General features: G+C 43.5%; 1 protein-coding gene across 1 annotated transcript; it reads left to right on the top strand.

The window, feature by feature from the left end:
* The first annotated feature begins 31,059 nt into the window (after positions 1–31,059).
* Positions 31,060–99,468, top strand: LOC147613013 (S-adenosyl-L-methionine-dependent methyltransferases superfamily protein). The gene is made up of 15 exons (XM_086782314.1): positions 31,060–31,644; positions 39,893–40,007; positions 40,154–40,265; positions 40,471–40,515; positions 40,593–40,660; positions 40,836–40,890; positions 74,567–74,646; positions 74,887–74,970; positions 75,988–76,101; positions 95,843–95,961; positions 97,113–97,230; positions 97,341–97,489; positions 98,254–98,386; positions 98,486–98,565; positions 98,664–99,468. The coding sequence occupies exons 1-15, from the start codon at positions 31,124–31,126 to the stop codon at positions 98,779–98,781; spliced, it is 1,911 nt and encodes a 636-aa protein (XP_086638440.1). The 5' UTR covers positions 31,060–31,123; the 3' UTR covers positions 98,782–99,468.
* The last annotated feature ends 44,711 nt before the right edge of the window (positions 99,469–144,179 follow it).

Below are 144,179 nucleotides of genomic sequence, written 5' to 3'. Positions count from 1 at the left end.
GAAAAGTGTTAGGGTGAGAGTGTGCCCTTGGGTGAGAGATTAACACACCTATGAACATAATAACCCCCTAACATAGCATGCTTAATGACTCAATGACCTTAATTAATTAAGGCATAACAAGAATTAATGAACACGCATAATTGGGGCATAAGCATAATAGGATCTTATTATCATCTCCTCCTCTCATACAAGATACAATGGGGAGCTTATATAGCAGTGGATGAGTGACTCTTGGGCTACCCCACTAGCCCACTCTCTAGTGCAACCCCCCAAGCATGTGAGTGTTCCCCACTCTCCTATGTAACCTCCAACCACTCCTCGTGCTTGTAACCCTTTTCTTGAATGGACAATTACCCCTAATGAAGTAATCCCACTCTATCTTAGTGCTAATATAAGTGGATGCTACCCTCCTACTAAGGGTGTGTGCAGATTCAGACTCCAAGAATATGGAGTATATGCTGCTACTCTGCATTAGCCTCAGATCCGGAGGCCAACAAATCGACAATTAGTCTGACATAATGATAGACTGCACCATCGAATCCTCCATAGTGATCGGCATAATCAGATGGACTATCCGAAAAGGTATCAGCTGTGTCCGCGTAGACCATCTACAAGAGCAGTAGGACCATCCGAAAAGGTATCTGATGCGTCTGCATTGTCAAGCGGAAGTACTGAATGTGCTTGGATATGAACAATGGGACTATCTGGAATAACATCACATACGACTGCACTGTTTGAACTAGGAACATCATCATCACACCTATATGAGTCTGCACAATAGTCATAATTAAGCGTATCTAAATCACAAGTCGAGAAGTCCGACTTTGGCACACTAGTGATCATGGAGTGGGGATTGTCAACTGGAACTGACATCTAGACTGCAGCCTATCCATATGACCATCCTGTGCGCCTAGAATCTCATCACATGCATACATGGTAGGCCCAAGCAATGGGACCTCCACATAAGTATCAGGAATCTAAAAAATAGACTCAAAGAGAGCCCTCACATCTATATCATTGCTAGCCAAGGTTAGCTCCTATAAATCATCATCAAGAACAAAGATATCCATATGCAAAGTATTATCATCAGCATCCTGCAATATCATAGAGAGAGATAGGGAAGAGGAATCAGCACATGAATGATCTGACTCCAATAAATCAGCCCCCAACGGTGAGCTCCTGACTATCTGACATGTCAACAGTTGGAGTCGGACATCTAGCACAAGAACTATCATGAGCAAGAATCAAATCGAAACCATCATCTAGACCATCCGCCCACCCACACTAGACCCATCTGATGCGAGGCTAGGGTCATTCGAGGACACATGGCTCTCCTGGCTCTTCTTGTCCTCCCATGCTCCCTCAAACTCCACCAAAACCATCCTGAGTTCCTGGCTATCAAGGTCCCTATTTTGTTCCACCATGTTCTTGCTCTCGCTCTCCTCTAGGGATGCATACAATGTAAGTAGCTCATTTTGCAATGCTCTAAATTTCTCCATGATGCAAACACTATTTGCATGCTTACCCTTAAAATACACTTCATGGTCACAACAATACTGGCCATATTTAGCATTCACTAACCTTGCCTTAAATTTTTCTAACACTGCTTTTGCCTATGCATAGATGGAAACTTTTAGAGCATCGGGAATGTAGAGTACCTCCTCCTCAAATATACTAGGATAATAACTATCCTCATGGCCAAATTCCTTGCACTCCTTTTGCAAAACACAAATGGACAATCTTTTTTGTGATGGCCATGCTACTGACATCCGGAATCAGACAATGCTTGGATTTGTGTTTGAATCCACCACATGCCAAAAATTTGGGACAGTCTCAGGAGCGATGCTCCGGACTCCTGCAATGTCGGCACTCCCACATATCAACTAGTGCTGAAAAGCACTTTGCAGACATTTTGATTTTTGTCCATTTTCCTTTTATCTATTTTCCCTTTTCTTCCTTTGTCCCACGGCCTATTAATTTTGCTTACAAATGATGCACTATGGCTTACTTTCTTTTTTGTTTTACAAATGAAAATTGGGCAATGTCCACATAGGTGCCCACAAACCCAATGCCTGTAACACATATGTGAAACCCCAAATTTCGAAAAAAACCCAATGGGTTTGTGGTGCCCACAAACCCAATGCCTATAACACCTATGTGAAAGCCCTAATTTTGAAAAAAACCCTACTATTCTTTACTGGCCCAACGACCGCAGGCTATGGCATGGCGGCCTCTTCTATGGCTCGCCATGGTTGGCGACGGCTAAAGATGTTCACCTTCCACTCTGCTTCCCCAAGCACCTATGATGTTAGTGTAATTGGATTGGCTGCATAGACGTCTCCTTTTGTTCTTTTAGGGCAAAACTGATTCGACGATTCGGTCCAAGATGTCTCCTCTCCATATCTTTCTGATTGAGTGACTCACTTAAGCACCAGCACTCCTCTGACCAAGCACCAACTAGATCCTGTTGGCGGAGGCTAGCCCAGCAGCAGTGGCCCGACTAACAAGATCGATAGTTACGCGTTGTCCCTTTCTTGCTGATCTCAGTTTGTAGACCTTGCTAGTCGGAATGCTGCTCCGAGATAGGAAATCTCAGCTCTGACAAACAACTCTTGCAAGAAAGCATGGCAAGGATTAGAGAAGCAACTAGAAGTAATCCCACTCTATCTTAGTGATAGTGTAAGTGGATGCTACCCTCCTACTAAGGTTGTGTGCACACGCCCCAGACTTGCAGCCATAGCAGTCGGCTCTCTCTCTCTCTCTCTCTCTCTCTCTCATAGTTCTCTGCAATGCATAACGAGCGCAAAGCAAAGGGGATGTCCACGTTGTGATAGACGTGAAGCAACAGGGAAGTTTGAGAGTCATCGAACGTTTGTTGTGGCGCTCGGCGTTGCTACTATGTTACTTTGGTAGCGTTGTCCACGTTGCGCACTCCTAGCACTGCTTTTGATTCCTGTCACCACCAGTGCGCTGAGAGCGCTAGCATAGAGGCAACACTCAAGCGTGAAGGGAGAACAACTCTTAATCCCTCTCTCTCACATGCAACTGCAAACAGCAAAGAAATCAATGTTTCTTTGGTTTAAGGGGCAGCCCCAACCACCAACAAACAAGTATGGCCGAGGCCGCCCTTGGGGGCTGCCAACTGCTACAACAACCCACAAAGCACAGTTAGCTAGGGAAAGCTTGTTAAGATACTGAGCAGCAACCAGCCGATAAAGGGGGACACACCTCCCTCCTAAGCTTGTTAAGATACTGAGCAACCATTCGATAAAGGGAGACACACCTCCCTCCCTCCCTCCCTCCCTCCCTCTCACTTGCAGCTGGAGCAACCATTCGAAGCAAACCTCAATCTTTTGGAAGCGTGGGCTTGTGCATGCTCTATCCTTGACATTGATAGTGATAGCGCCTATAGCACGCCTGTCATCCCAAAGAGTAGCCTTGCCATAGTGTGTAAGACATTGCCACCCGCGCTGATGCCGCAATGCATCGATGGTACACCGACACATTGACATCAATGAGGCCGCCTCTCCAGCCGACACACTCTATGGGACTCGAGTAGCTAGTTCCAATTTCTCCTCTCTTATTTATTTATTTATTGCATTTTTAATCTTATTTTATCTCCAAAATAAAAATAAATAGACTTAATAAATCCCATTCCACCATGGCTACCGGGGGTAGTTCGCCCTGTTAGGTGGATTAGGGGGGTTTTCTCATATGTTATCTTCCATGTCTGACTTGTCCTTGACCGTATTCATCAAGCAGTGACCGCTCAACAGACTGAGATAACGTGATCTCCTTTCGGCTCGCGAGGGACCGGGGATGTACCCATTGACGTAGCTCCTTTTGTTTCCCTGTCCTTAGATGACTGCATAGGTCCATCCGATAGATAGCATGGAGTCACTGGATGATCAGTCCAGGCTGACGACACTAATGAGAATTACTCCGAGGATGATCTTCTTGATGATGAGGACGCCTCTAGAGATGATACTCGTGAGACCCACGGATGTGGAGTTAAAGACTGAGATGGATATCTCAAGGGGGTCCTTAGCACCCAGTTGTTTGCAAGGATCAACGCATTGGAGAGAAACCAGACTAAGATTTTGTTCATGCTTAGGAGTATTCATGATTGTTTGGACACTAGTCTTGCTACAGGGAGTGTTTTTACATGCTGAGATCTACAAATGGGAGGTGCATTTTCCTCCTACCGAGGATGTAGTGCCTCAAGTAGGATCATGGGCCAGAGTGCCTGCAAAGCAGTTCGCAGTGACTCCTCAAGGACCTCAAGACGCCAAGCTTTGGGAGAGAGAAGAAAGAACGCAATAAGGACTCGGTGAATATCTTTATGTAGTAGTGGTCGGATATTCACAACCTCAAGTAGGCACGAGAGAAGGTGAGGCCCATAGAGGCGAGCATGTCATTGACATACAAGGCATACAAATGGTGGATGAGTTTGACTGAGAGTGCCAGACTTTTGAGGACCTGGTTTGAGTTCAAAATGATGTTTTGGAAAGAGTTTTTTCCTATGTAATGAGTTGCAGAGGTCCTAGCATGATTGGGATAAATGCTCGATGCAAGGCATCTCCCTCACACAGTACATCTATAACTACCACAAGATTGTGTTGAAATTAAAGGGAATCAATGAATTCTAGACTTTATGTGGATTCATGAGAGGCTTACACCCAGACTGTGAGGCTTTTGTAGAGCCTAATCAGCCCGACAGATTTCCATGAGGCTATAAAGTATGCGCAAATTTATGATGACATTTCACGTTGCTCTAAATCCGGACTTAGCAAGACAAGTGAGGGTAAAGAGGGCTCTAGGTTTAAGAGACAGGGCGCATGTTGAAATATACAAGTGAATAGGGTGTGTGTGGGAACAAGCTCTTGGATAGAGGCTGTAAAAGAGGATATGTAATTGTGAAAGAACCTGTGAAAAGGTGAGAAGAATCTACTGGGAGAGAATAAAGGGTAGCATGAGAGAATTTAAGAGTGTGGAGTTATTCTGGGAGATATTCAGGGAAAAGAGAAGAGGTGGAGAGAATCAGGCAAAAGGTGGAGATATTCTGGGAGTGAATCATCGAGAAATCAATGGGATTTGATGCTTGATGTAAAATCTATAAATTGAGGCATAGCCCTAATGAGAATTTGCTGGTTTTTGAGTATCCATGCCTACATTAATCTATTTGCTAATTATTTACTAATTACAGCTTAATCATTTCTTAATCACTTTGTTAATGATGTTGATTCTAGTGTTTGATCCACCATAGCTCATCATTATGCTCAAATTTCAACATGGTATCAGAGCCATGCCTAGAATCAATTAGGTTTATGAGCCCATTAGTTAATTAATGAGGATTAGTAGATAATTAGCAAACAATCAATTTTTAGTGAGTTTTTCACCTTCCCCTTCACCCCCAGCCAGTGGAGGATCTCTAGCATCTTGTACACATCAAATTAGGGCAAAAGCTTTTACCACTAGCTAGCTAACATCCTTGGCTTCAAGCCTATGCAAAAAACACAGCAAACCGCCACGAATCAGCGCTGATTTTTGCAGATGAAGGGGCGCCGTTTTTCTGAAGCAGAATGGAGATTTCTTCAAGCTCAGTTCAAATGTTTCTAATTCCTCTTAGCCCAAGGGGTAATCAAGCATGCTCTACAAGCTGGTGAAGACAGAAATCAATTTCATCAAGTCTACAGTGAGATCCAAGCTCTTCATCAAATCTGCAGGTGACTTTGGTAAAACAGAGATTAAGCTTTAATTATTTGGTCAAATCTTGTGTTTCTTGGCTTAAACCTCTACTAGACTCATTGCTATTGATGCCTTTGAAAGCATTTGAGCTCATTTGAAGTGGAAGGCACCAGATCTGGACTCCCCGCATACTCTATTTTTTGCACACAAAACAGAGCATTAATTTGCTAATCAGTGATTAATCAGTGCTAATCACTGTACTTTGGTGCAATTGAGGGTTCAAATTAACCATTAGGTATCTGATACAGATCCCTATAACTTCAGATTATAAATCGGAGTTGGTTTGATACTCCAACCATCCCGTACAAATTGGTTACCCTTGATTTAATGTAATTTCTGGGAAAATTGTGCTGATAAATTTGTGAAAATCATCATTTTGCATTCAACCCTTGGTTAATGCCTGTAAATCTCACTCAAATTCAAGATTATTCATAGCCACAGTTGCATTTGGAATGTGCATGAGAATGAATGCTATACGCATTATGTATTGGGCACATTGCATCAGTATAAAAATGGGAACAGACACTGCCCTTGTCTGGAATAAGGCAAGAGGTAAGACCTCCCGCATAAATTTGGGTTTGCATTGCATAATGACAAAAGATAAACATAAAAAGCCCAAAGGAACTGTCAGCAAAACATTGAAACATGTTGCTCACATGGAGCAAAATGACCTGACGGACAAGCTCATGGCCCCAGCCATGAAAGAAGAAGAATATCTCTTCCCAAGAAGAGGATCCACACCAAGAAGATCTGAAGGAAGACATGGACACGAGAAGAGAAGCTGCCACAAGAAGAGAAGCTGCCCCAAGAAGACTGAAAGAAGAGACGGACGCGTGGAGAGAAGCTGCCATGACAAGAAGACTGAAGACAAGAGAAGATGTGAGGCTCCAAACAGTGAGGAGCCATGTGAAAATCTCTGAGAGAGAGAGAGAGAGAGAGAGAGAGACCCCACAACCCAATGTAACCTGCCCCAATAAAGTAAAACCACCTCTGAGCCACCGATGATGTAGGCCACGTGGTAGATGTATGTGTGAGCACTTTAGTCAAGGTCGCGGGCACTTATAGTAACCTTGGACACATAGAGAGAGAGAGTGTCAAGGACTATGGAGTTTAGGGACTTGAGGCACTGGTCGCGGACTGTCAAGTAAGAAAGAAACTTGATACAGGGTCCAGGTGTGCTGAGATAACTTGAGGGGAGGAGTAGACACTGGTCGAGTAAAGGGAGGCAAACTTGGTATAGGGTCTAGGTGTGCTAGGATTATCCACTTGAGGGGAGGTGTTGAAATATACAAGTGAATAGGGTGTGTGTGGAAACAAGCTCTTGGATAGAGGCTGTAAAAGAGGAGATGTAATTGTGAAAGAACCTGTGAAAAGGTAAGAAGAATCTACTGGGAGAGAATAAAGGGTAGCATGAGAGAATTTAGGAGTGTGGAGTTATTCTGGGAGATATTCAGGGAAAAGAGAAGAGGTATATATTTTCAAGCTTGCCCACAAGCTTGGGTAAAAGGAATTTGTGCCTAGCCCTCAATCGAGGAGGAGAAAATAAAAACCCAAAAGCAAGTTTGAAAAACAAATCTCTGAACAATTCTCATCCCTCCATGATGGATTTCCTATTGTCGCAGCGGTTTTATCAATCTGGCTATGGCTCTACATGCTGCTCTCCTTGATGATTCAATCCGTATGGACAGATTATGAAACAGATGAGTGAAATTAAAGGTGGTTTTAGGGTTTTGCAAACCCACTAATAGTTTTCCACCTTGCTTTACCCTTTGGGCAATAGATTGATGGAGATTGTTTTTCCAATGGTTAAAAACAAGCTTTCTTTCAACCATACATAAACATGAATCCATAAACTTGTTCTTCTTCAAATTAAATAAAAAATTTACCACAATCACCTGTTCCTTTGTCTCTTTTACCTCTTTGTCCACAAGTCTTTGACCGCTTCAAGAAGATTAAATTAAACCAAAGCTCTGATACCACCGTCATACAGGATCCACTTCTTGAAGAATTAATTAAAAGTCTCACAAATTACATCATAATTTGAACAAAGAATTGAATTGAAATTAGTAATTAAATAACTTAGCATAACACAAGGGAAAAGAACTAGAATAACATCACCATCAAAAGTAAAGGATAGAGAATACCACACAGTAAACCAGATTGGGTGCAATCTCCCCCCTCAAGCGTGTAGCTCCACTTCCACGACTTGAGTATTTAAAGAATTTTATTCATAAAAATAGCCCAAGGAGCTAAGAATAGATGAGTGTACAAATTGGACTTGCTTTTCCCACTTTTGGGGTATTGCTTTACATATTTTTAATCATATGAAAATCCCTAAGGTTTGTACACATTAAAACCTTTGCCCAAATATAATTGCTTACATTCGCCAACCACACTTACATAAGAGACTATTTATGTGTCCATATGAGACTATTTATGTGCCCATATGTGCATCCACTCCCTGCCACCCTATCCTCTTTAAGAGGTATATAAGTGGATATGACTTACATCTAGTACTCCCTCTCAGTGTACTGATGCCATATATAGAGAAGTCCCTTTCCCTCTACTCTAGAACTTCATGCCTCATTACACTACATCTCCTCAATGAGCTATCCACATCTGATCAACTCCTTAGATCATGTGACGAACTGCTCTGGTCCTCCAAAGGAAGATAATGAATGGTCCTTTGGAGTGACCCATGACTAATTCATGTGTGTTGCCGCCCTAGATATCCTCATCACTAATGTGCACTCTGACTATCGATGAAAACCCCATTAAGATAACATAGGAGAATCGATCTCCCTCTTCCTTCCACATCTCTCTCTGGATCCAAAGATATATTAAAGGTCTACATAAAGACTAGAAGGCTATAGATGCCATTGTATCTACCAAAGTTACCATAGTAGTAGCTACCACTATAGTAGTGGTTGCGATGTGTCTAAAGCTTTAGTATCACATCTGATGTAGAACTAGATGTTACCTTCTTTGCTCTATGCTTGGCCTTGTCCTTTTTCTTCACCTCACAAACCTTCATGGTGTGGCCCTTCTTATCATAATACCAACACTTCACCTTTTAACTTGGCTTCCCGTTCTCATCTTTCTTCATGTGGAAACCTATAAAGCATTCTCACTACCTACCTTTTCGAACCTCTGGTCCTTTTCTCCTCTTCCAACAAAAGTGCCGAGACCTCCTCAAAATCAAGAGGTTTGTTCCTATGCCCAATATTCAATAAAGTCACAAAACCTTGGTAAGATTCTGGAAACCAACATATATGCCAACTATGTATTGTTAACTTTGGAGTCAATAGCCACCAACTTATCCAATAAGTCACTCACCTAAGTAATGTAAGAAATGACAGAATCACCTTCATTAAGAGATAAGACATACAATTTGACTTTCTAGATTGATCACCCTAGTGAGAGTCTTGGTCTTATCATCCATGCTTTAGCATATGACTCCGCCGTTTGAATGAGCCGAATCATAGATCCTGATGTGGACATAATGATCAAGATAAAGGCTTGAGCATTATGATCTAATCTCTTCAATCAACTTTGAGTTAGCACCTTCTTTCTCATCAATACCTTCTTCATCATCATCAATAAAATAAGATTCAAACCAGACATGTGACCCTTCTCTAGCTTTCTTCATTTGAACTCCTTACCTTTAACAATCTTCCATAGCTTGTGGGCAAACTGACTTTGGATCTTCACTTTCCACAATGAATAGTTGGATCCATCCAACTTGCTCTACTATGACAACCCAATAGGTAGAAGAGATGCCATGCCTCAACCCTAAACCAATACTTGTGCCAAAAAAACTCAACAAAAAATGTAAGAATCTTTGTATTTGCAAAACCCACAATGAAAAGGATGTGTGGGAGGAAAAACCTACTATTGCAAATGAACACTTATGCATGGAAACCAAGATACCTTCACCAACTTGCAAATTGGTGTGTGTCTATGACGTGCTTGCCATGCACTCAGACAATGTTCCCACCGCTCATGGGATTTTTGCATTTTGGACGTGAACCCATTTAAAAACAAAAAAATGGGCAAAGTAACTCACCCGAACTGTTGTAAAAATCTAGTCCCAAACCACTTGATCACTCCCGACGCACAATTTTTCTTCTCTTGGAACAACTTCCCCTTAGGCATGCATAAATAGGAGCTTAATCAAAATAAAAGACTCTAAAAAAGCGTACTGTAGAGATAGCCCTGTGACATTATGAAGCACTCGTATAAATGAAGAAAAAAACGCATTACCATTGTAGAGCTTTTCTTCCCCTTAGCCGTGCATGAATAGGAGCTTAGCGTCCTATAGAGAGATAGCCTTGTGACCTTCTCTACTAGTCACCATAGCATAAAAATGCAACCCTCCAAAATCACCAAAAAATGTAACACATAACCCCACCAGGATTCTCCAGAGCTATGCACATAGTGAACTCTACTATGGTAGTAGAAACACAACTTTGACAAACAACAAAACAAGAAAAAGCTTATGTGAATTGTAGTATCATTGCACATGCATAGCTCCACGTGAATTCGCAGTGCCACAAGATGAATAGGAGTCAATTCTTTGCATTAAAGAGTAGCAACACACAGCAAGACACCTTAAAACCAATTCTCTAACACCATGTAGGAAAACCATGGCCTTGGAGAGAGAGAGAGAGAGAGAGAGAGAGAGAGAGAGAGAGAGAGAGAGAGAGAGAGAGAGAGAGACAGAGAGACCTTGCTTCATATTGATTGCAAACAAAAAGTATTACATAAGGGTGAAGGTATTGACTTAACGTTGATTGAAGATTGGGAGGATAGTGATGCTCAAGCCTTTCCCTGGATCATTCAGCCTATGTCGGATTCTGCTTGTGAACAAATGGCATTGGGAGGATAGTGATGCTCAAGCCTTTCCCTGGATCATTCAGCCTATGTCGGATTCTACTAAGGTGTGGAAGATTTTGCAGGGATAGTTTGAGACCAAGAGCCTCACTAGGGTGATCAATTTGGAAATTTAGTTGTATGTATTGTCTCTTAATGAAGATGATTCTGTCATTTCTTACATTGCTTAAGTGAAGGACTTATAGGACAAGTTGGTGGGGCCGTTGACTCCAAAGTTAATAGTATATAGTTGGCACATCTGCTATTGAACAACTTGCCATAATCTTACCAAGGTTTTGCGACTTTATTGATTACTAGGTGCAAGGATGAGCCTCTTGATTTTGAGGAGGTCTTGGTACTTTTGTTGGAAGAGGAGCAAAGAAACTAGAGGTTTGGAAAGGTAAATAGTGAGAATGCTATAGGTTTCCACATGAAGAAGGATGAGAAGGGGAAGTCAAAGTCAAAGGTGAAGTATTGGTATTGTGAAGTGAAGAAGAAGGGCAAGGCAAAGCGTAAAGCAAAGAAGGTAGCATCTAGTTCTTCATCAGAGGATGATATTAAAGCTTTAAACATAGTGGCTACTATAATGGTAGCTATTGTGGATATAATGACATTTGTTAATGATGACTCGGCCTTCTAGTTTTTGTGTGGACCTTTTATGTATCTTTGGATCTAGAGGGAGATGTGAAAGGAAGAGGGAGATTGATTCTCTTGTGTTATTTGGATGGGATCTTCATTGGCAAAGTCAAAGTAAACATTGGTGCTGAGGAGATCTAGGGTGGCAACACCTGGATCGATCATGGGTCACCCCCAAAGGACTGATCATTATCTTCCTTTGGAGGATTGAAACTATCATCATGATTTAAGGATTTTATTATATGTGGAAACATCATCAAGGAGATATAGTACAATGAGGAATGAACTTCCAGAGTAGAGGGAAAAGTACTTCTTTGTCTATGACATCATTTGTTATGGAGTTGATGGAGTATTGGGGATGTAGGTCATCTCCACTTATGTACCTATGAATGGATGCACACATGGGCATATGAATAGTCTCTTATGTGTGGGTCAGTGTGAATGCACGTTAGCACAACTACTTTAAGGGTTGGGCCATGTGCCTATATAGGGGAACCTCATGTAATACTTTTTGTAAGTTCTCTTTCTCTCTCTCTCTCTCTCTCTCTCTCTCTCTCTCTCTCTCTCTCTCTCTCTCTCTCTCTCTCTCTCTATGTATATATATCTCCATGAGGTCTTACCTGATCCGTTGCAAAAATCTAGTTTCAACCACTTGATCACTCTCAATGCATAACTTTTCTTCTCTTGAAAACCTTCCCCTGCATGTGAGATATGTAGGACTTTAATCAACCTTCAAGATAAATAAAAAACTCCGAAAAGTATGCTGCAAATAGCCTTGTGACATCACAAAGCACTTGATGAAGAAAAAAACACAACACTACCTGTCACTATTGCACATCATGCGGCCGGTGGCAATATATGCAAGAGAGAACGTAGTTCCACGTGCTACTAGCTGCTTTACCACCCCCAACTCCATGCGGTGCACAACTCAACAAGCCAACAATGTATAAAAATGCCTTCATGACGTCCTTCATGCAAGCAAAAAAAAAAGTGTTTGAACTTTTGGCAAAACACATATTGCATAGCAAAATAATTTTCACCTTCTCTGATGGTCTCGCCAAAAATGTACCCTCATTGATCCTCCAAATATAGCAAAAAATGCAACACACAACTCCACCAGGACTCTCCATGGCTATGTAGATAGTGAACTCTACTATGGTAGAAAAAACACAACTCCAACAAGGCGCTAGCAGTAGCAGAACAAAACGAGAAAAAGCCCACGTGAATTGGAGTAGGACTACACACGCACAACTCCACGTGAACTTCCAGCACCATGAAATGAATAGGAGTCGATTCTTCATATTAAAGAGTAGTAACACAGACACCACCAAGACAACTCAAAACCAAAGCTCTGATACCATGTAGGAAAATCACATCCTTAGTAGGGGGGAGAGAGAGAATCAACAAGATTGCATCAACACATGTATGTTAAAACCCTAAGATCTCTCTAGATAATTGTTATACATAAACATGCATAAATCAGGCATAAACTCATCCACCCGACCACCCCCGACCGAGAGCCCAAGGGATGTACACATGAATTATACTAAAGTACATCATACCTTTACCTTCTTGATGTCCCATACCATCAAGAGGTATAACTCCAATCCAAAAGCATGTAGCTATAGTGTGAAATGGTAGGTGAGTAGATATAATCCTCTATACAAGAGAACATCATATCATAACCAAGCCTCAAGATAACATAGCCTTAGCCTCCCTTCTTATATAGGAGGGCCCTCAAGTGACTCTTGACTCTCCATTTCCCATGTGTGACCCTTGGATGCCTGACCCCCCTAACCTTAACCCTTAAGGTTAGTCCTAACCCATGCGCTCCACTAGAGCTTGTTCCCATGCTCCCAACCTAATGTGGGTTAGCCTCCTAGTATATGCACACATAATGTGCATATAACATACTTCCTCTCTCTCAAAACATTGCACTCTTGCAATGAAAAGAAGGAGAACTGCGCTGAACAATATCAACCGACTCCCGAGTCGAATCCTCTATTTCCCTATCTTTCCACCTAATTTTAACCTCAAGGATTAGTCAACTACAAAATTTTCTTTCGTTGAATTCAAGTACCTTATTAGGTTCATGTGGAACATAGGATAATTCTTCGACTTCAACGAGTTCTTGAGGAGTAACTGTGTTATCCTCACCTCCCAATTTCCCTTTTGATCTATTGATATAAAAGACTGGATGAACTCTAACATGTGGAGGTCGTTTAAGTTCATATGCAACTGTGCCAATCCGATGTATAAATCGAAATGAACCACAATATCCAAGAGATAAATTCGAGCATTTTTCTACTGACAAAGTTTGAGAATCTTTAGGAACTTTAAAATAAACCAATGCTCCTGGTTTAAAAGACCGAGATGAGCGTCCCCTACCAGCATAAAATCGTGCTCTATCTTGAGCACTCCTGATAGAATCCTGAGCTTCGGTCAGCATTTCCTACATATCACGCAAGAAATCCCTTGATGTATCAAGCTCAATGTCCTTAAGACCGACATCAATAGGTGCTCTGGGTTGATTTCCATACATAAGCATGAACGGACTAAAACCAATAGCCGTATGTTTAGAACTGTTATAGGTAAATTCTATAAATTGAGGCATAGCCCTAATGAGAATTTGCTGGTTTTTGAGTATCCATGCCTACATTAATCTATTTGCTAATTATTCACTAATTATGTCTTAATCATTTCTTAATCACTTTGTTAATGATGTTGATTCTAGTGTTTGATCCACCATAGCTCATCATTATGCTCAAATTTCAACAGGGCAAAGGGGCCAGAGTGAGTAGGAGAGGGGAGAGTGGACACTGGGCAAAGAAACCGCACCGTTTTCGACAGAAAAACTAATCTAAATCCACTAAGAAGGAACAGTACAAGAAAGCTAGAAAGGAAAATCTATGCTTTAACTATTTTGAGGCTCGACATAGCAAGGTGTAAATGACTCCGCCGGTCATGGCTAGGGAACTCGAGGGCTACCGACACAAACACTAGGGTTGGGGAAAAGGGAGTGTGGATCCTCTTCAGGAAGCATACCCGCCAAGGATGAGTCGACCTCACTAGCTAGACATGCAAGACCTATGCTCTACACTGTCTACCATGCTCTCTGACCACCACCTGGCACCACAGTATCCCTATAGGCCTCTCACTCACACCACACCCACCACTGACCACTCACTCACCTGACTCACACAAAGAGATAGACAAAACACCACAAGAGTGTGTCACTATATACCAAACTGTAGACAAGAATGATACAAGAGAGATTGTGCTCCAACACAAAGAATGCTATACACCAGAGAATTTGCTCTCCGTCGCATGTGCTAGAGTGAATGTGATACAAGAGAGAGTGTCCTCAACTACCGAGAGAGTGCTCGCCTTATCTCCTCCTCAGGTGTCCTCCTCCTCGAAGTCCTATAACCCTCATCATGTAGTGTAGAGGGAAGATCTTTAGTCGGGAAAAGGGAGTTGGTGCTCAAGAGGATCTCGAAGAGGATCTCGCCCTCCCTCAAGAAAGGGAGAGGAGTGTTGCCTCCATTAGTGCCATCGGAGTTGGCCATACACGTACGAGATGTCGGAGGGCACCGATGGTGATGAGACGGTCAGAGATGTCGGAGGACATCGGCAGTGAGACGGCGGTCGAAGGCGTTGCTAGGAGGCTCTTGGTGAAGTGTGGAGGACCTAGCTTCCTGTCCACCACAGGTCGCCCACTACTACTCAATTCACCGTCCCGGTAAATTCCACATAAAAAACACAGGTGGTTCTCTAGCACGCTAGACTCCAGGCAAAACATCTGATAGGCTCCCAGGCATACCTCATACAATGATCTTTCCAGGCAAACCTTCTGGAGAGACACAAATTAAAAAAATGATTCAACTAGGCTCCTGGAAAACTTCATCCAACAAGCGAGCTATGGAAAAAATGATGAAACTGAGAGCTCCTAGGCACTCCATCCACCAGCAAGCTATTTCTGAGAGCTCTTGGGCACTTCATCTAGCAAGCCATTTCTGAGAGCTCCTGGGCACTTCCTCCAGCAAGCCATCACTACCTGTATTACCATTGTTATCCCCCGGGTAAAGCATCCACCAGCAGAGCAGGAAGGTTACACTGACGCCAACAAAAGCACAAAACCAATCTAAATAATAATCACTGGCCACTTCATCCGGGCAAAACTTCCGGCACGAAGTCCAGGCATACAAAGATACAAAATGAAACCTGGCCATGGCCAATACATAAAAGATCCGCTTCTCAGTAACAAAAAAGATATGCTTCTCCTAAGCATCATTAGCATGTGCCAAGGCAGCCTCAAACAGAACTTTTGCTTCAGTGTAAGACTGCTCATAAATTGCCACGGAGATGGCCACACTAACAGCTCGGCAGTCAAAGGGTTGAGAAGAGCTACACATGTTGTGTGCCCTTGAGAGTTTCTCTACACCCCATGCTAGAAGCTCTGTTACACATTCAGTTGACCCACCTCGGGCTACAAAATGCAAAGGCATGCTCCCAAATCAGAAACAACTTCCAAATTATCTAAAGGCCCACTGCAGCTCCTCCCACAGGATGCATAAAATATGAAGACATCAGCTCCCCATTCCACCGACATCTCAAGGCAAGCTACTCTTCCATGCTTGCAAGCAAAAATGAATGGTATCTATTGGTGATGATTCAATGTATCTACCATAGTCCCCTTCTCCAAAAGCAGCGAAAGCACATCTCATCCACCTCTTCATCAATCAGCTGCTCATCTCACCAAGATTTGTCATCATGTGACAAAGCTCTAGTGTGCAAAAATGAAGCCATGCTGATCCTTGTCAAAAACCTTGGAGCCGCCTTAAGTTCCTCTTCAGAATCAATGTCCATCTTTCGGCCACCATGAGAGTGAAAATTAGCACAGCCACCTCTTAATCATTTCTTTGCAACTCAGCTTCTGTGGGGTGCTGGCCAAGCTAGTGCATCACAGGTCCCAGTTCATGGTGATACAATCGTCTCGCCGTCTTTGGCGGAGAGACTGAAGGCTCCCTTGAACTCGGTGTTCTGCTCTCCTGTGAGCTATTGTGGGCCAATAACGGGAGCTCGGTGAGTGAGAGGGGGAGTGGGGTCGGGTGAGAGGGAAAGTGAGTGAGAGGGGGAGTGGGGTTGGGTGAGAGGGAAAGTGAGTGAGAGGGTGGGGAGTGGGGGGTTGGTGAGTGAGAGGGTATGGTGAGTGAGGTGAGTGGGGAATGAAGCAAGGGGTAATGCAAGGGGGGTTGTGTCGATGAGAGGGGAATAGTGGGGGAGAGAAACCTTTTGGTTTGTTTTTTTTAATATTAATAATATTATTATTGGTTTTTTTAAGGGGGGAGGGGGTGGTGGGTGAGAGCCGCTGGGGGGGGTGGGGGGGTTTGCTACTCAGGGGGGTCGGGTGAGAGCCGCGAGGGGGGCCTGGGAGGTGGTCAACGAGAGGGGGAGGCAAATGCGCATAGGTGAGAGGGGGAGTGGGGGGTCGTGAGGTGAGAGGGAGAGGCGGGTGAGCTCCGCAAGGGGGGGAGTGAAGGGTGGGGTCGGGTGACCGGCGAGGGGGGGTTTGACGGTGAGGAAGAGGGGGCGGTGGGGTCACAAAAGAGAGAAGGGGGAGAGGAGAGGGAAGGGCTACATAGGAGAGGGAGAGAGGGGGTGGGTGAGGTCGCAAAAGAGAGAAGGGGGAGAGGAGAGGGAAGGGCTACATAGGAGAGGGAGAGAGTGGGTGAGGGGCCTGTGCCCGAAAGAGTGAAAGGGGGGGGGGGGGGCGAGTGATGGTCGGTGAGGAGTGGGAGGGAGAGAGAGCTACGGGGGGTGGATGGTGGGGTCATGAGGGGAGTGAAGCAAGGGGGGGTTGTTGGTGGGGTGAGGGAGGGAGAGAAGAGAGAGCCCGCGAGGGGGTGGGGAGAAAAGAGAGGTGTGAGGTAAGGGGGGGTGGTCACAGTGGTGGGGAGTGAAGAGAGGGGAGTGAGGGGGAGTGAAGAGAGGGGTATGAGGTAAGGGGGGGAGGTTGGTGGGGTGAGGGGGTGGTTGGAGTGAAGAGAGGGCATTGGAGGTAAGGGGGGGTTTGATAGGTGGGGTGAGGGAGTGAGGGGGTGGTCGGTGGGGAGTGAAGAGAGGGGGTGGTCGGTGGGGTGAGATAGAGGGAGAGTGGTCGATGGGGTGAGGAGAGAGAGAGAGAGAGAGAGAGAGAGAGAGAGACGAGGGGGTGGTCGATGGGGGCGAGAGACGTTTTTTTCTTTTTCTTTTTTCTTTTTTTCTTTTTTTTGGGAAAGAAGAAACAAAAAATATGACGGGGGGCCTTTTTTTGTTTTTAATTGAAAAAATACTAAGAGGGGGATTTTTTAAAAAACCAGTGAGAAGGGGGTTGGTCGGTGAGAGGGGGTGGGGAGTAAGAGCAAGTTGTGTAAGAGCAAGAGAGAGAGAGAGAGAGAGAGAATAGAGGGAGATGAGGGAGGAAGTGTCGGTGAGGGGAAGAAACGTTTTTTGTTTTTGTTTTTTTTTATGTTTAATGGAAAAAATTACTCAGAGGGGGGATTTTTTTTTTGAGAGGCGGACACCGATACCTGGCACTTTACGAACACCATAGTGAGTTGAAAGTAGGTGTTCCTCAAACACAAATCTTGATCTTGTTGGTCTTCTTTTTGGGAATCACCACTATAGGTGACAACCACTTGGAGTGCTTGATGGGAACGATGATACCTGCCTCGTCCATCTTGTCCAACTCTTGCTTCCCCACTGCAGAATATTTTGGATGCACATGGTGGATGCCCTTTCCTATGACTAGCCAATTGCCTTATGTTAGTGGAATTCTGTGAGTGCAAATAGCTAGGTCTATCCCCCTGGGAGATCCTTGTAGGTCCATGCAATCACATCTTGGTGCTGTTTGAAAAAGTTAGTGAATCTCTGAAGAATGGAAGGGTCCTCCCAGACCCAAGCTGCCACCATGATGGGGCGTGGCTCCTCTGCTATGCCCCGGTTCAACTCTCTCACCTCCTCGTGGTAAGTGGTGGGTGGAAGAGGAGTGGTGCTATGTGCGGCTTGATGGAGAGATAAGGGGTCATGGGCTAGGGTGATGTCCAGAGGGAAGTCACCAATACGTTCCAATGGGTATCTCTTCTACTGGCAAGGCTTCCTCCCTAGTCTTGAGGTGCTTTTCCCGCCTCTTCTTGCAAGTGCGCGTGTAGGAGGGGTTATAGGCACCTTTGATGACTCCTCTTGAGAGACCTTCTTTCTAAGTTGTCGAGAAAACTCTGATTCCCCTAGACCTATAACCTCTATCTCTTCATGTTGAGACAGTGGTGCTGCAGAGGAGGAAGCCAGACTAAGCAAGAATTCTGTTCAATCCTGTACTACTACTTCTTTTGAGAGCTCTTCTTCTTGGGACACCTCTTGGATGGGGTCTGGGTCCAACTCCACTATGTCCACCATATTGCACTGAAACCCCTCATAGGAATTTAACCAATTCCATAGAGGTTATGCCACCTCTCCTTCTAAGCCGAATGGATCCCATGCCTCATCCACTCGTACTCCTTGCCATTCCTCCTGCTCTTCCTTGTCATTGGGTCCTTCTTTCCGAATGGGAATCATGTCATGTAGGGCAGTGTCTCTTGCACTCTCATCGGGGCCTTTTTCCAAGGGCAAGGTCACCACCCCCTTCGAGTTAGGGATATGCAAGTCGTCCCGGCCCCAATCATGGATCACCCAAGCTGCCCTCAACCAAGGCCTTCCAATGAGCAAGCTGTAGGTCCCTCTAGCTGGTGGGAGGTCTAATACCACAAAATTCATTTCAAATACTAATCCCTCAAAAGTGATCAAAACTTGCCTGACTAGTCCCAAGGGCATCACTTCTCGCTGGTCCGCCACTCGGATGGCGAAGGGAGCTGGCTTGGTAATTCGGAGACCCAAGACTTGCCTAGTAGCTTCAGGCATGATGTTAACACTAGAACCACCATCCACAATGGCCCTTGCAATTTGAGTTCCTCCCACGGAGACTGTCACCCTTGGGCTTCGGTGATCGGCCACTCCTGGGCAGTGAGGCATACCCTTGCTTGCTGCGGGCCGTCGCCCACTACTAGTAGATGTGGCTTCACCCCTAGCTGCCTTCAAATCCATCCAATGATGGACCAAGCCTAGCAATTGCTCTCCTATTTCCTAGCTCAAACCACATAATTGAGAAAGGGCGATTTCCACCTTTGCTCCTGCCAACACTTCCTCCCAATGTAAATTACTAACCTTGGGTTGAGTAGACTCCTCATATGCCCCGTTGAAGGTGTGGTGGTCGGGGGAATGACCAAGGTAGGCGCCGCTTCATTCTCCATGGGTGGTGTTTGAGTGAATTCCTCCACAACCTCCTTATAAGATTGTTCCACAATGGATGGGTAAACTACACCATCAAGAGGAGGAGTTGGTGTCTTTGGGGCTCCTTTGGGACCGGGTGCAATCAAGAGGAGGAGTTGGTGTCTTTGGGGCTCCTTGTTGGGACCGCCACTATTAGAGAGCCAGCAGTGGAAGGTGGCATCACTACCACTATTGGATTGTCAGCCTTGGGAGATGGCACACCTGCTTCCACCATGTTAACCAATGGGGTTCGAGGACAATCCCGAGTGTAGTGGTCTCGGCTCTTCGGGCAATGGAGGCATGGGGGCGAGCCCTCTGGTACAATGCATTGAGATTGCATGTGGTCGCTCCCTCCACAACGGTAACATATGAGGGGTTGGGTGGGGTTGTTGGGAGGACGACGATTGGCAAACCTTTGGTGCCATACGTATTGTTAGCAGTTAAAGGTATTAGAGGAGGTTTCGCATAGACCACCAGGGGTGGGTTTTGATAGACTTGGGGTGTTTGTGGGACCGGCAAATGGGTGGGAGGTACGGTTGATAGGTTGGGAGTGTGCTTGCTTAATATGGGATTTGCATAGGCAGGGGGTTGTATGTTAGGGTTGCTCCGGGATGAGGGGTATTGGTGTATGCTACCATGGCTACTTGAGCTCTCTGCTGAGATGATGTGGACTGGGGTGGTGGAGGAGTTTGTACAAAAGTAGCCATGGGGGAGGGAAGGGTATGTGGGGTAGCTAAGTAGAAGGGGCCAGTGGTGGTGAGACAGGGTTAATATAAGCTTGGGATTGGGGGGTAGCTACTCCAGCTGATTGAGGATTCAAGAAGGGTGTTGGGTTTGGTTGGTGGTTAGGCGCCTGGGTAGAAGTTGAAGCACTACTGGTTGGGGTCACCATGTAGTCTTTGGCGAAGGGATTAAGCGGGGTGGCACCTTGCTTAAGTTGTTGTTGCATAAGGTGAAGTCCCTTGAGGTAGTAACCCTCCTTGTCCTCATGGCCTGCCTTTGAGCAAAATGAGCAATATTTCTTGGTGGGACAATCACTTGGAAGATGGCCTTGTGAGCTACATACCGAGCACCATGGAAGATGGCCTTGTGAGCTACATACCGAGCACCATGGACTCGTCTTGGGATCTTTGACCTTGAGCATTGCCACAGCCGTGTCCTCTTGTTGTGACCTTTTGAAATCTTCAAGCTCCTTCTTGAGCTTGGCTAGCTCGTCGAAGGAAGCGGATGTAGAAGCTACTATCAGGGGCTAGAGGAACAATTGGAGGAGCCGAAGACATGCCGAGGATAAGTGGGGACCAAGAGGTACTGCACTCCACTATGAGGCCAGCATTCTCCAGTTGTGTAGCTCTCTGACTTGGAAGTCTTGCAAGGTGCCTTAGGGTGGAAAGGTCTCTCTCATCTTCATCGCCGAGTATTCAAAGCATCCACTATTGTAGCATGTAGTTTCCAGAATCTTAGGGTAGCTGAGTGACCAAAACTTTAGCTCTTGTGACAAGTTGGGCCACTGACTCCCCACCTTCATGGAGAGTTGGTTAAGCTCTTGAGTAATGAGGTTGAAGCAGTTCCCAAGTCAAAAGGTAGCCAAGAACTGTAGCCTAAGGGTGGCCCAATCTAGGAAGTGGTTGAGGGGAAATTTACTATACCACCGATTGGCACTTTCTTCCAGCATTGTCGGGAACAAGACTAGCGTGCATCATCTCGTTTGAGACCTCTTGAGTCATACATAGTGAGGAATTTCCGCACATGGTCTTCTGCATCTTCAGTCATGGTACCTTTGAAGGTTGGTCATTTAACTTGCATGTGGTTGAGGACAGTAGCCAATGGCTCTGGCCCTGGAGTTGCCATAGAGTAAGGGAACAAGGAAGAACCCTACAAACGACTAGTTCAAAGAGGAGAATGAAGGGGTGAATCACCTCTAGAAGCTCTAGTATTTGGGGACATACATGACACTCTTCTCACCACCACGAATATAAATCACCAAAAAGAAAAAGAAATTTTTTTAAGACTATCCTTGACACCTCTAGGAGAGTCCCATCGTGATCACCAAATTTTATCTAAGCTGTAGATAACTCCGTCGGTCCTTACTAGGGAACTTGAGGACTACCGACACCAACACTAGGGTTGGGGAAAAGGGAGCATGGATCCTCTCAGGGAAGTATACCCGCCAAGGATGAGTCGACCTCATTGGCTAGACATGCAAGACCTATACTCTACACTATCTACCGTGCTCTTCGACCACCACCACCTAGCATCGTAGTATCCCTACAGGCCTCTCACTCACACCACACCCATCCCACTGACCACTCACTCACCTCACTCACACAGAGAGAGACAAAACACCACAAGAGTGCAACACTGTATACCAAACTGTAGACAAGAATAATATAAGAGAGATTGTGCTCCAACGCAGAGAATGTCATACACCAAAGAATGTGCTCTCCGTTGAATGTGCTAGAGTGAATGTGACACAAGAGAGAGTGTCCTCAACTACCAAGAGAGTTCTCCCCTTATCTCCTCCTCAGGTGTCCTCCTCCTCGAAGTCCCAACCCTCATCATGTAGTGTAGAGGAAATATCTTTAGTCGTCGAGACGGGAAAAGAGAGACGGTGCTCAAGAGGATCTCGCCCTCCCTCGAGAAAGAGAGAGGGGTGTTGCCTCCATGAGTGCCATCGGAGTTGGCCATGCACGTCGGAGATGTCAAAGGGCACTAACAGTGTCGGAGATGTCGGAGGACACCGTTAGATGTCAAAGGGCACTAACGGTGTCGAAGATGTCGGAGGACACTAACGGTGTCGGAGATGTCGGAGGACACCGGCGATGACGGCGGTGGTGGGAAGCTCTTGGTGGAGTGTGGAGGACCTAGCTTTCTCTCCACACAATGCACCATGTCCAAACATGGGAGCTAGAGAGGCAATTTCAGCGATGCCACGAAGGATGGTCGATTATCCTCTTCGGTAGTTGCATACTATCCAGTGGCAGTTACCTCTTAGTTTTGCAAGTTGTGCCATGCCATCGATGTCAATGCTATACAAAAGGTATACATTTGTACTCTCTTGCATCAATTTGCTTTCGTAGATGAAATAAATGTGGTTAATAAGTTGAAACTAATTTAAGTTGTGATAAATTAAATGGCCTTGGTCGAGACCACTGTGATAAATTAAATGACCTTGGTCGAGACCACTGTTTTCCAAAACATGTTTTCTCTTCTTATGAACAAAATGTCAATACCAAGGCTAAAATTGAAACAATAAAACAAAAGTACACAATTGCTTTGTGAGTGATTTATTGCAAGAGTTTAGGGATGTGTTTCCCGATGATCTCCTAGATGGTGTTCCACCCTCTAGGAAGCTTGACCATGGCATTGATGTGCTACCAAGGTCAAATCCTATAAGCAAACCTTCTTACATATTAAACCACTCCAAGGTAAAGGAAGTGGAGTAGCAATTGGCCAAGTATGTGAAGAAAGGGTTTATATACCCAAGTTCTTCGCCATGGGCTTCGCCCATTCTTTTGGTAAAAAAGAAAGACGGGTCTATGTAGATGTGTGTAGACTATCATGCTCTTAATCAAATAATGATTAAGAACAAGTATCCAATGCCCTACATTGACACGTTGTTTGATTAACTCAACGGTGCAAAGTATTTTTCTAAGATTGATCTTAGATCAGGGTATCATTAAGTGAGGATTGATCTTAGATCAGGGTATCATTAAGTGAGGATTGATCTTAGATCTTAGATCAGGGTATCATTAAAAGTGAGGATTAGGGAACAAGATGTTCCCTAGACTGCATTCAGGACTTGTTTTAGACATTATGAGTTCCTAGTCATGTCGTTCGGCTTGACAAATGCTCCAATGACGTTTTTGACCCTGATAGACAAGGTTTTACATCCAAATTTGGAAAAATTCATAGTAGTTTTCCTTGATGACATACTTATATATAGTAAGTTGAAAGAAGAACACTTACAGCATTTGCACTCAGTGCTCAAACTCTTTAGGAAAAATAAGCTATTTGAAAAGGAATCCAAGTGTGAAATTTTATTAAGGAAATCCATTATTTAGGCCATATTGTCTCCGTGGAAGATACACGGATGGATCTTGACAAGGTGGATGCCATTGTTAGATGGCCGGAACCTAGGAATCTTGAGGAACTGTAGATTTTTCTAGGTATGTCACGGTTCTACGGACAATATGTAAAGGACTACGCAAAGATCACATTCCCCTCTTAACCAATGAGTTGAGGATAAAGGATAAAACTATTCATTAGAGGGATCCTCAACGAAGAAGTTTTGAGAAGCTCAAGGTGGCCATTGTAACGGCACTAGTATTTGTAGAGAAATGTGGTGCCAAAGAGCAGAAGAAAGAGATAGGGAGCGAGTTGAGTAAGCCTAGCATGAAGCCACATGAGCAAAGGGAATCATCCCACGTTGATGTACAAGCCAACAATGAAACATATCACTTGAACTTATCTCAAGTTTCTCTATGTGTCCAAGTTAATCTATCTTGGCATCTAATTAACTTGAGTGTAATTTAATTACCATGCACTCATCACATCATGAGTTCACTTAGGTATCACCCACCTTAGATTATTCATGTTAATTGTCAGAGTTAACTTAGGTATCACGTTAATTGTGTTTTCAGATTAAGATTAGCATCGAATTAAGTAGTTGTCTTATCTTTAGGAGAGCTTGATCTGTGTATCTTAACATGTTATCAGAGCCTAGGTCTAACTCTCCTAGCTTAGTTCTTTAGTACGAGCATTTTTCAAAAATTAGGGTTTTCTTCTCTCCTCCTCCTCTATCATTAAGGCTACCCCTCTTCACACATCATTGTAGCTTAGAGAAAATCAACAAATCTCTTGAAGAGTAGATGCACCAGCTCAGCAGCAAGCACTCAACAACTCACAGGTATCTCATGAGCATTTACACATCCTTCCTCAAGCAATAGCAAGAAAAGAATTAAGTGCACAATTGGGTAGAGAAAAGAGCTGAGAGAATTAAGCAAAGCATTGTCTTTAGCATAAGGTAGCACTCTCAACTCATAAAGCTACAGAGAGCGGCATCACCAGTATAAGCCATTATTCTTTAAACCTTCTAGGAAGGCTTCTGGTCTCATAGATGCCACAAGGCCAGCAAAAGCATAACCAACAAAAGCACAACCACAACAACAAGAAGAAAAGAGTAGCTACTGCAAAACGATTCATGCCTTAACCCGTTGCACCTGAAAGAAGGAGATTAAAATGATAGGACAACCATGTGCACATTGTGAGCAGTAGGCTACCTTCAGCAGAGAAATACATACCCTGAGTCATAGAGTGAAGGTGTATAGTGGGAAAAAGCTATAGTTCCCCAGCAGGTTGAGGTCAAGCAGCCTAGTAGGTAAAGACGCAGACGAGCATAGTCTTGTAGCTTGTTAGCTCATCACGAGGTAATTGTAAAGCTGAATTTTCAAAGATATGAAACATTGTATACGGTCGCACTCAAGCTGGAGAGCTCGGGGGTGAACCCTTCACAACCATTTGACACTAGTTCACTTGGGGGTGATAAAGTTCATCGGGGGGAAATTATAGACACTATTCCATAGAGACGATGAGTACCTGCTCTACAAGGGTAGAGTTTGCGTAGCAGCTATTAGTGTTTTTTAGGCCCAAATTCTTATAGAAAGTCACGATAGTCCAAGTGTTGGTCATCTTGGGATACACAAGACCTATGCACTAGCCAAAAGCCAATTTTATTGGCCTAGTTTGTTTGAGAACATTTTGGACTTTGTGCTGAAATGCAAGAAATGTCAGGTCAATAAGCATAACCGCCTCAAGGTTGGAGGTTTGCTGCATTAATTGAATATTCCCAAAGGAAAATGGAAAAGTATTTCCATGGATTTCATCATTGGTTTACCTAGAATGAATCGAGGGAATGATTTGGTTTGGATAGTGGTTGACTGATTGACCAAGATGGTCAAGTTTATACCTAAAAAGACAGTGAAAACACCTGTGTCCTAGTTAGCTAGGTTGTTCTCATCAAACATCTCTACAAGCTATATGGCCAGCCCACTGATATAGTCTCTGATACAGATAGGAAGTTCAATAGACACTTTTAGAGGGAAGTCTTCTCAAAAAGTTGGACACTACTCTCAGTATGAGTATGGTTGATCATCCGCTGTAGTCTGATCTTAGTCTGATGGTTAGACAGAAAGAGTCAACTAAGTGTTAGAAGATATGCTTTGTGCATATGTCAGCAAAAATCAATCCAATTGGGATAGTGGTTGACTGATTGACCAAGATGGTCAAGTTTATACCTTACTAAAAAGATAGTGAAAACACCTGTGTCCTAATTAGCTAGGTTGTTCTCATCAAACATCTCTACAAACTATATGGCCAGCCCACTGATATAGTCTCTGATACACATAGGAAGTTCGATAGACACTTTTAGAGGGAAGTCTTCAAAAAGTTGGACACTATTCTCAGTATGAGTATGGTTGATCATCCGCTGTAGTCTGATCTTAGTCTGATGGTTAGACAGAAAGAGTCAACTAAGTGTTAGAAGATATGCTTTGTGCATATGTAAGCAAAAATCAATCCAATTGGGAGAGTACCTGCCGTATTTGAAATTTGCTTATAACGAATAAAACATTCCACAAATGGATTTAGTTCATTCATGTTGATGTATGGCTTCTGGCCGAGATCTCCTATAGCCATAGGGCTAGAGAAGAAGGGGAAGTTGCAATCTGTCAGGAGTTCATGTAAGATATGTTGTAGGCAGCAAAATATAGCATACATAGCGCACAAAATTGTGTGAAGACATATGCAAACAAGGGTTGCATAGAAGTAGCCTTTGAAGAAGGTGACTTCATATATTTGAAAGTCCCAGCAGCGAAGTCGGGAAAGTGTGAAAAGCTTTTGAAGAAGGTGACTTCATATATTTGAAAGTCTTTGGCGAAGTCAAAGACTTTAAAGTCTCTGCAAAGTCGGAGACTTTAAAGATGGGAAAGTGTGAAAAGCAAAACACCTAGATACTGCGGTCCCTTTTAAATCCTTAAGAAGGTTGGTGGATTAGCATACAAACTTGAGTTTTTGGTGAGCTCTCAAGTTCATCTTGTTTTTCATGTCAGTAGACTGCAAAAAACTTTTGACCATAAGGAGAACGTAGTTTCTCTTAGCGTTTTGGTGGAGTTGATAGAACCACCATCTATTCCACATGAACCTGAGAAGATTCTCGAATTTAGAGATCAGAACACGAGCCACAATATGTATCGAGAGGCACTTGTTAAGTAGAAAGATCATGAGGATGATGCCTCCTCGTGAGAGCACTTGAGTACGCTAACCAATAACTTTTCAAAGTTCATTTTCGCGGACGAAAAAATTTCTTAAGGGGGGAGTAATGTTATGTAGCTCATAGAGCAACTATGGGGAGCTCGACCGGCCTCCGAGACTATCCACTGGAGCGTGAACGGTGAGCAAGCTAGGGTTCAAGGGAGAGGGCACCCAGGCATAGTCTCGCGAGCGGGTGGCTAAGCATGTGTGGGCAAGCAAGCCGCTATATGTGTCCGGCGGTGAGGACGACACGTATTTGCTAGTGTAACATGGCTCATGTACACTTTGTAGTACTTTGGGTTCTGGGTAACTGTGGTCCTTATTTTGTTTCATGGTTTTAGCGATTTGATCAAGGAGAATTGTGAGCTTCTACATTGAAGGATGTTGGCCAAGAAGTTTTTGTCGATGGTCCTTGTGCAGGAGTTATGTCCTTAGTTTGAGGTCATTGTGCATGTGTTTATGCTCGATGATAGTGGAGAAGTAGCCTCACTCAAACATAAACAATGACTCTGTGAATGGACATGAATAACAAAGTGAAGACTAGCATTGTTGGTGGGGCTGAGTATTTGGCATTTTGAGGCCGAATTGTGTGTGCCAACGTAAACGAAAATTTACATTTAGTTTGTGCGAATGGCAAGTGTTTTACTTTGTAGATGGTTGAGGGAGAGGTTACTAGTTGATCCAAGCAAGAAGAAGATGCAAGTGAAGAACCCACCGTTTGAAGATCTTTGGAAGCAATTGCTTGCCCAAATTTGTCCTTGCTTTACATCATTTTCGAGTGGGACGACTCTTTGTTGCTTTTTCTCGCACTTTTGTGTTGGGACTACTGGTTGCTTCTTTTGCTTTGCCACGCCTTGTAATTTTGAACCTTTTGTCAATTTCTTTTGCTTTGCCAGGTCTTATAATTTTAAACCTTTTGTTAGCTGCTTTTGCTTTGCCAGGTCCTATAATTTTGAATCTTTTGTTAGCTGCTTTTGCTTTGCCAGGTCCTATAATTTTGAACCTTCACACCAAACAATCTTTCTAGATTGTTTAACACATCCTTATTAGCACTCTTGGTTAAAACATAAGCTTGCTCTATTAACCATTGGTTATTGTAGCTCTCAAGCATTGAGGAGTTGTTAATGGAGGTACCAAGAGTTTGAGGAAGGCCACGTCAATGCTACATGCCAAGTGAGGGTTGCTACCGCATTGCTTGTTGTGAGCGGCTTTGCAATTTATAGTGTTGTTGGAGAAGGGTATGCCTAGAACCCACATAATGGACTTCTCAGAAGTGGCCTACCCATAGAGAGCTACGAAAGTTTACAATGTTATCCACAAAGCTTTCAATAAAAATGTGTTGTTAATAAGCTTTTCTATGTTGGTACCAATGGGCTTGTTGTAACTTGATATCAAAACTTTTCTAACCAAGCTATGATATCATGACAAGATTGGCTATGATATCATGACAAGATTGGAGAAGAGAGATGTCCAATAACAGATCGAGATCACCGTCTCCAAAGTTCATGAAGCCAACCTTCCTTACAAAGTTCAACTGGTTAGTTTCTTGCCCACTTCCTTGACCTCTACTTTTCTTGCCTTCCTAGTTCTTGGCTTTTTGTTGGTTTCTTTTCCAATTTTCTTATCTTCCACAATTTGGCCTTGATTTCTTGCATTTTGAATGTGCATTCTCAAACTTCATAGTTCTTAATTCTTAATATTGGGATCCCAACTTTTTGATTCCATGCAAATTTTGGCCATCAAAAATGAAAAATATATATGGTTTTAGATTCTAGTTTGTCTTTTACAGTTGTGAGTTGTGATTTTTTTAAAGGAGTACAATCATTAGAATATGCTTAATTTAAACCATGGGATTTTTTAAATTTATTTTTGGGGAAACAAAGGGTTTGTACTGTCCAATTCTTTGGATTTTGAATGACGTTTGATACTATACCAACTTTATAATCAGAAAAATCCTTGAGAGAGGGCATATAACAATCAAATTTTTGTTGCATATACACAATTTTAAATATATTATTTGAATCTAGCGTGCTTTTACCCAAAAAAATCATATTTATAATGTTATATATATTCCATGTTAGCAATTTTCTGCCTCCCTTAGCTTCCTTATACAATGATGGTGCTTCCTATTGTATTGTCTACTCATCTCTAAACTCCTTAAGATATTCATAATGGAAGGGCTTTCTCTCCAATTAGGTCTCACATAATTTCTCTTAACTACCACTCTTATTTTATACTTCCTCTTTCTTGTTGACTCAAAGCTCATCTCTCCTAGCTTCCAAGCACCATTCCCTACCATATCTCCACTCCACTCCACTCTATGATGTGGATTCAAGTAGGAAAGTATGTTTATTCACTCAAGAAATCTATATGTAGGCCATCTCAAAGGCATAGCCATAATCTATGTAGGCTATCTCAAGGCAGTCATGCTAATCGTCATTAGGTCTCGCCACCCCATTGCATTTCAAATTGCTCAAAGCACCTCTTGTTAAACCGAACGGCCACCCTCCGCGACCCTTCATTTATCTAATCTTAACGTAATGTAGTGGAACCCTTAGATTTATCAATTTTAAAGGTTAAAATAATCTTCCTCTTCAATTAATTAATTGATTTCCTTTTTTTAACTCATTGTATGTCCCTTTTAGTTTAATTTGGTTGAAACGTAGGCAGTTATGGGGCAAAAAAACAAATCCTAGATTGTGGTTGTTCCACAGCTCCAAAAAAGATTAAAAATCTAGGAATTTTAAAAAAGGGTTTGATCCAATGTGAATTAAAAAAATAGCTAGGAGTTTAGACAAAATTGCACCACCTTAGCCTTCTTAAATTAACTATATTGCTTTATGCATATATTGAGTGCTATAGGTTGCATTCTTCTCCATTACTAATGTGTAATGAGTCGCAATAAAGAATAGAGACAAGTGTGAAGTGTTAAGAAGAAGGCTTTGTTTGTCATCTCTTGAGAACATGCCACTTTTTCTTTTTCCTTCTCTCCACGTATTTCCTCTCTCCTTCCTCTCACGTATTTTCTAGCTTTTTCATGTTTTTTAAATTTCTTATTCTTTTACAAGTTGTTTTTCTCCCCTCCACATATTTTTGACTTTCTCTACTGCGTGTTTTCTTACAGAGGTGGCATGTGTCGGGTTATGGAGGGTGTAAAGAAAGGTTGCACGATGCCCCTAGAGGGACTAGTTATAGAGGGAGCTTAGAGAGGGCATAGATTCTAGGGAGTGACTAGGCGTGGAAGGCTTGAAGGGATGCATTGAGAAGAAGGTGGCAAAGTGTGGAGGGGTCCCTAGATAAGTTGTAGATGGTTGTGGGCCAGTGAAGAGGAGTCATGGAGAGGCATGGTAGGTAGGCCATGAAGCGAGTGTTATGTAGAAGGTTCAAGATCAAAGCTATGGAGGTCACAACTCTATAGCATGCCATAGGCATGTACTGCAAAGCTTGCAAAGAAATGCTCGGGGAAGAAAGACCCTCTTTTCCTTACCCTTGCGATGCCACACAACTCCTAATACATCTCTTGCAGCTCCTTGCAAGATCTATTATGGCTACTTATAGTAGATCTTGTAGGGAAAACAAGTCCATGAAGTTTGCATTGAAATACAACATACTCTTAGAATCCAATTACACAAAACATACTCACAAATTTACGATACTATGTTTACAAGCAAAGGCACACTCATTGGTCTTGTAATGTTTGGAGAGGAAGTGTGTAGACTCTCTACTCACATGAAAATGTGAATATATTATATATCTAAACATATATATTTATAAATGAACACACTTATTAATTGTGTGTATTTTATAACCTTTTAATAAAATCCTCATATAACATAGCTGGATCAATTTGCACAGATGAAATAGCAGACACGGTATAGCGTGTTAATTCTTTCTTTCATCACGTGGTCATGAAAGCTATGTTTACGATACTATGTTTACAATACTCACAAATTTACGATACTATGTTTACAAGCAAAGGCACACTCCTTGGTCTTGTAATGTTTGGAGAGGAAGTGTGTCGACTCTCTACTCACATGAAAATGTGAATATATTATATATCTAAACATATATATTTATAAATGAACACACTTATTAATTGTGTGTATTTTATAACCTTTTAATAAAATCCTCATATAACATAGCTGGATCAATTTGCACAGATGAAATAGCACACACGGTATAGCGTGTTAATTCTTTCTTTCATCACGTGGTCATGAAAGCTGGATTTAGTCCCCGCGCCTTGGCCTCTTCGTCGTGTTCTTTTCTGACTCACCCTTCTCTACAGTCTCAGGTTGGCTATGGCGTTCTTTGCTACAGCCCTACCAGGCTTCTCAGCTTCTCCACTGCCTCTGCAGCTCTCACCGCTACTCGTCAAAACCAACAGCAACGGTCTTCTTCGAAGAGACCTTCCACAAAGGACCCTGGTCCCAAGCCGACCAGACTTTTGAGAACATGGACAGAGGGCCGGAAAGTGCCTTCCACCAGCATAGGCTCGAAGGTGCAAGTAAAACCAGCACCAACACTCAGAGAGGGAACTGCAGAAGTAGTTGCGGATGAGGGTATGCCTATGGCCTTCTACTTGGAAGAAGAGGACTCACAGGATGAAGAGGAAGAAGAAGAAGAAGATTATGAAGATGCAGACCATCATAGCTCTTCAGAGGATGCTGAGCACAGTAAAATGGAGTCCCTTCCTGATTCTGAGTCCATTGACCTCAACTGTGAGCATTTCAAAAGGTATGTTGATGTTCTCATCCCTCTGTAGTTCTTCCAAAAGGTACACTCATCCTGCCGCTGGCGAGATCCTGTTTTGAAACGTCCATTGGTGCCTTGCCAATAACCTGCTGGTCCCTCATCTAACATTTAAAGTTGCTAGAGCAGATTGTCCACATTTTGAAACATCAAGTGCTACTTCAACATGTTGCTTCATTTTTTTTTTGCACTCTTGTCTTAAAGTTGCTAGAGCAGAGTGTCCACATTTTGAAACATCAAGTGCTACTTCAATATGTTGCTTCATTTTTTTTGCACTCTTCTCTTACACGTTTACGCAAACTTTTGCTTCTGATAAAGAAGGCTGTTAGCCATTTGCTGCACTCCAAGGAAAAAGTTGCGGCCCAAAGGCTAGCCGGGCAAAGTCATCATTCTAATAGCACAACTACATTTGCAAAGTGTCGGAATAATGTGAAGAAGCGGTATCCTTTTTAGATGGAAAGCAAGATAGCAAGCTCCAGTGGTAAGGCCTAGACCTCACATTGCATATCACGTGCCTAGAGCAGCGAAACCTAGTCAACAATGTGGTGGAGTGGTTGGCCTTCTCTTTCCTCTTCTCAAACTCCAAATTAACAAGAAGGGATGCGACCTTTTTTTTCTCTCATGCACACTGCACGGCCTTTTTCACCTCATCATTGTCATTGCCAACCTATGTGGGCATCATCTCTCTCTCTCTCTCTCTCTCCATAGTTAGTTTTGTATCACCCTAGTGAGATAGCTTTGTTTTTTTTCTATTTTATTTTCCGTTCCATGATGAGATATGCCATGGACATTGTTGTATTACTTTGGTCTCACAGGCCCATCGAGTCTTTTAGTAGATGCTTAATATATCTTTCTTTCTCTCTCGATCCGCGGGAGGTTTCATTGTTTGTTCCATGAGAGATTTGGCCCACTTTCCAAGATCATTGTCTTCCCGGACCAATGTTGCCTAGTGCTCTTCCTGCGCAAGCTTTGCATACACACGGGCACTTTCTTGAGAGAGCTTCGGGCCTAGCCACCCCGACCCCTCCCTCGCCAGCCAACCATCACCAGCTTCTTTAGGACCTAGGGAGGAGGACACCCATACAGTGGATCTCGTGGACCCATCTTAGGTTTTTGATTTGTTCTATTTTATTTTTTGTTCCATGATGAGATATGCCTTAGACATTATTGTATCACTTTGGTCTCATTAGCCCTTTGGGTCTTTACCAGGCACTTAATATATCTTTCTTTCTTCTCTCTCTCTCTCTCTCTCTCTCTCTCTCTCATGGCGTGAAGTTGCGCAGGTCCCCCTTCCTCAAGTCTTGATCATAGTTGCACTCGGTTCGCTCACCGCCCCCTAAGTTCGATACGGTCGGTTCAGTACGTGAGCTGGCGGCTCGATCCAGATCCTAGGTGGTCGTTTTTTTTTTGCTGTTTTTGACCATTTGGAGAGCCGTTTGTTGGGCTTTTTTTGGGGCTGTTCATTGCTTAGCTTTTGCTTGCTTGCCTTGGGGCTTGGCCCTTTGGTTGCCACTGGCCAACTTGCCTTTGCTTGAGCCTTGAGCCTCTCCCTATTATCTATATAATAGGCCCTCCCCCAACCCCATCCTCACAAGTGCTCATTGCTCAACCCTCCTCTCTCCCTTGAGTCCCCACTAGGCTCTCTCCCTCTTCCTCAAGGCTCAAGCCTTCCCCTCAAGGCTCAAGCCTCTCCCTCTTCCTCAACTTTCAAGGCTCTCTCTCGAGTCTTCCTCAAGCCTCCTCCTCTTCCTCAAGCCTCCACCGTATTTTTAAGTATTTTTTAATGGACTGTACCTCCACTGTATTTTTATTTTCAAAATATAGCGGTGTGTTTCGAGACCGTATTTGAACGTACTGTACCGAATCGAACTTTTCGTACTTGATAACTATGGTCCTGATGATAAGCAGTAGTCACTGCATGCACTTGAGGTCTACGTGACAAAGTATCCGCTACCAAATTCTTCTTGCTTGGAGTATGCAAAATCTGAAAATGGAACATGGACAAGAAATTTGCCCACCTTAGATGCTTTTCTGAGAGTTTAGGCTATGTAAGAAAGTGCTGTAAACTCTGTTGATTTGTTTTAACCATAAATTCAGCCCTCAAAAGATAATGCTTCCATGTTTGAAAGGCATGAAAAATGACACACAACACTTTCTCATAGGCTTGCAAATACAATTCTGCATGTTGCAGGCAGCGGCTTTCAAAAGCCACTGCATGTCCCTCTTGATTCAAAACAGCCCCCAAACAATCTCCACATGCATAACACTCGACCACAAAAGGTCTATGCAAATCTGGAATTATAAGAACAGGCCCTGAGATGATGGCATACTTCAACATTTGGAAAGCTGTCTTTTCAGGATCTGACCAACGGAATGCCACTTTCTTCTTCGTTAAATCATGCAACGGAGAAGCCAAGAAAGCAGAGTCGAATAAATCGATGATAGTAAGAGCATAAACCAATAAAGCTCCTAACTTGATGAACATTCTGAAGTTCTGGCCAATCCTTGATAGCTTGAATCTTTGTGGGATCCATGCATGCTCTATCTTTGGAGACTATGCCCTAAATAGTGAATTTCTGACAAGAAGAATTCACTCTTCTTTCCATTGATGAAAAGCTTGTGTTTCCTTAGCTCTTCAAAAACAATGGCGAGGTGCTCTTTATGCTCAGCCTCACTCTTTGAAAAGATAATAATATCATCAAAGAAAGTTTTTGTGAACTTGCGGTGAGGTCTAAAAATTATGTCCATCATTCTATTGAAAGTGGCGAGAGCATTTGTAAGTCTAAATGGCACAATCATAGTTGTCACGGTACGAAAATACGATACCGTACGGGAATTTTTGGTACGATATGAAATTTTCGAATACCGTACGATAAAATACGGTTTTTTTTAAAAAACACTTACAAACTATGGAGCTTCAAGCTTGAATGTGAGGGAAGGTTGGGGAAGGGGAGGAGTCTACAGTGCTTGAGGAACCGAAACATGGAGATGTGTCTCTCCTAGTTGGATCTCCCAATTGTCTCCAAAAAAGAACCTGCATGGATAATGCAATACCAAAGGTCTCCCAGTGTAGCGTTTATGGCTAAGGGACCATCCTTGCACAAATACGAGCAGTGCATCTAGGGTGATAGGTTTAGGGACTCCTCTCTAGATCAAAATGGCCATGTCTAAATCTTCTCCCTCATACATAACTTGAGGATCTGACTGTCTAGCCTACTTATACCAGGGATCTCCAAGTGATTTAGCAAGATTCTCTTATCCTACCAATCATGTGTACACTACTAATCTACCTTGCCAGATGTTTTAGGTCTCTCAGCAACCCCATATGGAATACTCAGTGGACTTTGATAATAATCTTGTTAAGGGCCTTGTAATCAACGCACATTTTGTATGTCCCATCCTTTTTCTACACAAGTAAAACTGGAGAACAATAAGGCGAAGAACTGGGCCTTATCAACCCCTTCTCAAGCAAATCATTCACTTGAGTCGTGATTTTCTCCTGTTGGGTAGCACTCACCCTATAAGGAGGTTGGTTAGGAGGAGAGCTACCAGGAATTATGTCATGTGCAAGAATTTGCCATGGACATTCTCAGAAGATAACCCAGAAGGGCAGTTAGCAAAAGAGCATTTAGAACGAGAAGTGGAGCATAAGGTGGAGAAGTGGCTAGTGTGGACTTGGAGAAGAACCAGAAGACCTGTCGGCTGCAAGGAGGGTCCTGTCGGCTGAACCAGATGAGGCGGCTGCAGGTGCATCAAGTGATATGAAGAGTTTGTCCAGTCGGTTGGCCGACTGCTGGTCGGCTAGATCTCCTTTGGTCCAAGAGGCCTATAAAAGGCACATGTGCTCATTGTTGTAGTCATTCTCTCCCTTATGGAGTGGATCAAGTACTAGGACAGATTTTGGTGTGTTACACCTTTTTTACAAGGTAGCCTAGAGCTGTAGATTGAGTACCTTTTTGCACCATATGAAATATACTGAATTTCCAGCATTTCGCTCTCTCTCTACTCTCCCTTCTGTCTGCGTTTTTGTATCAGCATGTTCTCAGAGGTGTTTAGGGCTGAAAGAAGACTCCTAGAGCTTCTGCGTGTTACATGTACAGTGTTACCTTGAACATCGGGTATAACATTCACACTCGGTTTTGCATCTTGCACATTATTCTTCTTGAGATTTTGGGGGCATTGAGATTTCATGTGATCCTTGCTCCCACATGTGAAGCACTTTCTCCCTCTCATGCAATAAAAAATATGCTGTCTGGACAGCTTAGGGTCATCCTTTTTACCCCCCCGCTTCTTTTCTGAGCCCCCTTTTGCATCCTTGGACTCATTAGGCATAAACTTAGATGGCTGTCCACCCTTTTTCTGCTCATTTCCAGCTCTGAATTTTCCCTTGTATGAGCTGAATTCTTGTCTTTTTGATGCTTCCTTACCATGCGATTCCTTAGAAATAGTGGCCGAGTATATGAGCTCTTGTAGAGTGTTGTGGAGATACACTGCAAGGCTCTTCTGAATGATTCTTTGCAGCCCTGATTCAAACTTTCTTTTCTTCTCGTCCTCACTAATCGTCATGAATGGAGTGACTTTGAGAAGAACCAGCCAAAAACTTTGAAACATAAGATGAAATGGATTCGCCTTCATCCTGTGTTAGCCAATCCCATTCCTTTCGTACATCCTTCTCAAAGTGAGGAGGGAGGAATTGATCATAGAATTGCTCTTTAAAGGCACTCCATGGACGAGCGGCCATCCTGTCCAAAAGCTTTGCCATTCACCAATCACTTGCAGTCTCTTTAAGATGCATACCCACATGCCTGAGCATAGATTTCTCGGTAACTTCCTCAGTGCAAAAGGCTATTTCAAATTGTCTTATGAAAGGAAGTGCCTTGGTGGTATCCAGCTTTCCATTATAACTCTCGAATTTGATGTCCTTGTCCCGTGACTTGAACTCTTTGGCCTTCTTGCTGTGACAAGCATCCCGATGCTCTAAAACATCCTCCACCTCGTCATGTCTACGATGGCGATGGTGCCCAGATCTAGGGCTGATTTCCCGTGTAACACCTTCCACTATGGATGGAACTCTAGGAGCAGGAACATACCTAGAAGGTGGAGACACCACCGACAATGCATGAAGATCTTCTCCATCTCTCAAATGGGCTGAAAACTGTTAGCAGTCATCTCCTGTCTGTACACTATGTCAGGGCCTTTGTTGTGGGTGTGCTCACCTGTATTTGGTGTCTTCCCATTTTTCCTCACTCTCCGTATTTTTCCCCATTTATTTGGAGTTGTGTATGGGTTGTCGGCTGCCCCCAGGTGTTGGCCGACTGTGTCTGCTGGCTGCCCGACTGCTCAGTTGATACCCGACCACCCTTTCAGTGCTGGCCGACTGGATTTGCTCTGGCCGATTGACCTTTTTGCTGGTTGTGAGCGGTCAGGTTGTTGTCGGCATGTTTTGGGCTGGCCGACCAGCAGCCAGGGGCCATATAAAATGGCCCCTTGCCCACACACTCCATCTTGTAGTATTCCGGGATTTTATTGGTGTATATAGCAGAGTTACACAAGCTTCTCTCTCTCTTTCATCTGTGTATTGCTCTCTATAGCAATTGTCTTCATTTCTGATGTGCATTCTGACATGGTATCAGACCCCTAGGTGGCTTGAAGCGTGGAGATAGTGGGATGTCGAGGGTTTGCTGATTGAGGTGGTGATTGGAGATTGTTTGGCCATCACTGTTGGACAGTCACCTTGCATTCTATTTGCAACCTCTTCTTCTTTTTTCCCACCCAGCCTCCCTTCACAAGACCTTGTGAATCCTTGAGATGGCAGATTTGCTTGAGATGGCTGAGAAGCACGTGAAGATCCTGACACTCCCACGTTCCCGGTAGACCGACAATTGGACGGGAACAACTACGGCATATGGAAGGTAATGATGGAATCTGTTTTGGAGTCCTATGACTTGGTTGATTTCATTGTTGTTGGGGTTCCATGGCCGGAGTTGGAAGATGGGGAGTTACCCTCTATTCGGAAGGAACGGGAGGCACATGCACAGTTATGGGATCGTGTTAATGCTTGAGTTCGTTCTTTCATCTTCCTTAATTGCACACCACAGGTGATCAATCACATAAAGCATATGACGCTGGCCAGAGGGATTTGGCAGCATTTGGCTTCTCTCTACAACAGGGTATCACCCACGAAGAGGATCTCCTTGGAAGTTCAGATGCGAGTGATGAATCGTGCAAAGTTGTCGACGATGTGGGAGCACATCAACAAGTTGCAGGCTCTTCAGCAGGAGGTTCTCCAGGCCGGGAAAGAGATATCGTCAGAGGATATGGCCATAACAATGTTGTCACACTTGCCCTCTCAGTACTCAGCATTTTACTCCTCTTTGATCACCAGTGGTAGGCTCAGCACCATCACATAGGAGGAGCTTGTGCCCATGGTCTTGGACCAAGGAAGAGCTATTCACGAACCCTCCACAGGGCGGAGGTTCTGAGGCCTTGACTGGCCAACAGTCGAAAGGCCGTAACAACAACAACAAGGGCAAAGGGAAGTCTTGTCTTCTGAGAAGAAGCCTGATTCAGACCGAGAGAAACTGAAGGCCGAGAGGACCAAAAGGTCACTATTGGAGGAAGTGTCCCAAGCGGACTGGGAAGAGTGCTGATTCTTCAGCTTCAGTTGCAAAGACTCCAGCCTTTGTGCACTTGGAGATGTTGGATACCGATGCTTCATCTTCTTCGAGCGAGGAGGCAGTTGGCTTCATTGCCAAGGATACTCGGGAATGGATTCTTGATAGTGGTGCTTCTAGGCACATGACTCCTTCCCGGTACTTCTTTCAGGATCTGAAACAGTAATCAGGTTGCATTTTCATTGGCGACAATTCCACCATACCGATACACAGTGAGGGCCGGATGGAGATCATTCCCGATGGCAGAGGGGGGAAGCATTCCTCTCGTGTTCTTTACGTCCCCGCACTTGGTTTTCATCTGTTGTCAGTGCATGAGGTGTGCAAGACTAGCGTCCGGGCGGAGTTCGAGGAGCATTCTGTTGCTCTTATGGGACCGCGAGACTAGCCAGGTTGTTTGGGAAGGCGGAGTGGAGAATGGTATATACAAACTCTCAGCACTCTCCTCTTTGATAGGTTCTTAGATTGGTGATTTGTGGCACTTTCGGTTTGGCCACTTGAATGTGGATGCGTTGCGGCGAGCTTTCCGGGACCAGATGGTGGTTGGCTTGCCAGATGTTGGCAGCAGGCAGGGACGCTGTAGTTCTTGCATTCGTGGTAAGTAGCACAGGGAAGCCTTTCCAAAGTAGGCTTCCAAACAGGCTTTGAAACCTTTGGAGTTGGTACACACTGACTTGTGTGGGCCTATGCAGACAGCATCCTTGGGAGATTCTTTGTACTTTACGCTGCTGCTTGATGATTGTAGCTGATTCACATGGGTTTATTTTCTTTCACATAAGGACCAAGCCTTTGCTCGGTTCAAGGAGTGGCATGTGATGGTGGAGAAAGAGTCTGGGTCGAGGCAAACAAGACAAGTCATCCAAAGGTAAAATCAAGGTCATGCACACATGAGTGTAGCTAGATTTGAAGAAACACCCATCTGCGGAGTTGTATTAGCTAAACTGTCTGGGGCTCATGATCCTTCCGGAACCTTCCCAGAACATAAATACAGAAAATCTCCAGGATAGCTAGTCCCAGGGAGTCACATCATGTCAAGCTCCATGAGCCATACATGTATACCATGTAAGGTCTCACAAGCCACACATTTCCATACATGTACTGTCATGTCAGGCTCCATATGCCACATAGACGCACCATGTCAGGCTCCACCAGCCATACATGTATATCATGTCAGGCTCCACATGCTACACATGAACAGTAGAAAAACAGAAGCTATGAGGAATTTTGTGACAGCATTGACACAATTCTCTCTCTCTTAAGTATAATTAAGTGCAGTTCAGTTAATCCTAAGGTTGTTTTACTACAATCAATTCCCTACATGTCACATTAAATCAAGGTTTTCAAGCAACATTATTTTTTGCATAGGGCCATTTTTTTAAATTAACTTTTAACATAAAAAGATCTAATTTCCTGTTTATTCTTGTACTTAAAACAGCATGCATGGGACAGGCATTGAAGCTAATTAGCACGATTGTTAGGCATCTCATTTTTACTTCTCTTTTCTTTTTGCCTTTTAGCTCTCTGCTGCTACAAGAGTGTAATGACATTTTGTTGGCAAACAGGTGTTCAGGTTGTGTTATTGAGACTGCTTTAGATCAGCCCCCCATATTCAAAGATGCTCAAAGATTCTTCCGTTGTCATGGTATCCAAAACCTAAAGCTGACGACAGGCAGTGTGGTGAGGTGGTTATTCCTTGGCGTGCCCGATCAAATCTGTTTTTGAGGCATTACTTTTCTATTATGGAAGACAGGCTTTGAACCTAGGCTTTTGTATCTGCTTAGACTAAAGGTTTTTATTCTTACATTCAATCTTTCTTGGACTAGTGGGAATGGAGGTGCAAAGCAAAACTGGCTGTTCGGGGGACATCAAAGAATCCTGTTGTAGGACTCTATGTGGAGGGCACACATGACATTGTAGATATTCCGAATTGTCGAAGTGCGTGTTTCTTCCAACCTAAATGATGAAGGAATTCTATCTATCTAATCTTGTCAAGCAGCATACTTAGGAAGGAATTTTATCATCTGCTCTTGCCAGACAGCATGCTTAGTGTGTTCTACAATGTACAGCGTAGGCAGGGTCATTAGGCAAGCACATGCAGGCACAACTGTATCTTACTGATAAATCTTTGCTTTTGAGTCAGCTCACCACCCAAGAATTAATGCAGCAGTTGAACTTTTAAAAGCAGGTATGTTAAATTTCGGCTCATTATGCTGTGGCCTGTTGCTTTCTTTATATAATATAGGGTGTGTCCTGTTGCCATAGGAATTAGAGAGCTTGGCATACAACCTTATGATGAGGATACGGGGAATGGTGAACTGCGCTATGTCCAGGTAGTTTTGAAACTAAATGCAAGATTTTTTTGTGTGTGTGTGTGTGTGTGTGTGTGTGTGTGTGTGGGGTTTGGGGGGGGGGGGGCTGAGCATCATGAAATTGTCTTGATGGCTACATCATTTTGGCACGTCAACTGTGGAAACCCTTTGACTTAATGCTACTTGACATGTGCAGATGTCAATAACCACATACAATACATCAATTCCAGCTGGGGAGCGCTATGCAAATGGTAATTGTGCTGTGATTTCATATAGGAATGCATGAGGCACTTACACATTTGCCTTTTCTCATTGATTTGTAAGAACGCTATCCAAACTTTTTTATGGGCTCAACAGGAGCAGGAATAGAAGAATGGGGGCAGTTGAACACTATCGAAACTTTTTATGGGCTCAACAGGAGTAAGAATAGAAGAATGGGGGCAATTACATATACATGCATTTCTATCACACACATGCATGTGGGTTTGTACACGAAGATGCCAAGAACGGCAGTCTTCTTTTTTTCCCAAAAAATATCCCTCAATCGATAATAAGAGCTGGGAGCTCATTAGGCATCGCAGCCTGACACATCTGGTGGGTGCGGTGCAGTGAGGTCATCGAGGGCTCTGTTACCCCGCTAGTGGAGAGTTGAGACCATCAGCTTGATTTGGTTGGATCTTATCCACACCCTTCGTGAGTGCCTGGAGCATTTGATGGGTGACTCAGAATGCATGCAGAAGTGCCCGGCTGCCTTTCTTTGCACTTGGAACCGGGTCCCCAACCATGAAGGCTTGTGGCTCAAGGCTTTTAGTATTTTTAAATTGGAAAAGATGAGTACCCATAACAGAGTAGTATCAAGGTTTATGGAATATGCTTTGGGGAAGATCAGTACCCACATTAGGAAGAAACAATTAAGGGTATCTTGTGAGAGTGTGAACTTCCTGCAGACGTGAATATGCTTGTGAGAGGACAGCCATAGTATCTTGCATTTTGGATATTTGTGAAGAGCTTTGTACCTTTTAGATTCTCATCACTGTATTTAAATAATCTGGCACTCCCTTGAGGAGACAGGTTCTCAAAGCTTGTACAAGAAAAAACACTCCTTGTGTATAATAAAAGATCCCAAGGTGGGGGGTTGGCCCATTCTGGCCTCTGTGTGGTTTCCACTAAAGCCCGAAAAATTACTCCTTGGATAATACAATATGCCAAGAGGAGGTTTGACCCATTGCAGCCTGAGTGTGGTTTCCACTGCATTTTACTTTGCTCGTTTTGGGGTATTGTGCCTGCACTGTTTTAAATCAAAAGTTTAACTACATCAACGATAGCTAGTGGTTTTCCGAGACCCTGTGCGGTTACAGTGGCATGGGCTTTCTTTTTCTTTTATCTTTATTACAATCATGATAAATTCCAAAGATATTTCTGTAAATGATCTTGGATAAAAATCAGATAAATTGAGAAAGAAAACATGTCCCCATCATGGGTGCACCAGTTTGCTCGGGACGTAGCCAAGCCCCAACCCAATAAGCTAATCTGAATCTGTTTGTTGTCCAGAACTGCTTGGCTCCCGGAGTGGTCTTTATATATATACATATATCCACATGCAGATTGTATCTGATGTGATGAACATACGGAGGTATCAAATGGTTTTTTGAATTTGTCAATACTAGAGTATTGTCCCTGTCCCCACGGCACTAGTCTTATTCTGCCATTTCCGGCTCTCGGGTATCTAACACCCTCTCAGCCATTGTAAGTGCTCTTGGGTGTTTGACAGCCTCTCCAGCTCTTGCTTTTCGGTCTCTCTTTGGGTCCAATCACGCAATCCAAATAGGAATCCATGCAATCTATCTGTGGATGGCATATCTGTGATCTGTAGCATATGCTGCTTGTACTTGTTAATGTATTCTCGCAATTTTTCATTTGCATGTTTGAGGTTATGCCAATCATCGTGTACCAACAGACCTCATTTCGTGGCACAAAGTATGCTTGCAAATCCTTAGTGAAATCATCTCATCGTAGCCATAAACCCTTTGAATCTGTGCCAAGAACCAAGTGTATGCATCCCTTGATAACAAGCGAGATGCCACCTGAATCCATTGTCTACCTGCAGGTTGCAACCTTGTTCATAGTGAGATAGTCTTCTGTCTCTTAGATCCACCTTGTTACAATCAGTGAATCTCTTTGTCTTGTGAATTTCTCTGGAGATAATGGCTTGTATTTTCCGTATCCCTCATTTGAAGAGTCAGAGTCTCCCCTCTCATCCCGCCTTTTGGAACACCTTGAGGGGTACCTTGACCTTGCACGTCTTGGTGACGGCGGTCGACTATTGTCTTTCTTGTGTAGTCGTTTGCTAACGAGGCAAACACGCCTTCTATCCGGTTCATCCTGTCATCGTGATACTCTTGCCAATTCGTGCCTTGGCCTCTTGGATCATCCATTTGGTCTTGTTGAGTGTTATGTGCTTTTGACTCAGTGCATTTATTGAGCCGTTCTTGGCAAATCCACGTTGCTATCTCGGCTTGAATTTCCGTTTCTCTTTTCCGTCTGGCTTCATCCTCTAATCTCGCGGCTTCTTCCGCATCAACGAAATCACCTTTCAATGCTTCACCCTTTGGCATATGTGTTGACAAAACTCACCGCATCGTAGTGCTTCCTGCTTTGATACTACCGAGTGACACGGACCAGCTTGCTTGGGACGTGTTCCGGGTCTGGATTGACCGCACGGAACTGAAGTTTACAGGCTAAAACTGAAAACAAAGAATGGTTGCTCAATGTTGTATGGGACGTTCTATAGGTCTTCTCAAAGACGGTGACGAACCGGTCGTTTCTAGCTATAGAATGTTGAAAATGGACTCCGTATGTGAGAGTTATGACCAAAACAGTGATGGGCTACTAAAAATGGACTCCATACGCTTCGACCACCATTTCTATGGCCCCTATCAGGCTCTCAAGTCTTACAATGGTGTGACTTATAAAATTGAACTACCAGAACGTTTTGGCCGACATGTGCCGACGCTTAGGGATAATGCAACACCTACAGCAACATCATTTGAGCTAGAAATCATCTTTAAGTCACGTTTCAAGCGCAAACATCTCGAGTTTTACCTCAAATGAAAATATCATCCCATGACTGATTGTACATGGGTGCTAGAAGCTAAAATGCTAGAACTGTCACGCCCACTTGTTTTGCAGTTCTATGATATCCCGCCCATGGCGGATGAACCTATGTAGGATTAAAAGCTTGAAAGAGACTTCAAGCTCTCCAAATGTAACACGCGGAAGCTCTGGGGGTCTTCTTTCAGCCCTAAACACTCTTGGAAAACATGCTGTTGCAAAACGCAGATATGAAGAGAGAGTAGAGAGAGACATATGCTGGAAATTCAGTGTATTAATATGGTACAAAAAGGTACTCAGTCGTCGACAGCCCTAGGCTGCCTTGTAGAAAAGGTGATAAACACCCAAAAGTCTAGTCCCTACTTGGACCCTAATGATCCACCCCATAAAGGAATGAATGAATAAAACTATGAGCACACTTTGCTATTTATAGTCTCTTAATCTTAATGGAGAGCTGGTCGACTGCTGTCGGCTAGCTGACTGGACAATAATTCATGGCTCTTAATGCGCATGTAGTTGCCTGTGTCTTGGTTCAGCCGACAGCCTCCTGTAGTGCAGCCGACCGCTTCTTGCTTGATTCTGGTACAGCCGACAGGCCTTCCTCTTCAAGCCCTCCAGCCTTGCTCCAATTCCCACACTGCCAAACAACACTCTGTGCTCCATGTCCTAGTCCTAATACTCTTTTTCTTGGCTGCCCCTTCTGGATTTAGCCCTGAAAATGTCCATGGCATTTATCATGCACATGACATTCGCCTCTGCTAAACTTGATGACGGGATTCCAACCTGCTCTTGGATGACCGTCATCATCCCAAATCTTTTCCCGAAGTCCCTCTGTCATCCTTCCATCCCTGGCAACCCTTTTCTCTGAAAGCCCGGCACGGTCTCCAAAACCACTCTGCCTCTGAATAAGATCAATGCATCTGTTCCCTCCAGTACCGAATCTGTTCTTGCCCTGACTCTGAACACTGTCTTGGTCTTCATTCCTGAGAAATGAGTCTGGCACTCTCACATCACCCCTTGGAGGATAATCTTGTTGGAAGGTTGGCGATTTCGAGCGTGTGATCTATGGCTAGAAGGTGCCTTGGATTATCCCATAAGTGGAAGCATGGGAAGTTGAAGAGCCATATATAGGCTAGAGTGGCACCTTGTCATAGTCATCTCCTCCGGCCGGTGTTTTGGGAAGCAGCTCACCGGGAGATGGGAGCCCGGTGGAGGGATGCTGCAATGCCCGTTGGGGGTGTTCGTGGTGCTTGATGGTGATGCGTCTCCTACGTGCGTTAGTCTTCTGCTGCACATTCAAACATGGTATCAGAGCCCGGGTGTGTGTGGTCTTGGGCGGCTCAGGCGTGTGTGGTCCTGTTGGGCGACCCCCTCGCGCCTCGGTGGCTTGCGGAGCTCGAATCGAGGGAGGGTGTTGGAAGGTTGGCGATTTTGAGCGTGTGATCTATGGCTAGAAGGTGCCTTGGATTATCCCATAAGTGGAAGCATGGGAAGTTGAAGAGCCATATATAGGCTAGAGTGGCACCTTGTCATAGTCATCTCCTCCGGCCGGTGTTTTGGGAGGCAGCTCATCGGGAGATGGGAGCCCGGTGGAGGGATGCTGCAGTGCCCGTTGGGGGTGTTCGTGGTGCTCGATGGTGATGCGTCTCCTACGTGCGTTAGTCTTCCGCTGTGCATTCTGACAAATCCTCCCTTGGGACCGTTGCCCGAGAACCTATCTGGCTCACAGGACTGCCATCCCCTCTGGCTTTGTGGAACACCACCAACAAACCTCTTGGGAGCTCTTCCCGATTTTGTGTTCCTTGCCTTGGGCTTCGTATCCGTGTACTTTCCTGTACCTTGGACCTGTACACCATCATATGGGACTGATTTAGTGTTTAGCTTTGTTGAGCCTGATGCTGTGATACCAATGTAACATGCGGAAGCTCTGGGGGTCTTCTTTCAGCCCTAAACACTCCTGGTCCACAGCCCTAGGCTGCCTTGTAGAAAAGGTGATAAACACCCAAACGTCTAGTCCCTACTTGGACCCTATGTCAGAATATGCAGCGGAAAGAGCTCAACAGCCCCACGGAGAAGCTCAAGTCCAATCTGGTGTTCAGCAACCAGATCAATGAACCAACCAACTTCCGGTACTGCGAGGCATCAACTGGCTCACAAGGATCTGTAACGGTTAACTTTGTGTTCGGGTCCATCGGCGAAGTAATAGGCTTGCAGTTCTCCATCCCAAAGGCCTCAAGCAACTCATGAACATACCGCTGCTGAGAGACGAAAAACCCCCTCTGGGTCTGCCAGATCTCCAATCCCAAGAAGAAGTGGAGTAAGCCTAAGTCGGTCATCTCAAACTCCTTTGACAAGGCAGCCTTCGTCACTCCAATGTGCTCCACATGACCGCCGGTGAGAATGAGATCATCCACATAAAGGATGATAAGCGTGACCATGCCGCGTTCCCGAAAGAGATACAGGTTCGGATCTGCAACCGATCTCTGAAATCCAGTCCGAATAAAGAAGGAATCAATCTTCTGATTCCAAGCCCTGGGAGCCTGCTTAAGACCATACAAGGCCTTACGTAACCTGTAAACCATCCCTTCCGATCCTGGAACAATAAAGCCTGGAGGCTGCTCAACGTACACCTCCTCTTGCAGGTCACCATTAAGGAACGCAGATTTTACATCCATCTGATACACGGGCCACCTCTGAGAAGAAGCAAGGGCAAGAACGGTCCGAATCGTGGACATCCGCGCTGTCGGTGCAAAGGTATCCTCGTAGTCGATGCCTGGCCGCTGAGCATAACCTTTAGCCACAAGCCTGGCTTTGTGTTTGTCCACCGACCCATCAGACGTGTATTTGCTCTTAAAGACCCATTTGACACCAATGACTGACCGCTTCGACGGCCTCGGTACCAACTCCCAAGTGTTGTTCTTCTCGATGGCATCAAGTTCCACCTGCATGGCTTTCCTCCAAGTATCCTGTGAAAGGGCTTCCTTTACGGAAGTGGGCTCTTTGTCCCGCATGATACGAGACATCAAAGCATAGTTCACCTGAAGAAGCTCCGCCGTGTTGCTTTTATCTCGGACTCGATGTGATCTTCGAGGGCCGTCCTCTGTGGTCCACTCGGAGGGTAGCTCCGTGACACCTGACTCCCGAAGGGTGTCTAACAACCACCTAGGTACTCGAACAGATCGTGGAGCCTCCTGTGATCGCGGGGGCTCTACTCCAGCTGCGGGCTCAACCTCCTGTGAAGACTGAGGTGGATCAACTGGAATGATAGACTGGGAATCATCATCAGACTCCTCTGGATCTCCAAGAAGTGGCGGCTCCTCGACAGTGGATGCTGCAACATGCTCGTCAAAGACCACATCCCGGCTGACAACAATCTCATTCCTCTCTGGATCATACAACCTGTATCCCTTGGAAAGAGAGTTATACCCCACAAATACCAGCTTGTGGGACTTGGAGTCAAGCTTCCCCCTCTGCTTCTTCGGAATATGTACATACGCGTCACTCCCAAAGACACGGAAGTGCGAGACATCGGGTTTCCTGCCAAAATATGCCTCAAATGGAGTCATATGGGGTACAGAAGTCGGAGGAGAGCGGTTAATGGTATGGACAGCCGTTGCCACAGCCTCACCCCAAAGTGGACGAGGAAGATCACGATGCTCCAGCATGGTCCTCGCCATCTCCACCACAGTCCTGTTCTTTCGTTCAACAACTCCATTCTCCGAAGGCGATCCGGTATTGGCCAATTCCCTTTTGATGCCATGGTCTGCACAAAACCTGAAAAATACAGTCGAGGAGAATTCACCTCCTTTATCAGCCCTGAGAGTCTTAACCTGATATCCAGACTCTTTCTCCACCATCACGTGCCAATCCTTGAACCGAGCAAAAGCTTGGTCCTTTTGGGAAAGAAAGTAGACCCACGTGAATCTGGTACAATCATCAACAAGCAGCATGAAGTAGAGAGATCCTCCCAAGGATGGTATCTGCTGTGGTCCACACAAGTCAGTGTGAATCACCTCCAATGGTTGCGAAGCCTGCCTGGAAGCCTGCTTCAGAAAGGATTCCCTGTGCTGCTTACCACGGATGCAAGAACTGCAGCGTCCTTGCCTATTACCAACATCTGGCAAGCCAACCACCATCTGGTCCCGGAAGGCGCGCCACAAAGCATCCACATTTAAGTGGCCAAAACGAAAGTGCCACAAATCTCCGACCTGAGAACTTGTCAATGAGGAGAGTGGAGAGAGCTTGTAGATGCCATTCTCCACACCGCCTTCCCAAACAACTTTGCCAGTCTACGGTCCCTTAGAGCAACTGAATGCTCCTCAAATTCCACCCGAAAGCCAGTCTTGCATACCTCATGCACTGACAAAAGATGAAAACCCAGAGCAGGGACATAAAGAACACGGGAAGCATGCTTGCCCCCCTTGCCGTCGGGAATAATCTCCATCCGGCCCTCACTATGTATCGGAATAGTGGAGTTATCGCCAATAAAGATACGACCTGACTGCCGTTTCAGATCCAGAAAGAAGTCACGGGATGGAGTCATGTGCCTGGAAGCACCACTGTCGAGAATCCATTCCCGGGTATCCTTCGCGGTGAAGCCAACTGTCTCCTCGCTCGAAGATGATGAAGCATCGGAGTCCACCATCTCTAAGTGCACAAATGCCGGAGTCTTTGCAGCTGAGGCTGAGGAATCAGCACTCTGCCCTGTCCGCTTAGGGCACTTCCTCCAGTAGTGGCCTTTCTCACCACAATCATTGCAAGATCTTTCGGCCTTCAGCTTCTCTCGTTCTGGATCAGGCTTCTTCTCAGAAGACTTCTCTGGTGAAGCCTTCCCTTTGCCCTTGTTGGTATTCTGGCCTTTCGACCGTTGGCCAGTTAAGGCCTCCGAACCTCCGCCGTGAGGAGGGTTCGTGAAACGTTCCTCCTGGTCCAAGACCATTGTTGGCACAAGCTCCTCCCAAGTAATGGTGCTGAGCCTGCCACTCGCGATCAACGAGGAATAGAAAGCAGAATACTGACCAGGCAAGTGGGAAAGCAAAGTGATGGCCATATCTTCAGATGATATCTCTTTCCCAGCTTGTAGGACTTCCTGCTGAAGGGCCTGCAGCTTGTTAATGTGTTCCCGCATCGTCGAAGACTTTGCAGGGTTCATAACCCACATCTGCACTTCCAAGGAGATCTGCTTCATGGGGGATACCCTGTTATACAAAGAAGCCAAGTGCTCCCATATGCCTCTCGCCAGCGTCATGTGCTTCACATGATTGATCACTTGTGGTGTGCAATTGAGGAAAATAAACGATCGGACCCTGGCGTTGACACGATCCCACATGTGTGCCTGTGCCTCGCGGTCCTTCCTTGTCGATAATAACTCCCCTTCCTCAGCTTCCGGCCGTGGCACCCCGATGATAATAAAATCAGCAAGGTCATATGACTCCAAAACCAACTCCATCATGACCTTCCAGATGCCGTAATTGGACCCGTGCAACTGACGATCCACTGGGAACGTAGGGAGAGTCGGAATCTTCACGTGCTTCTCAGCCATCTCTAGTAAATCTGCCATCGCGGAGAGTAACCTGAAAAGGGTGGGTGGGTGGGGAAAAAAATCTGAAAACCTGCAAGTGGCTGTCCAGCACCTTTGCCCGCCTTCCTCTTGCACCTTCTCTTCCCGTTCAGCCCAAACCTTATACAGGGCGGGTACACCCACAACAGAGTCTAAATATAGACAGGAGATGACTTCTAACACCCTAATGATCCACCCCGTAAAGGAAACGCGGAAGCTCTGGGAGTCTTCTTTCAGCCCTAAACACTACTGGAAACTTGCTGATGCAAAACGCAGACATGAAGAGAGAGTAGAGAGAGAGAGATATGCTAGAAATTCAGTATTTTCTGATGGTACAAAAAGGTACCTACAAATCTACAGCCCTTGGCTGTCTTCTTGAAAAGGTGAACATCACCAAAATCTTTCCCTAATTGGGACCCCTAAGGACCCAACTGCTAAATGAGTTGAATGAATAAAACTATGAGCACACTTTGCTATTTATAGTCTCTTAATCTTAATGGAGAGCTGGCTGACTGAACAATAATTCATGGCTCTTGATGCGCATGTAGTCACCTGTGTCTTGGTTCAGCCGACAGCCTCTTGTAGTGCAGCCGACCGCTTCTTGCTTGATTCCGGTACAGCCGACATGCCTTTCTCTTCAAGCCCTCCAGCCTTGCTCCAATTCCTACACTGCCAAACAGCACTCTGTGCTCCATGTCCTAGTCCTAATACTCTTTTTCTTGGCTACCCCTTCTGGATTTAGCCCTGAAAATGTCCATGGCATTTATCATGCACATGACACCAAAAGGGGGGTGTATGTGAGGGCTGAGGCTTGGGATTTCTATCCCACCTCACATGCTGCTCTTGAGGGGAGCTTGCTTGTACCGAATAAATTTGCCTCTATATAGGAGCACCTTGAGTGGAGTAACATGGCGTAGCCCGATCTTTCCTACCTACGTTTTGATACATGCCGGCTTGTGGGCAAAAGATCCCGTGCCTCGAACACCCATAAGCTAACTCTCATCACTTCTATGATTCCTCTTGTAATTGTGTTGCATCTTGTAATACAAGCAACATATCATTTTGTGGGTTGAACATCTCTCTTTTAGAAGCGTACAGTTTTTTGTTTTGGTAGGGCAGCCCATCATTGTTTTGGTCATAACTCTCGCATACGGAGTCCATTTTCAGCGTTCTATCTGTTCGTCACCATCTTTGAGAAGACCTATAGAACATCCCGTACAACATTGAGCAACCATTCTTTGTTTTCATTTTTAGCTTGTGAATTTCAGTTCCGTGCGGTCAACCCAGACTTGGAACGTGTCCCAAGCAAACTGGTCCGTGACACTTGGTATCAGAGCAAAAAGAATCGCGACGCGGTGAGTTTTGTCAACACATATGCCAAAGGATAAAGCATCGGAAGGTGATTTCATTGATACGGAAGAAGTCGAGAGATTGGAGGAGGAAGCTAGACGGAAAAGAGAAACAGAAATTGAACCCGAGGTATCAACATGGATTTTACTAAGAACGGCTCAACAAACGCACCGAGTCAAAAGCACAACACTCAATAAGACCAAATGGATGATCCAAGAGGCTGGGGCCCGAGTTGGCAAGAGTATCAGGATGACAGGATGAACTGAATAGAAGGTGTGCTTGCCTCGTTAGCATAATATCTACACAAGAAAGACAGTAGTTGACTGCCGTCACCAAGATGTGCAAGGTCGAGGTTCCCCTCAAGGCGTTCCAGAAGGTGGGACGAGAGGGGAGACTGACTCTTATGAGGGATATGGAAAATACAAGCCGTTATCTCCAGAGAAATTCATGGGACAAAGAGATTCATTGGTTGTAGCAAGGTGGATTTGGGAGACAGAAGACTATCTCACTATGAACAAGGTTACAAGTAAACAATGGATTCGGATGGCATCTCACTTGTTATTAGAGGATGCATACACTTGGTTCTCGGCATGAGATTCAAAGAGACCATGGTGACGATGGGATGATTTCACTATGGATTTACAAGTATACTTTGTACCACGCAATGAGTCTTCCGGGTACGCGATGATTGGCGTAATTTCAAACATGCAAATGGGAAATTGTGAGACAAGTACAAATGGGAAATTGTGAGACAAGTACATGCAACTTATGCTACAGATCACAGATATGCATGCCACAGATAGATTGCATGAATTCCTATTTGGGTTGCGTGATTGGATCCGAAGAGAGACGGAAAAGCAGGAGCTGGATAACTATGAGGCAACGCTTACAATGGCTGAGATGGTGTCAGACACCCGAGACCCAGAAATGGCAGAATAAGACTAGTGCCATGGGGACAGGGGCAATACTCTAGTATTGACAAACATGAAAAACCATTTGATACCTCCGTATGTTCATCACATCAGATACAATCTGCATGTGGATACACACACACACACACACACACACACACACACACACATATAAAGACCATTTCGATAGAAACCAAAATATTTAAGCACCTGGTTCATGAGGCAGGGACTCAGCATGGATCGCCTCCCCCCACTCCAATATGACCCGGACTCCCCAATCATTAGGCACTCTTAGAATGATAGGTATCGGGTGATCAGATATGACTTATTGGGACTATACATACAAGATACCTGGATCACAACACATGAGCCACTCCACACAAACGGTAGTACTACATGAAGGCTTACAGAGGATGGTTTCATACTAAGGGCCAGATATCTTGACATATACATGTCACATCTCATGCCGATTGCAATGGGCCAGTTGCGGGTGTCATCGTGCCACCTGAGGATATCCAATAGAGACATGGAGAGCCCTGAAGATACCTCGTGAGGAGAGGATATGCACTATGTGCCAGCGGGAGGTTGAGTAAGAGGAGCACTTCATATGCAGATGCACTGTATATTATGAGATTTGAGGGAGGCTCCACTGTCTCTTCAGAGAGGGGTTTGGACCCTTATCCAAGATCATGGATTACTGAGATCAGCGGTGCTTGGGCCTCTCCCTACTAGAGCTTCATCGCCACTCAGACTCACTGATTAGGGAGTCGAGACCCCACGGAAGACATCCACCCCGGCCCTAGGTGACCATCACCCAATCCTTCCGGCCCACGAGAGGACACCCCACCAGCCATGGATGACATACCCACAGCCTCATCGAGCCCCACAGTCTTGAGTGCCCGACTTCCCACCATACCCCACTCTGGTGTGACTCTAGACTGGGCCACAACACTACAATGAGCCCGACGTTCCGGACTCCCCGTACCTCGCCAGCATTACATACATCAGCCCCAACTTGAGGGGATCTTGGAGGCACAGAGCCACCTTCCACGCCCAACGGATCTACAAAGCCTCGGCCCTCCTATAGGCTAACCCCATGCTCGATATCCTTGATGGCCCCCTCCCCCTATCGAGGGGTCAGCTCCATAGGTTGTATGATGATGAAGCTCCCACTTTGTATCATATGGCTCGGATTTGACATTTCAAGTTCATAGCTCTAGTCTTTGTTTTCTTTTGTACCATAATGAGATTACATGGACACTATTGTATCACTTTTGGTCTCATAGATGTACGGGGTCTTTTGAACACGTTAAATATAACTTTCTTTCTTTCTTTCTTTCTCGCGGGATGGAAGTATGCATACAAGGGATTCCTGATACACATGAGGTCATACTCGTACTCCTTGGGGAGTATGAGGATCCACAACAGCCCATGCATAGCAAGTAAGACCAGGTAAAGTTGAAGGAGCACCAGCCCATACAAACCAGGAACAGCCAGGTACACATGGGGCGTATTAAAAGCCCCAGCCCAGTGAGTTTGGTGTTACTAGATCATCAAATCTTTACTTGAGATATAGCCAAAGCCCCAACCCAATAAGTTAATCTGAATGTGTTTGTTGTCCAGAACTGCTTGGCTCCTCTCACATGGGTACAAATATTCATTATTACAATCATCATAAATATTTCCATAAATTATCTTTGATAAAAATCAGATAAATCCAAAAGGAAAACATATCCCCATCATGGGCGCAATACTCCACTATTGACAAATCTGAAAAACCATTTCATATCTCTGTATGTTCATCACATCAAATACAATCTGCCTGTGGATATAGGTATGACTCGTGCCCATCTGCTGCTAACTGTTGGGAGAACTGTAGGGCGAGCCTCGGGAGTCCCCAAGGGGCCATTGTTTTGATCCTATGAATGGTTGACTGTCTGGAAGAGTGCCTCTACTACCATGGGTGCTGCAGCAAACTCTGCCAGGATAATATCATGTGGGACCGATAGTTTACTACGTAATATATGGGAGAGCATCATGACTTGAGGCCTCTATCTTTGGCCATTTGGCTGCTGTAAGATCAGGTGCCCAAAAGGGTGCCCCATACATCAATGCTGGAGTGACCAAGGTGTCAAATAGCCACATCTTGGTCCTCGGCTCTTGGAAATGGGTCTGGAAGCACTGTCTCTCCATGAGAGCAAGAGAAGCATACCCTCCCGTCAGTCTGGCCTCTGTAGCATGGTTCATCGAGAAGACTGGTCCTGTAAAAGTGACTCTGAAGTACACACACGACTCATGAGTGTGCAATCTCCAGTGGCTGCCGATGTAGGTGAAACTCAGTCGAGGTGTGAAAAGAGGGGATGCGTTGAAGACCATAACCCTGTTTTCCCAAGGTTTATTGTGAGATCCTGCTGTGCTCAAAAGTCTCATAGTGTGTCAAGATGCCTCTGGAGAATCTGCAAGAAGCACAATGTCATCAGCATAAAGTAGTATGGAAACAAGGATGCCTGCTAGTGATACGCCTCCTCCTCCTCTATCAATGAAGGCCGAAATCTCGTCGATGTAGAGGCCAAGAGAATGGGAGACAATGGGCATCCTTGCTTCACTCCAATGGTACCTCTGGTAACCCTACTAGGCATCTCACCCGCCCTATGACCGACTCATATAATGCCATGGTCCCCCAAATCATGTCTGATGTTACCCCCAAATCTTGGAGTCTTTGGAGTAGTTTGGCTCGAGGCACCGTATCAAATGCTTTGTGGAAATCCACCATAGTCACAAGGGACGGGGGACGGTAATGGGGGACGGGGACGGCCATAAGTAGGGAACGGGGACGGGGGAGGGAACGGCACTCAAAAAATACTTGAAGGTGTGTGTGTGTGTGTGTGCGTGCTTGTAGCCTTGTAGCCTTGTTCTTATATAGATATTAGATAGGCAAGAGAGAGAGGCAAGGGCCAAGCCTCAAAGGCCAAGGCCCAAGGGGCAAGAGGGGAAGGCGTCCCCAAACGGCCACCTAAACAGCCAGAAACGGCTAGAAAACGGGCAAAAAACGATCGTTGTAGGGCGCAACGGCTCCCTGCCGTCCCCCTACAGGTCCGTCCCCCACAACGTTCCCTACTAGCAGCCGTCCTCGTCCCCCGTCCCTTGTGAGGGATGCCTCTAGGGGGACGTTCGACCGTCCCCTTTTGTCCCCGTTTCTGACGCGTCCTGACGTCCCAAGCTGCCGTCCCTTCCATCCCCTGTGACTATGAAATCCACAAAGCAATAGTTAACCCGTTGGTGTCATGCTCTGGCCTCTTCTATGATGGCTCAAAGGACGAAGATGTGATCCAAAGTGGAGAATGATCTGCGGAAGCCTGCCTGCTTTGATGCTCTGTGCCCATGTCTCTCTGTTAGTGTGTTGAGCTCAATCTCAAGTACTGACCCATGCCAATCATAATAGTCTTGTAATTGTTGGGGTCCCTGGGATCTCCGGCTTTATGGATGGGTGTGATGATATGGGTTGTCTTGTCCAGGTGGGTGGGAAGCCTTGCGAAAGAGCTCGGTTGAACATATGGGCCAAGAGGGGTGCTAGAGTCTCCCTTGCATGGGAGATGTGCTCTGCCAAGAGGCCCTCATGGTCTTGTGATCTACCGTTTTTGAGTCTCTGGATGCCTCGGGCTACCATGGCGGGTGTGAAGAAGGTGGATGTGAAGGGATGTGGAAGTGATGGGGGCTGATCTTGTACTTCGTACAGGGATCGTGCATGTGTGCCATATGGATGGAAAGATGTGATGGGTGTGGGTGGGCGTTTCTCTTGGATTCTCTTCTAGCCCTTGGTATAGTTCATACCGTTGAGAGATTGGTATAAGTCCTTGTATTGGCCCTTAATATGTGCTCGTTTCCTACGTCTGGTTGTGTATTGGTGAATCTTTTGAGCATCTTGCTCTCAGATTTGGCCAGTTGCAACCTCGTGTAGGAGATGCTCACATGTGCGGCATTCCTCGTCATACTAATTGTTCTGGGGTGTGGTGCTAGTGGGGGTCTAGAGGTGGATCGATTGGTTGATGGAAATGCGGTTATGTCATGTGCACACACATGTACATGCTAATCTCAGGACTAATCCTAGAGTGCAGCCAGATAAAGAACGATTAAAGAATGATTAGAACCATTGAGTTGGAGCATTGGTTGCTATTTTGGCGAGGAGAGTGGACCAGTAGAGGACATGGGTGCTGTCGGCTAGTACATAGAAGTGGAGGATCCAGTCGGCTGCAGCATATGATTATTTATGTCCAAGAGCTAGCCGACCAGCAGTCGGCCAGTTCACATGGTCACTTTAAGGCCTATAAATAGGCATAGTTGCTCATCAATTCATTCATTCAACTCCTTTTGAGTTGGGTCTAGACATAGGACTAGAGTTAGGGTTTTCTACCCTTTCCAGAAGGCAGCCCATGGCTGCAAGGATTTATGTACCTTTTTGTACCATATGAAATACTGAATTTCCAGAGCTCTCTCTCTCTCTCTCTCTCTCTCTCTCTCTCTTTACTCTCCCTTCTGTCTGCGTTTTTGCATCAGCATGGTCTAGATGGTGTTTAGGGCTGAAAGAAGACTCTCAGAGCTTCCGCATATAACAGGTTATGGCATAGGTGTGTAAGATTGTGGTTGTTGGGTAGGAGGGCAGCTAGCTTGCACACACACACACACACACACACACACACACACACACAACCTCAAGCATAGAGAAACGTGAGAGTGCTGGAAAAGATGTACTCAATAATGATGTGAAAATGAAAGTACAAGTGAGTACTAAAAAGGCTAAGTGCCCAACACACATAAGTGTGTTCACTCGGGGAAAAAACCTGTGTCCAGTCACAGGGAAAAAGTGCTCGTGAGTAAGCTGGGTTCACACCTGAACTAGCCAGGAGTGGACATGACCGATAAACCCCCCTCAAGTGAATGGTGTGAACGGGTAGCAGCAGGGTGATAAAGCTGTGAATGCTGCCCTGCACTATGCTCCACAGTAAGAGTGAACTGCAATGCCAATGGGAAAAGCAAGCACTATATGACGAGGAAAAGGAGAATCCCCAATGTCATAATGCTAATGCTAGAGCACAGTAGTACATAAACGCATCACCTGAAATGCATGGCAAAGATCATGTGGACATCAACTGCATCAAATTAAGAGGCATCGCATAATAGCCCCCTGAAGGCAAGCATCCAAATGCTCCACATCAATGCTCTGTAACTGCACCAGTGATAAGCATAAGAAGAGGTAGCAGATATACGGATGTGTAAAGGCAACAGGATCCAGAAGTCATTTCTGTGAGACATGCAATGTAAGTTGCAAGAGTGAAACTCATCAATGGAGGATCTGATGAGGAAAATCAGCAATGGTAGGGCTGATAAAAGTAAGAATTCAGCAATGGGAAAAGCTGAAAATGGGGAGAAAAAGTGGGGGCTCGAGGCGGCGGGCATCAGCCAATGCTATGAGAGGATAGGTAAACTCTCAGCGATGCTATGATCAGTGGCATGTATGGCAAGTGTAAAGATGCATAATCCCACAGTGAATAATATACATGTGACATGTCAAAACCATGAGAGCAAGCCAACACTGGCCAAGTGTGTAGAAGGCACTCCCAGAAAACATCACATGTGAGAAAGTGACAATGTCAACACTGTAGAAACAATCCCGCTGCAAGGAAAAACAACATAAAAGGCATCTCTAGTAGACATCACATAAGAGAAAGCGTCTAGCATAGATAAGCATAAGGGTCAACAAGCATAAGTGACCATGAGGCATCACCAACTGCATGTGGGCAAGTAAAATCCCCCCTTGAAATGCATCTGCTAGACAATGCGTACCAAGGAGTACAGACTATAGAGCATAGTCATCAAAAGCAACGGCATGAGAAGACATCTCTGCAGGTGATGATGATGTAAGGGTCAAGGCTGATACATGTGTAGCCAAATTGGCCTGATCTGCATCTGTGGAAGAAGATGCAAGCTTCTTCTTTTTTTCACTCTCAATATGCTTCTTGCATTCCTCTATGGTGTGCCCTGTTTTCTTGCAATAGTTACAACGCTTTTTCTTTTCAGGCTTGTCCTCTATCTTGGGAGGATCCGATGGGCTAGGTTTAGGCCCAGATCTATTCCCACGAAAGGGCGCAGCCATTGCTGACTCAGCAGACATCACGTTGTTCCTGTTGGAATGAGATTGCTCTTCACTGAGCAAGAGAGTCACAAGGTTGTCAAAAGTGACCGCATTAGGTGCATTGCCAGCCAACAACCGCAAAGTGGTGCCAAATGTCTGATAAGAGTTAGGCAAATTACGCAAAACTGTGTGAACAAGATAGCTATCTGTCAAGACCTCATCAATGTTAATGAGCTGCTCTCGTAGATCTTTCACATGCGTAAGGTACTGATCAATAGAGTCACCTTCAAGCATGCGGTTAGTCTCAAGCTTGCCTCGAAGGTAAGCTACATGAGCCTCATTGCGACATAAATACAACGCCGCCAAGGTATCCCAAGCACCCTTTGCAGTGGTGCAAGAATGAATGTGAGGAATGATATGCCTGCGGCACAAGAGAGCAATCAACGCATGGGCCTGAGCATCCCTAGCATCCCAAGTACGCTGTTGCTGAGTAGGAGGAATATGAGGAGATGGACCTGCAGGAGGTGAGCGGAAATCACTTCACCTTCCGCTGGAGCAGGTGTAAGAGGACGCTCCTAAGTGCCATCCACATATAGCCATACATTCTTGGCAACCAAAACATGACGCATCATATAAGCCCACATAGGGTAGTTATCCCCATTGAGCTTGTCCTCTTGAGATAGCATTCCAAAGAGGTCATTATTACTGTTGGCCATGACAACACAGCAAATGTGTGACTGAGTACAACAAAGCCAGTCAAAGAAAGTAAACCTGCATGTCCAATCTGGCAGCCCTCAAGACCTCTTAGCATAGAGGATTCACATACAGATCTGTGTCCCACAAAAGCAACACACTGTGTTTTCCTCTGATCAACCAAGACAATTCAACAGGGCAGCCTTGAGCATACATCTGGTTGTTCCATGAACATGGCTTCAAACTCAGCCTAAATACACATCCACTGTCCAATCTCTGTTTCCACCCTTCAAACTGCTATACCCTTCCTCTCACAAAGGGCCAGATGAAACAACTCTACAGCAGACATAAGCCAGTGGAAAGAAAGAAAGATTGATATGTTCAGAGCTTACCAATTTTTATTCGCGGTTTTGCACGAGAGGGACTGACCGTACTAGTCTGTACTTGCAACAGCTTGTCTGTACTTTTCTCCCTGCAGTCGCCTGACTGATGCACCGACTGTACTCTGATGATGCGCCGCCTGCAGCTGATGATGTGTCGCCTGCAGCTGTTCAGAACTGAACAAGAGTGTACCTGCATGTACTTGTCCGTACAGGTCTGTAGTACCCGACCGTACCTGTTGGACAGAGCTGTCCTTGTCCACCTGTACCTGTCCGTACAAGTCTGCGCCTGCAGACTGCCTGCACAATAGCAGCCTGTACCTGGTCGCCCTGCAGTCACCTGCGCCAATTGATGTGCAGCAGCCTGTACCTGCTGTCGTACAACAGCCGCCGCCTGTACCGGCTGTATGGAATTGCACCGTACCTAACTGTACGGCCTGTGTTCGGTACGGGCTACTCTTCACGCAGCAGAGCTCTCTATGCAGCGAGTCGACTCTCCTTTTCCTTCTCCTCCACGCTGTAACTTGGTTGAACACAATGCTAATCAATACACTTAAATACACTAAGATTTAAAGGACACTTGCTCAAATACAAGAAGTAAATTGTTGAATTGACAAGAGACACACAATGAGCCGAAACAGCCGACCCCTCCCTTAAGTAAATTGTATTACTATTAGAGAAATTCAATACATAGCTTCACGGGCATGCCAAATCCTCCATGCCAATGCATATGAAATTCAGCATTTAGAAAACAATGGTATGTCGATGTAGATCACCAAGAAGCTGCCTTGATGCCCGGCCCGACTTCAATGCCCATATTCTCTACCATTGGCTCCATGTTCTACCAAGCACGGTAGCAACATCTTCAAGAGCACATAGGACAAGAGAAATACTACACAGGGCGGCTAAACAAGGAGTCCTGTCCTTCTACTGAATAAGTAATGACAACACATTGTCCAATTAGCTTACCAGTCTTCATAGAAGTTGTTGCAAGCGGAAGCCTTCGCGTTGGAAGCTTTAGAAGTGTTGATATCTTCGATTTGCCGCAATCCTTCGCGACAAAAGTCTTCAAGAGGATGAAGGGAACCCTAGGAAAGCTTCCCCTATGTTTCAATTTGAGAAAGGAAGGCTGAAATTAGGGTTTTCAGCAAAAAGACGAGAAATTACAGCAAAAATGAGAGCTGTTTTGCTGAATTTCAGTCATTGGGAGTGAGTAGGAGAGTGATTAGCACTGAATTAATGTGTCGTCGATATGAGGAAATGGATGAGAATGAGTACACATTGAATGGAATGTGGAATAAGTAATGTGGACTAAGGAGGGATAATGTGGAAAGACGAGAGTTCGATTTAGAAACAGTATTTTGTGACTATTTGTAAATAACTGTTTTATGTCAAGAATGCTGGGGAAGCATTTTGACCGTCTTGTGGATTAAGGTCATGAAGACCTAATTGTTAAAGTTGCAACTGCTGACGGAGAGTCAATGGAGGACATCTCAAGTAGCAAGGTCGACCGAGGTCTTGACCAGCCTCGGTTCGATTTAAATGGTGAGCTTCCGGTACGGTGGATGAGGGACCAAGGAAGCGGCCTATGAATGAAGCGCTAGGCCACAATGGCCTACCACCATACATCTGCAATAACCATGCATACTCCTCCCTGTCCACCCAAAGGACCAAACCCTGCAGACCAAAAAGTGTCCCATCTACCAGGCATCACCGAACCATATCTCCGGATCCTGCTCTCACCCAAGTGGTGCTCTTGCATCGTCAAAATATCAATGCTGCCACCAACCAAGCATCTCTGAAGCTCCTGCCTCAAGCAACCTCGATAGCGTATAAAGTGTGCTCCGCCAAGGCCCTGTACATTCCATGAGATGATCCTCATGGATGCCCTGCTGAGGTGGATGCTGTCTCAGCCGTTCGGCGGGCCTTCGCAAGCGGCTTGGATGGAGAGTAGTCCCCATCCGAACGGCTGCGAATCTGCCGACCCGGTGTACTGCAAGAATCCCGGATCAGGCGCCATTGGCTGTGGCCAATGGCGACTGCCTCCTGCTCTGACAGAGCAACCTCGTGTATACTCACATATCTAGGGTCGCGTGCCAAGTCTGCCACTATGCGCACGACCAAATGCCGAATCCCTGAGGTATCCACACTCTCGGGATCCAAGAAAAAATGAGCCAACTCCCAAAGTCGGCCTATCACATCTGTAACCTCCAGATCGCTCATGTGATGAGAAAACTCAAGTGCTTGAGTCTTCAAAGTGCTGAGAGCGAGCTCTAGAGTCCACTCCCGGTCACAAGGTCCACATAGAGGGAACGAGAAGGCCACCGCTGAGTCTAGTGCCTCCTCCCCGCGGGCATGAAGTATCACTACATGAACTCGGATGGGTGCTGGCTCATGGGGGCCCTCTGCTCCAAAAAGCCGTGTGAAGGTATAATCAAAAGCCTCCGAGCGCTGTCTAATGCCAAGGCGACTCAGCCGACTGCGGATAGATGGAATCCGTGAGGCCCTAATCGGCATAGGTCTCCTCTGTGATGCTCGAGCGAGGTCAGTGCTCAGCGCTCTCCGGACTGCAGGTGAGCGCCAGGGAACTGCCAGGGCCTCCCGGGAGAGGCGGGCGGAGGGGGAGGAGGGGGAGGCGAGGGAGGTGGAGAGGGAGCCGTTGCCGAAACCGGAGCGGAGACGGGAGGAGGCGAAGGTGGAAGCGAGGCGGTGGGAGGGGATGGGGGTGGGGGGGGTGAAGGAGGGGGTGCTGGCATCTCCTGGTCCTCAGTCGCTGCAGGGGTCTCCTCCTGAAGGGGAGCAAAGCTGTTCCTCACGGGAACCCAGTGAGGCTGAGACTGTGGTTGCTGCTGCAGTGGTCTCTGGGCGTGCTGCTGTGGCTGTCTCCCTCGGCGGCGCCCCTGTCCAGGCTGCCACTCCGAGGTCTCTGTGGCCTGAGCAGGTGTCCCGGAGGCAGCCTGCGGAGCCGAATCTGTGGGCGGGCCATCAGTAGCCTGCTGCTGTGGTGAGGGTCGAGGTCTCCTGCGAGGCCAGATGACCGACCTGCCTGCAAATGAAGCACTGGTTCGGGAGCCCCGAGAACTCCACTCTCTGATCTATCCACCCCCCCCTATCCTAGGTAGCTGAATGACCTTAGGAAGGGAGGAGATGTCAGACACCAACACTCTGACCGAAGGTAGCCCAGCTGCTCTGACCACCACTGAAGCTGCTGAGGGGCCCGTCTCTAGTACCGAGCCCACCAATGCTCTGAGCCTGGAGAGGAGCGGAAGATACTCCCGGCGGAGACAAGCTGTAATATGGAAGAGGCGCTCTCCTTGCTCCGCCGTTGCTGGGTCAAATCCATGCTGCCAAGGTCTGAAGAAAGCCCGAGCTCCCCTGATGTCCAGAGGACTCATGGCAAGGACCTTGGCAACGCTCTGGGCGGCCTCGAACTCGATCTGATAATGGCCCCGGCCCAGGAGCTGTACATCCAGGATCTTGCCCACATCTGCAAGAAGGCGAGCCTGAAGAAGATCCCTGATCTCCCCTCTGCTGGGGCGAGTGCTGACTATACGGCAGATGGTGGAATGAGCCTGGAGGCGTTCCACCTCTGCGGTGAGGCTCGCTTCCTCTTCCGGCGAAAGAGAAAGCCTGATGGGGATGTCCTCGGGGGCGGGCGAGGGGGCTGCGGATGAGTCCCTCTGAGGCGAGGCGGGAGGAGTCTCCATTAGAGTCTGAAGCTCAGGCGAAGGCGAGGCGAAAGCGGAAATCCTGCAAGAAACGGGCTGCACACAAAGAGGCGGAAGATCGGATGAAAATGAAAAAACAAAACCCCCTGGGGGTGAAAAACACAGCATGAAAGAGGAGGGAGGGGGCGAAAAAACGAAGGAGAAGCCCGGGGGGGGGGGGGGGGGGGCGGCAACAACGCGCAAGGGAGGGTGGGCGGGCGCTGCTGAAGGGAGGCGGGCGCGAACAGGCGAAGAGGGGGGGGGGGGGCGAACAGGCGAAAAAGGTTGGGGGGGCGAACAGGCGAAGAGGGGGGGGGGGGGGGCGAACAGACGAAGAGGCTAGGAGGGGGGAGACGAGATGGCGAGGAGGGGGGAGGCGCAGCAGCGAGGAAGGAGGGGCGCAATGGCGGGAAGAAGGGGGGAGGCACAGAAACGATGGCAGGCGGGGGGTGGAAGGAACGCGAGGGAGGAAAGGCGAAGGGCGCGCAGCGCAGGGTGGAGGCGGGAGCTTCAGCGAGCTACAGTTTAGACTTGGACTTGGAACTTGGAGTTCAGACTTGTACCAGTCTGTACTTGCAACAGCCTGTCTGTACTTTTTTCCCTGCAGCCGCCTGACTGATGCACCGACTATACTTTGATGATGCGCCGCCTGCAGCTGTTCAGAATTGAACAGGACTGTACCTGCCTGTACTTGCCCGTAGAGGTCTGCAGTACCCGACCGTACATGCTGGACAGAGCTGTCCTTGTCCACCTGTACCTGTCCGTACAGGTCTGCGCCTACAGCTGCCTGCACAATAGCAGCCTGTACCTGGTCGCCCTGCAGTCACCTGTGCCAGTTGATGTGCAGTAGCCTGTACCTGTTGTTGTACAACAGTCGCCGCTTGAACCAGCTGTATGGAACTGCACCGTACCTGATGAAACCGGCCTCTGGTAGAAACCAAAGTGCGGTAGACTAGCAGTCACCCTTCCAATTGTAGTCTAATAAATAACAAAATTAAGTGGAGCTAGAATGCCCCAAAACTGAAATGAATTCGACACTTGTTGGCCCCAAAGCTTGGCGCCCCTTTCGGTATTTCTTTATTCAAATTCAATGAAATGTATTTCTGAGTACAACAAAGCCAGTCCAGGAGAATAAACCTGTATGTCCAATCTGGCAGCCCTCAAGACCTCTTAGCACAGAGGATTCACACACAGATCTGTGTCCCACAAAAGCAACACACTGTGCTTTCCTCTAATCAACCAAGACAATTCAGCAGGGCAGCCTTGAGCACACATCTGGCTGTTCCATGAACATGGCCTCAACTCAGTTCAAATATACATCCACTGTCCAATCTCTGTTTCCACCCTTCAAACTGCCATACCCCTCCTCTCACAAGGGGCCAGATGACACAACTCTGCAGCAGACATAAGCCAGTGGAAAGAAAGAAAGATTGACAAGTTCAGAGCTTACCAATTCAATGCGTGGATCTGCACCAGAGGGACTGAATGTACCAGTCTGTACTTGCAAAAGACTGTCTGTACTTTTCTCCCTGCAACCGCCTGACTGATGCACCAACTATATTCTGATAAAACACCGCCTGCAGCTTGAGATGCGCCGCCTGTTACTGTTTAGGACTGTACCTGTCCGTACAGGTCAGCAGTACCCCACTGTACCAGTCCGTACAGTACTGTAGTACTCTGCTGTACCTGTCCGTACAGTTCTGTACGTGCAACTGTTGCCTGTGTCAGTTGTCGTACAGCACCCGTACCAGTCTGTGTCTGATGTCCTGCGGCGTCTGTGCTATTCTGCCCGTACAGTACCTGTCTGTGCACTAGTCTATACCGTACAGTACTCGCCTGCACAACAGCTGCCTGCTGTCTGTACCCGCCAGCGCCGCTTGAACTAGTCACCAATAGAACTGCAGCCGCCTGACTGTACGGCCTGCAGCCACGTGCTTTGTACGGCTTGTCCTCCACACAGCAAATCCAGCAGTCACCACCTCTATGCAGCCAGTCGACAGGGTTTCTCTCCTCCTCCACGCACGTAGCTTGCACGTTTTTCCAAAAAGCAAGAGAGAGAGGGATGAAAGAGGTGTGTAACTCCCAAAAGTGGAGTTAACCCCCCTTCCAATAATATCCTAGGCCCCTTTTTTTAATATGCATTAAAGTTCCTAAGGGCCACTTATGCCTAGGGGCCACCCAAGGTTAAAACATTAAAAATATTAATGTCCTTGGTCCCCCTTCACATTTGAAGATGTCCACCATATTTCTATTTGTCCAGGAACCCAAATGTGAATCATTAAATATTTATTTTGCTCACCAACCACCATGCCCACACTTGTGCTGTTCCACTTTCACAGGGTCATGACACCTGGTTGTACGGCCTGTGTTCTGTACGGGCTACTCTTCACGCAGCAGAGCTCTCTATGCAGCCAGTCGACTCTCCTTTTCCTTCTCCTCCACAGCCAATTTGCACGCCTCCTCCAAAAGCGAGAGAGAGAGAGAGAGAAGAGAAAGGCGTGTACCTCCAAAAGTGGAGTTGCCCCTTTCCCCAAAAATATCCTAGTGGCCCCTTTCTAAAATTTATCAAACTTTCTAAGGGTCACTTATGCCTAGGGGCCACCCAAGGTTAAAACATTAAAAATATTAAAGTCCTTGGTCCCCCTTCACACTTGAGGATGTCCACACATATTTCGATTTGTCCGGGCACCCAAATATGAATCATTAAATATTTATCTTGCTCACCAACCACCATGTTGACACTCATGCTGTTCCACTTTCACAGGGTCATAACAGGTGCCCACTCATAGCCTGAAATGTGTGGTAGCCCTCTCTCCGAGCTCTGGTGGGCTGTGTGAAGAAGATAATGTTTGTCTCTATGAAAACTTCCCTAAGTCCCCGAGACAATAGGCTGAAGAGGCAATGAAACCTCCCTCATATCTCATAGTCCACTGGGCACCTGAGACTGTTTAGACCTCTGGCGAAAAGAATCAGCAAAGAAATAAAGAAAGAAAGTAATATTAACATCTACGAGTGAGTAGAATTGGCGAAAAAAGAAAGAAACAAAGAAAGTAATATTACGTCTACAAAAGACCCAAAGGACCATAAGTGATGCAAGGATTTATTGAACCATGGAAAAAATAAGTGAAAGCAAAGGAAAAACAACTATCACTAGTGATGTCATCACGTGACCTTGTATGGGAGAAATTGCCATGATCAACTTATAATGATGCTCCCCTCAGCCAATATGAATCTGATGGCTGAGAGAGTATATGGCCTTTGTGATGGAAGCATGTCATGTTGTCAAAGAACCTCCTTGATCAGCAGCTGTCTGGTGGAGGGTCATGATACTTTGGGTTGGGGATGTTTGGCCCACAAAATAGATCGAGCTCTATTACAAAGGACTCCTTTATGGCGGAGGACTGAATCACTACGGTGGGCGGGCTCTGATGTGGATGCATGATGACCGAAGAAATCCGTAATGGCTCTCTGGGAAGTATCTGCCTCTTGGTATGCTGTCTTGGTAACGCATCCCTTTGACGTCTGAGCTCCAATAAGTACATGTCCAAGCATCTTTCATCAAACTGCATCACTTGTGCGAGTGGACCAAACCCCTCATGGAAGAGGCACTGGAATGTCCCTCGTATCTCAGCAGGTTGGGCAGCTAAGCATGTAGTGTGCCTCATCTTCCACTTGCTTTGCATATTTGATCCTCGGGTGGGGTGCCATCAGCTCTTCCACTTGAGAGAGAGAGAGAGATATTAAGCGTCTACTAAAGACCAAATGGGCCTATGAGACCAACGTGATACAATAATGTCCATGGCATATCTCATCACGGAATGGAAAATAAAACAGAAAGAAAACATAAACATAGCTATCTCATTGGGTTGATACAAAACTGTCCATGAAACTCATCATGGAATGCTAAGAACATCGAAACATGAGAGCAACATCAACTCCAAGTAGATGGTATACCACTCTCCAAAATATCAAGCATGGGGCTAATGAGTATGGCCGAGAGGTCTCCCTCAGCTATGTCACGTGGAAAGGTAGCTTGATGGCAGTGGAGCATGTCTTGGATCTGGAGCTGATGAGGTGATCGTGGCTGACGGCTGGGGGCGTTGGGCACGTTGGAATGCAGAGGTTCGGTCCGAGGTAACTCCTCTCGGGCAAGGTAGGTCTGGAGCAGCTCCTGGAGGGTCCACAAGATCCACTATATCGGTGTCCTCCACCTTGTGGGTCCGGAAGAAATTGGTGATGGTGTTAGCAGTCATCTCCTGTCTATATATTTACAGTGTACACCAGGGCCTCTGTTGTGGGTGTGCCCGCCCGATTTTGGTGTTTTCTCCTTTCTTGTGACTCATTCAAGCACATGTTCGATGAAGGGTAAGGGATAATGATCTCGTATGGTAGCGAGTCAATATTTTTCAGTATTTTTCCTTGGTGTCGGAGGCTATCCTGTGCCTGTCGGCTGTTTTTCAGCAGGCCGACTGGTTGCTTGGGGCCATATAAAATGGCCCCTTGCCCTCCCACACTTCTCATCTTGTATCCGGGATTTTCTCTTGTGTATATAGCAGAGTTATACGCTTCTCTCTCTCTCTCTCTCTCTCTCTCTCTCTCTCTCTCTCTCTCATTTCTGCGTTTTTCTGCTGTGCACTTGCTCTAGTGTTTTTAGATCTTGTCTTTATCTCCGCTGTATATTCTGACATGGTATCAAAGCTCTAGGCTCTTGGAAGATCTTGGGAACTGTGTGAGCAAGAGGGGGGCTGTTTGTGTTGCTTGTTGGAGGACTGTTTTGGGCCGTACGGGAAGAAGAGAAGCAAGCAAAAGGCGGGCCTTGTTGCTGGACAGCCACTTGTAGGTTTAGTTCTTCATTTTTTCCCACCCACGCTCCCTCTTCAGTTACACCCTCGCAATGGCAGATTTACTTGAGATGGTTGAGAAGCACGTGAAGATCCCGACACTCCCCACGTTCCTAGTGGACCGTCAGTTGGACGGGAACAACTACGGCATATGGAAGGTAATGATGGAATCTGTTTTGGAGTCTTATGACCTTATTGATTTCATTGTTGTTGGGTTCCACGGCCGGAGTTAGAGGAAGGGGAGTTACCCTCTATTCAGAAGAAGGAACATGAGGCACAGGCACAATTATGGGATCGTGTCAATGCCAGAGTCCGTTCTTTCATCTTCCTCAATTGCACACCATAGGTGATCAACCACATAAAGCATATGACGCTGGCCAGAGGTATTTGGCAGCATTTGGCTTCTCTCTACAATAGGGTATCGCCCATGAAGAGGATCTCCTTGGAAGTTCAGATGCGGGTGATGAATCCTTGAAAGTCGTCGACGATGCGGGAGCACATCAACAAGCTGTAGGCTCTTTAGCAGGAAGTTCTCCAGGCTAGGAAAGAGATATCATCAGAGGATATGGCCATAACGTTGCTGTCACATTTGCCCTCTCAGTAGTCAGCCTTTTACTCTTTGTTGATTACCATTGGCAGGTTCAGCACCATCACATGGGAGGAGATTGTGCCCATGGTCTTGGACCAAGAGGAAAGATTCACGAACCCTCCACAGGGCGGAGATTCTGAGGCCTTAACTGGCCAACGGTCGAAAGGCCGTAATAACAAGGGCAAAGGGAAGGCTTCATCGGAGAAGTCTTATGAGAAGAAGCCTGACTCAGATTGAGAGAAACTGAAGGCCGAGAGAACTTGTTATGATTGTGGCGAGAAACGCCACTATTGGAGGAAGTGTCCTAAGCGGAGCATCAGGAAGGGTGCAAAATCCACAACAGCAACCGTCAAGACTCTAGCTTTTGTGCACCTGGAGGTTATGGAAACCGGTGTTTCATCTTCTTCGTGCATGGAGGAGGTTGGAGGACTCTCCGCTATGGATACTCGGGAGTGGATTCTAGACAGTGGTGCTTCCAGGCACATGACTCCTTCCCGCACGACTTTACAGGATCTTTGCAGGTATTTTGGTCACATCCTTATTGGGGATACATCCACTATCCCAGTTTATAGTGAGGGCAAGTTGGAGATAGTTCTCGATGGTAGAGGGAGGAAGCATTCCTCCCAAGTGTTGTATGGTCCATCACTTGGTTTTCATCTTTTGTCAGTGCATCAGGTTTGTAAGGCTAGCATACGGGTGGAGTTTGATGAGCATTTTGTTGCTCTCCGGGACAAAGCAACATGCCAGGTAGTTTAGGAAGGCGGAGTGGAGAATGGAGTTTACAAACTTTCAACACTCTCTCTCCCAGGTCCTCAGTTTTGTGAAGAGTGGCAGTCTCGTAATGGCCACTTAAGTGTGGATACGTTGCAGGTGCAGGCTTTCCCGGACCAAATGGTGGATGTCTTGCCAGATGATGGCAGCAGTTGGCAGGAACTTTCCAGTACAGATGTTCGTAGTTCTTGTGTTCATCAGTCAAAGGAAACTTTACAGGTAACCTATGCTCTGATGTCTCGTAGCATTCGGGAGAAAGAAATTCTTGTAGTTGAGGAAGCTCTATCCACGGGGACCAATAGGAAGGCCAGGCAGGTGGTAGTTGATTACTTGCAGGAGGAGGTGGATGTTGCACATTCTCCAGGCTTTGAGGTTCCGGATTGAGAGGGGGTGGTTTACAGGTTTACGAAGGCCTTGAGTGGTCTTTAGCAGGTTTATAGGACTTGGCATCCCACCGTAACAGTTGTTGATCCTTGTGAGCGGTATGATGCCTCCTTGACTTGGAAGCAGAATGGTTCATTGTCTTGGTTGATGCATACTAGATTGGACAGGAGCTTCCTGATGAGGCTGTTGAGCTCATGTTTGTAGAGGACTCTTTGGGAGGCAGGATTGCGTATCTTGTGGTTTCTGCAGCATGTGAAGGATCTTGGACTCTTTTACACAGGAGGGGCATTGATGGATGGAGTCAGACTCCAAGGATGGAGTGACTCAGTTTGGGGAGGAGAGCCAGACACGAGGACCTTAACATCAGGCTATAGTTTTTCCCTTGGCTCAAGAGCCGTTTCATGGAGCAGTAAGAGGCAGCCAACTATTGCCTTATCATCGACAGAGGCAGAGTTCGGGCCGTTGCGGGGGTTGCTTGGCGAGATTGGGTTTCCACAGAAGGAGCTCACAGTCATCTAGTGCGATAACCAGAGCTGTATAGCTATTGCTCGGAACCCGGTCTTCCATGCTCGGACCAAGCACATAGAGATACAATATCACTTTGTTCGTGAGGAGATCTTGGCTGGTGACATCTTGCTTCTTTAATGTTCGACGGAGGACGATGCGGCGGACCTCTTCACGACGTCTCTACCTTAGGCTATGCTCCGGTGGCACTCCAGCTCACTGGGGTTGGTTCCACATCCAGGAGCTGAGAGGGGGTGTTAGCAGTCATCTCCTGTTTGTATATTTACACCAGGGGCCTCTGTTGTGGGTGTGCCCGCCCGATTTAGGTGTTTTCTCATTTTTCCCCACTCTCCATATTTTTTCCCCTAATTTTCCTTGGTGTGGGAGGCTGTCCTGTGCCTGTCGGCTGCTCCTGATGCTGGCCGTCTGGACTCTACTGCGCCCGACTTTCCTCTGCTGCTGGCCGACTGAGAGATGCTGGCCGACTGGAGGAGGGAGCAGGTTGTGGCTGTTTTGCTGCCTATCGGCTGTTTTTCAGCAGGCCGACTGGTTGTTGGGGGCCATATAAAATGCCCCTTTTGCCCTCCCACACTTCTCATCTTGTATCCAGGATTTTCTCTTGTGTATAGAGCAGAGCTATACACTTCTCTCTCTCTCTCTCTCTCTCTCTCTCTCTCTCTCTCTCTCTCTCATTTCTGCGTTTTTCTGCTGTGCACTTGCTCTAGTGTTTTCAGATCTTGTCTTCATCTCCGTTGCATATTTTGACAGATGGTTGACTGGCGAGGGAGGGGGTGGGGTGGCTGGGGCCGAAGCTCTCTCAAGAAGGTGTCCCTGTGTCTGCGGAGCTCAAGCAGGAAGAGGCCTAGGCAACGTTGGTCTTGGAAGTCAATGATCTTGGAGAGTGGACCAAATCCCTCACGAAATAGACAATGCAACCTCTCGCGGATCTCATAGTATACTAGGCAGCGGCATATGTAATGCTCCTCCGTCTCAACCTTTGTGTGGCATAATCGGCAGATCCTCTCCTCTGAGAGAGAGAGAGAGAGAGAGAGAGAGAGAGAGAGAGAGAGAGAGAGATATTAACGTCTGCAAAAGGCCAAAATTGGCCTATGAGACAAACAAGTAGTATGTTCCTCCAGTCATCAAGAGGAAAATGTGGAGTGAGAATAAAATGTACAAGTATGACAACACGACCATAGGGGACTCAATGGTGGTGTACAAACGAGAGGGTGTGGATGGAGTACTAGGGCTACTAATGCATCTCTATATGCTGAAGGGGTGATACAAGTATGATATGTTATCTACTCCTAACTCCATCCAGTCCCATAGTCTAGGTACAATATGTCATACATCCAATTTGAGGATGCCGTAAATGTGTGGAACATGCATCCTGGATCAGAGCGAAAATGTGCCAGCTGCTCGTGGACCTCCTGTTGGTGTCGAGACCGAATGGCCGCGATCTCTCTGTGATGTAGCCGTGGTGTCTGGTAGCCGGCTAGTCTGGGTCGTCGCCTAGCTCGAATCTCCGCCGCTCGCTGAGATGTCACTCCCAATGTGTGTGGCTGGGCTACTGGTGCCAATCTCTGGAAGAAGTCAGTCAACTGGGACTGTCTTCCTCCGCTATGATGTGCGGGTGTCTGAAGTAAGATCTCCTTGTGTCTCTGTAGTGCTAGTAGTAGTCTGCCTAGCTGTCTCTGGTCCGAACTCTCCCAGATCTGTCTAAGTGATGTGGTCCCTCTAAAAACCTCAGGATAGCATGCCCTGATCTCCTGCAAAGCACCACGGCAAACAAAATGCTCCTCTGTCTCTACCCCCGTCTGGCATAATCTGCAAATGCACTCTGCTCGAGGGATGCGTGTTGCTCTCCCAGTCTCGATCTCTAGTTGGTGTGATGAGACCCTTACTCGCCCAATGGCTACTCTGGCTCCATGTGATAAGTGGACCTCCAAGTATCGTGGTCGCTGGATGAAGCCGTATGTGGAGGTGCTCAAGAAGTGTCTCTGTAGTAGAGCATCTTCGTCGGGAGTGGCTGACTGGGAGATAGCCAAGTCTCCAGTATGTGGCCCTGCCAAATGTCATGTCTCATGACTCTGTTCCTCTCTGTCTGAGAGAGGCGTCTGTGTGGTGCAGCTAGGTCATACTGTAAGGGTGGTAATCTGTCAATATCAATCCTGTGTGATGATATCCACTGTACCACCTGGGAGTACCATGACCAGGTATGTCCCTCCTCAGCAAGCTGTCTGGATGCCTCAAAAGCAGCCCGAGATACCCGATTTAGTGGGAGCTCCCCCATCCTGTGTATAAAAGATATAGTCTGGAACATGGCCTCTACTAACATAGGTGGTACAGCAAACTCCGCTCGAAGGATATCATGTGGTACTGAAGGTTTGCTTCCGATCATCCGTGAGAGCATCAAAATTTGAGGGCGCTCTATCTGTGTCCATGAGGATGTAGCCAAACCTGGTGCCCATACTGCTGCTGCATACATCAATGCTGGAGTAACTAGTGTATCAAATAGCCACCCCTTAGTACGGGGCTCCTGGAAGTGTGCCCTCGTGTCACTCTGTCTCTGGCTGCCTGTGCCATAGAGAATCTCCCTGATGAGCTGGTAAATGTGACCCCAAGGTATACATATGAGCCCACCACCTCTACTTGTCCTCGGGCTAGTGTAAGGATAGTTTGGCATCTGACTGCTGCTGATGTATGAAAGACCATAACCTTGGTTTTCCCAAGGTTCACTGTGAGTCCTCGCTCCGCACAGAAAGTATCCAGGGCCTGTAGATGCCTTTGTAGCCCTGTCCGAGTATCCGACACAAGAATGATATCATCAACATATAATAGAATGTGTACAGTCGTACCTGAGATGTCAATCCGAGAGCCTCCTCCGTGTATGATGTAGTCTGCTACCTCGTCGATGTATAAGCCAAAGAGTGTCGGGGAGAGAGGGCAGCCCTGCTTCACACCAATGGTGCTGGCAATCATATCTGATAGTCCCCCTGGGCATCTAACTCGTCCAAACACTTGCTCATATAATCTGTAAATCCCCCACATCATGTTGGGGGGTATGCCCAGTGTCTGTAAGCTGTGGAAGAGGCGCTCTCTCGGGACTGTGTCGAAGGCTTTGCGGAAGTCCACAAAACAGCAATAGAGTCTCTGTCTCCGTGCCCGAGTTGGTCAATTAGGCATCTCAGGGTGAAAATGTGATCAATAGTAGAGAAGGCTCGCCGAAAACCTGCTTGACCAGGGGCACGAAACCCCTCCCTCTCAGCGTGTGCTCAATTCTGCCTCCAGGATAGCCCCATAGAGTTTGGCCAAGGTATGACCAATCATGATAGTCCTGTAAAGGTTGAATTTGAAGATGGGAAGTGTTTGGTGAAAGACCCATCAAAGGCTTATGGAATAGTCACTTCCGGAACACAATACAATGGCTTGTATAAGATGGTCAGGTTGACAGCTATGACAAGCGTACTTATGATGCACATAAAGTGGCTGCCTACACTCTTGCTATGCATGATGCAGAGCTTTGGCATGCTCGTTTTGGGCATGTAAATTTTGGAGTTAGATGCTTTTGCAAAAGCATCATATGGTTGATAATATGCCGCCTCTTGAGTCTCCAACAAGACATGTATGTGGGGTGTATTTTGGGAAAGATGCATGTAAACCATTCCCCAGGGAGGGAGCTGTTAGAGCTAAAAATAAATTATTTTTCCTAAGTAGATTTTTCCTAAGTAGATGCATGTATTTTGGGAAAGATGCATGTAAACCATTCCCCAGGGAGGGAGCTGTTAGAGCTAAAAATAAATTATTTTTCCTAAGTAGATCTTTCTGTAATCCCAAGGTCCTTAAAGACAGCTTGGTCTCCCCGCCCAAGGGTGTTACAAATTGTGGTCACAAAAGCAGCCATAATATCAACAGGGGCCTGTGGGGAAATGGGATTGATCTCTTGCTGGGAGGAATCCGAGAGAGGGGAGTCGAGACTGCATTTAAGGGGGGGAGGGGGGGGGGTGGGGGGTGATCCATCTTATATCAAACCATGTTTTTTGAACTTGTGAGTCAGAAAACCTGCCATGCCCATCCTGTGCAAGCTGCTTGGAGGACTCCGTTCTAATCTCAGGAGGTGGTATCTGTGCAAAGTGTACAAGTGAAATGTGTAGGTGATGGTATGAAAATAGTGCATCAAGAGCCAACGGTGTTGCTTCAAACTCATCCAACGTGATTGATCACTTTCTGGGAGGGATCCAAGAAAGGGGAGTCGAGACTGTATTTAAAGGGGGGTAGGTGATCCATGTAGAGGCCATGTATATCAAGGACCAAGACCCGCCATGCCCATCCTGTGCAAGCTGCTTGGAGGACTCCATTCTAATCTTAGGCGGTGGTATCTGTCTAAAGTGTACAAGTGAGATATGTAGGTGAGAAAACATCATCACCTGCACTATCTATCCTCGTCCAGTCTGCCTCTCCCAGATCAGGTCCCCAAAAACAAGCACCATTTATCACAGTTGGCCACACTAGTGTGCATGGCGTGCGCGCGCGCACGCGAGAGAGAGAAATGAAAATGAAATGAAATGTTATATTAACGTCTTCAAAAGGCCATAATGACCTATGAGACCAAAAGTTACATCATGGTGGATCTGATACAATGTCTGGATAAAAAAAAACCCAGAAAATGAAAAATAAAGATGATACTACTGGCACCTAGAAAATGAAACTGGAACTGGAAGGTACACTATGGAGGTACCTCCATCTCATAATATGTGCCGCATCGGACACTGGCGGATCTCCTCAATATCCTCTGTGGTCAGCACCCTGACTGGGTGTCCCGCATGCCTCGCAAGAATAATCCGAATCTGCCGCTGCAACCTCCGTCTATGCTGGGATGCCCTCCTCCGTAGTCGTGGGCGTCTGGACCACCCAAGCTCAATCGCACGAGAGAGAGAGAGAGAGAGAGAGAGAGAGAGAGAGAGAGAGAGAGAGAGGTATATACTTTTGTTTGCAGGTAGAGTGCAAGTTGCATTGGTATGGAATGCTAGATCTGAGCAGTCCACAAGTGGGGCCCTTTTGAGCTCATTGGCCCAGGTTAGCTTGTAGGTTTTCACTATAAGAGAAGAATCCTTTGTTAAAAACTGTGCATAAAGGTACTTAATCTGGAGGTGATCTTATCATCTCAAAATTTGTATTTTGCAGCTCTTTGTGCATAAGTAGTTTCTATGAAGAGAGAGACCTTTGAGATGCAAAACTGTATATGTTAAATTGTGTTTTACTTATGAATGGAGAGTTTCAGCTAAAGACCCCAATTTTTTGCATCATGTCTTGCAGTTTTTTTGGCAAAAGGGTGGTTCCAAGAGTGCAAATCCTTTGATCCATTCAGTTTGGGCTAATTTTCAGACATCACGGACTAATGTACGATATCATTATTTTTTGTTTTGTTTTGTTTTGTTTTTGTTTGTTTGTTTTTGTTAATGTCTTAATTAAAAGTCTTCGTTTGATATTATCTTTTGATTTCCTCTCCTTAGTAGCTAGGTATGTTAGTTTATTTATTTTTGATCTTTCAAATGCTTTGTTTTTGTCTTTGTCCTTCTTCACTATTATTTTTTTCTCAAATCTCTCAATTTGTAAGTTCAGATTTTTCTGACCTTATGAAGGTATATATATATCATTATTTTTAAAAGTTTTTCCATGCACTTGCACAGGTTGCGCACACAGCCACAGCCACAGCCACATGTGAATGTAGGGTGGTTCCAAGAGTGCAAATCCTTTGATCCATTGAGTTTGGGCTAATTTTCAGACACCACGGACCAATGCACGATATGTATATGTTTAATAGATTTTCCATGCACATGCACAGGCGTGCACACACACGGACACCCACACCCACATGTGAATGTATGTATGTGTGTGTGCGCACATGCATGCATGCATGCATGAATGTATGTATGTATGTGTGCATGTACACGTGTATGTTTTATAACCTAACCTAATTGCTTAGTATAAGTTGTATCAGTGAAAAGTAGTGCTTGCTGGCCATTTTTGGGATAACTTCGAGAGTGATCCAAAGTGTAATCTTATTGTACAGTTGACTGTACAAGTGGTTTTATATTCTAAAACCCAGTTAGTGGACCAGAATTCAAGGCCTATGTAGATCTCTGAATCTGTATCTTGACAGTTGAGTGAGCCAGGTCATAACATGATCAAAGTCTGTATCCACTTTTTCGTGATGTTGGTGTTGATGAAGTTGTATGAAAAGAAAGCCATGTTGTGGTAGGATAAGAGTTCGTACATTGAAAGGTAGTTCTTGGATAATGGTGGTTTATGTGCTTTTACAGGGACATTATGTGCTTAAGAATTAGTTTTTTTAAAGCTATTTTGTGAATCCTAAGGTGGGTAAGCTTTAAATTCTTGTGATTATGTCAATGACAGGTAATTTTCGGGGGACGATGGAGGCATTTGTTGGGAGAGCAACAATGCTGGGAACGCATTGGTGGTGTTGATGTCAGTCTTACCCCGGCTAGCTTTTCACAGGCTAATCTTCAGGTTAGATTTTACTTGTATCCAGACATTTTTTGTGGATTTGACCAATGTTTGGTTATAGTCTATTGGATTGGTCATTTCATACTTTACTTTGATCAATCAATGGGAATTTGGAATGTGAATTGTACCCATAGGCTTAGTACTCAAGGTTATCTCCACACATGTTAACGTCTACGGAAGACCAAAGGGTCTGTGAGACCAAAAATGTTATAGAATCAAGAAAAAGACAATCTAGCTTCAAAGACAAAACATTTATATAAGTGTTGATGTTACAAGGTATCTATGTAGCAGCTGGAACAAGGGAGATCAACATGTATCCTTTGCATCTGTGACCTCTTTCAAGCCCTCTACATCCTGAGCACTCGTATCTTCGAAAGATCTCTCAGATCTGGAGCTATGTGAAGATTTGTCTCGGCCCAATCGGCCTCGGATGTCTGGCATCCTCTAATTGGAGTGCTCTCTCCAATATAACCCTTGGCATGCATGGTGGTTGGGGTAGCTCTAGTATAGCCAATGTGGAGTACTTGGTGTGTCTGGTGCATGGTCACCATGAAACTCGTTTCGGTGCCTTTGAAAGTCGTTTAACGTTTCAGTGTTGAAACGTTTCATGTGCACATTGAAACCATATCGTTTCATGTGGGGAAAAAGGTTGTGATTTTGTGTGCTTTTTAGCATTTATAATTCTCTCTCTTTCCTTCTTTCATCCTATTTGTTCTTTTCTCTTCTCTTTTGTGTCTTCTTTGTTTACTGATGATAAATATGCTAATATCATCTTATAACTATTGGCCAGTATCTTCACATTTTATGTATATGATCATATTAAAGTCCAACAACGTTTCATTGTCCACATACCTGGTGTTGAAACGTTTTGTTCCAAAATAAATCGTTTCAGCATCGTTTTGTTTCGACAGTGAAACGTTTTGTGGAATCTTGGTCTGGTGAGGTTATCTGAATTTGGGGGCCCTCGTGGTCATCACCAAGTGCCTCCATCCTAGACCAGTTGAAAGAAGCTAGTGATAGGTAGCTGAGAAGTCACAAGTGTGAAGGGCCCTAGTCCAGGCCCCTCTATAGAGGTGGTCTCTATGTCAGCACAACTCCATTTGATAGGGTCCCGGGCAACACTGGTATGGAATGGCAATGACTCCAGATAGTGGACCGAAACCATCTCTGATGAGGCAATGGAACCTCCCTCGCATCTCAAAATACACCGGGCATGTGAAAAGGTAGTGCTTCTCCATCTCGGCCTCTAGAATGGAGCAGACTCTACAGATCCTGTCCTGCCTCACAATGAAGTCCTTCTCTGCATGAATGTTCCTACCACAAAGGGAACTCTTTATACCTTTGAAGTTCTTTGTGAAGGAGGAGCTGTCTCCCTCCACTTTGTTATGAATCTTCCTTTCTTCTTCCTTGAAGGAGGCTATGACTCCTTCCAAGGTAAGATTTGGTAGGTTCTTCAATGTGGTGAGGTTTCTGTAAAGCTCTTTTGGCATGGACTTAATGAATACTGCAAGGGCCACATCTATGCAGCTGAGTTTGTACTTAGCCACTATGGCTGTTTTTCTCGATAACTAATAGAAGGATCTTTTTCTTGGAAAAAAAAATCCCTTATAGATAATGCGGAAAAATTAGGGTTTTGAAACATTAGGGTTTCTAGAAAGTAAGTTTTCCAAACAAGAGAGTTTTGATCAATGATGCTTTAGCATGCTATAGCAACACTTCAATGCTAGATTTGCACCCTCAATTTAAAAAAATGATAAAGTAATTAGGAATTACACTGATTAAGCAAGGTTTGTAGAAAATAGAAAAAGCAAAGAGTTCTTGATAAAAATTAGGGTTTCTAGAAAGTAAGTTTTCCAAACAACAGAGTTTTGATCAATGATGCTTTAGCATGCTATAGCAACACTTTAATGCTAGATTTGCACCCTCAATTTAAAAAAATGATAAAGTAAGTAGGAATTACTCTGATTAAGCAAGGTTTGTAGAAAATAGAAAAAGCAAAGAGTTTCCTGATTGATTTCTTTTGTCGATTTGTGTCGTATAGTTGATGTTGAAAGTGCAGGTACAACTGGTCATTAGTAGGATTGGGTAGCAGTAGATGGCGTCGATAGCAGCAGATTATGGTTGCACATAGGTTGAGGTAGTTTAAATGTGGCAATGGTGCAACGAAGCACTGGTCACATGTGGCAAATTCAGGTGGTTGTGCTTTTCCAGCTCGGTCCATCCTTGATGCACGCCAACCTCAGATCCGTCGCAGCGCTCTGCGCCTTGTCCAGCCTTATTGCGGGCGCTCTCCACCTCATTCTGGGGAGCTCCGTTGGCGTCTTTAGAAGCCTCTGTCACTAAAATCATGCACATGGTGCGTTGCTTGCTTCACCTGCTACCTTGCTACCCTGCCTTGTCAGTCGGCGGCATGTGGGTAGCGTCGTTTGGGTGTGGGCAACAGATGATGGGGGGGATAACAGAGCAGCTGCTGCCGAGTTGGAACATGAGAGGCTTTGATACCAATTAAAGGGTGTGCTTGAAAGCAAACATAGCTATGGCATTTGATGAACATAGAGAAGTAAGGGGGGGAGAGAGAAAGACAATGCTCAAAAAGGAGATAAACTCCACGACTCAATGATGTGACTTGTATTACTTTAATCAAGTACAATGCTTTTTTAGGCTTAGAACCTCTCTTGTATGACATGATTGCTTAGGTCATTAAAAGTATTAATATTGAGCTATTTTAGTGAACCACTCTAAGAGTGGGTAACAAAGACTCGGATTTGTTCGATTGCTTAGCCACACAGCATGCGACATGTGTTTGTATAGACAGTCGGGCTTTTGGATGAAGCCATCATCTGTAATCCACAAAAAATTATCCCTATAGAACTGTAGCTTTGTGGGAACTGGTGGTTAATGCAGTCATGTAGCCAGCGGAGATATGAGTGGATGATCTGTTTAATGTCTTGCCTGGTGAGACGTAGTAGTGGCACATCCAGATTGTAATGAAATGGTTGCAAGCAGTCCATTTGAATTCTATGTGAGAGGAACCATTGTGTAAGTTTGGCATACCACATGTTGTCATGTGCTTGCTTTGCTAGTCACTTGGACAACTCCAATGCAAGCTTGGTGAGTGAGTGTGTCCAAAGTCTGGATGTGGTATAGACATGTTACTTTCAGGAAGAGGCATTAGGCAAGGAAGTTAAGGTCACTCCCATCATTGGGAAGCTTTGCATACAAATACAGGGATATTTGGATCATGAAGATTTCTTCTTGGCACCACTTGCAGGATGTGATGTGATACTTGGGATGCCTTGGCATTATGGTTTGGGTTCCAAGATTTTTCACAAAGAAAAGAAAGTTATGTTTACTTATAGGGGTAGGGAAGTTTGTATTGATGCGGGTACTATTGGGAGTACCATACCCATTGTAAGCCATATATCTATTTCAAAGGCAATAAAGAAAGCAGCTTGTTCTTACTTGGTCTTTGTATGTGATAATGTTGAGCATGATGTTGTAACTCTCGTAGATCAAGATAAGATTGATTTCTTAAGTGAATATGCTGATTCACTACCAGGACAGCTACTCCCAGAGAGGCCAGAGGATCATTGTATTGATATAATCCTTGGGAGCTCTCCTCCTAACCGACCTCCTTATAGGGTGAGTGCTGCCCAACAGGAGAAAATCACGACTCAAGTAAATGATTTACTTTAGAAGGGGTTGATGATTTACTTGAGAAGGGGTTGATAAGGCCAATTTCTTCGCCTTATTATTCTCCAGTTTTACTTGTGCAGAAAAAGGATGGGACATACAGAATGTGTGTTGATTATAGTGTCCTTAATAAGATTACTATCAAGAACAGGTTTCCGATTCCTCGAATCGATGATATTCTTAATAAACTCGAGGGAGCTGCTTATTTCAGTCGCATTGATCTTAAGAGTGGTTACCATTAGATTCGAGTGGTACCTCAAGATGTGCACGAAACGGCTTTTCGAACATCATTTGGATTATACGAGTATTTGGTTGTGCCATTTGGACTTACGAATGCTCCCGCCACTTTCAATAGAATGATGGACATAATTTTTAGACCTCACCGCAAGTTCACAGTAACTTTCTTTGATGATATTATCATTCTTTCAAAGATTGAGGCTGAACATAAAGAGCATCTTGCCATTGTTTTTGAAGAGCTAAGGAAACATAAGCTTTTCATCAATGGGAAGAAGAGTGAATTCTTCTTGTCAGAAATTCACTATTTAGGGCATATTGTTTCCAAGGCTGGAGTACGCATGGATTCCGCAAAGATTCAAGCAATCAAGGATTGGCCAGAACTGCAGAATGTGCATCAAGTTAGGAGCTTTATTGGTTTATGCTCTTATTATCATCGATTTATTCAACACTTTGCTTTCTTAGCTTCACCGTTACATGATCTAACGAAGAAGAAAGTAACATTCCGTTGGTTGGAACCCGAAAAGACAACTTTTTAGAAGTTGAAGGATGCCATCATATTTCTTAATCATAAACAAGCTTAAAGAAATTAATCATCATTTTTAACAGATTAAATCATAAAAATACCTAATCTTTTTATCTAGCTTGTCAAGCCTAGAGTTTTGTTTAAGATAATGAGTTTATCATTAAGAATCATCCTTCTAACAAGGACCTAACCATAAAGATGATTAACCTTTCCAAAAAAGAGAGATTTACTAATAAAAATACTATAATTAAGCATAGAGATTAATATTAAACCATTTAAGCATTATGAATCATTAAGAAAACTTGATTTCAAGAAAAAACCATTTAATTGAAAGCTTCCCAAGCATTAGAGGGGTTGGGAAGAAGAAAGTCATTGAGAAAGATAGAAAAACCATTGAACCTTTGATTTTGGCTTGATTCTTTTGGAGAGAAGTGAAGTCCACAAAGCAAGGTTTGGCTACCAAGTTGGGGAGGGTAATCTCCAAGAGAGAGAGGATGGAGAATTGAGAAGCTCCAAAGCTCCCAAAAGTAGAGGCAAAATAGACGGATAATAGAATTACACTAAAATGAAGATAATACTGTCAGGGCCAGTTCTTATTATTCCAGATTTGCATAGACCTTTTGTGGTCGAGTGTGATGCATGTGGAGATTGTTTGGGGGTTGTTTTGAACCAAGAGGGACATGCAGTGGCTTTTGAAAGCCGCCGCTTGCAACATGCGGAATTGTATTTCTAGGTTTATGAGAAAGAATTGTTAGCCGTTATTCATGCCCTTCAAACATGGAAGCATTATCTTTTGGGGGCTGAATTTATGGTAAAAACAGACCACCAGAGTTTATGGCACTTTCTTACATAGCCTAAACTCTCGGAAAAGCATCTAAGGTGGGTAAACTTCTTGTCCATGTTCCATTTTCATATTTTGCATACCCCAGGCAAGAAGAATTTGGTGACGAATGCTTTGTTACGCAGGCCACAAGTGCATGCCGTAACTACCGCCTACCATCAGGACTTTTCAGGGATGCGAGATATGTATGCTTTGGACACAGATTTTCAGCTTATTTGGGCTAATTTGAATCATGGTACTGCTGTCCCAACTTATTCTATTAGAAATGGGTTTCTAATGATGCAGAATCGTATTTGTGTAGTGCGTGAATTACGCCAAAAGGTTATGGAAGAGTGCCATGCTCCACCATATGCTGGTCATCGTGGTATTCTGGCTACTACATAGGCTTTGGAAAGATATTTCTTTTGGCCAATTCTACGCAGGGATATTGAGGCTTATGTGCGAGAGTGCACAGTGTGTAAGAAAGTCAAGTTTGACAGACACAAGGCACTTGGTTTGCTTCAGCCCTTACCTATTCCACAGGAACCATGGGAAAGCATTGCTATGGATTTCATTATGGATTTGCCGAAATCGGCACATGGAAATGATTGTATATGGACTATTATAGATCGTTTTAGCAAACAGGCACACTTTATTCCTGTGAGGAAAACAATCAAGCCAGAGCACATGGCAAAGTTGTTCTTAGTTCAGATTTTCAAACATCATGGCATGCCCAAGTCTATTGTGGGGGATAGAGATCCTCAGACTACCAGTTTATTTTGGCGGGCATTGTTTGATAATATGGGCGCAAAGTTGAGTTTTTAGCTTATCATCCTCAGACGGATGGTCAGAGTGAAATTGCAAATTCAGCTGTGCTTGACTTGCTCAAGTGTTATGTATCTGAGCAGAAGTTAGATTGGGAAAAGTATTTGCCATTGGTTGAGTTTGCATATAATAATTAGTGCATTCTTCAAATAATAAGGCTCCATTTGAGATAGTCTATGGCAAGGTGGTGCTTCCACCTATCTTACGAAGAAAAGAGGAAATCTTTGCAGCAGATGAGTATGTCCGTGATTTGGATACTGCATTTGCACAGGTTTGGACAGCCATAGAAAGATCTCAAGCTAAACAGAAAAAGGCAGTTGACAAACATAGGCGAGAGGTGGTTTTCAAGGAAGGTGATTGGGTGTTACTTAAGTTTGAGAAAGCACGTGGAAGCGGCCAGATAAGGAAGGCCGGTTTCCTAAGCTTTTCAAACAGGTATTACGGGCCATTCCAAATTTTGCAGAAAATAAATGAAGTGGCATATAGATTGGTGTTGCTCGATCACTGGAAAATACACAATGCCTTTCATGTCAGTTTGCTGAGGCCTTATGTGGGACCACCTCCTATGGAATTAGTTTTGGAAGATCCACCAGAAGTGGATGAACTTGAGGAGGTATTGCAACCTGAGCAGATAGTTTTTCATAAAGAGTGCAAGCATGCAGGTGGCAAGCTAGTGCACAAGTATCTTGTGAAGTTAAAAAACTATTCGGCTATGGATGCAAAATGGATGGACGAGGATTATCTTGCGGATTATTCGAAACTTCTGAAGGCCTACTTGGAAGCTTTTCAGTTGAAGTCAACTGCTTAGAAGCCGGGGGGAATGTCACAAAATTCCTTACAGCTTCTATTTTTCTACTGTTCATGTGTGGCATGTGGAGCCTGACATGACATACATGTATGGCTGGTGTAGCCTGACATGGTGTGTCTGTGTGGCATATGGAGCCTAGCATGACAGTACATGTATGGCTGGTGGAGCCTGACATGATGTAATTCCCCGGGACTAGCTATCCTAGAGATCTTTTGTATTTATGTTCTGGGAAAGTTCCAGAAGGATCATGAGCCTTGGACATTTTATCGGATACAACTGAGCAGATGAGTGTTTCTTCCAATCTAGCTGCACTCATGTGTGTGCATGACTTTGATTTTATCTTTGGATGACTTGTCTTGTTTGCCTGGACAATGCCTGAGATTTCTGCCTGTGTTGTCCATGGGACCAGGGACGCCTGGGCACCCTGTGGACATGCATGTGCACACTTGTTTGGGATTGACAGGTGGTCTACATGTGTTTTGCAGGTGGTTAAGTATTCCAAAAAACTCAATTTACAGCTTTATGAGTTCACATGCTAATAATTATTGGTGCAGGTTCATAGTCACTTATAAGTGACCGGACAACTTATAAGTGAGTACACATTGAGCAGGACTTATTTATTTAATACACGTGGCAGCCAAAAGCTGGGCACTGGACATTATTTGGGCCTCCTTCAAGTAGGTGCCCCCTTCTAGACCTAAAAAGCACACGTGGGAGCTAAAACTGGCGGAGGAGCTCTAATCTTGAGTAAGACTCTAGCTTTATGTGAGGCGCCTGCTTTTCCGGGTGCATCGGAGCTGGTCGATTGCTTCTACAGGCTGTTTACAGCCTTCTACCGCGACAAAAACCTAACAGGTGCATGGGAGGTGCTTGTCGACCCCTTCTGCATGTTCTTGTTAGCAGTCATCTCCTGTCTGTACACTATGTCAGGGCCTCTGTTGTGGGTGTGCCCGCCCAGTTTTGGTGTGTCCCCATTTTTCCTCACTTCCATGTATTTTTTTTCCGTTTCTTTCTGGGTGTGGGAGGGCTATCAGCTACCTCTATGTGCTGGCCGATTGATGGACTCTCACCCGACTAGCTGCTCTGCCTTGGCCGACTGGAGACATGCTGGCCGACTGCCTTGTCCCTGGGACTGGCAGTAGCAAGTCGTGGGCTACTGTCGGCTGTGTTTATGCTGGCCGACCAGCAGCTTGGGGCCATATAAAATGGCCCCTTGCCCCCCACACTGTCCATTGTGTATTTCGGAATTTCTATGGTGTATATAGCAGAGTTACACTAGCTTCTCTCTCTCTTGCATCTGTGTATTGCTCTCTACAGCAATTGTCTTCATTTCCGTTGTGCATTCTGACATGGTGTTAGAGCCCCAGCTGGCTTGAAGCTTGGAGACAGTGGGACGTCGAGGGTTTGCTGATTTAGGTGCTGATTGGAGACTTTTTTGGGATGTACGAGACTTGGAGATTGGGTAGAAGGCGGCCATCATCGTTGGACAGCCACCTTGCATTCTATTTACAGCCTCTTCTTCTTCTTTTTTCCCACCCACTCTCCCTTCACAAGACCTTGTGAACCCTTGAGATGGATGAGAAGCACATGAAGATCCCGACACTCCCCACGTTCCCAGTGGACCGCCAGTTGGACGGGAACAAATACGGCATATGGAATGTAATGATGGAATCTGTTTTGGAGTCTTATGGCTTGGCTGATTTCATTGTTGTTGGGGTTCCACGGCCGGAGTTAGAGGAGGGGGAGTTACCCTCTATTCGGAAGGAACGGGAGACACTAGCACAGTTATGGGATCGTGTCAATGCGAGAGTCCGTTCTTTCATCTTCCTCAATTGCACACCACAGGTGATCAATCATATAAAGCATATGACGTTGGCCAGAGGTATTTGGCAGCATTTGGCTTCTCTCTGCAACAGGGCATCACCCATGAAGAGAATCTCCTTGGAAGTTCAGATGCGGTTGATGAATCCTGCAAAGTCGTCGACGATGCGGGAGCACATCAACAAGTTGCAGGCTCTTCAGCAGGAAGTTCTCCAGGCAGGGAAAGAGATATCATCCGAGGATATGGCCATAACGTTGCTGTCACATTTGCCCTCTCAGTACTCAGCCTTTTGCTCTTCATTGATCACCAGTAGCATGCTCAGCACCATCACATGGGAGGAGGTTGTGCCCATGGTCTTGGACCAGGAAGAGCGATTCACGAACCCTCCACAGGGCAGAGGTTCTGAGGCCTTAACTAGCCAACGGTCGAAAGGCCGTAATAACAACAACAAGGGCAAAGGGAAGACTTCATCTGAGAAGTCTTCTGAGAAGAAGCCCGACTCGGCCCGAGAGAAACTGAAGGCCGAGAGGACCTAATGATTGTGGCGAGAAAGGCCACTATTGGAGGAAGTGTCCTAAGTGGACCGGGAAGAGTGCTGATTGTTCAGTTTCAGGTGCAAAGACTCCAGCCTTTGTGCACTTGGAGATGTTGGACACAGATGCTTCATCTTCTTCGAGCGAGGAGGCAGTTGGCTTCACCGCAAAGGATACTCGGGAATGGATTCTTGATAGTGGTGCTTCCAGGCACATGACTCCTTCGTGTGACTTCTTTCTGGATCTAAAACGGCAGTTAGGTCGCATTTGCATTGGCGACAATTCCACCATACCGATACACAGTGAGGGCCGGATGGAGATCATTCCCGATGGCAGAGGGGGGAAGTATTCCTCTCGTGTTCTTTACGTCCTAGCACTTGGTTTTTATTTGTTGTCAGTGCATGAGGTGTGCAAGACTGGCTTCCGGGTGGAGTTTGAGGAGCATTATGTTGCTCTACGGGACTGCGAGACTGGCCAGGTTTTTTGGGAAGGTAGCGTGGAGAATGGTATATACAAACTCTCCCCTCCTCTTTGACAGGTTCTCAGATTGGTGATTTGTGGCACTTTCGGTTTGGCCACTTGAATGTGGATGCGTTGTGGCGAGCTTTCCGAGACCAGATGGTGGTTGGCTTGCCAGATGTTGGCAGCAGGCAAGAACGTTGTAGTTCTTGCATTTGTGGTAAGCAGCACATTGAATCTTTTCCGAAGCAGGCTTCCAAGCGGGCTTCGAAACCTTTGGAGTTGGGACACACTGACTTGTGTGGCCCTATGTAGACTACATCCTTGGGTGGTTCTTTGTACTTTATGCTGCTTCGCTCTGAATGGACCACAGAGGATGGAACTCGAAGATCGCATAGAGTTCGTGATAAAGGTCATTCAACGGAGCTTTTACAGGTAAACTATGCTTTGATGTCTCGTATCATGCGGGACAAAGACCCCACTTCCGTCAAGGGAGCCCTTGCACAGGATACTTGAGGAAAGCCATGCAGGTGGAACTGGATGCCATTGAGAAGAATAACACTTGGGAGTTGGTACCAAGGCCGTCAAAACGGTCTGTCATTGGTGTGTCAAGTGGGTCTTTAAGACCAAGTATACGTCAGATGGATCGGTGGACAAACACAAAGCAAGACTTGTGGCTAAGGGTTATGCTCAGCGGCCTGGCATCGACTATGAGGATAGCTTTGTATCGACAGCGAGAATGACCTCGATTCGGACCGTTCTTGCCCTTGCTTCTTCTCAACGGTGGCTCATATATCAGATGGATGTTAAATCTACGTTCCTTAATGGTGACCTGCAGGAGGAGGTGTATGTTTAGCAGCCTCCAGGCTTTGAGATTCCAAGATCAAAGGGGATGGTTTACAGGTTGCGGAAGGCCTTGTATGGTCTTAAGCAAGCTCCTAGGGCTTGGAATTAGAAGATTGATTCCTTCTTTCTACGGACTGGATTTAGGAGATCGGTTGCAGATCCCAACCCATATCTCTTTCGGGAACGCGGCATGGTCACGTTGATCATCCTTTATGTGGATGACCTCATTCTCACCGGCGGTCATATGGAGCACATTGCAGTGACGAAGACTGCCTTGTCAAAGGAGTTTTAGATGACCGATTTAGGCTTACTCCACTTCTTCTTGGATTGGAGATCTAGTAGACCCAGAGGGGGTTCTTTGTCTCTTAGCAGCGGTATGTTCATGAGTTGCTTGAGGCCTTTGGGATGGAGAACTGCAAGTCTATCACGTCGCCGATGGATCCGAACACGAAGCTTACAGTGAATGATCCTTGTGAGCTAGTTGATGCCTCTCTGTATCGGAAGCTAGTTGGTTCATTGATCTGGTTGCTGAACACCAGATTGGACTTGAGCTTTCCTGTGGGGCTGTTGAGGTCATTCATGCAGACGTCGTTGAAGTCACATTGGGACACAGGATTGCGTGAAGGGGCTAAAGAAGCTCAGCTGAAACAGTTAGGGTTTCATGTGGGAGACACACACAGAGAAGAAGAGAGAGAGAGAGAGAGAGAGAGAGAGAGAGAGAGAGAAATGAAATGAAATGAAATGAAATGTTATATTAACGTCTTCAAAAGGCCATAATGACCTATGAGACCAAAAGTTACATCATGGTAGATCTGATACAATGTCTGGATAACCCAGAAAATGAAAAATAAAGATGATACTACTGGCACCTAGAAAATGAAACTGGAACTGGAATATACCGAGGGGGGGTACGCTATGGAGGTGAGTGGAATATAGTGAGAGGATACAATATCATGTGGGACGGAGGGGTACACTATGGAGGTGCCTCCATCTCATAATATGTGCCGCATCGGACACTGGCGGATCTCCTCAATATCCTCTGTGGTCAGCACCCTGACTGGGTGTCCCGCATGCCTCGCAAGAATAATCCGAATCTGCCGCTGCAACCTCCGTCTATGCTGGGATGCCCCCCTCCGTAGACGTGGGCGTCTGGACCACCCAAGCTCAATCGCACGATCAATCAGTGTACCCCTGGTGTGGGCGGTATCCATGTCCTGCTGCTGCTGTGGTCCATCTGGCGCAGTGATGGCTGGACTAAAGAAATCTGTAATGTGCCTCTGAGTCTGGCTCTCTGTGCGCCTAAGCAGGCTATCTCTATGTCTCCGCAGCTCAAGCAAGAACAATCCCAAACACCTCTGGTCCTGGTACCCCATGACTCTGGAAAGTGGTCCAAAACCCTCTCTGAATAAACAGTGGAAACGACCACGTATCTCATAGTATGCAGTACAATGGCATATATAATGCAGCTCTGTCTCTGGCTCCCCATGGCATACTCGGCATATCCTGGCCTCAGCTGGTATACCTCTATATCGGCCAATCTCAATCTCAAGCTGGTGTGAGGATGTGCGAATCTGACCAATAGCACATCGTACTGCATGAGACAAGTGTACATCCATGTAACTGGGTCTGATCACAAAACCATCTGCTGTGAGCTGAAGAAAATGCTCTCTGTAGAAAGCCATCTTCGTGCCCAGCTCCTCAGTCGGCTGTATCCATGTCCTCCTAATGTCCAGCTGAACTAAATCCTGACGGATGAGTCTGGTAATCTCTGTCCGTGTGAGAGTGAGAGAGGGTGCCTCCAGAGAATACTGGAAGGGAGGCAATCTGTCCATGCTAAAACCATGTGCCTGGAACCAAGATGTCATCTGTCCATACCAACAAGCCGTGTCTCCCTGTAAAGCTAACTGTCGGGAGGACTCCAAGGCGAGGCGTGCATATCTGTCTCGGGGGAGATCCCACAAGCCATGTATGTAGGAGACTGATCTCGTAAGAGCCTCAATCACCAGAGGGGCAGCCGCCAGCTCTGCTCGAATAATCTCATGAGGTACCACGGCCTTGGCTCTAATAATCCTAGCAATCATAGATACCAAAGGCCTCTCCATACCTCTCCACCCGCCTGCGCTGTGATGGCCCACTGAAGGTCCCCATATCTGCACTCCATAAAGCATAGCTGATGTCACTAGAGTGTCAAAAAGCCAAAGTTTCGTTCGAGGTTCCTGAAACTGAACCTGCGAACACATCCTCTCCAAACCACCCAGGGCTGCATGTGCTCTAGTCAATCTAGTCTCTGCTGCTCTCCTCATCGAAAACACTGGCCCACTGAATACTACCCCAAGATATGTATATGTATCTGTATACTCCACAATCTCTTGCCCATATGTAAATGTGGAAGCTGATCGCCTAACCCACTGTGGCGTGGTGTTAAACACCATAACCTTGGTTTTGCCAAGGTTGACAGACAATCCACTATCATGTGCAAACTCATGTAAAGCATCCAGATGACGCTGCATACCCTCAGGGGAATCAGAGATCAACACAATATCATCAGCATATAACAATAGTGGGATCCATGTACCTGCTAGCTGGGCTCCTCTGTCCCCCAATCTCTCAATGTAGTCAGAAGCCTCATCCACATACATACCAAACAGTGAAGGAGATAACGGGCAACCTTGCTTCACTCCTATAGTGGAGTGAACCAAAGTAGAGACCCCCTCTGGGGTGCGTACCTGTCCTGCAACTGATCTATATAAAGCCATAATCCCCCATATGAGCTCTGTGGGTACCCCCATCTCCTGTAATCGCCTCATCAATCTGGCTCTGGGCACTGTATCAAATGCTTTGCGAAAGTCCACAAAGCTACAATAAATCCGTCGCCCATGCGACCTGCCCTCCTCAATAATGGCCCGGAGAGTCAAGATGTGGTCAAGAGTAGAGAAACCTCTCCTGAACCCTGCCTGTCCCTCTGCTCGAATGCCAACTCTCTCTGCCCATCTACTCAACTGCTGCTCAAGAATGGATGCATACAATCGTGCTAGTGTGTGACCAATCATAATAGTGCGATAATTCCCTGGCTCCATAGGGTCCCCTGACTTGAAGATAGGCACGATGGTGGACCTACTTCAAGTCTCGGGTAAGCCTTCGCACATAGCACGATTGAACATCACTGCTAGAAGCTCTGCTAGCATGTCTCTCGCATGAATAAAGTGCTCAGCGACCAATCCATCATGATCATATGCTCTCCCAGTCTTCATCCTATCAATGGCCTTCCTTACCATCTCTGCGGTAAAGAAAGTACATGTCTGTGGGCATGGTGCTGGCGGGTTAGGAAAAGGTGTCTGTCCAGGAACTGTATATAGAGATGCTGCATAACTACCCCAGACCTCTGTAGAAGTGATGGCCAAAGCAGGGGAGGACTCATGAAACAGACGCCAAGCCTCCCTCGAATCCTGGCTCAAGAACAGCTGGTATAATTCCTGCTCTAGCTGAGCAAGGCCGGCCCGCTTCTTCCTTCGCACAAGACGTCGGAAGGCAATACGTGACTGTCGGTGAGTAGTGACTCCCAAAGCAACCTCCCGCTGCAGTCGGCGGGCTCTGGTCTCTCTGCACTCCTCATCATACCAGCTGTTCTGGGGCATACATCTAGAACGCTGTCTCTGTCCAGGCTGAGTATGTGGATATGCCTCTCTTGCTGCATCATGTAAAGTCTCTGTCAGTATATGGGTCAACTCCTCCAAAGGTCTCCCTGGCTCCTCTGTGTACAGACGTTTGTAAATCCCATCTGTGTAGACAGCATTAGTCTCTGAGGTAAAAGTATATCGAGTGTGATCTGCCCCTCGTGTCCTCTGAGCTGTGGTAAAGTGAAAAGAGATAGTCAATGTCAACAATGCATGATCCACTACTACCCCAATGGGCCGAGATCCAACTGTGAAGTCCTCAATGCATGAAACAAAGCTGGGCATAGCCATAACATAATCCACTGTGCTAGCACCATGTCTATGTGGAAAACAAGTAAATCCAGCTGCTGATGGAAACCTCTGCCAGCCATTAAGTATGGCCAACCCATGTGCAGTCCCCATATCTACCAAATATCTCCCATACTCTGTGCACTCCACATCCTGTGAGCGTCTGTCTAATCCCATATCCAGAGTGTCCAGCTCTCTCAGCATCTCCTCCGAGGTATCATAAAAGGCTGTCTGGCGGTTGCCCGTCCGGGCATTAAAGTCCCCTAACAGGATGATGTCTCCATCCCTAGAGAACTCCCATATGTCATCATCTAGCACAGAGAAAGGAGACTGCCCTCTAGGTGCTGCATATGTCGATGTACTAGAGAGAACATGTGGGGATAAGTCAACTCACAAAGTATGAGTGTGTGACTCCCCTATCACACATGTATATTTGCTCTAGTACACATAGTGCACTTAGTACATTAAAAGTACTAAGTGTACTATGTACTATAAAACTTATGGGCTTGTACACACTATAAGGGTGGGCATAATGCCTTTACCCCAACAACCTCCCACTTAAAGGCAAAGTGCCCTTAAATGAAGGAAAAGAAAAATCAGCATGTACATGATAATATACAAGGCCATATCAAGGCTGAAACTGGCCTCATCCAATGCCCATCAAGTGTCTGCAATGAGGAAACCGCTCTGGAGGCAAACTCTTTGTCAACAGATCAGCCGGGTTGTCATCCGTATGAATCTTGACAAGCTGAATCAGCTTGTTCTCTATCACCTCTCTGATGAAGTGATACTTCACATCTACATGCTTCGTCTTTGCATGAAAGACAGGGTTCTTTGCCAACTGGATGGCACTCTGACTGTCACAATGCAACAATGGAATATCCCCTGTATAACCCAAATCAACCACTAACCGAGATAGTAATAATGCCTCCTTGCAAGCCTCTGTGGCTGCAATATACTCGGCCTTTGTAGTAGATAAGGCAGTGCACTTCTGCATCTTGGATATCCATGACACAGCACCTCCTGTGAACGTAAACACATAAACGGTAGTAGACTTCCGGTTATCTGGATGACCGGCATAATCCGAATCCGTGTAACCATGCACTAATGCATCCTGTTTGCCAAAGCAGATGCACATATCCTGTGTGCCCTTTAGGTATCTCATGACACCTTTCACTGCTTCCCAATGCTTCTTGCCAGGGTTGGCCATGTATCTAGTAACCACTCCCACTGCAAATGCAATGTCTGGCCTGGTAGCAACCATGGCATACATGAGATTGCCACAAGCTGAAGCATACGGAATCTTGGCCATATCAGCCCTGTCACTATCCGACTGTGGGCTGTCCATAGCACTGAGTTTCAAATATGGAAGCAAAGGAGTACTAGTCTTCTTCCCCCCTTCCATATTGAACCTCTGCAAAACTTTGCCAATGGATTCCTTCTGAGACAAATACAACACATGCTGATTTCTGCCCCGAAGTATCCACATACCCAAAATGTGATTTGCATCACCCAAATCCTTCATATCAAAGGTCTGATGCAGCCTCTTCTTCAAGGCATCCATCTCTTTATGAGATTTCCCGGCAATCAACATATCATCAACATACAAGATGAGGATCAATAGACTGCCATCCAAAGCTTTCTTGGTGTATAAGCAGTGATCTATGTCACTCCTCCTGAAATCCTGGGATTTCATGAAAGTATCAAATTTATGATACCATTCCCTTGGTGCCTGTTTGAGCCCATAAAGACTCTTTTTCAGCTTGCATACAAGCTTCTCCTTTCCATTCACTGCATAACCCTCTGGCTGTTGCATATATATCTCCTGCTTGAAGCCCTTAGCCGCTAACCTGGCTTTGTATCTTGGCTTTGCATCAGGTGCAACTTTGAGCGTGTAAACCCACTTGCATGGCAAAACCTTCTTGCCTGTAGGCAAATGCACCAACTTCCATGTTCCATTTTTGTGCAGAGAATCCATCTCTGACTTCATAGCACGCTCCCAAAGAGCCTTGTCTGCCCTCTGTAAAGCCTCCTTATAACAAGAGGGCTCCCCACAGTCAGTGAGCATCAAGTAGTCAACCCCTGGAACAAACCTGTCAAGGGGTCTGGAGTGTCTTGCGGACCTCCTACCCAATGATCATCATTTGCAGGTTGTTGTCCAGCCTGCATATCACCTATTGGTGGCTCCTGTTCCATGCCATAAGGTTGAAAGATCATGCCCGGTATCTCCTCTAACTGTTGGATATCCATAGGGATATCTTCTGCCATCTCTGGCTGTCCATTTGGACCATTTTCAGCACCATTTAAGGGCTGGTTTTGTTGTTGTAATGGCTGATTTACAGCCCTTGGTTGTTGTCCATGATGTCCATCATCATCAAAGATGACTCTGCCAGGCTCCTTATACATGCATGTTTCATCAAAAATGACATCATTGCTGCGTATAATCTTTCTATTCACTGGATCCCAAAGTCTATACCCCATTTCACCTCTGTCACCATATCCTAGGAATATGCATTTGTGAGACTTAGGATCAAGTTTGGTGCGTATTTCCTTGCGTATGTGCACGTACGCAACGCAACCAAACACTCTTAAGTGCTTGTAGGACGGAGGCTTCCGTGTCCATACTTCCTCTGGCACTTTCCCACCAAGCATCGTGTTAGGTGACGTGTTTATAAGATGAACGGCTGTCATAACAGCTTCAGCCCAAAAACCATGAGGTAACGCAGCATGTGACAACATAGAACGGACCTTCTCCTGAATGGTCCTGTTCATCCTCTCTGCTGTCCCGTTTTGTGGAGGATCATAAGGAGCAGAGAGCTCCCTCTTGATGCCTTTAGCATCAGAAAAGTCCTGAAACTGTTTGGACATATACTCTCCACCATTGTCGGAACGCAAATCCTTCAGTGTTTTGCCAGTTTGATTCTCAACATGAGCAACAAACTTCTCAAACACTGAGAATGTATCACTCTTCAAACGAAGAGGATAAACCCACACCTTGCGTGTGGCATCATCAATAAAAGACACAAAATATTTTGCCCCTTCCAAAGAAAGCTGAGGCATCTCACATACATCTGTATGCACAAGCTCTAACTGAGCATCTTTCTGTCCAAGAGCTTTCTTGTGGGGGCACTAGAGTTGCCTGCCATATATACAATGCTCACAAAACTGAAAACTTGAGAACTTTAGAGAAGGCAAGTAACCAAAACGAGACAATTGCTCCATTCCTTTGACACTCATGTGTCCCAACCGGCTATGCCACATAGAGATTTCCGGCAGCTCGGTTGCATTTACATTAGCATGGTGACAAACACCAACATGCATGAAGTAAAGAGTGTAATCTAGACAGCTGGTTGAGGCAGGAGACAGAGGATCATGGTATGCATAGGTCACACATTGGTTCTCATAGCATGGCCTAGACATGGATCATCTACCACCATTCCAGTATGACAGGGATGCACCACATATCCGTCTCTCTCATAGTGAGAGGAACAGAGTATTGAGACAGGATCTATGGCAGCTCTATACACGAGAGACATGGATATCACCTACACAGCCTCTTCCACTGAAGATGCTATACTACAGAGATCACTTCATGAGTATCACTAATGATGGATTTATAGAGAGGCCTAGATACATGGAGGGCTTTTTACCACATGGCTCCCGAGTGGCTATTGGTCAGCTCAGAGTTTCATCACACCGATTGGAGATTGAGACTGGCAGAGCAACACGGATCCCCTGAGAGGAGAGGGTATGCAGATTGTGCAGAGAGGAGGTGGAGAGTGAGGAGCATTATGTATGCAGATGCAGAGCATATACAGCCATCAGAGAGAGATATCCCATTTTATTCAGAGAGCCACATTCCCTACGCCAGATCTTTGAGGTAGCAGACCAGCGCATACTGGGGAGATACATTCTAGACATACAATACATTCTAGACATACAACGCCACAGAGAGACATTATTACAGGCTCAGACAGCTCCAGAGGGGGGGCGACAGACACAGATTACTACATTTTTTCAGAGATCCATCCCCCTCCCAGCCCCTACACGGCAGGGAATTACTCTCCAGAGAGCAGAGACACTTAGAGCCCGCAGGAGACAGAGGACACTTGGCTTTTGGACACCACGCCTATACCAGAGAGAGATGACAGAGATCAGAGCTCAGTTTCACAGAGAGGGTGCGGAGCGACTGGCTCGCTTGAGAGCACACCCAGGCATGTTCTTCAGGGAGCTGTGGACACCCCCTTCACTGATGTATACCATTTTATACCCCCAGTATGGTACAGGATGGAGCTAGCTAGGTTGCATATCATGATTGTATACTCCATGCATATAGCTCTGCATTCTCCTAGTAGTAGAGCTCCATCCCCTGCACACCCAGATTCAGCTTTTTTTTTTGTTCAGTACTTTTTCATTTTGTTGGGATGACAGAGGATACCCCATACAGGTACTCCGATTTGTCTCATAGGCTGAGTTCGGTCTTTGGAAGACGTTAATAAAATCTTTCTTTCTCTCTCTCTCTCTCTCTCTCTCTCTCTCTCTCTCTCTCTCTCGCGCGGGAGGTGTCACTGTCTATTTCGTGAGGGATTTGGTCCACTCATTGACTTCACAGACTAGCGTTGCCTAGGGCTCTTCTTGCTTGAGCTCCGCAGACACAAGGACACTTCTTTGAGAGATCTTAGCCTCTAGCCACCTCGATGTCTCCCTTGCCAGCCAACCATCACGAGCTTCTTCCATTGAGGGATGATGCTCCTCTCATGTTCCATGTTCCTGGTATTCCATTGACAGTTTTGTATCACCCCAGTGAGATAGCTTTGTTTTGTTTCTATTTTATTTTCCGTTCCATGATGAGATATGCCATGGACATTATTGTATCACTTTGGTCTCATAGGCCCATTGGGTCTTTAGTGGATGCGTAATATATCTTTCTTTCTTTTTCTTTCTTTCTCCCCTACTCATGGCTGAGTTCACTGTGTGTGTGTGTGTGTGTGTAGCTGCTGCTCCAAACCCTAGCCCCAACAAGACCCCTATGAGGATCTTCAGGATTGCACTGTACACAGTGTATTTAATGTTCTTAACCACCATTGAATAAAGTGTACAGATACAACATATAATACTTGTTTTATAGTTTCATAATCCTGAAATGTTTACAGGCATCAAGTAGCTTTTCCCATAAATTAGTGGATTTGTGATGGCTTGATTTCTTAGTGTGGCAGGGGTTCGAGTCTTTGTTGCGGAAACTTCAGAAGTTTGTGAAGCCAGGAAAAGCAGTAATTGAGTTGTATGCTGGCTCAGGCATTATTGGACTGAGTCTTGCAGCAAATTGTGCATGCAGGTATATTTTCACAATAATTGATAGTCCACATTTATTGGCTTCAGTTGCTACATTCTCCTTGGTTACTTCTTTCCATGTAATTTCAGTCACTTTTAGATTGTGTTTTTTTACTGGTTCTCCACACTGTATAGAAGAGGACATGGACAGACGTCTGTTAATTATATGCACTCAAATTTGCAGTACTCTCAATATTGGTGCTATGTTTCAACATTTTGAAGTATAATCCAGTTGTTAGCTCTTTTTGTTTTTTTTAAAAAAATTGTCTTTGATGAGTGGACATCTGAGGAATCAGGTTGGTCTTTGTCCATGTGGAATGGGGTATGCAGAGCCTTGGATAAGAGAGACGATTGTTTAGAATGATGCTCAGGGATTAGAAGCTGGTGAGAAAAATAGGGAAAAGGATTTTGCAGTTCTTTTCCCCAGCTAAAAGGAACCGTCAGAGCTGGGAGTCTCTTTCCTGAGCAAAAGGGACGATTGACATCCTTTCACCTTTGTCATGGTCCTGGTGAGCTGCTGTCACAGCTGCACGTTAAAACGACAGGCACCTTGTGATTAGTGCAGCTTTTCTTCTTTTGTCCGGGTAGAGATCCTGCTAGTCAGTCGATGATGATGCTCCTCTCCAAGCTCAACCCACTGGGAGCATGGAGAGATGATTCACCTGTAGGTGATGAAGGACCTTGGTGTCCATCAGCTGAGACCCCCTGCTCAATATACTTACCTACTTACCTACGAAGCCGCAGACTGATTGGTGCAACTTGTGCAAGTCCAGGCTTGAAAGAGAGTCCAATTCTGATTGGACCTGCCTGCATGCTTTTCAGATATGTCAGCAGGTACACTGGTAATAATGCCAGTTCTCTGATACAAAGCAGCAACTCAGGACCTTGACGGAATGGAAATCTAGATTGAGTCACAACGCTTGTTTACTTTTTAGTGCAGGTGCACTGCTATTCATCTGATTCTTTAATTGGACCTTTTTTTTTTTGGGCCTGTTGACCCTTTGCAGGCCGCCACGTAACTTCGTGTGCGGTTGCATGCATGCACTCGTACGAGTGTGGGTGTGCAGATTGGAGAGTGTGCATGTGTGTATGCACACCCTAATTTTATGATGGTTCTACAAATCAAATTAAGCGTTTTTTGTTGTTTTTGGCAAGGGCTGTGAGATGTGTGGAAGTTAATAAAGAGGCAAAGACATCATTTGAGCTCTCTTTGTCACGATTATCAAGTTCAAACAAGTCAAGAATCAGCTGGCACTGTGCTGATGTTACAGTGGTAACAACAAACTGCAGCCCTTTCAATTTTTTACCGTGCCCCTATCTTGAAAATAGAATCTTCTTTTGGGCATTTTGGGAAACAACTGACTTTTCTCAAGCTGTTTACAGAGTCCGATCAACTGGTTAAAAGGTTCGGATGTCGTTGTGGTGGACCCTCCACGGAAGGGCTTAGATACATCAGTCATTGATGCCCTGAAAACAGCGTCTTCAAGGGGACAAGGCAAGGGCAAGCCTCCATCCAAGGAAAAATCTGAAAAGTAAGTGGTTCTTGTGTCTTATTAGTTGCTTGAATAAATAAAAAGAAATCTGGATGCATATACATGTATTTGAATACATACATTTGCATATGTATAGGTACATGTATATTCACGTATGTACACACCTGTTTCAAAAAGTGCTGAATATGTATGCACACTTATACACACACAAACAATGAAAATAGGACTCTTGCCATCTCCTAGTTTCAGCCGTTACAAAGACAGCAGCCATTTCTGTTTCCATTCCATGCAACTGTATGCACCTGCATTTGTCTTTAACATGTAGCGATACGTTGCAGATGTATGGACATGTAGATGGATTAACCTGTAACCGTGTTTGCATATGTAGATGTGAAATAGCTTTGACATTATATGGTGTATATTAAATGTGAAATTGTAAACATGAGGAAAAATTTGAGAGAGAGGAGAAACATAGGGAGGATCATAATTTGGAAGGAAAGTGAAGAAATCAAAACTTAGTAGGAAAAATTTGCAGGGGAACCCTTGAGAGTAGATTAGAAAAACGGAAACGGAAACAGAAACGGAAACAGATCAGAATCGGATTCGGAAAGTAACAGAGTTACGTTTTTTGGGCTAGAAAACAGCCGTTCCCTGTTATTATAACATGCGCACACAAAAGGGGCATGTGCACACGTGCACACATTTCAAGAAGGGGTTAATTTTTCCCCCCTTTTTTGTAGCGTATCTTATTGTAATTTTGTAGCCATCATCTGTCATAACCTTTAAGTTTTACTGTCAAGTAGGATTGAGAAGAGACCATGGATTCTTCGAGCACAGCAAGCTGGTGTTGAAGCTGCAAGAGAGATAACTGATAACGAGTTGACATGGCCGGACACTTTAGTTTATGTTAGTTGTGGTTGGGAGGCTTTCAAAAAGGTAGGACGTAGTGATTTGAGCTTTTGAATCACCTTAGAGTGGCTTCTTTTAACTATGGTGGTAAATCTTACCCACATAGAATGGCCTGTTTGGTGACAGGACTGCACAGATTTGGTAGAGGACGGAGCCTGGCATTTATTTGCTGGGCAGGCTTTTAACTTTTTCCCTGGAACAGACAGGTAATTTTTCCTGCTCTCTCTTTCTCATTGTCGATACATCCAGCTCCTTCCATAGTCGTTAAGTAGCAATAACCATGTGGTCTCATTGGTTAACACAGCATTGAAGTACTCGCTGTATTCAAACGTGGTAAAAAAAGAGCCAAGAAAAGCACAAACAGGAAGAAAGTTTTGAAGAAGAAAAAACGTAAGCCGCTTGGAAGAAAGGTTACTGTGTAAGGTCAACTGATTTCACATCTAGAATCTATGCACTGTGAAGTTCTGCAAACATTGGCAGAAATGTGTGGTGTCAACCCTTCTACCGCACGTAGCATATGGTTCAGTATTCAATGTGAGAGTGCAAGAAAAGTGGGATGGCCATGGTGGGCTGCAGCTGAACAAAGTTGATTCAGGGTCTCTTCGGTGAAAATTCTTGGTTACATCTGGTGTTTGTCATGGGGTATGTGCAGGCTTTGAATCAGAGGTGATGATGTCTGAAAAGGTCTATTTAAGACTGTACATCAATAATTCATTTATCCACATTCTCACTAGCTGATTAATCAGCTGAATTGAACCTCTTCTATTATGGAGATCAAGGACGGACACAATTCTCCGTACCTGTGGGAATGGGGGAGACAGATGAGCTGAGTCTATTGTGTATGGGCAGGCCAAAACCACCCATAGTCCCTTTGGTGATGCTGACTTGTACTCTCTTTTCAAATTTCGCTCTTACAGATCCAGGCATTTATATTCAATTCTGCTCTTTTACAGGGGTGGTGGTTCTCATGACATCCTGTGCTTGCAATGTAAAGGAATGATGAGAGATTATATGCTTTCATTGCTTCCAAAGTGACAGACCACCTTATCCTAATTACCAATTTTTGTACACATTGCATTTAATGTTAATGTTATGTGTTTGTATGTCATTATGCTCTCCCACCGTGGTACTTTTGTACAAGACATACGCCTTTCTAGTATAGTTTACCACCCAGACACATGGTTCGTAATGTACACTTCGATGGTGATATACCAAGTCATGAGAGTGGAACACTTTGCCCTGTGCACTAACCTTGGTTTGTTACGTGTAGAGCATTAGAAGAAAAAGCACCAGCAGCAGGATCTTCAACTCTAGTTCTTTTTATCACAGACCACTATAACTTTGCTAGCTTTGCCAATGACTTCATAAGAACCCCATCAAAGTGTAGCTAACAAGCTTCTTGTATGACACCCTTTTCAATCTTTTCTCCTTGTATGCATATATATAGTCCTTACTGAGAAAAGGAAGCACTTGTAGTTCAAACAAACACACAACATTCTTATCAAAGGGAGCTCTTTTCTTCACTAAAAGCAGAATTCAAACGGAACGTGGGAGAATTTTTCAGTATGGTAAGGTCAAAATTAAATTTTTCTAACTGCAGACGCCAGCCCCGATCCAGTCTTTCCCCATGTCAACACATCTGACACACATCCAGGCATCAAGTAATTGGTGCATCCTAAAGGCCCCAAAAGTGCTTGCCTTCACTTGCACTGTGGTCATGGAGACGAAGGTAAGATATGAACTTGTTCAATTTGATGATATTTCTTAGGCTGTTTGTGCCACTAACTGTGCCGTGCCACCTGTTGCCGTTCATGGGTTCTCTGTACATAGCTACTTCCTCCCCATCTTCAAACATTGTTCAAAGAAATCATTCATGCTGTTGGATGAAATCATACCAAAATACTTGAGAGGGTCAGGCTGAATTGGCCCTCTCAATATGCCCGTTTTGTGTTTGGAAAGTCACATTTGTGTCCTCCGTGGCTCAAAACACTAACCTTTTTCATAGCCAAGCCACACGTTGCATAGTTTATCAAAATTGCTAGCATCATCAAAGTTTATCTCAGATGAAAGGAATGGCCAACAAAAATGAGAGCTATTCAAGTGGTGAAGGGGAATCATTCCATGGTTCACAATCGGTTAGGTTAGAAAACTTGTTCCTATAGCTACATTATTTTGTTGTATATGGAGTTTGTGCCATTTGGATCTACCTCATGGAAAAAACCACAAGCTGGTAGGGTTAGGTCTTGATAATTATAAAATCAATCCTTTCCATGTTCAAATTTGCCTTAGCCATGCATCAAAGTTACGTATTTGAATATCGACCTTTTAAAAATGGGGTATCGACTTTGTAGGTTCAATTAGTCTTGTTGTCGTAGTATCTAGTCCATACTATGCATATGGAGTTGGTTGTTATATAGTCTTGTGGATGACTACCATGAGTTTATATCTTGCCCTTTCTTATAAGGTGAATTTGGGCATGTTCTTGGATTCATCTAGGTATATATCAATTAGTCTTGTTAAAGAAATAGAGACGCGATACATTATCATAGCCATGGATTACATGACCAAGTGGCCTATGAAGGTTGATACAAGAAATATTACTAAATTCTTATATGGGAACATCATTTCTCGATTTGGGTGTCCACTCAAACTAGTTAGTGATTGAGGTTTATATTTCCTTAGAGAAGTAGTGAGATTCCTACTTACTAAATCCTTAGTAGTTCATTACAAGTCTTTTATTATGCTGAAGTCAATGGTCAATTAAAGAGCACTAACAAGATTTTACGCGCTATTCTTGCCAATACTGTTAAAGCTAGTATGAGTGACTCGGAGCACATGCGCATCTCGCCACTCTATGGGCCTATTAAATAGCTTACCAAAGGTGGCCACCAACAATGCCAAGATTTTTGAAGCCAATAGGAGTGATCAGGAGAACAAGCTCATGGCTACTCTATGTGCCTATCAAAAGGTAGCCACCAACAATACTCCTTTTAATTTAGCCTTTGAGTTAAAGGCTCAAGTTCAAGGCAATCATGCCAATGGAGTACGTGGTTCCAAGTCTCCAAGTTGCCATATCCAGCAGAGACTAAAAGTTGTGGTTCTAATTGTCGAATTTTGCCATACATTCTTAACAATAAACAACCACCATACTAAAATTTGTGCTGAAAGGTGGACAAACAAGATGACAATGCACAAACTTGGCCTGTAAAGAAAGCCTTTCCTCACAGAGAATCATAATTTTAAGAATGGATTTTTTTGGGTTATTTTGTGTCTATGTCATGTATCTATGTTACTTGTCTATCTCAAGAAAAACACACACATGGGAGTGTGTCAACAACTTTGTAGGTTAGCATAGTTTCACCCATCCGACCTACTGAGGGGCTTTGTCATCTTGTGGGCATGTGACAAAAGTCCAATTCTTGTAAGATGATGTTGGACTTTATAAAGTGATCTTATCTTGAGCTTAATACCAAATAAGGAAGTGGCAAACTTCATATACATAGTCTTAAGACTAAAACTAGTGCTGATGATCTATTTTTAAGTTTTGTCTAGCCTAGTGTGAAAGCTTGTCATTTATATATAAATCAATTTTGTCCTTAAGCAAGACATTCATCCTGTGATAATAGAATACTTCCAAGCTCTCCCTCTTCTCTATTCTTCATTGCTTATGTTTTATAAGATGCATGCATGCTAGACGACATGTTGGACGGGCTAGCATGCCCACATTGGGAAGTTGCAATTGCGGCTTGAAAGCAGGACACGACGACACTTTGATTTGGCAAGCCTTAGGAAAGCTCTTGACTTGAACATATTTGGTGGTGCCGACGGGAACTAGCATACGGCTTAGCTATGTTTTTTTCATCCATTCCAATCTATTGGGATCATGCAATATTGTTGGGCGTTGATTTGGAGGTCACACTTTGAAAAACATAAGATTTTAGAGCTTTGGATTTGCTAGATTTGTTATGTTTTGTTTTGATTTGAAGCTTATATTGCATTAGGTCATTCTAGTTGCATACATTGGAAGGGGGCATGATTTTGAAGCCCACAAAAAAGGCTTGATTTCGTTGATTGAATGAAGAAATAGCTTGGCATTTGTGTTTAGTAGTGTAATCATAGTAAAGTGTTAACGGACCATGGGCTTGGCCTTGGGCATGGTCCAATGTGGAGGCCAAGGTATTAATAGGTGCGAAAAGGGAGAAAAGGTATATAAGACAATTATAAGGCCAAGTTGTAAATAATCCCTTTTATCACTTTTACTTAATATCAATCAAGCTTTGCTCATGCAAGCAAGTGTTACTTTCATGTAATGTTTCAATTTTTCGCATTAGGGTTTCAATTCACATTTTGGAAAAATTGTTTCAAGATTCTTCTTCTTACTTCTTTGCTATACTCATATGTGATTAGTTGATGCAAAAGCAAGAGATTGCAGGAACTTTTGCCTCTTCTTGCAAATTAGGGTTCTTAGAAAATTAGGGCTTGTACTCATACTTTTGGAGATGCAGGGCATTAGAATTGTGTATATGGATTCCCTCTACTTATCCATACCCTTATTGCTCAATAATGGGAGAGAAATTAGGGTTTCTTCACAAGAATATGATTTTTGAGAAATCTTCAAGATTAGGGTTTCTTTTGTGGATTTCATTAAAGCCAATTTATAATCTCATTCCTCTTACTCTCCTTAATATTTCCATATATTGCTTGATGTCATGGGAATCTCATGCATGAAGCTATGATCTTTGAGGTCAATTTCTATTAATTTTGGGCATCTTTATGCATAAGTGCTTGGGCATTTCATTTCAGATGTGCATCAAGTGTCCTTGAAGAAGCTAATTGAAGAGATTAATAAAGCAATGGAGTTGAATCCATGGAAGATGGATGTGGAAACCTATTAAACCTCATCAACAACATGAAACTTGTGGATGTATGCATGGAGATGTGGATGTATGGTTATGTATGTGGATGTGGATGTATGAATGAGGATGTGAAAATGGATGTATGCATGGATGTATGCATGGATGTGTATATAGAATAATGAACGTGAATGTGTATGGAAAATAATGTGTCGTCGATATGAGTAAATGGATGAAAATGAATACACATTGAATGGAATGTGGATTAAGTAAAGTGGTTTGAGGAGGGATAATGTAGAAAGACGAGAGTTCGATATAGAAACTGTATTTTATGACTATTTGTAAATGACTGTTTTATGTCAAGAATGCTGGGGAAGCATTTTGACCGTCTTGTGGATTAAGGTCATGGAGACCTAACTGATAAAGTTACAACTGCTGACGGAGAGTCAATGGAGGACGTCTCGCGTAGCAAGGTCGGCCGAGGTCTTGACCAGCCTCGGTTCGATTTAAATGGTGAGCTTCCGGTACGGTGGATTAGGGACCAAGGAAGCGGCCTATGAGTGAAGCGCTAGGTCACCTATGAAGGATCCTAGAGGGTGCTGACCATACGGTGCTCGGGCTCTGGGTCGCCGAAGATACCCACACGTGTATCGTGGAAGATATTGGAACAAGGAGTAAGAGTTGTTTTCTGAAATCGGGCATGGATCTGGTTGATTGACCTTGCTGGTCCTCAACGGATGAGTCCATGGCTCTTTTATATGGATCTGTGGGTTGATCTTGCTGATCTTCCACGGAGATTCCATTCTGTTATATGAATGTATTGCCGGTTACTATGAGCTAGGAACTATGGAAAAGGCCCCTGAGTGAACAGGTGGTGAGTGTTCTGGTTGCCGATGATGCCATAAGTAAACCGATGAATGAATGACGGGAATTAAGGATTCAACCAGATACTTTGAGGATTGTCATCAGTGACATAATGGTTTCATTAAAGGATTGTTTGAAAGTTAGTTGATGCTGAGAAAAAGGTAATTTCATATTGGGTGTGTAAGTGGTGTGACTAGTTTTATGTTTTGCATGAACTTCCGGCTAGGGGACCTAGGAACTCTTTTCCCTGGTACCCGGGACAAAACCTAACCAAATTCTTAATTGGATCCCATCACTACAGTGGTTGGGCGGTTGGCTAACCCATGGGACTAAATGGGGTTAGGTTGGACTGATGGATCCGTAAATCGAGATTTAATTTCTATTATTACGATAGATGAAGTAAATCTCGGATAGTAATTGTTCTATGGATAGGAATCAACGGCTGTGCCTCTTGATGGTGGGGAAAAAAGCGTTGATCCCAATGATCCAAGTGCAAGTTTCTTCCTTGATCTGACCAAGTACCGTTAGAGGTGCAGTCGGATCAGTTTGAGCAGTATAAAGATCTTGACTACGTTAGAGTAAAGAGTTATCCTGGTGGGTTCGCCCATGCTTTCCGGGTAATGAAAGTTTTTCGAGTTTCGGTTTTGGATAAACCGACGGATTAGTCTCTTGTCCGGATATCCGAGGGCGAGGCCCCGAGTGTGAGACCCCTGCCCCGCGCACGATGAGCTACTTTCGTTGCTAGTACCCCGAATCCGTAGCGCGGTGGAGACTGGGATCTTACAGTTGGTATCAGAGCGAAATTGAAAGCTAATAAAGATAATTAAATTCTTATCTGAAATTGGTAATAAGAATTCAGAAACAGCATTTTCATAATGTATTTTCATTCCGTAAGCTTCTTTAATGAAGAAATTTTAATCAAAGAAATTGTTTTTATAGATGGAAGTTTTCCATTTATCTGGTATTTCCGACCTCACCCAGTCTCAAGATATGATTGCATTTGCCTTCGAGTATCTCATCTCTTCCGCTTCAACTCGAACAAGCCGAACAAGACTCGCACGCCATTTCGAGGAATTATATTTTCCTAACCTAGTGGAGAGACAACAACATAAGTGGTTTGCAGGGCTATATATCCACGCCTCTTGCAACCGGCATGCAATGCTGAGGCAGAACCTCTCATTGGCCATATTTTGATAAAGCTGAAAATGACGCGTGGTGTCATTCTATATCATTCAACGCCTCAAAATTTCAGACTTGCTTGCCGAGTTTATAGACTCTTTAGTCGATTTATCCCTAGGGAGAAAATAATAGCTCCCTTCGCAATTAGAGAAATTATGTAACAGGGCATGACTATGGCCCAGTACCGTCGTCTTATGCATCTCTCGAGGAGATTTTGAAATTTGGAGCCGAGCCACTCTATGTACTTATTGCAACTTGTATATAAATATACAAATGTTTTTTTTAAGTGAGTATGTACGGACGATCGGATAAAGAAAAATCTGTTTATCAAACTTATGTCATAGATCTCCAATAAGATCAACTGAGGAGCCAATTATGTCAAAAGTTTATCAAGACGCACAAAAAGGTTGTAATTGTGTGATATAATTCATACAAATTGTTAATTCAAATTGAAATTCGTAAATTAGTAATTGGGTCTTCAATTGGAAGTACCGCAATTGTATGGAACCCTAACTTGCTTGAGGCCTAGACATGATGGTATTTACCTTATAGTTTCGAGTATCATGACTATCTGTATATACCGAGGGTATAACTGCAGCTCTTTACCGGCAGTATATACGAGTAAATCCAAGACTTGAAACTATAAGCATTAATGCTATCCAGATGATGATTTCGAATGTGGTTGATATGATTTTTTAATTCTGTTTGAGAACTGATGAGTTGATTTGGATTCTGATTGAAAAAGGATGATCCCTGAAAATGGATTGAAATGTAATAAATTGAGCGAAACCACAATGTGGATGATTGGGACGAGTCCCTGTGATGATATTCATAACTAGAATGATGATAACGAATTCAACAAATCACTATGAGATTAGTGGATTGTGCTGTCAAATTGCTACTGTTAACACTTGACACGGTATATCAAGTTAAGAGATGATAAATTGAGAACTTAACTGAAATTCCCGTGGAGGAATGTTCAGAAGGAAATTTTTCGGTCTAATGGACCATTATCGTATGAATGATATGATCTAAATGAATTATTATTTAATGATGAGTTCTATATAAGGAATATTTATCCCAGTATTCTGTTGGGTTGACCAGAATATAAGGAACCCAGAATAAATTGGATCTTAAGAAAAAGAGTTGTCCTCTACTTTGCGAGATGAGGACATCTCGCACCTTTTTAAGTGGGGTAGAAGTTTGTAAGATTCCTCCCCTAACCTTCGAGGTATACAGGAGTAAGAATATCCTTTTCTGATCTTATAATTATTCTCTCTAAATAAAAGAAAGATTCTGTTTAAAAAGGGAAGACACTTTACCCAGAATACCTTCTCAGGAGCCCACCTGTTTTAAAGATTCAGAACGATGAGTTCAGAAGTGAGAACCAGTGTTTTGGATGCCAAGGTTTTGACTATCAGTTAAAAGACTGCCCGACTCCTACCATGAAAAGGGCACAGGGAAGTCTAGAACCCAAATTCAGAGACCAATTCCTTCATACCAATCTAATCAGGGTCAGTCTCGGACAAGATTGCTTAACTCCATTAACTAGGTCCGACCCATTGATTAGGGTCGAGATGACCAGTCAAATGCTTGGCGACTTAGAGCAACAGATGCAGGCAATTCATAAAGATATAAATGCTGCCCAAGATCGACAGAGACAATATACAGATAAGAAGAGGACAGTCAGAGAATTCAAAGAAGCAGTTATAGTCTTCATTGAATACGGACCAAAAGAATTTCTTTATTCTCTAGGGGAGTATAAGTAGTTATCCCCCAGATATTGGGGACCAAAGAAAGTAAGTGACTTAGCCTACGAACTTCTTTTATCTCCTCATCTCAAAGTTCTTAATGCCTTCTATAGAAATATGTGCCAAACCCAAATCATGGAAAGACGGTAAAACTTCAGTGGCAAGATACCGTTGGCTTCTAGGTTACGCTAACTCCTTCCTTTATATAAGTCGTAACTTTTACTTATCGCTCACAGTAATCTTACTTCCATCGATCTCCCTTCTTCTTAATCTCCTTCATGGCTTGGCAACAGGAATTAGTTTTATCCATGATGATTTCTCACCTTCAAGACGCAAGCGAGTCTGTGAAGAAGGATTTTATAGAACAATATGAGCGCTCACTTTTTCCTCACTTGGGAACGTCTGTAGCTCAGACCAAATGGCGGACCTATCAAGACATAACTAGGGTAACACCCTGGGGTCACCAGCACTTTCGTAACAATGTCCGCTTGGCCATTGTTATCGAAGCCTTGGGTTTGGGTCCCCGATACTACTGCGTCATGAGATCAAGACATCTTGGGTTTTCTGAGCGGGTCTTCTTACTGGCGTGTTTTCTTTCTCATCAGAAGATATGCCTTTACCCCGTTTTTGGTTTGCCTCTCTCAGAGGTCCTTTTGTTAGATCACCTCATACCACTGAGATAGGTGCGACAATAACCAACAAAATTATTCCTATAGATGAGTTACCTTATACGTGCACAGCTTGTGAGTGCTGCTTTTGTGATCATATGATGGGACGGGCTTATGGAAGTGTAAAGAGTTCTTCTATCTTTACTGTATATGTTCCATGAATGAATAAAGTTCAAATCTTGTTCTTGTCTTGACCCTTACTCTCTTTGAGACTTTTTTAATTAGTGGTTAATCTTACTTAAATTTTTCTCTAAGTCTCATGTTCGTGCATTTTGTGAAATTATCCCAAGTTTGCGAGATGAGGATATCTCGCGTTTTTCAAGTGGGAGAGAATGTAAGATTCCTCCCCAGCCTCTCAAAATGTCCAACATATTCTCCTGTAATCAATTCCCTCTTCAGAAATTAAGAGATCTTGTCTCTGACTGTTTTGGCATAGAGAGAGAAAATATTCTAGAGAGAGAATATTCAGATTTTGAATATTTTTGGATAGAAAAATATCTCATATTTTTAATATTGCTCATAGTTTCTTACTAATAAACCTTGTACATAGTCAACTCTTCATCTTATGTGAGCATTTACTCATTTTTGGGTATCTTCTTTTACAAAATTGGATTTATCTCTTCCCTACAAATGGATTGATCCAATTGGCTCCATCAACATACTAAACCAATTGATTGGTTGGGGGCCTCTACCGTGAACAAAGAATCAAGCAATTTGTAAGGTAAATGGTGAATTTTGATCTTTTCTATAATTTCTCAATGCTTCTCTCTTCTCAAGCTTGAGAAGCTTAATTGGAATGGTTTTTGAATCCCTCTCAAGCTTGAGAAGCTTAATTGGAATGGTTTTTGAATGCTATTGAGGTTAATTGATTAATGATAGTTAGGAATTACATAAAATTGATGAATGCTATTGAAGTTAATTGATTAATGATAGTTAAGAATTATATAAATTTCCATTTATGCTTAATTCAAATGGTTTTTATGTAAATGTTCTTTCTCACTCAAGAAATGGTCATACTCATGACCCATTCTCAATCCAAATGAAGCTTTTCATAAAGCTTTTCCTTAATCCAAGATTAAGCTATGCTGTATATTGATGATTCAAACCATTATGGATTAATGATCCAATTAGAGTTCATTCTAATTATTTCATTAATGATAAGCTTTATCTCTTAGAAAAATTGAGATTTATCAGTCATAGCAGCGGAGCTATGGCAAAATTTTTATAAAAATTACGCATAAAATAATTTCATTCAAAGCATAAAAAGAGGACTTCCTACCATATTTTAGGAATTATCATCCTAGATTAATTGGAAGAATTTCATTGTAATCATGGAGAAATTAAATTTTTATATTATGCATAAAGGATAAATATTTATATCAAAAGTGTTACTTTTATCATTTTTATTTTCATGCATAGGAGTATGCATAATGGATAAATTTTTATATCAAAAGTGTTACTTTTATCATTTTTATTTTCATGCATAGGAGTATGCATAATGGATAAATTTTTATATCAAAAGTGTTACTTTTATCATTTTTATTTTCATAATGGATAAATTTTTATATCAAAAGTGTTACTTTTATCATTTTTATTTTCATGCATAGAAGTATGCATAATGGATAAATTTTTATATCAAAAGTGTTACTTTTATCATTTTTATTTTCATGCATAGAAGTATGCATAATGGATAATTTTTTATATCAAAAGTGTTACTTTTAGCATATTAAATTTCATGCATAGGGGTATGAAAAAAAATGATTATTTTATTGTAAAACTGTAAAGAAAAAAAATGATTATTTTATTATAAAAATATTATTTTTATCATATTGAATTTCCTGCATAGAGGTGAAAAAAATAATAAATTATTATTTTATTATAAAAATGTTTTTTTAAATGATTATTTTATTGTAAAAGTGTTACTTTTATCACATTTGAAGTTCTTGCATAGAGGTATGCATAAAAGATGTTTATTATATATTGTAAAAATGTTACTTTTATCATAATTGGATTTCATGGATAGAGTTATGCATAAAAGATATTTTTATACTAAAAGTGTGATTTTCATCATAAATAGATTTTATGCATAAATTAGATGCATAAGAGAAATTCTTTTATTCTAAAAGTGTAATTCCTACTAAATTGAATTTATGCATAAGAAGATGCATAAAAGATTGATTTTAATTCAAAAGTGTCATTCTCATCTAAAATGAATTTATGCATAGGAAGATGAATAAAAGATTGAACTTTAATTCAAAGTGTCATTCTCATTTAAAATGAATTTATGCATAGGAAGATGCATAAAAGATTGATTTTTGAGTTAGGATGTGATAGGATGAGTTAAGATGTGATAAGATGTGTATGGGATGAGGTAAGAAGTGTATGTGATGAGATAAGATGTATATGAGATGAGTTAGGATTAGATAAGATGAGTTAGGATGTGATAAGATGAGTTAAGATGTGATAAGAGACCTATGGGATGAGTTAGGATGTGATAAGATGAGTTAGATGTGATAAGAGACCTATGGGATGAGTTAGGATGTGATAGGATGAGTTAAGATGTGATAAGATGTGTATGGGATGAGATAAGAAGTGTATGTGATGAGATAAGATGTATATGAGATGAGTTAGGATTAGATATTAAGATGAGTTAGGATGTGATAAGAGGTGTATGAGATGTGATAAGAGGTGTATGAGATGTGATAAGATGCATATGAGATGAGTTAGGATGTGATAAGATGAGTTAAGATGTGATAAGATGTGTATGGGATGAGATAAGAAGTGTATGAGATGAGATAAGATGTATATGGGTTGTGATAGGGCGAGAATGGATGTGATGTAAAAGAATAGATGTGAAGGCGTATGAGGCTATATGAATGGAAATGTGGAAAGGGATGAATATATGTGGATGTAAGAATGTGAAAAACGGATGTATACATGTAGATGTAGATGTATGTATGTATGGATGTATGTATGTGGATGTATGCATGGAGATATGGATGTATGGTTATGTATGTGGATGTGGATGTATGAATGAGGATGTGAAAATGGATGTATGCATGGATGTGTATATAGAATAATGAACGTGAATGTGTATGGAAAATAATGTGTCGTCGATATGAGTAAATGGATGAAAATGAATACACATTGAATGGAATGTGGATTAAGTAAAGTGGTTTGAGGAGGGATAATGTAGAAAGACAAGAGTTCGATATAGAAACTATATTTTATGACTGTTTGTAAATGACTGTTTTATGTCAAGAATGCTGGGGAAGCATTTTGACCGTCTTGTGGATTAAGGTCATGGAGACCTAACTGATAAAGTTACAACTGCTGACAGAGAGTCAATGCAGGACGTCTCCCGTAGCAAGGTCGCGGCCAAGGTCTTGACCAGCCTCGGTTCGATTTAAATGGTGAGCTTCCGGTACGGTGGATTAGGGACCAAGGAAGCGGCCTATGAGTGAAGCGCTAGGTCACCTGCGAAGGATCCTAGAGGGTGCTGACCATACGGTGCTCGGGCTCTGGGTCGCCGAAGATACCCACACGTGCGTCGTGGAAGATATTGGAACAAGGAGTAAGAGTTGTTTTCTGAAACCGGGCATGGATCTGGTTGATTGACCTTGCTGGTCCTCAACGGATGAGTCCATGGCTCTTTTATATGGATCTGTGGGTTGATCTTGCTGATCTTCCACGGAGATTCCATTCTGTTATATGAATGTATTGCCGGTTACTATGAGCTAGGAACTATGGAAAAGGCCCCTGAGTGAACAGGTGGTGAGTGTTCTGGTTGCCGATGATGCCATAAGTAAACCAATGAATGAATGACGGGAATTAAGGATTCAACCAGATACTTTGAGGATTGTCATCAGTGACATAATGGTTTCATTAAAGGATTGTTTGAAAGTTAGTTGATGCTAAGAAAAAGGTAATTTCATATTGGGTGTGTAAGTGGTGTGACTAGTTTTATGTTTTGCATGAACTTCTGGCTAGGAGGCCTAGGAACTCTTTTCCCTGGTACCCAGGACAAAACCTAAACAAATTCTTAATTGGATCCCATCACTACAGTGGTTGGGCGGTTGGCTAACCCATGGGACTAGATGGAGTTAGGCTGGACTGATGGATCCGTAAATGGAGATTTAATTTCTATTATTACTATAGATGAAGTAAATCCCGGATAGTAATTGTTCTATGGATAAGAATCAACGGCTGTGCCTCCTGATGGGGAAAAAAGCATTAATCCCAATGATCCAAGTGCAAGTTTCTTCCTTGATCTGACCAAGTACCGTTAGAGGTGCAGTCGGATCAGTTTGATCAGTAATGATCTTGACTACGTTAGAAGTCAATATCAGATAAAATGGGAAAAATCCCTCAAAATGGGAATGTATTTAAAAAATTTGTTTTGGCCATAACTTGAACATGCAAACTCCAAATTTGTCGGACAAAGTAGATCTAGATTCTACTTTTCAAGCTCTTTCCAATGATATGTCACATGAATATGTTTTGACAAACTTTTGGATGAGTTTACCATACCCCCACTTTTTTCATGGGAATGGGATTTTTTCCACTTTATCTAATATTGACTTTTAGAGTAAAGAGTTATCTTGGTGGATTCGCCGGTGCTTTCCGGGTAATGGAAGTTTTTCGGGTTTCGATTTTGGATAAACCGACGGATTAGTCTCTTGTCCGGATATCCGAGGGGAAGGTCCCGAGTGTGAGACCCCTACCCCGCGCACGATGTGCTACTTCCGCTCTGCTAGTACCCCGAATCCGTAGCGCGGTGGAGATTGGGATCTTACATAGGCAAGCTTGACATCTTTCATTTGAAGCTTACACATCTCACATGCATTGTTTCTACACATTCAATTGTAGAATCTAGATGTGTGTGAGAGTACCCTTAGCATTGGAGGAGAGGCTAAGGAGGAGTGTGTCATGAACTTTTCGTGCCGTTGAATGCCGTGGAAAAGTGGTACGGAAAGGGATCTAGGTACAAGGTGGGGGGATGACATGGCCTCAACCCTTGTCTAGGATTGAAACTTCGTAATAAGGAGGTGAGAAGTGCTTAGCCGGGAGATCAACATCAATGCACTACATCAAATCAATCATCACAAGTGGCAATACTTCATCGGCAAATGCAAATGCAAGGATTCATAATGGGCACATGCATGGTTTTGCGTGAGAATTTGTAAAGATTGGGCAAATTTGTGACAATGGTTGGATGCATTTACCATGGACACTGGATAGTCTATAATGCTATGCTTTTGGCTATATGATTTGATGCTTTAATTCGTTGAGATTTGGCAACAAATACAAAGGAGGTTATACCAAAATTTTGATAATTTTGGCAATTTTTGCAATAGCACAAAACACCAATTCAGTCCGAAACCATTGGGGCTGATTTGAAGTAGTTTGCATAGCTTGAAAGTACTATCCAAGAGTTACATTTGGAGCACTCAAGTGCCCGATTTTGACACCAATTGTATTCTCAACCGGCCAGAGTCATCGTTAGGTCAAAACTTGGCCGAGTTAAAAACAACAATTCAATTTTGACATTTGAGCATATGGGTTTTTAGTATATGTCATAAGCTTTCCAACAAACCAAAAAAAACTTGATTTGGAAGTCGTTTGGTTACGCAGCTCGTAGCAGCTAACAGGGAGCTTGATCGGCTTCCTAGACCACCATCCACCGCAATGTGGGTGGTGAGCGAGCGGGAGAAGGCACTCGAGCATAGTCTCGCGGGCTACCGAACATGTGTGAGTAGGTAAGCCACTATATATGTCTGGCAGTGAGGATCATTCTTTTTATAGTTGGGTGGTGATCCAGAGCTCTACTCCTCCGTCGTCCATGCGCAGTCAGTCGGCTACAGTTGTATAGCATTGGTATCATAACGTCAGTTCCGTTCAGCCGGGTCCGCGCGTGATGGGGCCAAGCCCACTCAATGGTTTTGAACCATTCAATAAAAATCTTATCCTTATCTCAGTAGAAATCTTATCCTTATCTCTCTGCAAGGAAGAATCGACTGTGTGCAGAAAGGCGGCCATAGCTGAAAACACGGGTGTGTGGGGAGGGAGAGGAGGAGGAACCCTCTTCATTGTTTGATCTTTCTTCTTTGGGGAACACGACTGTGTGGACGGGATATAAGGAGGAAGAAGCGCAGAGTAGAGTCTCTGTCTCTGTCTCTGTCACTCTCTCTCTCTCTCGTTTTCAGCGAATAGCTAGGGAAGGAGGTGAGCGCGAGGCGTATCTGACAAGCATATTCTTCCGTGCGTTGACAACCACCACCACAGAGAAAGCGCAAGTGTAAGAGTAAATATAAATATATATATATATATCTCGCTTTGGTGCGCGCAGAAACCCGTGAGGAGAAGTCTCTTCTCTCTCTTCCTTGTGCGCAGCAATAGCCAACGTGGATAGCAGCCGGGAGGAGAGAGGTAGGAGTGCGCTGCAGCAAGCAAGAGGGAACACCATCTTGCTTGGATGGTGAGCAGCAATAGCCAGCGTGGATAGCAGCCAGAGAGGGAGCTTCTTTCCACGCCTCCTTCACGGCCAGCTGGTGTCTTGCGCACCATGCACTTCTCACATGTCCAAATGCCTTCAAATCGATGATACCCGGTTGTTGCTCGCCTGCTGCAGCACACTCCTACCTCTTGCTTGCTGCAGCGCACTCCTACCTCTCTGGGAGTAAGAAGAAGGCGCCGCAGCTGCCATAGCTAAGCTTGGGCTTACACTCCTTGCAAAGTTTTAGTGGTGCAACCAACTGAAGCTCTCTCTCTCTCTCTCTCTCTTGGTATATGCAGCCAGGAGTAGAAGGGCGTAGGGATTTCTCTCTCTTTTTCTTTGCTTAAGGGGCAGCCCAGCCACCCAAGGGGCAGCCGGGGCCATCCCTTGCACTACCAATAGCGACATCATTGCGTCCGACTGCACTACCAATAGCAACATCATTACGCCCACCCCGTCATAGGACGCCGCCGTTGGGTGCATCTTAGCCTTGACGTTAAGTGCACCGGTCGTCCTTTCAAGTAGCCTCACCATAGCGCGTAGCAGATAGCCGTTGACAGTGTAGTGCATCGACTGTGGGCACATTAATGAGACCACGTCTCTAGCGAACGACCAACACACTCTATGGGATTTGGGTAGCTATTTTCAATTCTTAGTCTGTCATTTATTTATTTATTTTATCGTATTTTTTATTTATTTGTAAAATAACTAAAAAGAACAAGACTAAAAAAATTCGATTCCAGCATGGCTAGCAAGACTCGTAGTTCATCGTCATTATAGGTAAATTAGAGAGATTTTCTCACATGTTATCCTTTGGTCCGCCGACCTATCCCACGTCGAGCTTGATTATTTTCATCAGGCAATGACCGCTCGTGGAACGAAGTGACGCGGTCTCCTTCGAGCTCTCAAGGGACTGGGGATGTTCCCATTGATGTAACTCTTGATGTTTCCCTATCCGTAGATGGCCCCGTAGGCCTATCCGTAGTAGCGGGCGGACATCATGGAGTTAGTGGTGGACGAGTAGCGCTTGTAAGCTGACGGCACTAACGAGAATTACTTTGAGGACGATCTTCTCGATGATGAGGATACCTATGGAAATGATACTCGACCCACGGATGTGAAGCTAAAGGCCAAGATGGATATCTCAAGGGGGTCCATAGCCTAGTTGTTTGCAACAAGGACCAACACATTGGAAAGAAACTAGATCGAGATTTTGTTCGTTGCTTAGAAGTATTCATGACTGTTTGGATACTAGTCGTGCTACTTCTGCAAAGAGTGTTGTTGCGCTGAGATCTACACACAAAAGCGTGCATTTTTCTCTTACCAAGGACGTAGTGCCTCGAGTAGCATCACGATTGGAGTGACTGTGAAGCAGTCCGCATCGATTACTAATATTCTCAAGGATCTCAAGCTGCCGAGCTTTAAAGAGAGAAGAAAGAATACAACAAAGACTTGGTGAACATCTTTCTGTAGAAGTGGTTGGATATCCACAATCTCAGGTAGACACTAGAGGATGCGGGGCCCATAGAGGCCAGCCTGTCACGTTGACAAGCAAGGCATACAAATGGTGGTTTAGTTTGGTCGAGAGTGCTAGACTTCAGAGAACCTAGGTAGAGTTCGAAATGATGTTTTGGAAAGAGTTTTTGCCTGTGAATGAGTTGCAGAGGTCCTTTAATGATTGGGATAAATGCTTTGCTTCACTCCATATATAAAAGGGTTTGCACACACTTGGTGGCAACACTTGCATGACAATCGTCGTTATGAGATTACCATATGGGGTGGTTTTAAGGATGCCATGCAAAATGCCTTTACTTCCAAGTTGAGGGATGACAAGTTGATTGGTGAATGGGACGACTTGGAGAGCACAAAGACCTAATAACCTCCAAGAAGCTATTATATATGTTGAGATCTATGAAGACAAATATGCTGGGTCATCTTAACTAGCTGTCCGCATTTAATGCATACAAGCTTTTAGGCCACTAGCCAAGAGAAGGAAGAGGACTGGGCGTACTACATACACAAGAGATGGAAAACTACCTCAAGGCCCATCAGTCCAAGATATGCAACCTCTGCACCTATTGACACACAGGTCCTAAACCATGTGGCAAAAATGACTCTTCCAGAACCCGAACCAACAGAGCAGATGCAGTTAACATTACTGCCAGAGCAACCAGCGCTGACAGCTGTAGAGATGCAAGACGACCAAGCTATCCTAATAGAAACACAAGCCATAATGAAGGAGATAAAGAAAGGGAGGAAGATGAAAACAAAAAGGAAGATGAGGGGCATCATTCCTGACGTGGCTGCGGAATCACAAAGGATAGAGGCTGAGTTGGCACAAGAAATTAGATCATACTAGGAAGTATTGACACTACAGAAAGCCACTATCAGTCAGGCCACTCAAGAACAACCGCACAACAGATTACTCCTCCTCAGAGCCCAACGCAGCTTATCTTCACAAACCTGTCCCCGCTCAAGGATTCTACCATGGCAGACACACTTGCGGAGATGGAGCCAGAGACAACAGCATCAATCCTAGTGCTGGATGAAGAATCACAAGAAATTGTTGAGACAACAACATCAACCCCAGTGTACAAGATCTAGCAGCCCAACTTGATATAGGTAAAAGACCAAGGATTGAAGATACATCCAGTCTTAGCAAAAGAAGGCATCTAGAGAATGAATAAAGACTACCCCAGCTGTCCTTCCTACATAATATCGATTATGAATAGTGAGTGAATAGTTCATGCAGGAAACTATGGAAGGTTTGGATGGACTATTAAACCTACCACATGTTTGACTGGAAGGGGCCGCAAGCACAAGTGCACCTCTATGGAAGCAGGAGCAAAGGGTATGGTGCTGCCATCTCCTCACTACACAGATGCTGCATGATCGTAACGCTACACTTTGGAAGCAAATTCAGGAGTCAAACACAAGTACAGACCTGAAAGAAACACTTGACAACAGCAGCAGAGGCCACGCATCGAGATGTCATCACTCATGAAGAGTTTGAAGCTCATTGAGGAGCAAGAGGCCATGTATAAACCACTGGAAAGCAATAATTTACTTCTAAGACAAACTATTGTTGAGCAAATTAAAGAGAATATAGAGCTTAAGGCAAAGCTGGAACAGGCTAAGGAGCAACTCCAAAAGGAGGTTACCCACAATCATGAGCTCATAGCTATTCATGCCCACAGCAAGTACAAAAACCACTGATGTCGAAAAATTAGACATGTTTGTTCCTGATGATATTCTTGAGACACCGGCCAACTACGAGGTGGTAGCACAAAGTTATCAATGGATTATAAGCCATGGGTGGCTCGAAGTCTACAATACTCACTAGCATTTAAACTTATGTGAGTCTTCTTTATATCACTCTTTTGGAATTCTGAAACCATACTCTAATATCTACAAACACTTAGAATCCATGTTAACTAGTGTACTTTACACTTTTGATGCCACCCACCTCTTGCAAGAGTTCCTTTGTCACTCACAAAACGTCCTCCCCCTATTACCCGTAAGCAAATGGCTAGGCAAAAAGCACAAACAAAATCCTGTGTGCCATTTTGACTAAAATTATGGAGGTCAGCCACAACAATTGGGAAAAAAAGTTGTTGGCTACACTTTGGGCTTGCAGAACTTCTTACAAGAGGCAGCAACCAATGCCACCCCTTTCAGTTTAACCTATGGTATTGAAGTGGTCATTCCCATGGAGTTCTTAGTCCCTAGTTTACGTGTCGCAGTGCAAGAAAAGCTTATTGAAAATGTCTTAGGATATCGCCTTTTGGAGCTTGAAAATCTCAATGAAACATGCCTTTTAGTAGTACATAGCATGATTGTTGAGAAGTTAAGGCATAAACAATGGTTCGACGACCAGTGTAATGACAAACAAATGAACAAGGGTGATATGGTCCTCTTATTTAGTACGAAGACACACAAAAAGAAGCTTAATCTTAGGGGCTTAGGACCTTTCCTAGTTATTGAGATAACACCACAAGGCACAGTGCGCATCGAAACATTGGATGATGTGGAAATGGCTGGTTATTTCAACAGTAGCAAATTAAAATGCTACTATGGCCCTCTCACCAAGGGCCACCTTAAAAGCCATCCACAATTTAAAAAAAAGGCAAAAAAGACGATGATGATATGAAATGAGTTGCACAAGAAGAAGCCAAAGCAAGGTAAGCCAAGCTTTGACAGAGACAAATCATGGTCAATATGGCCCAAGTGGTCAACTTGGAAGAAGAAGAATGGGAGAGGTGAAGCCAGCTCGGTTGTTGTGGTTAGGAATGACCACCCCGATGAGCTTTGTCCAAAAATTAGCTCTTGTGGATACAGGGGCTAGTTACAATCTAATGTCCTATGAAACATGGCATTCCCTAGGGGAACCCTCACTCAAAGAGACCTCGGCCATTGTTACAATAGTGGCATCACAGCATGTTCAGTGTTTAGGCACAATCACTCTTTTATTCCACATTGGAAATAATCCCTTGGAAGGGAAGTTCTATGTTATGCCTGTAGGAACCATGCGCGAAGAGATACTCCTTGGATGGGACATAACCAATGCAACATCGACCAGGACGCATGGACAACGACCTTATAGGCTGATCTTTGACCAAGTTACTGTCCTTATGATGGAAGAAGAGCCCATACCCGCTGCTTCCCCATGCCAAGAACTTCCCACTTCACCACCCCCCATCATGCCAACACCTCGCCCTTATCAATCCATCCCCCTAAAAAAGAGGCTGCTTCTCATTCCAACCACATCAATGCCTCTCACACCCTCCCAACCACCACGCTTGGTAGCAACCCACTCTCACATTTACACCTCACAAGCTGCTATCCCACCAACCCAAAATAACCAAACTAACATTGCTAACATCATTAACAAAACTCCATAGGGCTTGTTATCTAGCCATTGGGTACCTAAAAAGCTTCTCACAGCATAGGGTTATTATGAGAGCGAATCTACATTATGGATTCCCCAACGATCCAACCCTCCCCTTCAACCACATGCACCCAAAGCTCCTTGTCCCCTACGTCGGCAACACATTCGCCAACCACAAGCCTACAGGGTACAAGACAAACACATGTATAAACGCTCTCCATGGAACTCCAATCCTCGACCAAACCCTCAAATGTACCCAAAACCAACCCGGTGGATCTCCAAACCTCTCCTACAAGCCCAACTATTCTACGACGGCTTAACCAAAGGTGACCTCCGCCATAAAGACTACCTAGGAAAAAGGGAAGCAGAAGCTTCACAGAGTGACACTATAACCCCCATTCTGCCACGAACAGAGCTAACTATTGATATACCCTCAACGTCAACAACTCCCCCACATATCATTGTGAGGCTCTAACAGACTACTACAATGCCATCATCAACTCCTTTAGTCTTAGGTACTTCCTTACCAACCACCTCTGAGAATCGCTCAAAGAAGTAATACCCCCCACCTCACCATCACCCAATTGGAATCAACTCCTTACCTAGGCGAATTGGGCACACGGTCAATACAAAACCTGCACAATGGGGTGCTGGCAGCATAGCCCTTGGCTTTACAACACCTGATTCAAGGTGCCCCAAAAAAAAGGAAGAAGAAAGTGCCATGAGCGTACCTACTTTTCCACACGGCTGTACTCTTTACAAGTTCTGAAATGCCACAGGCGTTCCAAGTTTTCCCCAGCCGTTCCAACCCACCTAGTGCAATGACCTGACCATTCCATCCTCCACCAAATGCCATGCCCATTTGGAATTTGCCACACGACCATACCAAATTTTAATCAAAGGCCGTGCCCATTCGAAGTTTGCCATGGCCATTTCTTTCACCTTTTATGAGCAAACGCCCGTTCCCTTCTCCAATTCAAAAGCCCACGCCCATTCGCTCCTGTTTTGTAACTAACACGTCCATTCACTTGATTCTCCGCGCCTGTTTGCTCCTGATTTGTTGATGCCACGGCCGTTCGTTGTTGCAGATACCATGATTGTACCCTTCTACAAACCCTATAAATATGGGCCCCACCCCCTCTTTTCCTCACTTTCAACTCTTCCTCTAGCCAAACTCTTGCAAAATTTTCTCTTGAGCTCTTACACCCTCACACCTTTCTTAACACCATGTCTGCCTCCAAGGAGGTCCTCCACCATACCTCCATGAGGAGAAAGCGACCAATAGGAGGCCACTTTGAAGAGTGTGCGAGAGACCCCACACAACTATCTCATCTGGGGAGGCTCTTATGAAGCAGGTCAATGGCCACACAATGCACTCACTCATGAAGAATAACCACAAGGTGGAGCACAAGCTCCTATATTTCACAGGGCCATTGCCTCCGACCCCGTAGTTGTACAGAAGTTGGAGCAGCTAGGCTTGGGAAGACTACCTACTTTGGAGCCATGGGGCCCGGACCTTTATAACAGCTTATACTTTACAGAAACCTATGATGCCAATCTTCATGCAGGCAAAGTTTTGGATAATGACAGATAACCACACAGGGTCCAGCTTAGTGTGGAACTCATCAAAGATGCCCTTCAGCTCCCCCACATGGACCAGCCCTACGTCAGGCTCACCAATGCCCCCAAGGTGACCAGAGAAGTATACAGGGGCAAATTAAACAAGTGGAGTGGTCCAACATCACTCAATAGGATCTGATCATGCTAGCCGAGGCCTTGCAGTTTTGCTTACCACAAGATGGGCAGATTGATTTAGCACGTGCAACATGACTACATTGTCATGGGTGCACCAAGGCCAAATGGTCAATTGGGCTGATTGCCTTTTTAGAGAGTTGCATGGAGTATGTTCCAACCCACAGGGAATCTGGCAGCGGCCACTTTATTAACACGTGTGCTCTATTACGCGGCCAGGTGGGAGGAGTTGCCCTGTGCCATTCAACTCAGCCACCCCGACGCCCATTACATCTCTGCCCCCGCCTCATCAACTTCTCCTCACTCCCCATGAGCAAAGAGGCAACACCAAAAGCCAATAGCAACTGACCACATCCCTCCACCACCCAGCCCAGGCCCTACATAGGAGGAGCTAGCAGCCGGCAGAGGCAAGAAGGAAGGCAATGGAGGAGGAGGAAAAACAAAAACAAGACTTCTTTCAACAGAATTTGTTTGAGACACCACCTTCGGACTGCTTCGCAGATTTCCCCTCATTCACAGAGGCCGGACCTTCTTTGCCCCATGTAGCACAGCAGAATACAGTGAACACCCTCCGCTGGGCATGCTCCGGTAGTTTTCGCTCTCCAGCCAAGCTTATGCTAAAAGTGTTCACGCAACCCATGGCGATGTGCCAAACTTTGCATTGGGATTTTCATATATGGCCAAAGAGCTGATCACATAGATGACGAATTGCATATACCGTCATTAAGAAGTGGCCCAAGTTTCATAATGGGAGATGCTGCTAGCCAAGGCACACAAACGCCAGGTCTTTGAAGACCTTTATCAGGCCAACTTGCTCAACATGTAGCTCCAGGGGAGGTTCGTCGAGCAAACTCGAAAGCTCAAGCATGCCCTCGCCCACATTACAAACCTCCAGCAGCAACTCCAACAGGCCCACGACGAAGCAGCTTAGTGGGCACACCACGAGCTGTTGGTTGTGGAGACCCTTGCTCAAGATGCCCAGGATCGAGCCAAGTCTACGGAGGAAGCCCTTGACTGAACTTAGAGGTATTTTCAGAGATACCGGGAAATTTTTGAAGCCACCATCCATTAGATGGAAGAGCACCTCGGCGAGGCTGAAGCTCGAGCATCACAGCCCCCTTCCACCCCCTCTGCTCCTTCCTCTAGCACCCTGGATCGCAAGGTGGATGCTCTCATGGACATCGCCACTAGAACTCCCAATCCTAGTACTCCCCTCACAAAGCCCATACCAACTCATTGACCTCCACTTTTGGAGCGTCCAGCTGAACCTCCTCTAGCACAAACTCTACCTGGAGACGAGCCCCTCTCTCGACACCATTACACATACCTCCTCACCAAGATCCTCATCTCTAGCATCACTCTCATCCCCCACTTCTTTTTCCAAGGCTTTCTTTCTGTCCACCACCCCCAAAACTTCTACGAGCTTCCTGAACACCCTCTCCAAGCCATTTTGACTACCTAGTGCCAACTGCTTCATTTCGGCTTCCCTTCCGACCCCATAAAGCTCATCGACTTATTTGTTTTTGGAAAGCCTCTTCCCCTATCCTTACCACTCCCAGATTTCTATAGTGACTTTGCATTATCTCTAGGATGTCGGCTGGCACATGGTCAACAATGCCTACCTCTCCCTCCGTGCGGATCCGGTTGGTCTTTACATAATATACACAAGGGTTGTTGGTGTAGAAATCCTTGGTTTGGTGATTGGTCCTTCCATAGCTTGCACTTTTTTTCTTATTGTTGATGGAGGAGATAACATAGGTGCCTTTTTGGAAGTCTTTGGCTAGCTTCTTTTTGGAAGTATTTGGCTAGCTTCTTTTCTTCTTCTTGCAAAGGGTTTATCACACTTTCTAAAGAAGGAATGAGCTCCTTCTCTTGAAGAACAGTTACAATTTGGTTGTAGTTAGGAGACATTATCTTTAACAAGATAGCAATAGCATCTTCTTCAGGAACAAAAAAATTTAGTAATAGGACTCTTTAGCTTATTGATGAAGCCACATTTTCACCATCTTCCATTTTAAGTTCATATATTTGCAATTTAAGGCTAATATTTTAATCTTTAGCCTTAGATCCAAAGGTTTTTTCAAGTATCTCCCAAGAATGAGTACTAGTTTTAGCATTATCAATATGATGTATATAATCATCTTCTAATGCAGTGATAATAATGCCTAAAGCTTGCTCATCCTTAGCTTGCACTGCAGTAGTAGCTCTAGTAACACTAGATGCTTCATCACCCCCCCCTTCTACTTGAGGTTTAAGAAGACTCCATAGATTTTTCTTCATTAGATAGCCCTTGACCTTGGTTTGCCATGTATGAAAACTAGTGCCATTAAATTTGTCATGATATTTTGATGTTGATGCCATGATTTAGGATAGGTCTTACCACTTAGACTCTCAAGGCAATGTCTAAATCATTTACAAGTAATTGAGTTTTGAAAAGGATTTTAAGTTGAGATTAACACTAGATTAACTAGTGTGCATAAGATAGTAGAGAAGTATGAGAAGATAGGTCAATAGTTTGATTTTATTACAAGAAGCTGACCTTGTTAATGATAAATCTTCTTCTCTAGTTCAATACTAAAATTCAACTTAAAAAGATTAAGCAAAAACCACTGGTTTAAGCACTTAAAATGAATCTTTAATCACCTCTTAAGAAATTTTCTCCATTTTGGCAACTTTGATAGGGGTCCTTAATCAGCTCAAACCTCCTTAATGGCTTCACCAAATGGTAAATCCCTTAAGGGCACTTAGAGAATTTAGGGCGCAACTTTGACCCAATGAAATTGAACCTTTTTACTCTCTATAGCTTCAATGAGCCTCTATAAACAACTGTCTGTAGAAAAACAATACTATTTTCGAAAAACGAGAATGTTGGGCCATATTTGCATGAAATTGAGAAATTGTGATGATTAGCTTAAGTGCCTTGAGTAGCTCTACAACTTTTGTGAGGAAAACTCAGTGCGATTTGCCCTAGAATAGGCAGTGGAAGCTCTCCAAAGTAGGTATATGAAGTTTTCAAAAATCCTATTTCTATTCCTATTATTAAGGATGATAATTAACTAGTTAATTAAGTAATTAATAATGATAATTATGGCCTAAGGACAATAATGCTCTAATACCACGTTAAAATTATGGTGGATTGAGCAAAGATCCATTCATAATTTGGACTAACATAAATTACATTACTAGAAATGAACTAGTTACATCGGCTTATATAGCCTTTGAGGAGGTGCACTACTGATGATGTGCACATAGATACTTTTCCATTGATTTCTCCACAAAATGTTGAGGCTAGGGATTCCCCTTGACACGTGGATGGACATGAGTGATGCTAAACACTTTGACTCTAGCTTGGGCTAACATTTTATCCTATATGCACATTTGATTTATGGCTAATATATTTTTAACAATACTCACTGGAGTTGACACAATGCCAAACATGCCTCTAGAACTACCGAGAGAAGGTGAAGAAAGATATAATCAAGTTCATGAAAATCAACAAAGCTTACAAAGACAATAAGAAATTGATGTCAAAGCATGGAAATTAAAGGAGAAGAAGGTGATGAGTATTATTGCTTAGCTAGTGAGTCAAGCAATAATTCCCAACATCGAACAAGTTGGGCTTATATTTTTAACAATACTCACTAGAGCCCCCCCATTTCCAAACATGCCTCTAGAACCACTAGTCAAGAGAAGGCGAAGAAAGAGATAATAAAATTCTTGAAAATCAACAAAGCTTACAAAGATAATAAGAAATTGATGTCAAAGCATAGCAATTAAAGGATGGCAATTAAAGGAGAAGAAGGTGATGATTATTATTGCTTAGCTAGTGAGTCAACCAACAATTCCACACATCGACGAACATTATGAATCGGCTAACGGATATGTAAGAGACACTCTTAAGCATGTTTGAAAGTGTGTCAAAGTCTCGCTAAATATAACTTAGAGGAGAGTTGCATATGATTGAGAAGAAGATCTTGGCAGTGTTTCACTATGAACACTGTTGCAGACAAAATAGGTAATATTTTCTGAAAACGAGAAACATTTGGCATCTTTTAAAGATTTCATAAAAAAAGTTCAGTTTTTTACCTCTTTTTAAAAAGTGGTCTACGCATGCGTACAACACTACCAAAAAACGATAATATTTTGGGCACTTTATACATTTCTTAAAAAAATTGACATGAAAAAAAAGACTTTGTTTTGCTTACTTTTTGAGATTATAATTGAAAATCTAACAAAAAATTTTCAAAAAACATGCCAAAATAGAGACAATGTTTATTATTTCCATCTTCAATCCTCCATTAAAAAAATGATCCAACTGTAAAAAGAAACTATTTTCTAAACATATAGCTTATGGCATAGTTATGGTTCCTTATAATCATTTTGCTACACCATCACTAGTTGATGTGCCTTTTCCTAAGAAGGTAGACGAGGCATCCTCTTCTTCACTATCCACAAATACATTTTTTTTCTTCTATGTGTAAACTTGAAGCTTAGACTCCTTAGGTCATCTGCCATGTTAGCATGATTGAGGATGTGCTACAGAGTGCAACTATAAAAAACTATTTATATGATTATATTACAAAAACGTTATCTTGATACAGTTATTATCTTAATTTTAAAACCCTATTTTGGCTCTTGATTAGAGTAGTATTAAAATCCATTTTGAAGCTCTTGAGTATCACAATTTCTTAATTGATAATATATACTTTTTAAAAAAAAGTTTGGTACATACAGATGAATTTTAAAATATCACGAATAAGCTATTTAAAAGTTGTCTAATTTTGAATAATAATTACACAGTCATTTTTAAAGAAGATATGTACTTGATGTGACAAAAAGGGGTTAAATGGTAATTTCAGTTATTAAACGAGTTTAGAAAGCTTGAAAAAGCTCGCTTTAAGAAACAAAAGTTTATACTTTCCAAAATACTTTTTTGTAAAATATCAGGCAGGGACTTAGGTTTGAATCCTACTAGTTACTACACATGGTAAGGATATCTTAGCTGCAACATTTGTGGCCAACTTAATGTTGAGTAAGAACTTCTCATCTAAGGATATTTTAGCTGCAACATTTGCGGCCAACTTAATGTTGAGTAAGAACTTCTCAGCTAAGAGTTGATGTTTTTCATCAACTAACATCAACTTTATATACAAAACATCAACTTTTTATGCAAAAGATTAACTTTTTTACAATACTTGATGTTTTGTATCAACGTTATGCAAAACATCAACTTCCCACAAAACTTGATGTTTTGCATCAACTTTGATGCAAAACATCAAGTTTTGTGGAAAAGTCGATGTTTTGCATCAACTTTGATGCAAAACATCAAGTTTTGTGGAAAAGTCGATGTTTTGTATCAACTTTGATGTAAAACATTGAGTTTTATGAAAAAGTTGATGTTTTGCACATCAACTCAATGCAAAACATCAACTTTTCCACACAACTCGATGTTTTGCATAAAAGTTGATGCAAAACATCAACTCTACCACAAAACTTAATGTTTGGCATCAAGTTTTAGATGCTCTAGAGAAGAAAGTTGGAGGATCGGAGGTCGATTCTCACAAACGGCCTGTGTTAGTGATTCTATTCGAGTTGTCATGCTCAGATGACCTATTCCATAAATTTTGAGTACCAACACGACTATGTGATGCAGCAAATTGCTTTGTGATGTCTGGACATTGCATCGCAACATAGTCGTGTTAGTACTCAAAATTTGTGGAATAGATCGTCTGAGCATGACATCGCAAACAAATCACTAAAACAGGCTATTTGTGAAAATCGACCTCCGATCCTCCAACTTTCTTCTCTGGAGCATCTGAAACTTGATGCAAAACATCAAATTTTGTGGTAGAGTTGATGTTTTATATCAACTTTGATGCTTGCAAAACATCGAGTTGTGTGGAAAAGTTGATGTTTTGCATCAACTTTGATGTAAAACATCAATTTTTAGAGGCTATTTTTCTTAACTTTGAAATATTTTACATTTTTATGAGAATTGTTTTTTATTTTTATCACCAATAAATCTGTAAAAGATCATTCCAAATAGTAGATAGTAGCCAATAAAATCTCAAAAAATAAAAAAAACTTAGAAATCATAGAATTAAAGAAAAAATATGCCTAGGATAAGGTGATATAGGTAGAACATAGGTTTAGGGCTGAGGACCTGAAAAACACATATGGTCGCAACCTTTGACTACAAATTTGAGAGGAGGTCATTTAAAAAAATGCTTGTCTATGTAACCATGTAACTTTTGTATCATAAATAATATTGCTACATAGTAGATGCCAAAAATTCATGATAACAGAAGAGCTAGATGAAATAATCCATGATGACCTGTAATCCATTGGTTTTAATCCAGATGTGCAAGGCTCCATTGATTTGGAAAACCATGTCAATTGATTCGTCAATCCTGATTTATGTTCTACAATTTAATTTTAAAGCTGAAGAATTATGAGAAAATACACATGGTGGGACCATCTATGTTGAGGAGGGGGGTGCATGTGAGCCTGGACTTTGCCATGCCTATGTGCAGTAGTATGCTCTCTAGCATAGGGGACCTTGAATCTATAGTCATCATGAAAGTCCAAGCTCTTCTCTACCCGCCATTCCAGAAGCCCTAAGCTCCTCTCTTTTCTTTTTGTACACAAAGATAATGTCGTCGTCGGCGAGAGCAAAGATTGCATCTCTCAGCATCCTTCGCATGTACTCCAAATAATTATAACTAGAGTTCATTCTAAACTACCCTTAGACATACTATCTCTCAACATCCTTCACATGTACTCTAAATAATTATAACTAGAGCTTATTCCTACACTACTCTTAGATATACCATTACCTACGTTTATGATAATGGCTATCTGGATCAAACATCAACATATACATACTATGAATTTTTGCCACCACCACATATGTACATGATAGGCTACAATTTCTTCCCGCCACCCTTATCCATATTGCATAACAAAAATTTCCTTCATGAAAACAAATGCCTATGTGGGTCGAAATTTACAGCCATAGACTATATGATGTCCGCCTCTAAGATTGTCGTGCCGAAAAAATATTTCAATTTTCTACTCTTTTAACATGCTTAGGTTTACTCAAAACCTCCATAGTTACCATCTTCTACATATATATATGAATAGAATTCTACCTTTGTGCACACCTATAAGTTGACCTCTTTAAACTCTTAGCATTGGTTGTATATCATGCCCACTATCTGCTTATAAATAATAGAGAAAATAATTATGTCATGCAAACTGTTAAGGTAAGTATATACTAAAGGCTTTGCTATTTGGGTCTAGAAATAGACTCAAGGATGTTTGTAGAATTTTTCATAAATTATGGAGCTTATATTGTTATGTATTCTAATGTTTTTTGAGTGCTTGTCAAATAATGTGCATATTTATGCATAGAGGTAGAATTTGTCCCAAGAAAGTCCGTTAAAAAAAATGTCTTACACTCATGAAATTTATAAAATAAATTTTTATGTGAAAAAGATTAATATTTCTTTAAGTTATGTATACTCCTATGTTACTTTATAAGTCAAGTTTATTTTTATGTCACAAACAACATCAGTTTATAAATCTACGAAGGTCACACGTGTTCTTAATCTTGAAAAAATAGCAAAATTCATGTAATTTTTAAATTTATACAATTATAGATGTGTTTTCAAAAAATTATGTTTTTAAGACATTTTTGAGATTTCACACATTTTGGGAGGGAATCTTTTTAGATAACCCTCATCAATTACCTATTTTGCTCCGCAACAATGTTTATGTTACAAAGATCAGAGGTATATGTGATTAATTAGCCATGATTGGTGAGGCAATTAAAGACAAAGAAATGACAAATATATGCATTAGAGGAGAGTTGCATATGATTGAGAAGAAGATCTTGCTAGTGTTTAACTATGTTACAAAGATCAGAGGTATATGTGATCAATTAGCCATGATTGGTGAGCCAGTTAAAGACGAAGAAATGACAAATATATGCATTAGAGGAGAGTTGCATATGATTGAGAAGAAGATCTTGCTAGTGTTTAACTATGTTACAAAGATCAGAGGTATATGTGATCAATTAGCCATGATTGGTGAGCCAATTAAAGAAATGACAAATATATGCATTAGAGGAGAGTTGCATATGATTGAGAAGAAGATCTTGCTAGTGTTTAACTATGTTACAAAGATCAGAGGTATATGTGATCAATTAGCCATGATTGGTGAGCCAGTTAAAGACGAAGAAATGGTAGATATATGCATTAGAGGTCTTGGAAGAGCCTTCAAGATATTCTAAACATCTTCTTTACCTTGAGATCGGTTTACCAAACTTTGAGGAACTCATGGCAAAGATGATTCTTGAAGAACAAATACTTGGGGGAAGATCATCAAAAGAAGATTAGAGTGATGAAAGCGCTCTATATACCGGTGATGAAAAATCTAGAAGAAGAGGCTGAGGACGAGGATGCCAAGGCCAAAGAGGTGGAAACTTCAGAAGAGGCCAAGGTAACAATAGCCATGATGATTCCACATATAGGGGAAATCAAAGAAACATTCAAAGAGGACAAGGTGAAAGAAAATCCTCAAATCAAGGAGGCTATAATGGTAGAAGAGGATAAGATAACAAAGATGCTTACAACTATTGTGGCAAGATAGGACATTGGGCTCGAGCTTGCTATTCAAAGTAAAGAGATATTAGGAATGGAACTTTGAAGCAAGGGATTCAGAGAGAAAAGAAGAAGGCAAACATAACTTGTTTGCTATGCATCATCAGTTAATGATAGAGTCTTTGGAAAAAGGCAAATAGTACATCAATTATGCACGTACAAATCACATGGCTAGAAGAGAAGACTTGTTTGCATCAAAGAAAGAAGCACTAAGAAGATGAGTGTATCCACTAAAGATGACACACTGCACCCTACTCACATCAGGTGTATACCTTTAGAGATTCCTGAAGGAGGAGCTCAATATTTAACCAATGTTCTTTAGGTTCCAGGAATTACAACAAAGAACTTGGTGCCAATATATTATGGAGCAAAATATGCAAGTAACAATGGATCCAGATGGGTGTGTTGTACAAGACTATAACATACTCAAGGTTCTAGCAAAAGGTGAAAAGGTTGGAAGGATGTTTATTTTGGATGCAATGCGTAGTTAGAGGTATGTCCATATATATATACAAGAAGCTCATCTACGTCAAAAATTAAGCTTTGTCTCAAAAGACTTAGCCACATAAGTATCTCTCAATTAAAGGAGATAGCTTACAAAGGTTTTTTTGGTAAAGGGATTGCCACAAACAAGAAGATGTATGTTAAGAGAGATGTTGACTTTGATGAGATACATGGATGGTATGACAAGCATGAAGAGATTGTTTTGTCAGATATGAACCAAGTGAAGCTTAACCTTCACACAAAGAAGCAAAAGACGAGAAGATGTCTCCATAGATAGGAGGTCTTTGCACCATAAGTAGTGAACCAAGCACTAGTAGTCCTCAAGAAGCGATCCCTCAAAATAATTAAGAAAATGAAGATGTTTAAGAAACTCAACCTTGAAGGTCTACAAGGGTAAGGCATCCGTGACTCTTTTATGGTTAAACATTATGCTTATATGGCAAAGGTGACAGAGTTGGAAGAACCAAAAAGATTAGAGGATGTTGTACAAAGCCATGAGTGGAAAGTGGCTATGGATAAAGAGATTGATGCTCTTCAAGGGAATCAAACTTGGGATCTCACATCATATAAAGATGACATGAAGGTCATTGGATGTAAATGGGTTTATAAGATCGAATATAACTCAGATGGAAGTAAATAGGTTGCCAAAGGATATGCACAATCTTATGGAGTTTATTATAAAGAAACCCTCACCCATTTCAAATATGGCAACGGTGAGAACTATCATTACTTTATGAGCAAATAAATGATGGATATTTCATCAAATGGATGTGGAGAATGCTTTTCTACATGGTTTCTTGACAAGGGTAGATTTACATGGAACAACCACAAGGATATGAAGATTTACATCATTTAACAAATGTGTGCAAGTTAAAGAAAGTTTTATACAGATTAAAGCAAGCACCTTGAGCATGGTTTGATAGATTCTCAAATTATTTAAGAAATACTGGCTTGAACAACAATTATGTGGATCCTTTGCTTTTTGTGAAGATAGAAAGAAGCAATGTTATAATTTTGGTGCTTTATGTCGACGATGATCTTATTTTGATAGAGGAATGACGAAGAAGAGAATGCAAAAGCAAAAGCACACCTTTGTGAAGAATTCAACATGAAGAACTTAAGAGAGCTAAGATATTTCCTTAGAGTGAAAATAATCAAAGGAGAAAAAACATATGTGCTTTCACAAAGAAAGTATATAATGGACAAGTTGCAACAATATGGTTTGCCAAATTGCAAACCTATAGCTACACCTTTGGAGGTGAATCTAAAGCTTGAAATGGGCAAGAATTAATATTTAAAAATGAAACCTTGTATATAAAACTTGTGGGAAACTCATTTATTTCACAATTACAAGGCCAGATATTACTCATGTAGTTGGAGTGGTAAGCCAACTTATGCAAAGCCCAAGGAAACCTCACATGGGTATAGTGAGAAGAATCTTGAGATATGTCAAAAGCATGATGAATCATGGACTTCACTATTGTGTATAACGATAAGTTTAAACCTCATACATATTGTGATGCAGATTGGGAAGGTGATCCATCTAGGAGAAGCACCACATGCATGTGTTGCTTAATTGGGAATGGTTTTATTTCTTGGACATTAAAGAAACAACCTATAATAGCCTTGAGTACCACATAAGTAGAATATAGAGCTTCGGCACAAGCAACATGTGAAGTTGCATAGATGCAACAACTCTTAGAAGACTTGAAGATAACCTTGAAAGAGCTAGTACCTATGTACAGTGATAGCGCCAAGAATCCAGTGTTTCATTCTCGTATGAAACACATTGAGATGCATTATCACTTTGTGAGAGAAAAAGTATTACAAGATCAAGTGGATCTAAGATTTGTAAAGATTTAAGACCAGATTGCAGATATCTTCACGAAAGCATTGGCAGGAGAGAAGTTTGAAAAGTTTCAAAGGCTACTTAGAAATGAAAACATGAATCGCACCTCAACTTGAGCTTGAGGGGGAGTGTTAAAGAAAACAAGCTCAAGTAATGTAGAGTATGAAAGCAAGCCCTTAGTTGGTTAATTTTTATAGAAATTGTAAAATAAGAAAGCATGTTTTAGATTTTTTGAGAAAAGCAATTTGCTTTTTGTAAACATGTATATAAGGAAATTCAACTAAGCATAATAGAAAGTTTTAACATGTGTGTGTGTGCGTGTGTGTATGAGAGAGAGAGAGAGAGAGAGAGAGAGAGAGAGAGAGAGAGAGAGAGAGAGAGAGAGAGAGAGAGAGAGCGAGAATGTGCGTGTGTATGAGAGAGAGAGAGAGTTTGTGTATGAGAGAGAGAGAGAGAGAGAGAGAGAGAGAGAGAGAGAGAGAGAGAGAGAGAGAGAGAGAGAGAGAGAGAGAGAGAGAGAGAGAGAGAGAGAGAGAGTATGTGTGTGTGTGTGTGTGAGAGAGAGAGAGAGAGAGAGAGAGAGAGAGAGAGAGAGAGAGAGAGAGAATCACGTACTCTCTCTCTAGAGAGAGTATGTGTGTGTGTGTGTGAGAGAGAGAGAGAGAGAGAGAGAGAGAGAGAGAATCACGTACTCTCTCTCTCTCTCTCTCTCTCTCTCTCTCTCTCTGCCCCTTCCCTCCATTCCCCCCGTCCCCCCCCCACACACACACTCGTCTCGCAACACAAGCAACCAAGTTTTAACATGTGTGTGTGCATGTGTGTGTATGAGAGAGAGAGAGTATGTGTGTGTGTGTGTGAGAGAGAGAGAATCTCTCACACACACTCTCTCTTTGCCCCCTCCCTCCCTTCCCACACAGATACACTCATCCCAATACAAGCACTGTATCCCAATTTTTGCAACAAGCTCCTTCCTCCATAGGGAGGGGCTCCCCAAGTGCGCAACGGCGGGGAGGTTTGTGTACGCAGACCAACAAAGAGGGAAGGTTTGTGTACCTTGTCTTGTATGCTAGTCTACAATCCAATTATTTTGCTCAAATACAAACCATGAGCACAACCATATTTGGTCTTTTGGATGATTGTAGCTCTGCACTCAATGTGGTTGGGGCTAGAGATTCTTCATCGGCTATGGAAACCCCCACCTTAGCCGCTTTGAGTCGTTAAGATCCACACTTCAACACGAGGGGAAGGGCTCAAGTTGTATGGCCCTATTGTACTTCCTGCATGCCTTGAATCTCCAACTGTTAGCAGAGGAGGTGCTTTGCTGAATGTTGTAGTATCTATGAACATAAGGGTAACAAACCCCATGGATATAAATCTCATGTTGTTTTGAAGGCTTATCACCTGCATGGACATTAAAGGCTTATAACCTCCCTTTTAATTGACATTGACCATACTCTTATGGCTTGGGCTCGTATGATAGTGTTGTCATCACGGAATGTATAGAGTCTCGACTTGTTATGGGCAACCATCGTTATGGCGGCATAGAGGTGCCTTGCAAAGGAAGGATTTTTTTAACGACATGTGCGATAAAGCAAGTCCACCATATCATTGAGCATACAAAGTCTGTGGATTTTAGAGGCTCCATACCCTCATGTTGATCATTCAGGAGGAAGGACATAACTTTCAACAAACTTATGCTGGATCCCTTGAGAAGGTATGAATTCAACTTCCAATCAATAATCCGTGCCTTGTATCTTGTTTCAGAGATGTGTAATTCACAAGTAATCATTGTTTCATTTTCATAGGTTACACAGCTTGTCGTGTATTTCTCTTCACGTGCAAGGCAGGTGGTCCCTAAAGTAGAATGTGAGATGGCATATGGATTATGTGAAGGCAGTACACACAACCTGTTTGTGGACTTCATGAGGGAAACTCCAAAGGGTAGCAAGGTAATTTTTTTTAAATGAAACAAGGAACCCAAACACCATTGCAAGGAGGCACAAAAAGGCATCCAAACTTTTGCACATGTTTTTTTTGTGCCAATATAATTTTTTTATGTTTTTCCCATTGTAGAAAACTTATAATTCCCCAATCATCCTGTACGTGTAGTGCCCTTGTTGCCATGTGCACAGACAACAAGGACATGGTCATTTATTATTTTGCAAGAGTCAAGAACATTGCTCATTGTGTGCACCGGGATCCCAACAAATCTAGTTCACCATTGCATTAGCATATCGAGTACAATCTAGTGTGACATGCATAGTTCTTGAACTCTATACCAAGTTTTCATCATGAAATTAACAATATAAGTAATGAAAGTTATGACACATTGGAGGAGAAAAAGAGTTATAGAAAGCATGCCGAGGGCACCATAGTCGAAGCCGCTACATCAGCTCAAGGGGGGTAGCCATGGAGGCCATCATATAAGAAGCCATCACCATAGCCACAGTTGTGTCACCACAGTTATGGTTGAAGCTGAAGTTACAGAGCCATAGATGTAGCTATAGCCATAGCAACATCATGAGCCATCGATGCAGCCAGAGCCCTCACCATTGATGTAGCCATAGTTGTAATAGTAGCACTGATAGCCATCGGTACAATCATAGCCATGGATACAATCGTAACCATAGTAGGTAGACTCATAGCCCTAGTAGACAAAGCTATAAATGTATGTATATAGTTGTAGCCATGGTAGAGCCACCATTACGGCCATGACCACACCCGTTCCAGGAGAAATCAATTCCCAGCTTATACGGAGTATAAAGACCTTATGCATCACTTAGGGAGTATACCAAGAATGTAAAGATCAAATGGAGCACATCCTTACTATATATGGATTACATGGATCGAATAAATTAGACAAGAACAAAACCACTACATATAAATTACATGTAGCCCATTCCACACATAATATGAACCATTTAGACCATATAGACTACACATCAAATGAAAAAACCATAAAAAGATTCCTTTCTAACCTTCTAAGTCACACCAAGATGATTTTGGAGTGTGTAAAGGTCTCATGCAACTAGTTTTGACTATGTACAGAGGCCATAAAAATCATACAAACCACACAGAATGACACCAAGTATATGTAAAGATCTCAAGAGTCTTGTTTCGACCATGTAAGGGAATATGGATTGTGTAGACCAAACCAAAGAACATCAAGCATGTAAAGATCTTGATGAGCCCATTCCAACCACGTCCAGATCACATGGAACATGTATAGCATAATTTTTTGACTACGTGTAGACCACATGGAAAATGCAAAGCACACCATGAGAAGACCAAGCATAATATAGAGATTACATCGAGCCCATTCCACCATATATAGACACATGGCCTGTATACAAACCACATGGCTATACAAAGCACACCTAGAGATGACCAACCATATGGAAATCACATATAGTCTGATAAAAACTTGATGTATAGAACATGTAGACCACACAAGAATAATGTTGCCCACATAAAGATCATGTGCAACCCATCACCATAGTATACTGACCAGAAAAACCATAGGACCAAACATGGGCTATATGTCGACAATGTTGACCACATAAAGATCTTGTTCAACCTATTACCATAGTATATCGACCAAAAAGAACATAAGGACCAGACATGAACTTTGAGTCCTTTGCAGCCCACCATAGTATATCGACGAGAAAGACCATAGGGACTAGCTATGGGCTATACAAAACACACACATCGAGCATATAGGGATCACATAGAGCGCATTTTGACCATGTATAGGACATATGAACCACACCAAGACAACAGTGAACATGTAAAGACCTCGGGCAACCCGTTCAATCATGTATAAAGACTACATGGACCATGCAGTAGAGCACACCATGAGAAGACCAAGTATATAGACACCCATTCCGACCATGTGTGGATCACATAGAATATGCATAGCACACCAGGAAAAGACCAAGCATGTGAAGATCAAATATAACAAATTGCACATATGTACGGACCATATGAAGGTCACATTCCAACCATATGCGGATCACATAGACTATACATAGCACTCCAAGAGCAGACCAAGCATGTAAAGATCACATATGTACGAACCATATGGAACATCCAAGCCCATGATCTATGGATGATATAACCCATTCCATACATATACAGACTATATGGATCATTCAAGGCCATATGGATTATACTAAGTATGTAAAGATCTTGAGTAAACCATTATGGCCATGTATAGACCATATGGACCATTCAAGGCCATATGGACCATACTAAGTATGTAAATATCTCGAGTAACCTATTTTGACCATGTACACATCATATCCACTATACAAGCCACACCAAGGCAATAACGAGTGTGTAAAGAGCTTGGGAAGCTTTTTTGCAAACATATGTAGATCACATGCACCATGCAGTCCACACCGAGATAACAACATGTAAATATCATAGGCGATCTATTTTGACCACATATAAACCACATGGACCATATTGAGCACACCGTGAGAAGAGAGAGCATATACAGATCACATAGAGCCCATTCCATATGGATCGTTTATAGACCACATTGAGATAACAACAAGCATGTAGATTTTGGGAAGTCCATTTCAAAGACCATGTGTATGATGTAGAGCACATCATGAGAAGACCAAGCATATAGAGATCACATAGAGACCATTCCAACTATATGAAAATCACAACTGTGTAGAGCACACTGAGACGGTACCGAGAGCATGTCAAGATCAAAGAGTATTCCATTTTGACCATATACAGACCACATGGACCATCATGCAAGGCACACTCTATGAGAAGATTGAGCACATAGAGATTACTGTGAGTAGATCGTGCATATAGAGATCACATAAAGCCTGTTCTATCTATATGTAGATCACTATGAGTAGATCGAGCGTATAGAGATCACATTCCAACTATATGCAAATCACATGGACCATGTAAAGCACACTTGATATGACATTGAGCGTGTAAAGATCTAGGGCAATCAATTTCTACCATATATAAACCACATGGATTGCCATATAAGGCACACTTGAGATGACATTGAGCGTGTAAAGATCTAGGGCAATCAATTTCTACCATATATAAACCACATGGATTGCCATATAAGGCACACCATGAGAAGTCCGAGCATATAGAGATCACAAATAGCCCATTCTGACTATGCCACAGCACATATAGACTATACATACTACATCTAGAGGCAACAACCAGCATGTAAAGACCTTGAGCACCCCATCTCAACTATATACAGAGACCAAATGGACCAAGCAACAAAGGAATATCATGAGAAGAAGCATATAGAAACCCATTCCAACAATGTAGAGAGACCACATGGACCATGTAGCAAAGGACGCCATGAGAAGAAGCATATAGAATCCCCTTCCGACCACGTATAGAGACCACATGGACCATATAGAAAAGAAACCATGAGAAGAAGCATATAGAAGCCCCTTTTGACCATATGTGGATCACAAGGACATACAGACCACACCGAGAGAAGACCATATGTACGGACCATCCAAGGCCATGATATATGACATCATGCATGGCCATCATGTGGATGATGCATGTATATCCATGGTGCACATGATAGTATGTATGTCCATGATGCATGTATGTCCATGCCATGTTACATGTTAACATGTTAACATGGACTCGTTACATGTTGGCATGGACACGTCAATTGCGACATCATCAAACTACTCCACTTAAGCAAAACCCATGTAACCAAAGCTCACCAAAACAAAAGTTTGCAGCAAAATGCTCAACAAAAAAAGGTCCTTGATTTTTTTCGATACTTATCTTGATTACTTCTTGCCTCCTTTGATGCTTTTTACCTCTTGAGTTTATGTAGTTGCTCCAAATGATGCCTTCTTATAGTATATGAGCCTAAACACTTTGATCTTGATGATTTTAGATCCTCGGAAAGGAGGGAAAAATTATATTACTGGCTTATTAGGATTCTAATAATTTTACAAACTCGTGTTATCCTAGGGTGCATGGATGATGAATGGCTCAAATATACCAAGTTTAATTCCATGCCTAGAGAGGAATAGGGTGTGTAGAAATGTATTAGCATTAACATCTTGACACAATAGAAATGTAAGGAAGAGGATAAGACTAATGACAAAATTATTGATAAAACAAGCATAATGACAAGATAAGCGATTTTAGCAACCAAAAAATCTTATATGATTCTCATTATATAGAGGGTCATCTCCACTAGCCACTAATTGTATATCTTAAGCTTGAGTAAGCCATCCCCTAGTCACCTAGAATTGAGGACCACTTTTCTCAAAGTGGGCACCCACTTGGGCTATTTCCCACCTTCTGCTAGAGGTGCCTTCTTTTGGCCTCCATTTGGGTTAGAAATTTTACACATACCTTTACATTTGGGCTTCCTTTGAGACTTTGAACCTTAGTCTAAGGCCAATGCAACTCATACATCAATTGAGGGTCACATAGAACTCCCCCTTGCTCCTCAACATCACTTGCTATTTTTAACAGAAGTAGGCAATGTCGTCACTCCATTGTAGTACGAGTCCTGTATATGGTCAATGTGGAATGGTGGAGCATTAATACTTAACAGTCAAAAAAGAAAACAAATTTGATAGCTAGGAGGTAATGCATGTACTTTTTTATAGAATATACCATGGTGAACCCCTCTTTTTTAGTAGTTGTGTAGTTGCATTCCCACGTTCTAGAGTTGACAGCCAACATAGGTCACATGGAAGTCCATGATGTTCTCCCCTAACTATGCTAACGTGCATCTAATAGCATGAAACATTGCATCTAATAGCATGAAACATTAATATGCACATGGAAAAATTAGGGGATCTAAGGATGGGTGTGATTGCTAATGCCTTCTTTAGTTTTTCGTATGCCCATTAGCATTTGTCAACAATTAGCTTATACAAGAGTCTCGCATATATGGCATACAAGAAGATGAATCTTTTATAATACCCTATGTGCCCCATTAATCTCTACACCCCCTTGTAGTTGATGGGTGGTGGTAACTCCAAGATCACAAGGATCTTGTTCTCATTTGCGGAGATGTCATTCTTAGATACGACATGTCCAAGAATGACATTATGTTTAACCCAAAATTGACATATGAGTAGGTCCAATGAGATACAATCGAGCCTACATCTCTTAAAGACTAGCCGAAGATGAGCAAGATGCTCCTTCTACTTCAAGTGCATACATAGGTCATCAATGAATAATTTTAGGATCTTCCAAAGGAGATCCTTGAAGGCTATATACATTAAGCATTAGAACGTGGCACATGTATTGGTTAAGCTGAATGGCGGTGATACGATATGTGTAGGTTCCGTATTCCATAGCAAATGATGTCTTATATTAATCGGGTAGGTTAGTTGTCATTTGGCTGTAGCCTAAGAAGCCATCCAAGAATTTGTAAGCTTTTTCTTCGATAGCTCTTTCAAACATATGGTCAGTAAGGCAAGGGGGGTAGTGATTGTGAACTATGGCGACATTAAACTTTTTGAGGTAAACACGTACTCGAAGCTTTCTGTTCTTTTTGGAAATGATCACTATTTGTGACACCCATTCCATATTCTCAATTTCATATACAAATCTATAAATTCGAAATTGATAAGAATAACTCTTTTGGAATAAAAATAAAATTCTTCATGCATCTATTTATGCATAAAATCAAAATTGATGAAAATAACTCTTTTGAATTAAAATAAAATTCTTTATGCATCTTTCTATGCATGAAATCAAAATTGATAAGAATAACTCTTTTGTAATAAAAATAAAATTCTTTATGCATCTATTTATGCATAAAATCAAAATTGATGAAAATAACTCTTTTGAAATAAAAATAGATTTCTTTATGCATTTTTATATGCATAAAATCAAAATTGATGAGAATAACACTTTTGGATTAAAATAAATTCTTTATGCATCTTCCCATGCATAATTCTAATTTAGTAGGAATTACACTTTTAGAATAAAAGAATTTCTCTTATGCATCTTCCCATGCATAAAAACTAAATCTAATGAAAAATAATTCTTTTAAAACAAAAACTTTCATTTATGCATCTATTTATGCATAAATTCAATTTTGATGAAAATCACACTTTTATAATAAAACAATTTCTTTTATGCATCTAATTTATGCATAAAATCAATTTATGATGAAAATCACACTTTAAAAAATATCTTTTATGCATATGTTTATGATGAAAATCACTCTTTTAATATAAAAGAATTTCTTTTATGCATCCATTTATGCATAAAAATCATTTATGATAAAAATCACTCTTTTAATATAAAAAATTATCTTTTATGCATATGTTTATGCATACAAATCATTTATGATGAAAATCACTCTTTAAATATAAAAGAATTTCATTTATGCATCCATTTATGCATAAAAATCATTTATGATGAAAATCACTCTTTTAATTATAAAAAATTATCTTTATGCATATGTTTATGCATACAAATCATTTATGATGAAAATCACTCTTTTAATATAAAAGAATTTCTTTTATGCATCCATTTATACATAAAAATTATTTATGATAAAAATAACACTTTTATAATCAAAATAACAATTTCAATATGCTCCCTTCTATGCATAGAATTTAATTCTAAATAAGTAACACTTTTTTAATAAAATATCTTTAGTATGCATTTATCTATACCTAGGATGAAAAATAACACTTTAAGAATACATATACGATGGGAATTACTCTTTTTGAATAAAAAAAAGTAAAACTTATTTTTCACAATTTTAGAAAGATTCGCCACCATAACCTCCTTTGTATGGCTGACCATTTTTTAATTTTTAATTTTCTAAAATAATTAGAACTTCACCAAGAGTATTTAAATCATTCTAATGTAAACATTTTCTACTTATTTAAGAGAAACATTATAAAAACTTGATTTTATCCAATAATCATTCATCTAGAATAAAGAATGGTTAGATTTACTAAAGAAGAGAGGGGAATGCCTTTTTTCAATGAGGCATAACATCATAATCATTTTAGAGAAGACAAAAATCATAAAAAACCATAAAATGAAATAGAAAAGAGAAGAATCTCCAACTTACAAAGGAATTTGAGAGCTTTCCTTTGGCTTGATGGTTTGAGTGGCTACCAGTCTTTAGAAGAGGGAAGGTCAAAAACTAATGAATTATGGGAGAAGCAGGGTAACAGTGCAAAAACACTATTAATCTTCAACAAAGGTGGAGGCTTCTATTTATAGGAAAAAGTGAGCCTCTAACCAAGCAAACTGATTCTAGAATTTTCCATATCAGTTTGGTCAATTTTTGACCATTTTTAGGTCACTTTAGCCCACTTTTTGGAGTTGAAACAGGAGAGAGGAGAGATAAAAATATCTCATTATTTGGGAGTTTAAAACTCTCCCACACATGTGAAATAGACGCCTCCTTCATGAGGGGAATTCCCCATACTGAGGTGTCAAAAATGCATCATTTCTTCTAAATATCTCTCTTTTTTAAATATTAACCTTGTCCTTAGTCAACTCTTCATCTTATGTGAGTATTTACTCATTTTTGGGGGATTTTCCTTTTATTCTTCCATTTATCTCCTCCCTACATTTGGATGAATCTTATTGGTCCATAGGAACCTTAATTTAAAATTTCGAAAAAATCTTGACCCCTAGGATAAGGCCTCTTGAACAGATTATACTTGATTTCTAATGTACCTTCTAAAAATCTTTTTGTACTTGTGTTTCGGGGGAACTTATTTTAATAAGAAGAGATATTTTTCCATCCAAAAATATTTAAAAACTGAATTACCACTCTCTAGAAGATTTTCTCTCTCTAGGCCAAAACTGGTAAAAACAAGATCTTTTATATTTCTGAAGAGGGATTTGATTATAGGGAAAGATACTGGACATCCTGAGAGGCTGGGGAGGAATCTTATAACCATTGTTGCTCTCTTCTTGGGTACATATGGCTATTTTTTTGAGGAGCTTGATTACCCCTAAAGTATTCTTGTGGAGAGCCTTAGTAAGATCAGCTATAGACATTTCGGATATCTTGGGCTCCTTGGCAATAGGTTTTACAGTCATTGGTTTGTGCCAACTTTGTCTCCGAAGACACCTTTTTACCTGCAATCATCAAGTTGTCTTCTAACTGGATTGCATTGGCAGTGATGACTGCTTCCCACATCGTAAGACCTCTAATGACTAGGCCATTGTATATGTCCTCGTGGTGCAATCCTCAGATGAATCTATCAAGAAGTTGGTTGTTATTGAAGCACTCATCTCGGGAGTACAGCGAGAATTTAGATACTTTAGTCAACTAATAAAGTCTCTCACACTGACTCTCCTTCCTCGGGTTCAGCTTTTTGGAGTTGAGATGCTACTCCCCAAAGCACACCCTCACGTATGTATTCTTTCAAGAACAATCTCTTGAGAGTGGGATAGTGAGTACGCTCTTCAACCCTTAAAGTTTGATACCAATCTCCAGCTTTTCCACTCAAGGTTAAGCCCAAGGCTTTACATTTATGTAGCTCATTGTGCTCTTCCAAGGAATCACACACGTGTTCAAAAACTTCAATGTGCTTCCTAACATCTTCGTTACCAAACTGAAGTTCTGAGTGAGCTTGGCGACTTGTACCGCCTTGCTTCTAGGCTCTCTCAGGCATGCCACGCATGTTTTCCGCAATAGATCGTCCGATCGTTTGAGCAAACACTGCTAGATCACCTAAGTGAGCAGGCATAGTTGGTGGAGGCACTTCTGGGATGGCCTGGTTTGACAGGAGTTGGCATTGGTCTTGATATGTATGCAGCTGACGTAGGATATGATATGTGACTAGGCATAGCTCCTCTTGGATAAGGGTTGTGATAAGGCATTCGTGGAGCATACGCCATTGGCATAACAGGAGGCGTAGGAGCTACATGAGCATGAGTAGCGATAGGTACATATGGTCGATATGTGCTGGTACGCACTGTTATAGGTACTGTACCACTAGGTAGCGGTGTTGTACTAACTACAGTGGTAACGGGTGCACTTTTCGTCATGCTCATCATCGGAGTAGGCATTGTGGATTCCCTAATGGAAAGTTGAGCCAAAGTTGGAAAGCTAAAGTTACTGCTCGTGGGCTCAACCTGCATTGAGACTCCAGGCGAAACAACATACGAAGGATCTACGGGACTCACCCCAATTGCGACAGGGTTGGTTGTTTAGCCTTGCTCGTATCCAAAAATCTCATACGGCCAATGGAAACTAGGTTCACTCCCCTATTCTGCCTCTCGAATTGGATAATTCTATATATATATATCAAAAGATCGAGACCGAGGCCGAGGTCGGGGTCAGGGTTTTTTTCAAAATAAAAAATTCCTTTCCACTCCACGCGGGTTTCTTTTTTCTTTTCTTTTTTTTTCTTTTCTTTTAAAAAAAATATATTTATTAATTTTTTTCTTTGGAAAAATATTAATGATGATGTTTTAGGACTGGCCGCGGCGCCTTGTGCGGCGTCGCTGCTGTTCTGCCCTCTGTGTACACACACACACGCACACACATGCACACACACAGTGCGCAAAACTGAGAAATGACTGGGTGGAACAGAATCAAAAAAATGAATGAAGGTCAATAGCATACACACAATCACGCCTCTCTTTGCCTTTCCTGCAGGATAAATTTGACTTCAAATAGCAGCCCGAGCTGCATCTGGAGCTTGGTGCAGGGCATATCCCTGGCACTGGTGCCAAAAATGTGCGCTCTTGCCGCACGTGTCAGAGCTAAGGACTTGCCAAGCACCGTATGCGAGCCACGAATGGCTACAAGCACACAACCAAAAACCAGCAAGCTCAAACAGGGAGCAATGGTGTGTCACCCACCGCTCAGACCACCGTTGTGAAGGATTCTCACGCCGAGATGAAGAAGGAGCCGCCACCGCCGCCCTATCGCCTCGTCGACGTCGTGCCGCCATGCAATGCTCGATCGCTACCCTCTCTCTCTCTCTCTCTCACACACACACACACACACACACACACACACACACGCAGGAGAAGGGGATGGAGAAGATAAAGCAAGAGCACTCCTTGTATTCAACACATTGAGAATGAATGAGAGGTTTTAGGTTATAGTTGACTCACCCTTATCAAGATGAAATTCGAGGTGCGCCTCTCATCGGCGATCACCCAATCCCTTTATCCTTTACATGTGGTGCCGAGCGACAAGCCCGGCCCATGACTCAGAATACGTAAAATAATTATATGACGTTAAAAGTAATACATCTCAATGTCCGCCCCATAGGTTAACATAGTTTTAGAATACCAAGAGGGTGATATAAAGTGTGAGATCCCAATCTCCACCACGCAACAGATTCGGGGTACTAGTAGCGGAAGTAGCACAT

This window comes from Cibotium barometz, chromosome 44 (assembly GCF_041138505.1).
Source record: "Cibotium barometz isolate CiBa-2024 chromosome 44, ASM4113850v1, whole genome shotgun sequence".
NCBI lineage: Eukaryota > Viridiplantae > Streptophyta > Polypodiopsida > Cyatheales > Cibotiaceae > Cibotium > Cibotium barometz.
The sequence above is the reverse complement of the archived record's forward strand: the minus strand, read 5'-3'. Positions and strand labels throughout refer to the sequence as shown.

Excerpts from the sequence above, each read along its gene's own strand:
- LOC147613013 (XM_086782314.1), top strand. The coding sequence starts at position 31,124 with ATGAAAGCTGGATTTAGTCCCCGCGCCTTGGCCTCTTCGTCGTGTTCT. Across the intron at positions 40,266-40,470 it reads AGATATTCCGAATTGTCGAA|CTCACCACCCAAGAATTAAT; the intron begins GTGCGTGTTTCT and ends CTTTTGAGTCAG. Across the intron at positions 98,387-98,485 it reads GTTGGGAGGCTTTCAAAAAG|GACTGCACAGATTTGGTAGA; the intron begins GTAGGACGTAGT and ends GTTTGGTGACAG.